General features: G+C 39.4%; 9 protein-coding genes and 1 long non-coding RNA gene across 28 annotated transcripts in view; 4 read left to right on the top strand and 6 right to left on the bottom strand.

Moving 5' to 3' along the window:
* The window catches only part of psma4 (proteasome 20S subunit alpha 4), a 4,426-nt gene extending 4,407 nt beyond the window's left edge, over window positions 1-19 (top strand). For all 3 annotated transcript variants that reach the window (XM_037108387.1, XM_037108389.1, XM_037108388.1), the window contains exon 9: window positions 1-19. This exon is cut by the window's left edge and continues 276 nt beyond it. The gene's annotated coding sequence lies outside the window, so the exon portion shown is untranslated.
* A 3,248-nt stretch (window positions 20-3,267) lies between these two features.
* On the bottom strand, window positions 3,268-18,030 carry oaz2a (ornithine decarboxylase antizyme 2a). Its single transcript, XM_037107555.1, is given in 6 exon segments — window positions 3,268-5,741; window positions 7,277-7,362; window positions 8,130-8,302; window positions 9,809-9,889; window positions 9,891-9,957; window positions 17,811-18,030. Coding segments are annotated over 6 exon segments (648 nt in total). The 5' UTR covers window positions 17,921-18,030; the 3' UTR covers window positions 3,268-5,610.
* A 4,230-nt stretch (window positions 18,031-22,260) lies between these two features.
* Window positions 22,261-26,031, top strand: LOC119024686. Its single transcript, XR_005076567.1, has 4 exons — window positions 22,261-24,520; window positions 24,817-24,960; window positions 25,285-25,401; window positions 25,979-26,031. It is a non-coding gene; the product is annotated as an uncharacterized LOC119024686 (long non-coding RNA).
* Window positions 26,032-39,783: 13,752 nt separating this feature from the next.
* On the bottom strand, window positions 39,784-44,810 carry ppib (peptidylprolyl isomerase B (cyclophilin B)). Its single transcript, XM_037108193.1, has 5 exons — window positions 44,546-44,810; window positions 43,075-43,188; window positions 42,647-42,740; window positions 41,893-42,077; window positions 39,784-40,139 (listed from the first exon to the last, which is right to left on the bottom strand). The coding sequence occupies exons 1-5, from the start codon at window positions 44,678-44,680 to the stop codon at window positions 40,017-40,019; spliced, it is 651 nt and encodes a 216-aa protein (XP_036964088.1). The 5' UTR covers window positions 44,681-44,810; the 3' UTR covers window positions 39,784-40,016.
* A 1,669-nt stretch (window positions 44,811-46,479) lies between these two features.
* adpgk (ADP-dependent glucokinase) lies at window positions 46,480-54,941 on the bottom strand. Of its 2 annotated transcripts, none has more exons than XM_037107782.1 (8): window positions 54,700-54,941; window positions 52,825-53,071; window positions 51,301-51,526; window positions 51,145-51,207; window positions 50,511-50,631; window positions 50,232-50,428; window positions 49,430-49,528; window positions 46,480-49,281 (listed from the first exon to the last, which is right to left on the bottom strand). In XM_037107782.1, exons 2-8 carry the CDS (start codon window positions 53,052-53,054, stop codon window positions 48,718-48,720), a joined length of 1,500 nt encoding a protein of 499 aa, XP_036963677.1. In that variant the 5' UTR covers window positions 53,055-53,071; window positions 54,700-54,941; the 3' UTR covers window positions 46,480-48,717. The 2 variants fall into 2 exon arrangements, with proteins under 2 accessions (XP_036963677.1, XP_036963678.1); XM_037107783.1 differs by having other exon boundaries at window positions 46,480-49,278.
* Window positions 54,942-56,572: 1,631 nt separating this feature from the next.
* Window positions 56,573-63,719, bottom strand: snx22 (sorting nexin 22). 2 transcript variants are annotated; one of them, XM_037106995.1, is made up of 8 exons: window positions 63,381-63,719; window positions 60,652-60,682; window positions 60,434-60,517; window positions 59,723-59,827; window positions 59,330-59,424; window positions 58,910-58,942; window positions 57,570-57,637; window positions 56,573-57,441 (listed from the first exon to the last, which is right to left on the bottom strand). In XM_037106995.1, exons 2-8 carry the CDS (start codon window positions 60,667-60,669, stop codon window positions 57,323-57,325), a joined length of 522 nt encoding a protein of 173 aa, XP_036962890.1. In that variant the 5' UTR covers window positions 60,670-60,682; window positions 63,381-63,719; the 3' UTR covers window positions 56,573-57,322. The 2 variants fall into 2 exon arrangements, with proteins under 2 accessions (XP_036962890.1, XP_036962889.1); XM_037106994.1 differs by lacking the exon at window positions 60,652-60,682 and having other exon boundaries at window positions 63,381-63,716.
* A 4,698-nt stretch (window positions 63,720-68,417) lies between these two features.
* On the bottom strand, window positions 68,418-76,255 carry LOC119024320 (dynein intermediate chain 4, axonemal-like). Its single transcript, XM_037106993.1, has 17 exons — window positions 76,040-76,255; window positions 75,755-75,878; window positions 74,173-74,336; window positions 73,570-73,685; window positions 73,281-73,440; window positions 73,041-73,180; window positions 72,407-72,562; window positions 72,004-72,186; window positions 71,751-71,902; window positions 71,399-71,485; window positions 71,034-71,188; window positions 70,773-70,933; window positions 69,952-70,079; window positions 69,686-69,784; window positions 69,242-69,465; window positions 69,008-69,161; window positions 68,418-68,648 (listed from the first exon to the last, which is right to left on the bottom strand). The coding sequence occupies exons 1-17, from the start codon at window positions 76,123-76,125 to the stop codon at window positions 68,613-68,615; spliced, it is 2,325 nt and encodes a 774-aa protein (XP_036962888.1). The 5' UTR covers window positions 76,126-76,255; the 3' UTR covers window positions 68,418-68,612.
* An 18-nt stretch (window positions 76,256-76,273) lies between these two features.
* On the top strand, window positions 76,274-118,688 carry LOC119024318 (AP-3 complex subunit beta-2). Of its 10 annotated transcripts, none has more exons than XM_037106990.1 (29): window positions 76,274-76,392; window positions 91,364-91,439; window positions 91,912-91,986; window positions 92,313-92,408; window positions 93,383-93,543; window positions 94,046-94,112; window positions 94,475-94,657; window positions 95,253-95,450; window positions 96,995-97,092; window positions 98,595-98,649; window positions 98,751-98,822; window positions 99,231-99,293; window positions 99,390-99,522; window positions 99,941-100,050; window positions 100,196-100,372; window positions 100,523-100,709; window positions 101,660-101,790; window positions 103,924-103,983; window positions 105,722-105,760; window positions 106,437-106,551; window positions 107,460-107,640; window positions 107,786-107,951; window positions 108,141-108,228; window positions 108,431-108,540; window positions 109,058-109,286; window positions 109,423-109,507; window positions 109,831-109,928; window positions 114,482-114,620; window positions 115,727-115,913. In XM_037106990.1, the coding sequence occupies exons 2-29, from the start codon at window positions 91,383-91,385 to the stop codon at window positions 115,911-115,913; spliced, it is 3,360 nt and encodes a 1,119-aa protein (XP_036962885.1). In that variant the 5' UTR covers window positions 76,274-76,392; window positions 91,364-91,382. The 10 variants fall into 10 exon arrangements, with proteins under 10 accessions (XP_036962885.1, XP_036962881.1, XP_036962883.1 ...); XM_037106986.1 differs by lacking the exon at window positions 76,274-76,392 and adding an exon at window positions 76,478-77,346; XM_037106982.1 differs by lacking the exon at window positions 76,274-76,392 and adding an exon at window positions 83,560-84,627 and having other exon boundaries at window positions 115,763-118,688.
* Window positions 118,689-119,861: 1,173 nt separating this feature from the next.
* On the bottom strand, window positions 119,862-128,740 carry sv2 (synaptic vesicle glycoprotein 2). 6 transcript variants are annotated; one of them, XM_037107175.1, is made up of 14 exons: window positions 128,435-128,740; window positions 127,482-127,593; window positions 126,160-126,258; window positions 125,597-125,758; window positions 125,295-125,457; window positions 124,619-124,740; window positions 124,224-124,387; window positions 124,052-124,132; window positions 123,605-123,703; window positions 123,231-123,319; window positions 122,802-122,932; window positions 122,204-122,299; window positions 121,897-122,056; window positions 121,250-121,433 (listed from the first exon to the last, which is right to left on the bottom strand). In XM_037107175.1, the coding sequence occupies exons 2-14, from the start codon at window positions 127,573-127,575 to the stop codon at window positions 121,250-121,252; spliced, it is 1,644 nt and encodes a 547-aa protein (XP_036963070.1). In that variant the 5' UTR covers window positions 127,576-127,593; window positions 128,435-128,740. The 6 variants fall into 6 exon arrangements, with proteins under 6 accessions (XP_036963068.1, XP_036963070.1, XP_036963071.1 ...); XM_037107176.1 differs by lacking the exon at window positions 128,435-128,740 and adding an exon at window positions 127,781-127,919; XM_037107174.1 differs by lacking the exon at window positions 128,435-128,740 and adding an exon at window positions 127,723-127,864.
* On the top strand, window positions 127,971-142,477 carry snx1a (sorting nexin 1a). The gene is made up of 15 exons (XM_037107172.1): window positions 127,971-128,124; window positions 130,241-131,231; window positions 133,183-133,319; window positions 133,484-133,559; window positions 133,853-133,896; window positions 134,675-134,816; window positions 134,896-134,974; window positions 135,107-135,182; window positions 135,535-135,648; window positions 137,070-137,163; window positions 137,471-137,676; window positions 138,332-138,475; window positions 139,072-139,152; window positions 139,250-139,321; window positions 140,641-142,477. Exons 1-15 carry the CDS (start codon window positions 127,996-127,998, stop codon window positions 140,689-140,691), a joined length of 2,436 nt encoding a protein of 811 aa, XP_036963067.1. The 5' UTR covers window positions 127,971-127,995; the 3' UTR covers window positions 140,692-142,477.
* Window positions 142,478-143,127: the final 650 nt, after the last annotated feature.

Here is a 143,127-nt window from a genome sequence, read left to right as displayed (position 1 = left end):
CCAGATGATGAATGATTGACTTGTGACTTTTTGTCTTCTTTAGTGATTTATATCTGTTTCACGTTAACCACTTTTTACATACTTAAAGTTGCCGTGTTTTACCAAAAAAAAAAAGCTCAACACATTTATGGTCAAAACAAGAATAATTTATTACCTGTCAGTTGAGAAGTGACTGAACTAAACTAGAGTGCTCTTTTTGTGTTACCCCACTTCCAATGTTTAATAGCTGCTGTGTATCCCTTCTGTTACTTTCATGAATTATGTGGATTTAGAGTTGAAATCAATATGGGATTAGAGCTAAATGTGTGTGCTCAGTCTGTTGTAGGGCAGAGCAGATGGTCGCAATGTATTCTGCATGAATTGTGTAATGCATACTTTAAAACTGTTATGAAATAGACCTAGATTGCACAATGACAAATACTATATGCATAACTCTGTTAAAGTGGGGATGCTCGGTGGTTTCCAGACCTTGTGAAAAAGGAAGTTTAGAGAGATGGTTGGGAGGAAAGATTTGCCGTCTGTCAGTGTGGTTTCTAAACATTGTATAACAGTGACATTCATTTAAAGCAGTTTTAATCATCTGTTTTACTATGTGTGAAGTTACTGTGAAATGGGCACAGATGAACCTACAGGGAAGTGGCTGGCTGAAGTGTTAGATATTTTCATCAGGAGTGGGTAGAAACCAAAAAGTCTGACTTGCATTCTTCACGTGGCCACTAACACGACTCCAGCTAAATGATGAGGTGCCGACTGTCAGCCCATAAGCCATTAAATGGTAATGACGAGTCAGTGATGCATACAGCTTGTATTCAGTGATTGTAGGTTTGAAGACAATATAGACTACGCTGAGGTCAGGAGTGCCCACAGTCTCTGAGAAAACAGTCTTACCTCAAGGGCCATTAAGTAGCTGTTAGGGAGTTTTCCACTGCACTACATGATCTTTTTTCTGCAGGTGGATTTTGCCAGTTGGATACGCTGAAAAAACTCTACTTTTTTACCAACATGAACGATAAGTCCTTGAAGCCAACATAAAAATGGAAATAAGTCTATCTACTGATGGAGATGATGTGGTATGAGCTGAAAGCTCCTGAGCTACTAAGTGTCGTTCTTATTGTATTCGTCCGCTGTCTTAGGGTCAAGAATGGACTTCAGCTGCTGAACCGCCACTCACTTTGGTGATGTCACTGACGTCAAGAATAAAGTCATCGTTTTGCCTTTCAAGCAACCAGAAAAACAGAAATTCAAACATCTCCATCTGCTGACAAATAACATATCAAATGACCAAAAGCTCTGGAGGAGCTGATAATTGCACTTTACAGTGAGATTATCCTGTCAGCAGCAGTAATGTCGGTACACTGTGAGATAATACAGTGCAGAAGTAGGTTTTCATTGAGGACATTACATGTGATCTGCTCTGCAGGCCTCAGTACACTCTGCAGCGGTGTAAGTCTCTTTAGAGAGGATTTGCTGTTGACTTCGCTTTTAACTCAGCTAAACGGATACTGGAAACTGAGATGCGAGGACGAACATAGGCAGATTCTGGGAAAACGCCCTGCCGTGAGTGCAGCTGATGTGGTAACCGCTTATCAGCCTCAGTCTGAGGTGAGTTTATACAAAATCAACACAAGATTAAGGTCAGGAGGGGACTATCCACCTCTTGTCTTATCGTCCAGGGGATTAGTGACACAGCTTGAACCACTGACTTCAGATTTTCAGTGCACCGCTGTGTCATGATGACATGATGTAAGCAGAAGCAGTTACATAAGGCCTGAAACAGCAGGGGGCCTTCAGACAGAAAGATGAATTCATCTTCAGGGGCCCAGAGACACATTTTACAGGTGGAAACTGTTTGTAGCGCCCCTGGTGGTCAAATATCAACACCAACACAGGGACTTTCCAGACTGTCTTGATGTGCGAAATCCAAATATTTCTGAGTTGATGTCTTGTTTTGTTGGAATGGCAACATCCCAAAGATAATTGACACTCAAGATTAGAGATGTGGTGACCCAGGAGAGCAAAGGATACACAAGAATTAAAGACAAGATTTTGGAAAAAACAATGCATGTTTGGGGCAATGTTTGTATGAAGTGAGTCCCTGCTTTGTTTTGTATTCTACACATGTAAGCTGGTGATACACGGTCCTGCCACTGTTTTCACATCATGCTGTGGAGCCACAGTTGCCATGGTAACCCACAAATTTAATCAGTCATCATTGGTGTTAACAGTTTAAGATGCTATTTAAAAGTTTGGCAATATTTTGGATGGGAATCTGTTCAACACTCATGTGACTCGAGTCAGTGTTTTAATGAGTTGTAATGAAGGAGATGACTTGAGACATGACGACTGGAATGATTCGTCTCTGTTCGTTTTATGTTTTTAGTTTTTAGGTTGTTTTTATTTGTCTTGCTGTCAGTATCTCAGTGTGAAAGTTGTGGGAAAGGAATATCTTTCCACTGAGCTTTTTATAAAGTAATTTGTTTTTGTGTTTATTTATAAGAATATCGATGATTATGACACAAATTTAATGATAATACCATTATTACACAGGTACTGATACATATAATATAATATAATATATATATATATATATATATATATATATATATATATATATATATATATATATATATATATATATATGTTTTTGGCACCTCCCAGCTTCTGTACTGCCACTTAAAGCTCTGGCCACAGACTGAATGGCTTCTCTCCTTCAGGAGGACACAACAAAGGTTTTGAAACGGGTTGAATTAAGGAGGCCGATATAGCACAGCTGAGTCTGTCCTGGCCCGGTCACTGAAAATAGATCTCATAGATCAACTGACTTGGGAGGTTGCAGTCTCTGGCGAGAAGCCAGCAGTGAGCTGTAATGTGCTGTGAGCTGAGCTGGTTGGAGATTATCGCCTGAGTCAGCAGTCGGCTGAAAGAGCTTCCTACAACTACTGTTCCTGAACGCAAAAAACACTTTCATTTCCTCAATTCAGAATCTTCATCACTGCTCTACTTTTGACTTTTTCCTCATGTTTTATCAACCATAGTTTGGCTTCCATGTTGCTCTGCTTGCACATCTGTAGTTATTTAGAACAGTCCCATGTTTCCTCAGTTTTATAGCTTGCCCTTCTTCCATTTGTTCTCTCTGCATGTTTTCTGTAGTTCAACACTGGAGGTCAGGCTTAATTGACCCCCGTGGCAAGAAAAACATGTGACAGCTACACAGATTCATACACACCCTGAAACCAAAACCATCAAGAAGGACAAACGCATAAAACACCCATTTAGATAACAAATTTTAATCGTTTTTCCCAAAGACAGAAATTTCCAGAGTATACAAGTGTGGATTGTCATCGAATGCTTGCTAACTAGTCACCGAGAACAAAAAATAAATCCCTAAACTATCACAGTAAACATTTGAGAAATATACATACATAAAAATATACCTCTGAGAAAATTAATATATTGACATTTCCTAACAGCTTATAGTCAGGGCTCAATCAGTAGCAACGAAGACTCATATGATCTGAACACATGCAGAAGAAAAAAGGCGCCCACCCCATCCCAACACCAACATGGAACAGACTACTATCACGTCTCTCTGAGGTGTAACAGGTAGTATGGCTGGCATGGGGAATGTAGGTTTATATTGCTTTACATACCAGGTTTAAATTTGGAAAAGCAAGGTGATTTGAATCAACAGCATGTTTACAGACAGAATGGATTCTTTGGCGTTTTTTTGTTCAAAGTACTAAGAACCACAAAACTGATTAAAAAAGAAAAAAAAAAACAAACCTGCACAGGATTCCTCCTGCGTTATTACTCTAATTGCATAATCACCCGAAGTGCTCCTGCTGTACCCCAACAATGAGATCATCTTACATAGCGTGGGTCTGAGTCTGAAATGGGCACATTCCTCAATAAGACTCGCGAGTAAAAAATATTAACATTGCACTCTCCTCTTTAGGCACAAAAAGCCTCGTTTCCATCGAGCATTCAACTGGTTTGGGAATAGCGATACTGATGACTCTACAGGGCTGGACAAAGCTTCACCGGTCAGTTTCTACCTCTCATGTATCAACATTATTCAATTCACAGGTTTAACAAAACTCAAAACTGGTTTAAAAACCATTTCCAGAACCATCTGGATGGAAAAATACTGTTTGCCGCTGAATGTTTCCAGTTTGCATTTCTTTTTCCTGATCTGGAAAACGATAGAAGCCAGAATTTACATTACGTGCAATTAAAAAAGTGATGTTATCAGTTATATTTGTCAGCCTTGTTCTCATTTGTCCATAAAATAACATGTTTTTCTTTCTTTTCAGGCAATTTGGATATAAATTTGAGCATTTTTTGAGCATAAATTGAGATTTTATAAACAACTTCAGAACGAAGATAAAAGTTAATAAACTTTTGTTTTTATTACAAATCGCCAGTTATTTATTTCTAACAAACACTTAGCTTGACTTGAATTTAACACCAGTACATGAGGAGCACAAACTGGGGCTAAAGCTTCACTAGATTTAATCATCATGTGTACATTTTAATGCAAAGTAACAGTGAAGGGGAGTTTCTTTAAAACCATCTCACAATTATTCAGCTTATGATCTCTAAAAAAAAAACAAAACAAAAACAACTTTAAGTGTTTCTTTCTGTGTGACGTGCAAAGTGAAACAACAGTGAGGCTGCAGTCCTCAAGCTCATCAGTGACTCACACCGTCAGCTTGACAGGCTGATTACTGCAGAGCGAAGGTGGAGGAGCGAAGGTGCGTGTCTCATTGAGCTGGCAGCCACGCTGTTGTGACTTTCGACATACAGGCTGCTTCTTAACCTTGACACGTCCGCACAGACCAAAAGGGTTTCCACATTTGTGAGGTGATCGTTTTGGGTGGATAGGAGCAAAAAAAACAAACGTGTGACGTGCTGGAATGATGCCTTAACATATATCAGGAAGAAGTGTAAAGAAATGTTTACATATGCTTTAATGTTAAAAAGCAACACATCGGGCTTTATCCCATCTAAAATCAAAAAGCAAATCAACATTTCATTGACCATACCAAACCCATAATTCCCTCTTTATTCTTTAGCCCTACAAACACCACTTGCATGCTATACAGCAAATGAAGACAGACCAAGGTCTCTTTCCTTGCAAAAGGTTGAAGCTGTCAGAGGAGAGATATGCTGAATTTTAATGTAAAACACCACCTTTTCCTGAATGTCAACAGTTGTTTGTCTTGTTGATGCCAGCACAAACAATGTGGCCAACAGAGGACCCACTAAGTACACAATTTCTTTTTTTTTATTTTTTATTTTTTTTTTTTTAATCCCACAATGCATGTGATGTATTATTTCAAGCTATGCCGCTCCCTGTAGTTATCCTCGGGGAAGGGAAAAGGGGGAGGCGGGGGAGTCTGCATCACATGGAAATCCTACTGTTCCCCTTAAATCACAAGTCCATAAAAAAGTGACACCTCCCAGTCAGCGAAGAAGGATTTCAGAGAGGAAAGAAGGGTCTGTGTCAGAGCTAGAGTTGATTTCTTGAGGAAGAAGATGGATAGAAGGCGTGGGGGAGGAAGGGAGGGGAAGGAGGGGAGTAAGGGTGGGTGAGGGAGTGTGTGACAATCACTCCTCGTCTGAGCTGCTGTTGTCCAGAGAGTAAACCATGAAGGCCAGATCGGGCCGGGCCGGTACCATGGGGTTACCTGGCTTCACCATCTCAAAGCCCATGTAGTGGAACGTCTTGATGATGGACACTAGGGAGGAAACAAGAGGACGGTCATGTGTCATGTCAAGTCTCAGGCTACACAACATTCCACAACATTTCTATTTTGAATCACATTCACAAGTAACATGGAATCCAGGTGTCAGGAGTCTACACCACTCCAGGACCTGATGCTGAGACTTTTGGAAACATTGCTGACAACTGTTTAGTTTGAAAACATGAGCACTGTGATGTGGACAGGCAGAAATGATGACTCAGATGACTATGTCGCTGTTTACGTGCCCTTCCCTAATTCATCACTCCCATAACATGTCCTTTTCCAAAAGAAAACAACAGCAGACGCCAGCCTCGATTACTAGTGCTTAAATCAACATGGATAATGAATTACAAGTGATGCTGAAATATTAGTCTATACTAACAGCTGCAGTGTAGTGTAGTGTAGTTCAATTCTGCATTTTATGATGCTTCTACTGCCTACATTCAACAGTTCCCGTGTCAAGCTGAATTACCAGCCCTACAGGGAGTGCCCATGTTCGGTTTGGGTTAGTAAGAAACAGGGCCTGGTGGGATCATTTATCAATAAATGTTCACTGAATATTAATTTGTACTTTCCATTTAAATACTCAAACTTCTCTTGGGGAATCATCACTACAAGTACACAATGTTAAGTTCCTGAAAAAGGAAGAGGTTGACCTCTTCCTTTTTTGAATACATGATTGTTCATTATCTTTCCAAGAGTGAGATCAACATAAAATCTCAACTTGACGACCCGGATGGTGGTCAGCGAGAGGAGGTGGGGGTTGGGGGTTGTTACACTCAAATATTCAGATTTCTGTACTTTTGTCATGGAAAATATAGATAGACTTCAAATTAAAAAAAAGGTATAACTGTCTGAACAGAACCCATTACAGAATCTGTGCTTAGGACTGCTTCCTTACTGTTAATGTATATATTACCACCCAACCGCACCAATCGTATACATAACATATGTATATACTACAGTTCTTATGTACATACTACAGTTCTGATGTACATACTCTCTTCCTCTTTTCTTATTATATTTATAAATATTTCTATTTTTATTGCATGCTCTTCTATATTTTTACTACTTTATTACCTTATGCACGGGGGTTGCAAAGAAAATTTCATTGATTGACATGTGAATGTCCAATGATAATAAAAACTCTTGAATCTTGAATCTTGAATCTTACTGACTGTATCTGGCAACCCTCTCTACAGTTGGATAAACTGTTAGACAAGAAACATTTCCAGCACAAATCACCCTGAAACCACCAACATTTTTCTGTATCAATGTGTGCACAAACAACAAAGTGCACGTTAAGTAGTGAGGCCTGAATGTGCTGTTGTGTTTCTGAACTTTTGAGAGCCTTTTTTTTTTTGCCCCAGGCATCCAGAACAAGTTAATCCAGTCATGTACACACACACACCACATCAAGTATAAAAAAAACTTTACTATTGACTCAGTTAAAGCCTCATATGTTCAAATCAATATAAAACAGGCTGCGAGACACAAAAAAGGTATTTAAAAATAACAGGAGCACTTACATCGATCCTCTCTGTTTTTATGGAACCACAGGAACACGTAGTTAACTTTGAGCTTCTCTTCCGCAAACTCAAGCAGAGCAGTTAGCCTGAGGATGACATGAACAGAGAGAGAGAGAAAGAGAGAGACAGTGAACGCGGGAAGAGGTGATGACGCACATAAAGATTTTTTTCCCTCTTTACATAAGCGTTGCAACTTTACATAATAATGCAGTGGCAGCTGCAAAGCTGGCTTCTCAAAACTGACTGGCTCTGTGCCCTCAGCAGGCAAGGTTACTCTGTCCAGGCATCGATTACAGCAAAACACAAAGAAGGGCAATGAAACAGAAAGGTATCATTACCCGTTTTAATTTAGGGCACACACTGAAACCCTAAAAACATGATTAATAGCCTCTCATGGACAAGTTGGACCCCTACAGCGTGCAGACTTCCACTAAATTGCTTCTTTAGAGATGACTTGAATTTCTATAACAAAGTTAATTTCGAACGCTGTTGTGAAACAGTTTCTTAACCTAAGCCATAATTTATTTCCACGACACATGCATTAAAGCCAAAGTGAAATGAGAGAATTTAATAACATCAAATACTCCACATAAAAATCCCATTAAAGAACTGTGGCTCAGAAAAAACATCAGTTGTAGTGAGACTTATGGCAGTCACTGTGGATTCCAACATTTACTTCACCTCCTCATCGCTACCTGGAGGGAGCATATTTAGCAATGTCGTAGCTAAACAAGAGCTACTTTTCAAACCTACAGAGGGTGAGAATTTAATCTCAAACCAGAGTATTCATTTAAAAAGGTGCCTGTAGAGAGCCTTCATGCGTTTCAAGTAAAGGATCTCAACACATTCTTACCCCTCCTTGCTCCCCTCCGCCAGCGGCCCTGCAGCGATCTCTAGGAAAAGGCTGTCTTCTGATAGAGCCGTATCCCAGAAGGCGGCACGGCGCTCATTCAGCTGGTAGTGGAAGCGGAGAAAAGAGGGGTTCCCACTCACTGGAGCAGCCTGTGTTACTGTTAACTTCTCATCCTGGATTAATACAGAAAAAAAACTGCTTTAGTTATTAGACGTTATGGTTTAAAATGTTATGTAAGAGGATATTTAAAGTTTAGATATCAGTACACTTAACAGGACACCTCACTGGGAATGTAATAATTATAAATTATCTAAGCATCTGTTATAGACCAATAACATCCTCCAATTAGCTGTATGGACAAAAGCGACTGCTAAGTACCCTAAAGTACAAATGTAAATAATTTGGCCATTTAAATTTGAAGTCATAGTAAAAAAAGATAAAATTATCAAAGTTTAGTATTTGTTCTTTTTCTAAACTGATCAGAACTCAACATACGGACATTTTCCTGTTCTACATCTTCAGAAAATAGATCAAAATGCAATTTCTGGTTAAAGTAAACTGTTAAAAGACAAAGACCACAAGTACTCTGTCAGAGCAGTGATGTCTACGTACAACACATATGCATTGCTTTTTTGTTTGGTAGATTATTTTATCTCCTGTGGCAATGCAAGCTTTTATAGTTGTTCAGTTATCTGGGTCATGGGATTATTGCCAAATGTCTGCAATTATTGGATCTATTGTGGCCATGTAAGCCAAGCAGCGCTGTATGAAAGTGTCATTGATGTAACTGTTGAGTAATGATATGTAAATACTGAATCAGACTTGTAAATCAAGTTAAATCGCGTTTCATAACTTCCATGTTTAACAGTAAATAAAAGTCTGTGTGAATGCAAGCAAGCGTTTGTGTTCAGAGTGGTGACCAAACGTCACAGGGCTTTCTGCTCACTGAGGACAGATGAGGATGTAATATGACATTTGTGACCGATCTGTCTGATCCTAAATCTCTAATCCTCGAGTCGGTCACATGTCTGGGGTACAACTTGACAAGCATGCACACCGACACATCAGAGAGGACAGAGCAGTTTGTGTGTAGGTGTTTATGAAAATGTTAATTTAAGTGACATGTGGATAAACTCATTGCTTTACATTATTAAATTTGCGCCATCTGAGATGAAATTAACTAAAACAATTTAATTGTGCATTAAATTCAGTGCAGGTGCAGCTGACAAGTTGGGGACAGATTAAAAGGTTTTTAAGCTTTAAAAAAGGCGACTTTCCAGACTGAAGGTACAACTCATTAGGAGGGTGTTCCTGTGTTTAGTGCTCTGAGTCAGAGTGGTCCCTGAGGGATGAAGAGCTTTACACACAGTTATATCCTAAAGTGATTACACAGAATAAGAACAAAACATGCCCACACTGTAACTATATAATCCATGAAAGGCCTTTAAAAACTAATCTGGGACAAAGACTTATCCAGCTCGCTTTAAACAATGTTTGAAATCAGAATTCAAATGAAAATGTCACATTTGAAGTCATTATGTACGCTCTTTATCACTGCAGTTCAGGTGACATTTAGAGGCCGATTTTAACCATTTGTAATATAGGTTCACATATTTAGATGCATCCAGAAGGCTTTGAACTGCAGCTCTGTGTTGTTGTGCGAAGTCAAGCACTGTCACCTTGTGTAGTAGCACGCCGAGAGAGTGATCCCTCACAGTCCCTCGCCCACCCGGGATCTTCAGTTGTGGGTGAGGGGCATCAGGAGCACCACAGAGGCCCCGGAGACTGAGGGAGGGAGCAGGGCAGCCGAGGTCCAGCTAACCAGGAACTGCAAGGAGAAAGACAAATCAGTTAGTGTTTCAGATCATCTTCTGTCCTGTACCTACTCTCAACACACACACACACACACACACACACACACACACACACACACACACACACACACACACACACACACACACACACACACACACACACACCTAATTGTCTTAAAACTTAAAAACATTTCAAAGGCAACATCCCAATCTTTGACTCTGTTGCTATCCAACTAGAAATTCACATTTTTTAATCAGTTTTAGATCCCTAACAGGAGGCAAATCAGCAATATTTAATAAAAGGATTAAAAGTAAAAATAAATTCCATTTTCTCACTGCTGTTCTAAAAAGGAAACGGGCCTCTTGAGGTCCTTGTTTACTGTGACAAGCATGAATGAAGAACTGCACTCACTGGCACACACAACTACCAGCTGTAAGCTTGCCAAAGTCAACTGTATGGTCACTGTTGTTGTTGGCTGCTTATAAAAGTTCTGTCTGTATGAGTAAAAGGTACTGAGACACATGATGACTAATCCTGCTCTGACAATGACGCAAAACCCTCAGCATGTTGCCTCACACACAGCATCCCATTTTAACTTCGTAAGGACAATCCTGCAATTAGCAAATCTAAAGCACATGCGGGAGCATGCCCCACCGCTGGACAGCCCGAGGGAATTAACATGAACATACCGCCTGCTCATTTGATGGATCCTTTCTGCAATTAGGTTGATCCCGCCATCTATTCAAACATAACTCCTCCTGCTTGACTTTACTCCTTTAAGTAATATGGTAGTGTGCCTCAAATTTTTTTCAGATATCCGAAAACCTGTCTCAAACTTAATTATCTACCAGACAAGTTTATAATCAAAAGAAAAAAAAGGCCTCAAACCTTAGAGATGGATTTATTCATTGATTAAGTATTGGGTTTTGAATTGACGTCACAGATGCAGAAATCTAACAAGTATGTGATGTAGACAAGCTCTGCAAATTATTACATTACTTCAACAAAAGTTTCAGTCTATTGCCGCCACTGAAAATCCATCACAGCCACTTTGTTTATGACAGCGCTACCACGCAGACAAAATTAAAGCTTTGATTTATAATGGCTTTCAAAGAGTTCGTGACGGGTTGTGCATGCGGTGGAAGGCATGTATCATAAACAAGCACATGATCTGTAAACACCTCTGCAAATAACTCGGGAGGCTTTCGGGAACACACATCTTCAGTCGTTTTCAGTTACATCTCATACCAGACATGATGGCAGCCAGCCGACACCGCCAGATGGGCGAGGACAGGACATGACATGAGGCCTGGGGATTCAGATTTTGTCAAATTCGCGCCTGAGCAGACACACCCTGCAAAGTCCACAACTGTCTTGAAAGCAGACTCATTACACATTATTATGCAGGGCTGTTCCTGCATATTAATTTTGCTGCCACTATTTAAAATGGTCAATGTCAGCAAAAACTGACACAATATAGTCATTCTACATCTTCATCACAGTTCTTTTACATGCAATGACTGTAGTTCCACGCTTGTCAACCTTTAGCGTAGCTTCTCAATCTAGCAGCGATATATTATATATATATATATATATATATATATATTATATATTATATATATATATATATATATCTATATCTATCTATATCTATATCTATATCTATCTATATCTATATCTATATCTATATCTATATCTATATCTATATATCTATATCTATATCTATATCTATATCTATATCTATATATCTATATATATATCTATATATATAGATATATAGATATAGATATAGATATAGATATATATATAGATATATATATATATAGATAGATATAGATAGATATAGATATAGATATAGATATAGATATAGATAGATATAGATAGATATAGATAGATATAGATATAGATATAGATATATAGATATATAGATATAGATATTAGATAGATAGATAGATATGCCACTTTCCCTGGTTGTACTTCACCACCCTTTGGCTATCATGATCCTCAAGTGGCAAGCATGTTGATTTGGAGTAGGATACGGAAGTGTTAAGACTGACGTATAACTAATTATACGCTATGGCAGTTAACATATGCTTGAGCTTACAAAATGCCCCCACTGACAGTCACCTGTCACTGGACGACCAGCACAAGAAAATACTACGGTACTTAAGTGAGTGGGCTTTACCATTAGAGGCTGTAAGCCTGTGTATTTAAAAAAGGCTATGCATGAATAAATCAACATAATGTAATGATCTTAATGAAAAATTCTGCAAGACAGTCTAAACATCCCTAAAATTACATTTATTTACCATTCATTCAAGTAAATATAACAACAAAAGTATAATAATGATTATTAAATTACTACATTAAATGCTGTAGGTGTATATTGTGTACCTTTGTAGTCAGCCCATATCTTGCTTAGCCTAAAGTATGTGAAATTAATTTTAAATGTTATGAAAATGACCAATCAAAACATTTTCACTGCAGCTTTATGCCACCACATATGACAATACCACCAACACCACCCCCTCTGGGAACAAAGCCTGTTATGTCTGTAACTGTGCTAGGTGGTCCAACCATTTTTTGAGTGAATACTAGTCCATGAGAGCATTGGCTACAGAAAAACAACAGCTACATCTATCTATGTGGGAGGAGGAGCTGTGCCAGTTTCCCTGCAGACCAGACAGGTAACCTGGGCGACCTGATCTACATAGAATGAGCAATGGAAAACAAAGCTCATCATGCCTGGCCTGTTCACTTCATAGCAACAGCTGCATCAACACTTCCTTGTTTCTTAACTATGCAGAGCCGACACATGAACTGAAGCATTAACATGTAGAGAAGTCTGTCCTGCTCTCCTTGACCAATTTTCTTTTTTGTTTTAATGCATATCTTTTGTTACTATGTAGCTTCTTGTCATATTTTTCCCTTTTATCCTTTTATCCAGTTAAAGTAGTAGAGCTGCAATAATTAGTTGACAAATACATTAGCCAAGTGAAAGAAAGATAATCAGCAGTATTTTGATCATTTATTAATTGTTCTTTAAAGTCTTCAGGTTGTCAAAAGTTAGAATTTGTTAGGTAGCTGGTTTCATAATATGAATAATAAAGAAAATAATCTGCAGATTAAAAAACGTCAATAACTGTTAGTTGCAGCCTTAAAAAGTGGCAACCACACTACAAAAATACTAAATTTCAGGTTAAATCCTGCTCTTAATATCATCAAAATGTACAAGTAGTGTAAACAAAAATGTACTTGCATTGTACACATTGCAGCAGAAAGGCTCCTGTCTGTGTCACAATAGCATGACACTTTGTCGTTACAGATGCATGAACATGTAAGCAGCATAGTTACTTACATGGGTGAGCTAATGTAACTGCCATGCAACTTTAATACACTTTTGGGCAGTTTATTTTTAACAATACATCAAATTTTATTCGGTCATCATAGATTTGTGTGTAAAATATTACTCTATAGTAATGGAATAAAAATCACAAAATTAAATGTGCTTAATAACTAAAACAGATGCATGAAAATCTGCAGTCTCTTAAAAATCTGAATCTACCAGGATTTCCTTTAAAAACAGTGTAGTTTGGAGTGAGATGCCAATTGGCAGCACAACACTAAAACAGTCTAGACAGCCAAGACACTCTCTTCATTTATTTCAGAGAAACAAAACTGAAACAGACTGTATCAGACTGCTTCTGGGACAGCAGGTACGACACTAATGTAGGAGGAGATCAGCAAGCTTGCCAAGATGTCAAGACCTGCCTCTCTTTTTCCATCTTCTCTTTCAGCGACAGACAGAAGAGACTGTCCTTGATGCAAATGCCAGCTTGTTTTGAAAGGTAACACTTTCGTCCTCTGACATTTCAGCCACACTCTGAGCCGCCCACCCCGCCCTCCTGTCCCCAAGATGCCTCTCCAGCTGGGGCAACCTTTAGCCCTGCAAAAGGTCATTAGGTCACCTTAAAAACAGAATATAGGCTACAGAAGGTCAACTTGACGGATGAAAGCAAAAACTCTGACATGAAGGCCAAGCACAGTCCTCCGCTGTATTAGTGTGCCGGTGAGGATTTAATCATCTGTGTGTTGCAGAGAGATTCAAAAGATGCCAAGTGCGTCATCGTCCAATTCTCCCAGCAGAGCTGAAGGCATGTGTGTGTCCTCACTGCCAGTATGGTCTTCCTGAGCTGCAAGTTGTTTTGAGAACTGATTCAGGTGAATTGTTTCAGGGGATGAACAGCCCAGGCTGGCCTGCTGCTGTAGTTTGACCCACAGCCAAGAAACACACGACTCAACCAAAACAGGAAGTGCTGTGGTAGGTCCTCCAAAAAGTCTGAAACACACATACCAGCTTCTCACACTTTAAATTACCAGCTAGTAATGGAAAAAGACTCAACTTAACCCCAGACTGTCAACATTAAACAAGCTTATTATTGGCCCCCAAAATAAACTTGTGGTGAGAATGATTTAGGCTGGAGACAAAACTGTATGCAGGAAAGTAAACAGGAGAGTCCTCAGACCGCCTCCGACCCCCAGAAGTTTGGCAGAGCAGCGCGTTGGAAAAGATGTCGAGACAGAAACAGGAAAGGGACACATGCTCTGAAACTTGAGTGTGGATGGACGTGTCCCTGTCAAAACCCATCAGTCTGACCCCCCGAGACAAAGTGGAGTAAATAGCTGCTCAGACACACAGAAGACAACACTACCAAATGAATCTGAATAAGCACAGTTCAGGATATTCAGAGGAGCCCAGCTTTAAAGCAAAAAAAAAAAAAAAAAAATAATAATAATAATATCGACTCACTCAGCAATGTTTATGGAAAATGTAGCTCAAGTGATACATGGACAAGGCAAAGATCATCTCAAGATTATAGTTTATCACAGATGCTTTCATGTTTACAGATAAGCGATAAATGCCACAGAACAAAATCACCATGACACAGTTTGCCAACCCGAGAGCACAAAAGAGTTGTAAAATATCCCGGTCATTCACTCACTATTAAAAAAGACACAAGACTTAAAGATGAGTTAAACTTAGCTTTGAACTAAGTGTAAGCATTGCCTGCTCACCATGAAAACGATCTCTTTGCTTGATAGCATGCTAACATTTGTCAATCAGTGCTCAAATCAAACGGCAAAGGCGGGGAGTGTCGCAAGTATTGCAGGTATAACTATCGCAAGTCATAAACCAAAGTATGAAACCAATCAAATTAGGGCTACAGCTAAATATCACTGTTATTGTTGATTAATTGATAAGTTGTTTGGTCTTGTAAGAAATGTTAGAAATGGTAAAAGTAAATCAGTGTTTCCAAGTCCAAGATGACATCCTAAAATGTCTTCCTTCATCCAAAGCCTAAAAGCCATTCAGAGTTTTGTCACAGAGGGGTAAAGAAAACACAAAAATCTATCTCAGCCATAGCTTTGTCAGGACAGGAACAGGTAAGTAAGTATACGATCAACCTCACTGAGGAACGCTCTCTGACAGCCAAGTGACATAACGAAACTCATAATTTACCATAATACTGACACAATACTTGAGCCCTTATGGCTGTTGCTTGTTATGAAAACATGAGATTTGGCAGGAACCAACTTCAACCTGTTCATGTCACAGCAAAGAGGGTGTGTGTCATGAAGTAAATTATCTGTGGTAAAATGGCCGTTCCATCATATAGAGTGCCAAACTGCATTTCAGTGGATGACACCAGAACTTGCTTAGAGAGAAAATGGAAACAATACCATCTGCTTGTTTTCACTTCCCAACACTTTGATTATAGCAGTGATAGCATTGTGATTTTAACTATTGCCTGACATTTCATGAGCCCAACAATAGATCCCAGGCTATTATCACTTAGCCGGTTATCAACTTTGCCACAAGTGTTTGATATTAACATATGAGGGATCATTGCAAAAAGCGTGTGTGTGCGTGTGTGCGTGTGTGTCGGCTGACACATAGTTATCAGACATTTTTACTTCCAAAATGCATGCAATGCAAACATCTTGGCTCTAAAATTCTCCAATGGTATGTTTTGATTTAAGCCTGTCAGCAATCAACTTGTATGTGCACGCAACTCCAGAGGTTTTTAATTGCAGCCTCGCCTGCAGTATATAACACCTAACTCCAGATATCAGCTTAAAACTCGTTGACACACTTAATGTCTTGGTTGCTTAATGGAACATTTTACAGCCGTCTGACCTAGACTCTCAAACACTGAAGAGATCAGTCTGCCGGGCACTCAGAGGGGCACTTACTTACACTCAGGTAGATCAGATTAGATAATCCAGCTGTTTCTGACTCAATGCATCCCCGTTCTCCTCACACACAAACACACCAAGCACACATACACACACATTCCATTGATGCTTGAGAAGTGAACCAGAGGATGGGGAGGGGTGTTACGCAACACCCTGATGTAGGCCAGTTGATGCCTTAAGCTGACAGGGCCATAACAGTCAGAGAGCTAATATAGTCACTGCTCTAGCTAACAGCATCAGTGGACATCTCATTCCCTCTCTCTCTCTCGTTCGGATCATAAAGAAGTGAACAACAAGGCTTACACCTTTGAACTGCAAAGATAACAAAACAATCCAGTAACAAATAATCTGTTTAACTGCACATATTTATGTTTGATTTCCCTCAGCTTCACTTTCAAGTTAAGAAGGAAGTAACAAATAATAAAACTAGCGATGCACATTATGGTTATTTATGGGTAACTTATAATTGGGTGTTTTTCATGGCTAATACCAATAATATAATTAGTTATTTGATATTTTTTGTATTTTGAAAATTCATTTAAAAAAATGATGATATAAATAATTATAAATAATGATTTCCTAGCCTGTTATGCACACTTGAAGGTAAGAAAAGAGATCTAGTGAACAAAGTTGGATTAATTAATCTCCTGTAGCTCCAATAGACTCATCGCCCTGGACAATGACTGACAGACAATTCAGCATCATATCATCAGCTTTATCTATTAGCTATAACTGCACCGATATCAAATAAGTAGATCATATAAATTGCACGATATCTGCTCGATATATACTGTTCATCACTATGACAAAATAAGATATAACACTACCACAGCGACTCAAAACAGCCCAATATGATAAAAGAAAAAAAAAAAAAACTTCAACAAAACCAGTCAACACTTGCTGGAAGCAAGAAATGTTTGATATTTTTACTTGATACTTGAGTACTTGAGTTTTAGACTGTAGCTTAATACAAGCATGTGAAGAAGCTACAGTGAGCTCTGTAGCCATGTGACAAACAATAAGTCAAAATAATCGATAGTGAACATAATGGACTTAACTGTAGGTTGCTTCCTTTCTTACTATGTCTGAAAAACAAGAAACAACTTGGAAAAGATCCTAAAGTCTACATTATGCGTTGTGTATTTAAATGTTTACAGTGTGACTTTCATTGGCCTTTCAACTCCTCACACTCACACCTCTAAATTCAGTAATAGCTCGTGACATGTTAAGGCTCTTTTATTTTTTTGGTGTTATGTTACAGAGAGAGAGAGAAACATCCATTTGTGTCACTGTTAGCTTAACTTAACTCCTGTCTGAACCCATCCACAGCATCTAACGTTGTGCTGTACGAACAAACAGTCTGCATTTCTTTTATTTCTTTCTTTCTTTCTTTCTTTCTTTCTTTCTTTCTTTTTTTTTTTTTTTTTTACCTTTCACAGTTGTTTTCCGGCAATTTTTGCAAGCTACCTGAAGAAAGCTGCAACTATTTCAACAAAGCAACCCTCTCAAAGTTAACTCACACTAAACCAAACAGACAGACTGACTTCCACAAAAACCGTCGACGTATGTCTTTTGATTTTTTTCTGACGTTTATTAGCATCCTCTTACCTTTCCTCGGTGTTCAGCATGATAGTTTCGAGGAAACACGGGTCTTTAGATCCTTTTTCACAACTAAAATGATTGCTATTGGATAAAAACTCCACAGACAAGTTCACCATCCGTAAATAAAGACGAAACCTCGATGCAGCAAAAGTCTCTAGCGCGACTGTTCGTGAGAGAGATGCGCTTGTCTTGCTCTCGTCGTCTTACAGCAGGAACTCTGCGGTCTGCCGCGGCACGGTGGGTATTTATAGGCACAGTAAGGCATCATGGGTAATCCATACCAGGAAGTGACAGGAGGCACCCTGCAAACGAACTTGCTAGAAGCAGTTGACACGCACATATGATGACAACAATAACAGCAGCAACAAAGCAAGAAAAACAAGCAATGCTATTAATAACAGAAATGAAACAAAATATTGCACTATCATGTATAATATAGGAATAAGAATAATAAGAACGGCACACAAGTGTTGTTATTAATATAAAATAAAACAAATCTATATCTACAATAAAAAGAATTTGAGGCTTTGGTGAAAACCACATGAAAGAAGTATACACATTTAAACCATACATATCTTAAGACACTACATAACAGCCGGACTGAACAAATACTGTTTTTAGTTTGTGTTTAACAGATTTAACATTTCCAGCTCCTCTCAGATCCTCTGGCAGGCAGTTCCAACGGCTCGGAGCATAATGGCTGAGAGCAGCATTACCAAATGTATTTCTTGTGCTCTTTGAAACAACAGAGGATCCGAAGGGTCTTCCTTGCGCATAAATTAAAATTATTTGTGTGATGTAGTCCAGTGTGAGGCATTGTAGTGCCTTAAGACTCAATAGAAAGGTTAGCAGACAGCCAGCGTGAAGACTTTGAAATAGGCGTAGTGTGACGTAACTTTAGTATGTCTTCTTTCACTTTTGAACAATCCAGCCTCTAATTAACATACCCTGTTTTGGGAAAATATTCACTGATCCATTGGTTTATTTTATTAACTTGCAAGCAAGAAACACCTTGTGATTATTATGTTTTTTTCTTTTTCTCTATTTCTTTCTGGAATTGCAATCCACAGTAACGTCGAGTGTAAAGGTCCTTTTTGTAAAAAAGGAAATTGTCATAAAGTCTCATTCCCAAATCCCATTCCCAATTACAGTATTTGACTAGTTTGGAACGAGATTCAAAAATCAGCTTGTCTTACCAATAGGACCTCTTATTCGTGGAACAAGAAGGGTAATTAGATCCATCACTTTGAAGGGGAACATATTAAAAGAGGCATATATATTTTTTCCATAACTGAATAAACACGCTGTTATCAGAGGAAATTGAGGGCCTTTAGAAAATTGTTTGAACCAAGAAAAGTGGCAGGGTCCACCAAAAATAAACAGACTGAGACGGTATGAAAATATGTTGTCCTTTAAGATCAGTTTCTTTATTTTGGCATAAATAAATCAGTCAGTGAAGCTCTTTATCCTCTGATTAAAATGTCTTCCCCCAAACTAGGCAACTTAAAGTTTTTTGGACCAAAAAAAAAAAGGTAAGTTTGACAATCACCTCTTGAATCAGTAGAGTTACCCCTAGCTTCTGAAAGACCACTAGATCTGGGTGGACACACCTTTATTTCAACTAAACATCTGCACTATTTAGCATTTCCAAGAACTCCTGTCCTGTAATGCTTAGGCAATTTGGGGGTGTGTTGGTGTTTTGGTGACTGTCCTCAGATAGGAAGCAGAATTAGCTCAATGTGTGCTCCTGAATGTCAATGTTTTTACAATTTAGAGGAAACTGGACTGTAAAAGGAAGCCTTGTCTGTTTCCAAGTAATTACCAGGTTATTAAAATATATATATATATGACCTGTAATAAGTAACTCCATTTTCTGTGCAATCAACACAAACCTGTACTATATATAGGTTCCACAACATTACTATGAAATGACAATTTATTGACGAAATACCCCAAGTAATCCAAGTAAATAATACAATTCAAACACAATTCAACAATGGAACAATATGTACCGACAAAAAGTTTGTTTTTACCATGTAAATGATGAATAATTGAAAATTAATCGAATTAAATTTAGTATAATTTAGACTTGCAATATCTAGTCTCGAATCAGCTTGAGTATACAAATGAAAAAAATTTCATTTTTTTTTTTTTTTCTATTTGATGTTAGGATTTGTGGTAGCACCCAGGGGAAAATCTATGTCACACAGGGGGTCAACAAACTCAACAAGGCAACGATCAAGGCTGGGAATCCAATCCTGACCATTGCCAAAGAATGAACTTCTGTGTGGCCATGATGTTTCGCACAGCTGGTATTTTGACTTGTCCAGTTCGATGTAGATGCCGCTTAACAACACACCTCAGCGATAACAGCGGCAAAAGGTGGAGATTTATTCTTCGCCCTGATCGGGGATGAAAAGCGTAAAGGGTTTGATTAGAACTTTTCCCACAATGAAAAAGATTCTGCCAGCTGTAGACCTTTTTGGACAGTGGAGGGCATCCAGGTGGACTACCAGAGACTCCAAAATTGCCTCATCAAAAAATGAAGAGTTTGATGCCATTGCAGCATCCAGTAACTGTTCATGAGAGCCGAACTCCTGTTCAAGGTCCCTGATCACCGCTTCACTGACTCGTTCCATGTTGCTTCTTGTCTCCCCAACAGCTGAGTCATCGATGTTGATGTTATCTCGTGCCATTTTGGAGAGACGCTTAATGATGCTGTCGATGTCTCCTGTCTGAAGGGCCTTTCTGGTTTTCTGAGGGACATTTTCGATGAGCCTCGTGAGTATAACCGTGACAAGATTGTTGGTTGTCATCTCTGATGTCAAAGAAGAGGTGTCAGTTGAGTCTCCTGAGAGTCTATCTCCTAAATTTTCAGAGCTTTTTCTGAGAGCAAAGAAAGATGGAGATGGCGCAGCATCGTTGAAAGGTTCAACCTGAGATGTACAACGCGGTGCAGAAGTGCGGAAGATCGGGGACACTATTTTTGTGACTCTGCGTATGATGTTGCTTGCTGCACGGGACACTTCACCGCCATGACTTCCCAGATTTGTTTGCTCCATCTCTGCCCATCCTGTCTTTGGAACTGGACATGTGCTGGTAGCCATGACATCACTGTATGATTCAGTCAACTCTTTTGAAAGGTGCTTGGTCATGTTTCCCAGGTTTTTCTTATGTGGTGCAGATTTCCCTGGCAGGTGTGAAATATCAAACCAGGACTCAACATCATTTTTGACCGAATCAAATTCTGGTGGTGCAGGCAGCTTCTCTTTCACACTGATTGATGGTGTTGGCCTGGTCCGAATGGAAGCCTCAGATTTGGGCCTTGGAGGATCTGGTAGAACTCCTGGTAAAAGAAAATCTTGATCGGAGGAGTCCTCTTCTCGGGGTATTGCCTGAGAGGACCCTGAATCCTGACTAAGAAACACAATAGAGTCATAGTCTTTTTCCTGAATTGATGTTTTCAGCGTGGATCTCTTGCTCTCATGCCGTTTACATGCCCCTGGTTTCAGGGCACTTACTGTAGAATCAGTCCTTCTTGGCTGCCAGCTGTAGTTCAGTTCATTCACATATCTTTTCAGACATGTGGTAGCGTGGCTCACCATTTGACAAATAGATGTCATGTCAGACATGGAGTGAGGGACAAAACCGGCAACATCTTTCATCAAAATAGATCTTCTGATGGCCAGAGTTACTTTATGTAGAACTTCATTCTCGATCAGTTCTGTCAGCATTTCTGCACTCTCACACTTGTGCTGTGGGAGGTAAAGAACTTCAGCAAAAGTAGCAGTGACAACGTCTCCCAGCTTTATGTTGAAGTTTTCCAAAGCTGTACTCATATCGGTCTTTGAATCCTTCTTCAAGCCCTTTCGAAGCCTGTGTAAGGCTATGTGAATGCCCGCTGTACAGAGCTTCTGTACGATTTCAGTGAGCATTTCGGTCAGTATTGTGTCGACACCTGGGTCATAAATATCGCCAAATAACAGCCTCCACTGTGCTGAAGAAATTCTGTTGAAGAACTTTTGCACAACGGACCGGAAAGCCTCCGGATGGACGAACAAGGTGATGTCCAGCAGGGATCCGTGCTGCTTCACGTTGAACATGTTTGTTCCTTTGCTGAAGTTAGTTTGAAACTTGCTGAACGTTGTCCAGTGATGTGGAAGTCCTCACTGTGGTTTTCAGCTTGTGGTCGGCTCTGATCAGATGCCAGGAGTACAAGCTGAACTAGCCACGATAAACCTGCAAACTATATCTACGTCTACGTTTCCATGGCGTTTTTGAACTGTTATTATGAAAGCCAGTGTTCTAGAACGCAAATCAGCAAATCAGAGGGCACAGCACACACACACACAAAACGTGCATGCGCACACGGACATGCACGACAGACAAATGCACACACATTTTGTGAAAAAAAAGTGCTTCTTCTGTGTCTGTTTATCCACAGCCGTGCGTAAAGGGCACGTTGAATCTACCCTGCATTAATCATGACGTGATGGCATTATGTCCATCCCCAGGCCCCTCTACCAATTTTTTTTTTTTTTCTAGGTAGTAAGTATACATTGTACAGTAAAGGCAGCTATGGTATGTCGGTATAGACCTTGAGCAGAACCAATTATTAGTGTGTATGTTAGAATTAGTCTATCTAAGATTAAAAAAAAAAGATAAAGAAGCATTTAATATAAACATATGTTTTATTTGTATTTCTACTTTTACTTGCATTGAATCCCTTTTTCAAACATTCCCTGATATTACTGTTGACTGAGGAGTTTAAACAGCATTTTCCATCAGTGATTGTGTTCGCAGGTATCTGTAAATACAACATGCTATGTATCTGGAATTTCTATAGTTCTCTGCCCTGAAGGATTGACCTACTTTTGCAAATGTTTTTCTCTGTAAACCTCTCCCGCATTAGTTTACTTATGGCCTGACTGCATACAAACACATTAATTTTGTCAACAAGGCGGTATATGCTACACCCTTACATTTTTAGAATGAATGTTGCATATAACACACTGTGGCCTGGCCTTCAGTCCCTAGAGCCCAAAATGTAGATTTTATGAAGCGATTTTATGACTGTTAATCCCCCTTCTCTTGTACTTTAATTCTCTGTCAAGGCTTCTTTACCTGGAAATGTTGTCTTCTACCTTCTATTAATGCTTCAGTGGATAATGCCTTAATATGTTAATTTTTTCCTTACGTAATGTTACATCTCATCACAAAATCTAATAAGAAGTAATTTCTCATTTTAGTTGCTGATTTGGATTGCAGGTGCAATGGTAGCAATGCCTGTGCTCATAGATAATCAAATTCTCATCCTTAAAAAAGGTCCTGTTGTTGTTGTCATGTTAGCGTCTGTAACTGCTTTAACCCTTTCTCAAGGGGTCGCAGGGGTTGTTGTTGGAGCCAGTCCCAGGTGTCTCTGAGCGAAGGCAGGGTACACCTCGAACAAGTTGCCAGCTCATCGCAGAGCCCCTCACTGATGGCACCTGCACATCAGGAGCAATTTGGGATTCAGTGTCTTGCTCAAGGACACTTTGACATGCAGCTCAGCTCAGCCCCCGGGAGCCAGGATTCGAAGCAGCGACCTTCCGATCACGAGCCGACCTGCTCTACCTGCTGAGCTACAGCCGGTCCAATCCTGTTGTTGTTATCTTTGTAACCATGACAGCGTCGGCTGGTGATGTTTTTTTACCTTGCGAGTCTCTGTGTGTTTGTCATTGTGATAAAATGTGACACAGGTTGTAGCGGGAATAACCACAGAGGCGGTCTACATGGTAGTACAGGTTTTTATATGTCTGTCTATCTGCAGATTTTTGTCAGGAGGCACGATGGCATCATAGATTCAGATTCAGAAAAGTTTGCAGGTGTGTAGTTCAGATCAAACTGTGGCAGTAGTCATCACTGACTAGTCATGAGTCACAAGGCGAACAAGTTGACACGTATTGGTCTCTAGTTTTGTGGTGTGAATGCTTAAAGTAAATGGATGCCAAATTAGACTGAAGAAGAGAAGCACAAGGTAATTCCAGTAAAGGAAACACTTGCAGACTTTATAGAATCTTAAATTACTGTTGAGACTGAAGAAATAGTCCTTCTCTTTCCCTGAAATGTGGGGTGATTAAAGCAAAAGTAAGTCTAATTACCACAGGTAACTGACACATTAGATCCCTGAAGCAGTTTTGGGGTCTGGAACATGTTTTGCAGTTCACTATAGCTGACCTTGACCTCTGACCCCTCTGGAGAAAGATCTGTGAGAGAGAATTAAATCAAAAACAAAACAAAAAAAACAGGCTTTATACAACTCCTGGAACCAATCTGAGTCCTTCCTCTTCTAAAGCTGCCCTTCTGTCCCTCACAGCAGTCAGCTTTTGGCCTGGACTCTCAGCTTGATCTGAACATAGACACAGTTATGTAAGGAGGAATGGAAAGGAGCCCCTGTGCCAAACAGATTATCCGATTAGTAACAAGATAGCAGCCCAGCTACTTGATCCTGGCACATCACAGCTTAAATGTTGCCTGTCCAGCCTGCCTGGGAGAGCAGGGGACACGGGGGTCACTGCCACCTGGCAGCCACCGGGCAACAGCACCCTCATGACATAACTGGGAGTCTGTGTTGCGTGAATGGCAGCAGCAGAGTCAAGAGGGACCGTCTGCAAGTTTAAAAGTAGATGTTTACATCTTCGTATCCACACGTCAAATAATTCAAGCCAGAATAAAAGGTTTAAAATGGCGTTTAACGTTTTCAAACCACTGATTATTTTTAGTACTTTTATTTATCATGAGCAGAAGTAAAAAAAATCAAAGTATTTGACGTCCTAGGAAGGAGACTCAACAACTATCTGTTGTGTTTACGAACAGCTCAGATGAATCCTATTGACTCTACCTTAAGTATAATAATGAATTCCACTATATCTCATGAGCCTCAGTTAGACACTTTTTACTTTTAAACTTGAGCCTGTACTTTGTTAGTTTTACCTGAGTAAATAAGTTGAATCAGTGCTTCTTCTTTTGCCAGAGTCTTTTTTTCCCCAGGTATCTGCATTTCTACCCTGGTAAATAATGTGTGTTCCTCTGCGGAGGTGAAGGGGATGGCAGCAGAATCACAGGTGGGAAGGCTGCCAAGCAAGTGACCACAGTTCAAGACTGTGTTTCAACATCTGTAAGTGTTGGAAAGTTTCCTTGGAAAGTTTCGATTTGTGTTTGTGGTAAACGAATATATGTATTTTCAACCAGGACATGATCTTTTCCGAAGCCATCGCTAAGTGTTTTCTGTGCCGAAACCTAATGAGCACAGCTATGTCACAATACAAAATCTAAAAATTAAACCTAATAAATATTGAGTTTTTCACGCAATGACCCAACTTTTTTGCAAAAAGGGTTGCAGGAGGTCCTTTCATATAATCATCTTCATCTCTTAACGCACATCTCTTTCTCTGTAAGTGATACAGATTTAAAGATAATCAAAGATGATGTTTATTTCCAGGACTCACCACGTCAGTGTACATCATGAGAGGAAGCAGGGTCCCAAACAATTACAAATTGGATTTGGTAGAGGAAATTAGGTGGCATCCGATCAGAAGATCAGAACGTGATTGGTTAGGTATGTTTTCTTAAGCCTATATTCTTTGTTATTGTCTTAATATGTATATACATATTTTAGTGTAGGACATGGTGAATGTGAATGCAACAGATATAAATGGTTTCGATGTTGAACAACATTAACATCAGTGTTTCAAATGCATTTGTTTTTTCATTCTTTCTGAGACTTTTGGTTCATAATCTGTTGCCACATTTACACTGGGAGCTGAACAGTCTTGTTTAAGTGGCTGCTGGGTGACTTCAGTCGAGCAGGTAGGGCTTAGATACCTTGCTCAAGGGCTGCTCAGTTGTCTACCTAGTCAGGTTTTTAACAGCTATACTGAGAATTCAAGAGTCACATTTAAGGGTATTTGTCAGCCTGTCATAATTCACACTTGTTCATATTCATAAACAGTTCACGCTCGACTCTCACCAGTAGATTTATGGCCTATTTCTTTTCCAAGAATGTTTTCAGTTCAGTCTCACTGAGACTGCAAACAAATTCTGAGGTCGAGGTCAAATTCTTGGCCTCATTACTTGTAATGCAAAGAATGTTTCCCTGCTGACCTCTGTGTGTTGTTTTTCTGTCTCAAACACAGATGGATTGCTGCTGTTTCCACATGACGGGCAATCTGAGATTACTGGGAATAAAAAGAAACACAGTTTTCAATCCTTTTTTTTTTATATTGATTGCATGACAAAAGGTTTGCAGTACGTACTGAGATTCATACTTCAAATAATACAGGTAAAACAGACTGATAACAAAGAAAAAACAGAGCAGTAACACATAAAGAAAGACTGGACTGATTACTGGATTAGCATTTGTCGGATTTTAGCATATCAGCACTAAATGGCCGAGTGCAGACAGAGCCTGAGCATATGTTCATATGCGCTTCTTCGTTTTTGCTGTTCAATACATTCGCAATTTTCAGTGTTTTGCAATGTTTAGAAATCTTAAATGTTTCAAATACAATTTTTTTTTGTTTAATTTTACCAAATTAATATTAAGAGTATCCAATAACAAGAGAAGGTGTCACCAGTCATGCTCGCGGCCATGTGAGGCTGAACTTAGCTATGCGGTCCGTATACCTAAATGCTAACATCTAAATGCTAACAGGCTCACAAGGTCAGTTTGAACACAGATCTAAAGTCACGCCCCTTCCTGTGGACCCAGTGGGACCTTAAATCGGAAAAAATACATATGGTAGTGAATGGAGAGAGACATACATTCATCAAGAAACAGGCAAGCAGTAAAATAAAATAAAATGAAATAATACAAAAAAGAAAATTCTATCCACAGCACGGCACCGGTCCTTTCCTTTTGCAGCGGCAGAAAAAAAGCAAGGTGAGCCCGGGCTGAAGCTCAGGTGAACGCTGAGCATCTTAGCTTTCCAGGACAAACTGTCCCTTGGCTGCCCTTCATGCACTCCAGCACACTGTCGCACATGAACTGCTGGCTGGAAAACAAAACATCTTATGTTACAACCTGTCGCCTTGATGTTGTTTGAGACCGACACCGCTGACCTGATATTTCATTTTGTCCATGTGGTCCTCACGGCGAAGACAAAAGGCAGATCGTGTGAACAGCTCAGGACACTCTATCTCTGCTTTTGAGGATGAAATATTCAGCAGGAGCTCAGTGGGGACGGAGTCTGAGAAGCTGTTGCTTAAAGAGCATCCTGCTGTTGTTTTCCAGATGATGACGGTAGATAACAGAGATGAGGCTGATCCCAGTTGTTAAAGAACGTGTAAGACAGAGGATGAGTCGGGTTATTTATCATTCAAATGATAAAGCATGCCACTTTCCCACTTTTTCCAATGAATATGAGAAGTGAAGAAAAGTTTACTTAACAAACACTACTTTCATGCTGCAGTTCAGAGCGCTCAAATCAGAGTGTTTTGCGCCATTGTCCAAATTTATTTAGAGTCAATTTGAATGTTTGAATATTTAGGCTCAAATTAACTTTCCTAATCTGCTGGTCCACACAGCCTGACAGGGAAAATACCAAAAACGCCTTTTTATTCAGTGTCTTCACTAAGACACTCATTGAACTTGATGAGGACTGTAGGTAGCACTGAGGTTAAGACACCAGAGTCCCAGTTTCCCAATGAATTTGGAGTTTGGTGACCTGATAAACCATTTAAAGCTGCTTTTTCGGAGAATTTGGGTTCTCGGATTTGACTATTTCAGGCCGAGAAAAATAAACCTGTGCACAAATTTGAAAAAATGCAATCGATCTGTGTTTTTTAAAGGTCCTTAAAACATATTTTCTCAATCAGCTTCTTGTGAGCAGTGCGTCCCTGCACAAACATATTGTTTTCTGTTGAAGTTAGAACTAGACTGTCCTCAAGAAATATGACCGAATTGGTCATTTCAACGGATGCCTCCAGTCTCGAGCGGGTGTTTGGGCTTGAAAGTACGTTAATATCTCTTTTTTTGACGCTGCACGTGACAACTGCCGTGGCCTCATTTCATCTCTTTTCATGAAAATGTGTCACATATTAGAAGCTGATATGGCCGCCGTTGTTGTGCTCTCACAGTACAGCCTGCAGGTGCACAGACTTAAGAAAACATGCTGAAAAATAAACATATCATATTTCCTCATATACATTATGTGTATACCTGTATATATAGGTTTCATGCTTGGAGCTGAACTACATCTGTTACAAAGCAGAAGAAACAGAAGACGAGGAATTGTGTAGTTTTATGTGTCTGCCACTGTATGTGACTGCGTGTGTGTCATGACAATCCCTAGACAAACTCTTGATCTAATTAAAGTTTCCATTGTTCCTCTCTGGCAGTGTCCCACATTCTTGCGCAGGTAATCACAACAAACACAAGGACACATTGAAGTTCATGTCAAGGTTTCCAGTATCTTCCCACTTGTTGTTTTCACGTGCACTGAACAAATATATCAGTAACTGTGGTCCCGACCGGATGAAAAGACGGCGACTGTGAGTTTAAGATCAGCCAGTCGCTCGATGCCAGATCTTCAGTGGAAGTTATGATGATGATGATAGTGATTGTTGTGGGTGAGGTCCACGTCCACAATGGAGCCAAGCGCGAAGGCGGCCACAGAAAGCACAGGTTGTCCGCTTTTTGTTCTTCAGATGAATTTGCATGCCGGATGCAGCACTAGGAAGCAGCTTATAGTGTGTTGTTTGGGGTGTGGATGGGTCCTTGTTGATACTACAGGCTTTCTACTCCGACTGCTGCTCCTCATTCTAAAATGATAATACAAATCATCAGTATAAACAGTCCGAAGACAATACTTAGAATGCCGAAAAAAGTAAATAAAGAACTACAAACAATTACACAATGAATTTTTGCATTTGATTATTTTTCTTAGTCGTTTCATATACATGCAAACTACACCACCATATGCAGGTGAAATAGAAACACAATTCTATTTTTAAAAAAACCTGCTGTGAGTGTGAACCCGACATTTTGCCAAACAGGCGTGTTTGCTTTTCATCCTCCACCTTTGTCTTGTGGGTCAGCTCTCTCCACGCCGGAATATAAATGTGACTCTGCCGCTGGCCCCGCTGTTGGACAGGTAGAGGCCTTCAAATGTAACATCCAGCGTTGGACTATTGATTTATTAAAAAAACAGAACGACAGTGGAGGCAGCGACCAAGTAATGTAATCGGTGTAAACCCGACCACAGCGTAATATGCACATTTTAGCATCACCAACAGACCTTTCGGGGAAAAAAAAAAAGGTTTCATCGTAAAAACAACAGGTAAAGTTTGTCACAAATAATCTCTAAGTTTTATTTTGTCTTTCTTTCAGTCAGTTCAGGACGTGTCATTTTATGAAAAATGTATGAAAAAAATATTTGCAATATTCCTTTAAAGGTTTCATCAGTAAAGAAATGCAGTTGAAAGAACATCTCCGAGGCAGAAGTCTTGCCTGTATGTGTCTGACTGCAGCTGACTGCCAGGTGCTCTGCACGGTTTCAGGGTGGGAGGAGGAGACGTCCACTTCTGTTGCTCCCACATGTTTCACGTGTGTGTCTCAGGGAGTCGCCCTCACGTGATAAAACTCACACGTGCTGAGCTCACCTGAGAGCCACGATGTTCATACTCAGCACCTTTATAAGCTGATTGTATTTCTGCATCGCAGCCCTGCAGGAGAGTCTCACTGACCTGAGAACGTGCTCTGCAGCCTGCAGACTGTGATGAGTGGACGGAGCATCAGGTCTAAAAAATTAAGCCCATGTTGGGGGGGGGGGCTTTAATTAAACCACCATTCTCTCTAATAGCCAGCAGCACTCCACTGGTTGCAAAAAGAAGTCTGATTGTGTTTACACATATGGGAAAATGAACATACTTCTGACTCGATTTATCATCTCAGTCTCCTTCGTCAATACAACATGATGTTCATTTAGTAAATTATGGTCCCATGTAGAGAACAGACACTAAATCAGGGTATGATGTATGGCGTGGTCTTGTGTCTGATAAACTGGTGCCAAGGCGGGTACCTCAGCTCCACCTTCATCCAACCATGATGTCAAAACTTCACACTTCAAAATGGCAGCCCACCAACTAATCACTCAATATGGCCGTTTGCATGCTTTTGCTCTGTTGATTGCAGTCAGATCACAGAGAAGTCTCTCTGTTTTGGGTTCATACCAACACATACCAATGCCCACGTGTCTTACCAGAGCCTAACCTAACCTAACCAGAGCATGAACAGTGTCATGAGAGAAGAAAAAAAATCACAAATGGAACCTAAAGAAATGTGAAGTTGCAATGTAAAGAAACAAAGTTCTAACTCATCTACGGTTTTGCAGAAACATCCTTTGCCAACATTTATTTTGGTGATTCGGTTGCGTGAATACTGGCTGTTAAGTCAGAGAAGCTATAAGCTGTAATTGACAGAGCTGCTCCTTCTAAAAGAAGCCAATCCCACCCCTCAGCACAGCATTTTATTACATAAGTCCTGCTGTCCCACTTCCATCCAGCACCCTGTCTGTACACCCCGGAGGAGACTTTTAGTGTAAATAGTTCCTTCCTTCAATATGCGGGCCCATAAATATTGGATTAAAGCACACATGCTTACCCACTTTGCCCTCCTCATTTTACTCTCTCTGTTTCTCTCAGGGCACATTCAAAATAACTTTCAAGTCAGCTCCACAGCCTGAAGAACTACAGTATGATGAATATTTCAAACTCTTACGCAACCCCCCCCCCCCCCCAATTAGCTAGTCAGCATAACCCAGTGCCACAGCTGTCACCCGGCTGCGTGAGACGAGCAGGAATGCAGCAGCACTTTATTGTCTCGAGCAGAGCACTTAACAGTGTCCCCATGCCGCAGGGTTTTATCACGTCCGCAAAAATATGCGTCCAGGAGGCAGGGCGGTGGGGGGGGCACAGAGCGTACAGAGCATTAAGGAAAGCCATTATCCCCCGCGATTTCACTTATTCACTACCTGTTCATCCTGAGGCTGAGGACGAGATGACGGACAGAAAATCAAGAGAATTCATTAAAAGTGAAACCTGGGGGAAGTGCAGCACCATCAAAGATTGACACAACAATACATGGTGCATTAACCTGTGAGTCAAAGCCATGCAAACACACAGCAAGAGCTATTTACGCACTTCAGTGTTTCTTTAATTTACGATGTCCAAACAAAGTGGACTGGTGACCTATTTGGCAAAAATAGGCACTGTTTTCTAACATTTCTGGCCTGAGAGCATTTAAAGTAGAAAAATGACTACTCATTGCCCTTCGTCACAGCTTATATATGTCAGCGCACTGAAACAAACAGAAGGTTTTCCCTCCTCAGGCTTCAGCTGAATGACGTTTAGAGGCCTGAAGAGGTAAAACTTTCAAATATTCAAAAAATATATTAAAAAAACAAGATCTTCTGTAAGTCTGAGCTTTGTGTAGATAATGACAATACTAAGCAAAATGTTATTTAGTTTAATAGCAGTGTCACAATATACGAGTATTGACAATAATATTGTGTGAATTATCTAGCACAGATGTCCTGTGGATCTTTCGTTTATCAGTTCACCTGGTTGCCTTTTCACTATTAATTTCTAGCATGTGTTCTTTTTGTACATTATTGTACAGTCTTTCTCCACCGTTCCACTTGTTCATTTTTTGTAATTTTGATGCCTTTTTTTTATCATAAACCAAAGCATTGAAGGAAATTGAAGATATTAACCTGGTGCTGGTGCAGGGGCCAAACATCAGCGGATCATCAAAGTTATTCATCTCTGGGGGGAGACGGACGTGGATGCCCATCGCAAATTTCACAGTTAGCCATCCAGCAGTTGGTCCCAAATATTAACCTACTTTTGATGCTGGAGGAGAAGTCAGGGGGTCGCCGAAGTCAGTCAGCTTCATCCTCTGGTATCGGGTGTCCCAGAATCCGTTTGGGGGCCGAGGCGATAATTGCCAGTGGGCCCCTCCGATCGTAGCTCATCACCAAGATGTTCACCAACAAAAAAATGATCAAACCTTTGTTTTATTTACAGAGTTCACATTGGTAGCTCTTTTCAAAAACAAATCACATTTAAAACCAGGACAATTAAAAGCTAAATGAAAAACTAACTGTAAATAATCAACATTATGGGGTGAAAGATCAACATCAACACGCTCAACTTTTTAAGGCAGAAGCATTATGCAGTATGTTGCATCGGGGTGCTGACACTTCCACTGGGAACCACAGTCTTACCAGATAAAATCAGAGAGAAAGCATAGTTCTGCTCACTGGAAAATTTCCTCACTGATTATGGAAATATTTCTTATCTTTCTTTCCTTATAAGTACATTCACGTCTCAAAAGTTTAAGGCATGCACGCACATAACTTCGATTTACTGGTGATGAGCTCCAGAGAACACGCAGGCACATGGTCCCTCTCATAAATCCCTTTAAAGACAATGGACAACCAGCGGAGCCGAACCTAAATTAGCCCGCACTCTCAGTGGCCTTGTTGCACCGTCTTCCTGTTCAGAGCGGTGAGCAAGCAGTAACTCTGAAGGAAGGGCAGGAGATCGTGGGAACCTGGCGTGTCACCGCAGCCTCGGCCACGTCCCGAAGAAAAGCTCCTACCAGAGAACAACACGGCAAACTCTGCGAGGAGGGGGAGAGAAACCAGAGAGGAAGCCGGAGAACAATGCAGAAATGGATGTGACACCACTGCTCGGCTATAGGTCTGGGTGGGAACCCAAAAGTCTGCCGTACCGGAGTCAGAGCCGGGCCTATGAAACAACTCATTGACAAAAAACAAGGCCCAGTTCCCAAGGCGACCTTTCCCACGCCGCTGGTGTATATTTATACTTCTCTTGTCGAAGCGCTTCCCCTCTGACTCGTACGCTGCGTGTTTGTGTTTCCTTATCTTTGTGGACGTGCTTCGGCTCTTGTTCTGAGCTTGATCCCGGCTTTATTCTGGCCTTTCGACCTGCAGACGCATCTATTAATTTGTTGGTTTCATAGTTGGCAATGGTCCTGCAGTTGTAGACTGAGTGGAGAAGGGAAAGTGGAAATAAAAGGTTTTGGTTTTCTTTTAAATGTGACATTGATTGCACAGTGTAATGGTTATTGAACAATAACTCCATCTGTGTTTAGATCAGCTCCCTCTGAATCTAGCTTTCCTCTAAGCTATTTTATCTGCAACCGGGAACGATATCTCGCCCTCTAACAAATAATAAAGCTGGCAGCCTGGCATCACCTCTGTCTGCTTTCACGTCTCCATTGTTGACGTGTGAATGAATAAACTCTTTTGTCCGGTGTTGTTGGTAGCTGCTACTCCAAGGAAAGTGGAATCAGCTTCATGATCTTTGCGACAGCCGCGACAGGGATTGTTACTGATACAAATGTTTAATGGTTCTATTTTCCAAACTTATCGCTGTTATGGAGTGTTTGGTCAGTAGCCCATCGTGCACGTACATGTGTACTAACTGCAGAACAGATGGGAAGTTAGCTAAAATCACGCTTACAGCAATGGCAAAAACACAACATCATTTTGTTGAGTTGTGTATTTACACCGTCCTAGCTGTTCACAACGTCATTCAAACCAAGAGAAGGCCATCATTTTTTTCTTCAAAGCAACCGTGCGCCTTTCATTTGGGCGCCCGCCGCTGTAACTTCCAGGAGAGTCAGAGTGAGGAGGGACAGCCGGCACACATGACTTAAAGTAACTTAAACACAACGACTTATGTGAATATTTCTGCCTCTCAAATCCTGGCTTCTTGAAATACTTTAGGTCATATCACCCACCTCCAGCCATCACTGATCATATCTCACTGTCGAAGTGACTGTCATGTCCTTCTAAGTAGGTTTGTTTAACCTGCCCTTTGTTATCTGTACTGGTTTGGCCAGGTTTGAAAAGACCTTTGCACATGTCAGTTTTGTATCTTGCACCTGGTTTTTTCACAAGTTTTGGAAGTGACAGGTTGTAGTTTTCTTCAACAGTCAACAAAACCCACAGATAGACCTTTTCATGGTCCTCATGACAGTATTAGCGTCTGGAAGAGTTCCCTCCCTCTGTGCCATTGGCCCAAGAACTATTAAAAATCCATGAAGCACATGAACACTAACTAATTAAACGTTTACAACTGCTTGAGAAACACTAAATGAATAAACATAGAGGCCAGCAGTTAGTTCAAAAAAATGGACTATGATTGTGACCCGTTTTTAAAGATGTATATCTTTGGTAGAAACCAGCAGGCTTGGAAAACATTAGAAAACCATATTGATGTACATAAGACATAAACGGTATAATATGGAATAACACCAACCTTATCCTTTAAATGCATTATTGAAGATGAACAACTGTATTCTTGATTGACTGGAGTCATAAATGCATAACAGATATTTACGGTTTTATGTTTCCGTTTGGTTGTTTTTTTTCTCCACTTCCTTCAGTTGTTCATCAGAATGCCGCGGCTCTGTTTTGCCGCGAAGCTCCAGAAACATTCTACGGACTAAGAAAACCTCACCTCGACATGAGGGTGTGCGCATAATGACGAAATCTTTTTGGGGATGAACTTAACTCCACGCAACTCTTGATAAACCTGACATGTGAGATGAAACTGTATTCACTGATTGATTGAAAAGGCCTGCAGGAGCACGGTGAGGCCCCATCAGGAACATGAACCACCAGCTTGAAATGCTGCCAAACACAGTAACTGAGCAAGAGGAGCCCCGGCCACTACAGTGAAGCCTTCAAAGCCTCAGAGGGCGGAGAAACTGCCTGAGGGACAACAATCTCTGCAACACGCCCACCGTCAGGTCTTTGCTATGAGGAAAGTGAGAGAGAGAGAGCGGCTTAAAGGAGCCAGAGCCCGTGTGACCTCATACTGAGGAGAAGATTCAAGTTTCAGCACAACAATGATGCAAAACAAGACAGACAGCACCGCAGTGGCTCGGGGAGTCTCTCAGTGTCGTGGAGAACCCTTGAACCCTGTGAGCTGGAGTCTTTAGAGGACTGAACGTTACAGTCAAATACAAAAGATGCTCCAGGTCAAGACTGACAGTGCTGTGGAGGAGAATCTGCACAAACAAGACCTGGACAAGGTCAAGAAAACCTTACTATCTATCACTGGGAGAAAAAGTATATAAGCATTTTTATCTTTTATAAATCTAAAAATAAATAAATCTAAAAAATCTATAAAAAAAAAAACAGACAAACAAAAAAAAAAACAAAGGTTTCAAAAGACATTTCAAATATATATGAATCAGATCTTCTTGCAATTTTGGAAGCAAACAAAAATATTTCCGATCCTGGTATTGTCATAGCCCAGATTTCAAGCTTTTTTCTCTCCAAAACGCTACTGAGCTGCTTCCATTGGGATTAACGGGGCTCCGCCTCCAACACTGCATCCAGATTTTAATGTAACGTCTACATTTACTCTCCACTTCCTGTCTTTGTCAGTTTTTCCTACCCCTTCTCTATTTTATGTTGTTCCAGGAACAACACAAATGTGACACAACTATCAGACCAAGTCTCATGTTTGTACGATAAATAGGAGGCCAAAGACGGCTGTTGGACAGCTTTCTGTAGCGTAAAGCCTTAAAAACATCTTGTCTGGGTCTGCCCAAAAGTCACAATACTTCATGAACACACTATTTACACCTGATATACCGTTTGTTGAATCTATAAAACCTATAAAAGAGCCTCATATTCAGCATACAGATGTTCTCATTGAACACTCATAAAATCAATACGTATCTCAGACTGTGCCTTTGAAAAACAGCTGGCAGGCAGTTTGAGTTTCAGTTCAGGTACTAACACATCAGTGTGCTCCAGACGCCGCCATCAGAAACAAAAAACAGGTTGACAGGCTGTCAAGCTGCAGGTACACCACACCCTGAAACTACTTCCCGCCACAGGGAGAGTCCATCTGTTTTTCTGTCGAACAGAGTGAGTCAACGCTACGATGACTGTCATAATGAAATCATATAACCCATGTTTGCTTCCACGAGCTGTGAATCAAGTCCGAAGAGGATTCAAGTTGTAAAAAATATTGATGTACGTTTCTCAGTCATATTCGGTGTTGTGAATGTGTTTCTTTTACATAAACGATCGGGTGGAAATATGCTTCAGTGTTGCCAAACGGCAGCTCAGCTAAAACAAACTGTTTTCAAACGTGGAGCTGTTCCCCGCTGTCCTTGTTTTGCCCAGATTCACTCAGGCATCCAGTGACTCACCAGAAGAAAAGTATGGAAGGAATTCCCTGGAGTCGGCACATCCGTGGTCTTGGTTAAACCCTCTGTTGTTCGGTTTGGCCGTGTTTGTGGCGATTGGGGATTGTCCAGTGAAACAGTGTTATTCTTCACTTACTGGGTTTACTGGAAAAGCAGTGACAGGCCGGACATATCTGGCATAACTTCCTGCAGGAGGCTTTGTCAGCGAGATTAAAAGAACACTGGAGAGAATCACAACACCGAGCGCGGAGGTTTTCTGTCACACCGGAGGATCGAACGGCCGCAATCTGCCCTCCTGACAGGGAGCAGTGGAGCATGTTTTTGTACTTGCCTCCTCACCCTGACAGTTTGTGTGCAGCTGATATAGAGCAGGTGCAGCTGTTGTGATTTAATATCTGGAATATAATCGATGAGAAGATGGACTCTAATGTCAAGAACAGAACGGTGTAGTTTGTAGTCCTAGAATCCCAGAATTCAGTCACCATTTCTGCGAATCAAGGTCCCTCGTCTCAAAGTGAACGAGGTTGAATGCCAGAAATGAGTTCTGTGGTTACCAAAGTACTAGGACATTTATATGTTTTTGTTCGAGGATGTAAAATACATCATCAAATGTCCCACAATTTGATGAACGAGATTAAGTGGCTGCTAAAAAGTGGCTAAACGACACTACAGAAGTTGTTTCAGTTGACTCGTCTGCTCACTAGTCTGTCTAAGTCATGCAACTGCACTTTAGTCTGTCTGTAGCCTGATATCAACCTTTTACTGCTCACCATTTAATTTATGTTTTCAAAATCACATAAGTAGAGTTCATCTGTGAAGGTTATCTTGCTGAATGACACGGGTAAGTATCACGAACTTGAGTTCGCTACAGATCCAAAGCAAAAGTCCGCAGGGCTTTTTGTCGAGGGAACCCTGGCGCTCACCTCCGAGTAAGCCCACAAACAAGGCCAAGACTCAGGAAGTAATCTGATCTGTTTTTCTCTTCACTTAATACTGCATGAATCACTATTTGGATCTAATGGACAGAATGATCAGCCAACTCTGCAGGACCCCCTAAGCCTTACAGAGTGATTTAGCATCTTTCATCTCATTGTTTTGGTTTCCGACACGCAAGCCGGAGCTGGATATCACAACCACCGACTATCCACAGCTTTACGGGCTCCACCCCCTGAGCCAGAGCCACCCAAAGTACTCAAAGAAATTAAGTATTGTGCTTCTCGTTAGACTGTCGAACTCACAATCACAGTCACTGTAGCGACTGTGACTTTGCTGAGATCTCCAGTGAAACATGTAAAGAAACGATCAGGCCGTCAAACAAGCAGAAGAAGTTTACCACCTTGGGAAGAACTTTCCGATCACTGTCTGTCTGCAGGCGTGTTGACAAAAGCAGATGAGGTCAGTTATGTTTAGGAATACCATTCCCTCACCCAGCACTGTTCCCATGGCCTCCACATGTTTCCAGTCACTGCTTCTAAAAATGGCTACATGGGAACAAATCACGTTATTTTAGGATTATATTAGTAATTATGAGGGGGATTATCGCAAAGCTGCAACATGTGTGTAGCTCTTATAAGGCCCCAAATGTATGGCTATGTCTCTGATCATAATAAAGAGATTTCAGATTTCATGTATTACAATGTGGCCTTTATGCACAAAGAGCACCCACTGAGGCATTTTACACACAATAATAAACTCTTTATTGATGCACTTCACTCAGTCAGTCAGTAATATGCCCACAGGCTGATTCAATATGAAAAAAAAAACCAGCCCGGTCTGATCTGGAAATCATTATTTTCCGCTGTTTTAAAAGACACTGTGATCCTCAATCTGCAGCTAATTATGACCTTAAGACAACAGCCAGTCCAGCAGAACACACTGTACAGACGTGATATCATGCCTGACCTGAGTCAAAGCGTTTGTTTGTTCGCTTGATGCTGCAGATGGGAGCGGTTGTGCCACATGAGCATCAGGAAGATCGGACAAGCACAGGAATGTGTGCCTAACCTCCATTTTCTTTTTCTGTATATGACAATGTTACCCTCAGTGTGCCGGCGCAGTAAAATCCACAGTTTGTCACAGAGGAGGACAAAAGCAAACTCTTCTGTAAGCAACTTTCTTTTCCCCGGGGAGGTGATGTGTGATACAAGTGGAACAAAGCAAAGTGGAAAAGCCACGAGGAGCCGTTTAGTGTCCTCAACAATCATGAATAGACAAGAGTACCACAGAAATGTACAATTCCTCATTTTATTGCTCTGAAATCACATGTGAAACCACAAACACGAACCGCTCTGATCTGCTGCCGCTGCTGATATCTCTGGTGAGAGGGAGCACTCTGCAGGCCAGACTCACATTTTCATGCCATCTGCAAGAGTGCCCGCTGTGCTCCGTGGCATATTTTGTTTCACTTCATTTATTACTCATCTGTTTTTGTGTCTTCATGTTACCATATGTTTGAGTATGTGCAAGGCAAGCTGGGATTAACAAAGTTGTCTGAATATAGAAATCCTACTTGGGTGAAAGTAAACATCTTAAAGTATCTCATATCAAATGTGCAAGTTCTGGGTGTGCAAGCACTATCATTATTAATTATTACTATTTGAATCATTTGAATCAGCGTTTATTTTATCAGATTGCCAATAAGTGAAGTGAATTTAAGAGTGAACTACTCCGGCTCTGATGCAACAAGACATCTGCAAAGTAAAGTGCAACATTTTCCTCCAAAATGTAGTGGAGCAGAAGTATGAAGCAACAGAAATACTCAAGCACAGCACGGCAGTGTAGAAGGAAGAAGTTGTGGAAGAAGTCCTCATGTAATTAAATCAGCAATACCACAGTGTAGATATACTCTTGTGTAGAAGTACAAAAGCATAAAAAAACTTGAAGTAGTCGTTGTGCAGACTTGCCCATTTCAGAATGTTGTATATCATGTTTGTATTGATTATTGATGTGTTTGTGTCATATTGATGTTGCAGATGATAAAAATGGGTCCAAGTTATATGCTTTAATATAAATGCAGTGCCATCAAAAGAAGAATATTTTCCCTCTGAACTGTGGTGGAGAAAAGTATGATGTAGCAGAGGCACTAAATTGTACTTAAGTTGTTTCCTACTATTGGTTTTAAGAGGAAAAGTCTCCCTTTATTATTGTAAGAGATATCAGCTTCCTCTGGACACAGCTGACAAGTTGCTGTACATCTTGAGATCAGTTTTGTCCCATAACTCTATTTTCACTTCTCCTTGGGCAGGTGTCCCAAGAGTTCGCACATCACACACACACAGTTTTGTTGGCCAATGGACCAACTTATTTTATACTTAAAGCTTTCTGTTGAAATCTAATCCACACAAGAAAAAAAAAGACTGTTTACTCTTAGAGACCTCTCAGCTCCTTCTAATCCTTTGGCGTCCACTTGTGTGGTCAGATATGATAGCACGTGTAAATAGTGACACCTAGTGGCCACAAGAAGTGTCACAAGCTGTGTGAATAGATATTACAGGATGTAAAAAGTGATTGTAATTTCTTTGTGGACATGGCCAGTTTGGAAACGTTAACAATCCACATGTTCTTTCTAAATAAATTAAGAATAAGTGAACTAGTGACACATAGAACTTGATTTTTTTATGGTGTTAGTGATGTCTTGTTGTCATGAAACTCACTCAGCAATTTAACAAAACTTGAAACCTTTATTTCAGATTTCATTTTTTACAAAAACAACAGGTAAGTGCACCTTGGAATGCTCGTTGGTAGATGGACCCCGAGTGTTGCCATGATTGCTTGATTTTGCTCTTCTGGTGCTTTAAGAAGGCAGCCACAGACACTGAATGACCCCAAAGCCCCGTCTCCAGGACCAATGGGCTGGTAGTGATAAAAACAAGGTGGCCTGCATGATCCCTGATCCCTCCCCCACCACCCCTTACCCACCCAACACAATCAAACCCCAGTCCTGTTATCCCCGCTCTCCACCCTCCAGCAGCGCTCTACTCCTTGGCCACTGCGAATGGCTTCTCCACCTCGATTGTTCCACAATCGTGGATGGTGACGTCTTTAAGAGGCTTATCACGGCCATCTGTTTTTGTGGACTCGATTGTCCTCACCACTTCCTAGATGATTAAAAAAAAGAAAGAAAGAAAGAAAGAAAGAAAGAAAGAAAGAAAGAAAGAAAGAAAGAAAGAAAGAAAGAATCTTAGAATGATTCAGCGCCGTCAAAATCTAGTTTGAAACGTTGTGAATTAAACAATACAAACACTAGACATAAGATTTTCTCATGATGATTTTTTAGTTGTTTGAGCTTCATATTTGCCTAGAGATTTGTGTAAGATTTGCATATGCTGGCATCGTTTTCATTAGCCTGGTACAGCTAGGTTATTTTCTTTGGAAGTAGTACTCAGTTCCATTACTCCAGCAGGGGTGCCACAAACCAAGAACACTGCTTTAGAAAGTTTGCATTTTAGATCTCGATCAGGTAAAATGACAAAATGTAAAACCTACATAAACATCACAAGGACTTTTAGTGTTTTATCATACATCATGTTTGACCATCATTACAAGCATCATTTTGTCTGTTGAGTACTTTAATGTTTAACAATTATATTCTATGAACTATCCATTTTTTGTTCATCTTAATCTGCAAAGTAACTGCTACAAATAAGCAGCCAGATAAATGCAGAACAACACTTCCCTCTGGGATTATGTGTGTAGTGTATACAGCGCTGTGAAGTGGAAATCCTTGAGTTGAGGCGTCTTAAATTGTAAATAAAATATTGCTTTTTATGTAAATCGCTGGTAAACTTCTTTAAATCTCTATCACCACAACTAAATTGTTACTTATTAGAAATAAGGTTTATAGATTTCCTTTAAACTCAATGCAGACCATATACATTTTCAGTTGTTTATTTTATCAGCTGTCCACATCAACCTGGATTTTAAAATTTGGTCTGATTACTTATGCTCAAATATATATGATGACTGGATTGTTAAATTTAAATTACAAAATGTAATATTAAGTGTGGTTTACATGAGTGATTGTGGCATTGAAACACCAGATTATGTTGAAAACTAAGCTTTTTTCAAGAGGATTTTTGAATATTCCTAACCTTGAACGGTTAAAATAAAGCATTCTGCAAAACTTCAAGACTCTCCACTCTTCTGCACTTGACTCAGTTTCAGCATTTGGATGATATTTATAGTCATTATTCGATTCTGAGTCATTTGGCAGCAATTGTTACTGACGCCAATTCAAAAGTACTGCGTCAGTAAGGTGCACGTGCATTCAAAAACATGGTGAAATGTTCATCAAAACGTGAGGATGGAGAAAACAGAAACGAGGTGTTTTCCTGACAACTGGAACAATAAAACAAGCCCGAGGACGTAAAAATTGCTTTTTGCAAACTCTTCTAGACATCAGAATCAAAGTAGGATGTAATTATATGCAGACGCATTTAGGAAATTGGCTAGATTTAAAGTTTAAAAAAGAAAACCAATCTGCTCTATGAAGCATTTAAGTCTGAATGTCTTTGTTTGAGATCTGTTCGCGGTGCACCTGAGGAGGCACAGAGCAGGAAACTAGCATGTATTTTAGTCTGAAATGACCCGGCCATTGTTTCTGCAGAAAGCTGGTGGACAACTAGACATGACGAGACTTATTATAGGTTTTATGTTTACTTTGCTTTCAGTTCAGTTAGATCCCAGGGCGGTTTTGCTTGTCTCAGTTAAGTTTTTATTGGTTAGAAAAGTTTAGTTTTAGTTCAGAGTTACTTCATGACCATTCATCTTCAGCACCTCCTCATGCTTGACATGTTGACAAATTTGACCAAATAGCCAGACTAAAAACCACAGGCATTTGCTCACACTCACCATCCCTTCCAGAATTTTTCCGAAGACGACGTGTTTGCCGTCCAGCCATGGAGTCGCAATAGTGGTGATGAAGAACTGAGAGCCGTTGGTGTCTTTGCCAGCATTGGCCATGCTGAGCCAGCCAGAGCCGTAGTGCTTCAGCTTGAAGTTCTCATCGGGGAAACGGTCTCCATAGATGCTCTTGCCTTAATTTAAAGAAGGAAGATAAAGATATATTTGTACCGTTTAGATCTGTACCAGACAATTAGTTGATATTTGGTTTATTTTCATTTCTACAAAACATCCTGAGATGACCTTTGCATCCAAATTGGATGACTAAACTGTGACAGCTGTTTATCTCAACTTTATTGGATGACATGTTGTTATTCATGAAGACGACACAGCACTGTGAGTCGCTCTGACAAACAGCAAAGTGACACAGCGAAGAGCGCCTGGCACAAAGCCTGAGGTATCTTTTGGTGCTTTGAGTGATAAATTTTAAAAAGCTATAGAATAAATCCTCAACTCATAAAAACATTCAACCACTCAAAACAAGGAAGTAAATGGAAGTATTTCAGCTTAAACAATTTCCCTGACAATCTGCACAGCTGAACTACTGGTAAATTCCTATAGAACCTAAGCCTGAAACGACTCTAAAAGAATGTAATATTCAGGACAGCACTGATTCAGATGGTCATGAGCAAGTTTGCTCTTGCAGAAACAAATCTGTGTCCCGCTGTGAATGCCATTCTGCAGGTGTCGGTGGCCATTTTACCTCCGGTGCCATCCCCTCTGGTGAAGTCTCCCCCCTGGATCATGAAGTCCTTGATGACTCTGTGGAATTTGCTGCCCTTGTAACCAAATCCTTTCTGTTGATTCAGAACAAACACAACAAAATAAACAACAATTGAGAAATCTGAAAAGCAGCATCAGCTGCCACTATTAAACATATAAACAACACCACATGAATGAGAGTCGAATGGCGTATTCAAAGTGTCTTCACAGTGTACAACAAGGATGTTTATCCCAAGTTAAAAAGGTCACAACATGGCTCATTTCAGCCTCAACAATCGGTGAAATCCTACGCCTCTTCCATGCCCCAATACGCTGTATAAGAAAGGGACGATCCTTCACGCGTGTCCATTTTGTGGTATAGTCTCCAGCTATATTACCAAACAAATGACAAAGCTCTGGCATTCTCACCTCTCCTGTTGCCAGAGCCAAAAAGTTATTGGCTGTCTTAGGAACTGTTTTGCCAAAGACCCCAATGACGATTCTTCCAACATCTTCATCTCCAATCTTCATGTCGAAGAACACCTGTAAAGAAGTCAAGTTATGGAGTTAATTTAGCTTACTTATATGTCTCCCATGGTGAGGCAAAGATATTTATTTCTAACATTCTTTTTTCTAATATTATGAATCAAAATGGACCTTAGTTTGTAATTTCAAGATCAAAAGTCTGATTTTTCTTTCCCCAAAACTACATAGTGCCCCCTTAAAAATCAAATGTTTTAATACCATTTAATACCATAGATTCCAAACTAAAAATCAATGAAATATTTGTTTCCTGACAAAAAAAATAAGGTTAAAGGGATCGCCGTCTTTTAATACTCACTTTACTTATAAGAATAAATTGATGGTTAATGGTCAGGATAAATCATTCATTTCAATTATGTTGGGAAGTGTAATGCCTTGGAGAGTTTGTACAGAGATACTCATCAACTGCAGTTTATGCAGGAGCCCGGTCACAGTGTGAAACAAGAGCAATCCAGTTGTAACGTTTTGTCAGTACACCACCTCAAAATGAGTTGGAGACATTGGGATATTTGAGTGCTTGTTTATTCTGTGACATTTCCAGTCACATTTCATTTGATTATCATTGCATTTCCATGCACGAGCATAAATGACCTCACATCCCAATATACCTTATTTTGAGTAAATTACAGGCAACAAAATAAAATCATTATTGTTTTTCTTTTTTTGTTTGTTTGTTTTTTTTTAAATTGTGGTGCAAGACGGTTTTTAATAATTTGCCTCTATAAAAGAGACGCATTTGCTGCAAAGGGCCATTGGAAACAAAGAGCCTCTGTGGTCTCCTGACCACTTCACAGCTTCCTTAAAGTGTAATTGTAGACGTGGACAAAGCTGCTGCACCCAGACACAACAAGGCCAGACATAATAAAATCTGCTGAGCTTCTCTGAGCTGCACCCCGGGGGCTTAACTAATGAAGGAGAAGTCAATAACTGCAGCCTTTCACAGATGTGGGCCAGTTTGTTAATGGTGCATTTGAAAATACCGACAGTTGACGTTCAGGCCGACGTGCTAGCTCGCGTAGATTAACTAGGACCGTGTCTTTTTTTGCGTTTGCCGTCCTGTAACGGTCATATTATAAAACCCGTTATATTCAGCAAAAACTATTATTTACATGTGCTTCATTTTCCGCACAAACGCACAACTAACAAAACTACCTTTAGCCACAAAACCTCACATCAGCCGTCTGCTAGCTGACGTTAGCTTCCCTGCTAACAAGCCAACCGATCCAGCATAAAGGATATCCCCGCTCGCTTGCGTGTGACGTGGCTTTCGCAATCCGCAGCTAGCGGCTAGCAATGAGGAAGAGCTCTGATTCATTGCCGGATCCTGTGGAAAGTTAGCTAGCGGGCTACCACCTACCTTCGAAGTCACTTTGGGGCCTTTCTTCTTCTCGTCAGCAGATGAGCCATTTGGGAAAGCGAGAAAAATCAGTGATCCCACAATGACTGTAACCGCTACAAGGAACTTCATCCTTCTCTCGCAGAGTCTGACCATCAACAAGAAAAAAGGGCAGCCCGGGGACGGCCTGTTAGACGTGCTTGCTTTTTATAAGCCGGGGCCAGTAGTGTGGTATCCGGGGTGGGGACTGCAGCGGCGGCCGCTCCACGCTCCAGGCTGCGCTGCCTCCACGACACAGGGACCGGACGTTAACGCGGCGCACAGACGCACGTCGCTCTGATTGGTTCACGCATCGGAGCGTTTCAGCCAATCAGACGCAGACGCGTAATTCTTTCTTTAATGATTAAATTTAAAGGACATGCAGTTTATAGTTCCCACAGAGCCACAGAGATTATCTGAGGTCATATCTAAAAGGGAGATTTTTGATTAAAAGAGTATATTAAAAAAAACACGTCAGAAGCCCCCTTTATTGAGGTGGCTCTATGTATTGATTCGTTGTCATCCACTGCACAGTCTAATATTACATACCTTCATGTTACTTTTAATCAGGCCACATATTTTGATAAACAAATCCCATCATTAACACACGTTTCTTCAATTTGAGAATTATGCAAATTTCATATTCTTCACAATATCTTCCTGTTAAGATTATGATTCATTTTAACGTTCTTGTTTTTATATACAGCGCTCTTCATTGTCAGACTGCTGTGTATATTTCTAAGCTGCTCCACCTTACATTCCCAATTGGTCACTTAGGTCCTCTGACAAGGGCTTATTGGTCCTGCCCTGCACTCATCTGTAAACAAAAGGTGATGGTGGTGAAGTGGATTTGAAGTGGTGGCTCCAGCACTGTGCAGCTTCTGCTAATTCATTTAACAACTTAAAACTTTTTTTTAACATGTATTCACGCTAACCTTTGACTCACCTAAAATGTATGTCATTGAGATGTGTTGTTAATTGTTTGCCGTTTACTCACTTACTGGTTTTTATGGTTCGATGTTTTGATTTTATTTGTTTATTGCTATGTGGCCTTGCTATGTGAAGGGAGCTATATTAAATAAACTTTAATTACTACTTACTTGTTGCTTCTTATTGTATAAGATGGCAAATGACTGTCAATCTGTCCATACTTTGTATATATTGAGGAGACTCACTTACTAAACTAACCTATATATGAACAGGATTTAACAACTTCACAACTATGAATTTTGCAGCATTGATCCCTCCCACAAGTGGCTTGGATAACCCACAAGAGCAATGGGGCAAAAAAAAGCAGCAGTGTTCAATATCTGACCTGTACTATAACTTTCATTGTCTTGTCTTTTCCAAACCTATTTTATTTTAGCTGTTTTAATTTTTTTGTTTCCTGGTGTCCTCCTAATTGTTTTTAATGTATTTTTAATGTAATTTATATCCTTGTAAAGCACTTGAGTTGCCTTGTGTCTGAATTGTGCTATACAAATAAACTTTCCTTGAAAGTAAAAATGCAATAAATCCCTCTGTTCAAAGTATATGCACTCCACAACACCTATATATGATGTCTCCTTGCTACCTGATGCCAGACGAGCTGTATGGAGCTATTTCCTTTTTTAGTTTTAAGACAAGTCCCCGTCTACTTCAGTTGTTTAGGAGAATGCTGCAAAGCTGTGTTTGCTGTGAAGCTCCAGAAATGTTTTGTGGACTACAAAACTTTCCATCAGCAAGGGGCGAGAATAAACTGACCTAATTATCATTTTTGTCAGAACTTCTCCTTTAAGACACCGAGACCAGAGAATTTTTTTTTCTTTTCTTTACAGGCTGTTCAAAATTGCAGTTTGATGAAAGTTGGTCATCAAATCAATCATCCAAAGTTCTTTCAACATGACAAATATTAATAATCTGCAGCACAATCAAGCCAAGTTCTTCTCTCCATACACACTTTAATGACAAACTACAAGTAAATGAAACTTGTTGAAAGTTACGAATGTTAAAAACATGAGACACAAACTATGAAATGAGTGAAGATGAATAGATTGTACTTGCTAAAAATAAAGGGGGGGGTTCGGATTAAGGTTTAGTTAAGGTTACATTCACCTTTGCAGGCACACCTGCCACTTCCTACTAGTGCAAAGAATTAATTCTGCTAAACAAAATGCCGTACATCTTTTTTTTGTTGCATGTTTGCATTAAGACTCCATTATTGCGTGCCTTCAGTGGCCATGTGAGGTATACAAATACATTGTTCTGACAGTTACATATTGTACATCTAACATGATACAGGCGTTCCCAGGTAAGCTCAGAAAATAAAAACAAACAACCCATGACACAAAAAGCACAATTCATGTATATGCCAGAAACAGAATCAGGAAACTTTTCTTGCAGTATGTTACACTGGTACATTATCACATTTTATAGGAGAGGGAAAGCAGTAAACAAAAAACAGTAAATACAAAAGTACAGTAACCCTGATAGCAAATGACCTACACCTCTTTTTTCTTTTAACTGATTTTATCTTTAATTTCAAACGGAGCCTTTAGTTTAACCTGATTGTAAACTGCTTTACTGCATAAAGAAAAATCCCCCTCAAACCATGTTTAACTTTGCAATTTTTTCGTGTAACACTTCATTATTTGATCACACTTTTATTCAAACGCTGCATCAGGAATTTATAATGCAGAGCAAGCAACAGAGTTGTTGCTGTTGTTTGCTCGATGTGGAGTTTCTAACCTTAAAAGTGGCAACTTATAAGATATGGCCACGTGTTGTGTGGCGCTACAAACAAATAGGGGGCAGTATATCACTAGAGAACTGTCTTGCAGTGGGCATTTTTGGGTGACTGGTGTCTATGAGTGACTGCAAAAGGGGGCTGTTGGGCGAAAAATGCGCGCAGAGACGGAACCTACCCAATGAATTGAGAATTTATTTGGACAAAACCAGAGTAGACTGGAGAAAGAAAACTAAAGACTCTTTTGGTGGTTCTAATTTGTTTCTGTCGAGTTGGAATGAAGTGCGTTTTAAGAGGAGTTACTGAGGCATTAAAGCTCATCTTGGTTCCAAAACGCGAATCCAGAAGGGGTGCAGTTTTATTTCTCAATTCAGTAAGGAAAAAGGTCAGAAATATTCCTTTGTTGAAATTTTGTGACTTAATTTTGTTTATTAGATTTAAAAAGCCAAGAGCGCTCGTGAGAAGTAGAAAATAAGAACTACACTATCAGGCTACTGCCAGCTAGCTGGTTAGCACGTTAACTTCCGTAGATATTTCTGCAACACGGTACACAGATGTCTTTGAAACAACGTGGACACTTCACATACCTATGATAATGTTGGTTCATTTCTTAAATTTTTTTTTTTAAATGTTTCGAATTAAAATTCTAGCCATATCTTACAAATTGCCCCTTTAAACATCTTTATAAAAGGGAGTGTTCAGGCCACAAACTGAGAAAACATAAACATTGTTAAACTGTCTACCATTTTTATCCTCACAGGACAGATAACAAAAATGTCAAGTATATCTAGATAACAGTTATATACCCACCGGTGTCCGAATGAGCTTTCAAGTGATCTATTGACTATTTGACATGAAGAAATGAAGAACATCAAGAATACCACTTAGATTCTACATTATATTAAGACGCTCACCAGATTCCAGTCAAACACATTTGTTTATACGAGAGTGTAAATACATGAATCTCAGAAAGGTAACTGACAGGGTGCTTATCTTTAAGTTGTTTGGCTCTAAAATACGAATAAAATATTCAAGAATAACGTTTCATTTTTCTCAAGGCACAGCATACTGAAGGTATGCAGGTCAAAGCAAATTAGGTGAACCAACAAAACTCTTGGGGAGTTTGTGTCGATGGCTTTGAGCTGCGCCCAGTGCATAGAATCAGGCCACCTCACAGCCCGGTCGGATCCACTTCTAGTATGTTCTTCCCTTAGTTTCTGTGTCTGCTGGAGAATTAGAGGAAGGAGAACAGAGGAGGCCGGAGCAGGCTGGAGAGGAGTCATCAGGCAGGAATTTCCTTCGGGAAGAAAGACACAGAGAACATGACTCCGAACCAACAACCACAGCTGCAGGTGAAGCTTCACTGGGTCTTTTCAGCGCTTCACATCAGAGTTTTCCAGACAAACGGAGTGTCAGATTCAAGGGAACCTCAGAAGGGCTGCTGGGTCTTTAACTCGGAGTAGATCAGTCCCTCTGCCGAGATGGCGTCCCCGAGCCCTACTGTCCGAAGTGGCTGTTTGCAGACCAGCACCGGCGTCATGTGGAAGGTGACGTTTCCTCGCCGCCACACGGTGACCGGCTCCGCTGGGTTCAGCGACAGCTTCTCTCGTGGCTCAGAGTGTGAGCTGTGAAAATCCAGTGGAGCTTTGAGCTCCACTTTGCTAACGTCAACAGTCTGGAGGCCGCAGGACTGACTGCTGGCCACTCGCGCTCCGGCCATCACCGCCGCCGCCTGGTTCCCCCAGTATCCATCCACCGTAGCCAGAATGTGGTAGGCCAGCGTGTGGAAGTGAATGCGAGTCAGGTCCGCCTCTGATGACGGGTCGCTGCGGCCGTGCTGCTCCAGGATCCAGAGGAGGATGTCGCTGACCCGGCCCATGTCTGGAATACCCTTCCAGGCAGCCAAGTCTGAGTGAGGCCCCTCGCCAGCCTGGGAGAGGAAGAGTAGCTCCTGCTCGTTCAGCCCAATGGAGCTGACAATGGGCATAACCTGCTAACAGGAAACGGAGAAGAAAAACTTTAATTAAATACACGGAACTCTTTGGGGATTCGTGGGTTTTGAGCACACATCTTTTCTCTGTGAGGAACTCTGAAGTTCACAATAGAAAAGCCTCTCTTTCAAGACGGTTTTCGACATATACCTCCTGCATGATGCTGTTCATGTAGTCTTTGTCGGTCATGCTTGCCAGCTCCAGGTGGATTGGAACATCTCTACGGATGTCAGATATGGCAGACACGGCCTGCAGCGCAGAAGGAAGTACAGGATAATAGATAAACTATCCCAAAGTGTTAACAGTTTGAGTTGTTGCCATGTGATCATGCAGAGATAATCCAGACTCCTGGGCAAACTACTGGGAATAACACATTTCTTTGTAAATAGCGTGGACATAAAAGCAGTCGTCTGAAGATCTCTAAATTGAAGAATCAGCTGAAATCAAAAGTCGTTTTTGTACATTACTGCAAATCATTTTCCAAAGGAAAATCATGTTTTTGATGAAAGAGAGGAGTAAGCCATCCCATTTACTTTTCACACATCAATGGGCTCAAAGTGGACAATGTTTGCTGCAATAAAGCTATTCAAGTGTAATGTACTGGAAGATAAGGGGTCTCACTTTTATGAAGTAGTAAGGGGAAATGCAAAGTGTTATCATTCAGTTTGCCACTTACAGCTAGTGTAATAAAAAAATGCATCTACAAAACAAGTCAAAGGTCATTTCTTGAGCTTTCCTGACCTCTTTATTAAAACAACAACAGACTGTTTTGCTGCTACCTGAATCCTGTGATCTGCAGTATTAAACCATATTTGCTGTTACAATCTGTATCTACACCTGTCAAAAAATCAACCAGGACTAAAGTCTGAAGGATTATAACTTTGCGTATATATGATTTGCAGGAAATAAGCAAAAAAAATATGCACATTTAGCGCAGCTTTTAACCACTGACCTCCTTCAGTCGCTCCTCCCACAGCTGCCTGCCCTGACCCTCCATCATGTGGAGCCCCGACAGGACGACCAGTTCGGGCTGGAAGTCGTCCAGGCTCGCCACGAACGTCTCCAGCGAGCTCATCGCCCCGTTAGACACATCGTGAGAGAAGATGAAGCGGTTGGCCTGAGGCGCCTGAATTGAACCCCACTGTTCACCTGGAGGCAGAGAACAAACACAACTGTTGTGTTAAACATCCTCATAGTCTGAGGGAATTTTGCTCAGTGTTCCTCTCTTTACCTGCTTTGTACTCCAAGATGAGGTGGTATTCATCCGTCTCCTGGAGAGACTCCGGGGGGACAACTATCTGCTCATCCAGCATCTCATGAAGTTTAGGACCAACTGGCCCACATAACAAGACCTGTGATAGAAAACATATTCACAGTCAACTGTATTACACTTCATCCTGAACATACCTTGTAGATATTCCCTCAGAAGGGGCTGTCATGTAGTGGAACAATGGCATTTTTAGGAATTTGTTTCTTAGAACTGTCACAATTCTCCACATCCATGAGTGGACAGAACTTTGGATTTTTTTTAGCACTGACGGCTTTGCTATTGTTAGACTCCTTCCTGATTTGTAAAGATCAACAAATAACATTTTTTTTACAGGGCTAGTTTACATCAAAAACTTGACTTCATCCTGGTTGGTTTTATGCAGGTAAAGATAACCATTCTGTAAATATAGTTATGAAATAGAAAGAAAGTAATCAACAGAAAAAAAAACACACAAAAAAATAATTGTCAGTTGCAGCCCTACTGACCAGCTTGAATCGAAAATGTGTATTTAAATGGCTCAGACAAGTCAGAGAGGGCTCATTCATTTAACTTGAGCATCAGCGTTTTAAACAGACGTATAGACATGCTGCTGTACCATCAGGTCAGGGTAGGTGGCGAGCTTCTGGCCAATCAGGGCGGCGTTCCCTCCCACATAAAGCTGAAAGAGGACAACAGTGAAGTTTAGCAGAAGGAAGATCATTTAAAAAAAATGAAAAACAACAACTAAGTTTGTGCAGTGAGGTAGCCTTGCCTTCGCACCGGGGTACTCTGCTGCAGCACGGGCAATCCTCTGAAAGACCTCCTTGTCGCTGAAGAAGCGCTCGGCAGCTGCTCCGCGCTCCATGTAGTGGATGAAGGCTTCCCTCAAGTCCTCTTTGGAGCGCAGCACCTCGTGATCCAGGCCGACGCCGGGGTCTACAGCCAGAGCCTGCAGCAGCCCCACTCCTGAGAGGACCACGTCGACGCAGGCGTTCACCCTGAACAAGGGAGGAGATCGAGACAGGTTTGGAATCTAGAGTTTAACTCCAAATAATCCTGACGAAATACGCACTTTTTAAAAAGGTCTGCTGGCGGCCTGATCAGTCTAAGTGAGATAAGCTCGGCTGTTTCAATGCCTTGAGTGACAAAACGAGTTAGTCTGGTGTCAGCATGACAATCAGCTGTTTCTTGAAAATGGCACGACATTTTCCATTTTCTGCAAAAAGTTCTGTGCTTGCCAAAATCTTAGCAGGTTTGGGTTAAAGTCAGAGCAAATATGAGATTAATCATCATTTCTTTAAATGGTATTTACTACTTTGGATCTTTGGATTAAATGTACATTCTTAAATCAATATAAATTTGTATTATATGTCTCATTAGTCAGGAAATCCTAAAACTGTCATTTAATTTCCTTATTTACTCCTAAAACTGTGTAATTTACTAAAGTACGAGTGAAGACGTGTAACATTCTCATTAGAACATTTTAGAAAGATTTTTTTTGTTCCTTGGCTTTGCGAGTGTGTGTTTTTTGCCTCGCCTTCTTGTTATAACTTCACCTCGGACTCGGCTTCCTTGTTTGGCTCGACTATTGACGACTGTGTATTTTGTAATACTGTCTTCCAGAGTTTCCTGCCTAAGCTCGTCTGTCCAAGCACATAGAACAATTATTTTCTCCTTATATTCAGTGTTGATTTCTTGTATTCTAGCTTCCCTTTTTGCAGTGCGTCAATTTACTTTATAGTTCTCTCCTGTGATCTTGTAAAGCATCCGTAAAATGAAGGGAGGGGAGGGCTAAAGACTGATAGTCCTCTCCAGCTCCCTCTTATCATGTGCCACACCCCTATATTCTGTTTAATTTACAGAAGATAAAGGAGCCCCTACTGCCATTTCACTGTGACCTCACAGATCAGTTACACGCCTTTTCCACTGGTCAAAAATCCCACTTAAACTTGCTAAGATCTGGCTTTGGTGCGCAATTAAACACTGTTTCTAATCAAGTATTTCCCCTTTCACACTTCTCTCCTGGTCCTTACGGTCCAGCCAATCATGGCCTTCCACCTCTGATCCAGCTTGTTGGCTCCTCTAATGCAGCATGAAGGCTAAAGGCTACGTATAGACAGTAACTTAATGCACTTTGGCACAGGCGACTGAGCCTGGACAGACTCATGATCACACATTCCTTTACGCTCACAGAGCTGACTGCAGCGTCTCGGCATACCACAGTGTGCAGCAGAGCGACTCCAGGTGACAGAAAGACATGTGTCCCTATCTGACACAGTTCAGCTCTCTGACTCACCCGACCGCCACTTTGCTCCACTGCCGGGTCGGCAGAGTGATCAGAGCGTCCCAGGCAGCGGAGATCAACTGCTCCACGCTCTTCTGGCTGTTCGGGCTGTTCTGAGATGGCGACTGGATGTTTGGCAGGCTGATGTACTGCAGAATCTGCTCTGGCAGCTCCGGGCTGCCGTAGTACAGATAGCCAACAGCTAACGCCAGCAGGGCCGCTACCGAAGCCTTCCTCCACATGATGCTCCCACACACTCCTGCAACAAAGACAACCAGTCAGTTCTCTCTCATACCAACCACCGGCATTCGAAAGTGATCAATTGATCGATAAGTAATCGACGAAGATAAACAAATAACAGAATCTTTGGAAGATTTTCATTGGGTCTTTAATTAAAGCTTACGTGGAATAATAAACCAAACACATCATGGTATTTTAACACTCATGGTATTACAAGAAAGTGATAAACAGAGTGGGTAAATCACCAAGACCGAACAATGTACTGTTAATCCAACAATCATTTACTCAATGAATATATGGTCCACATAACAGCAGAAAACTGTGAAAAATCATATGGCTTGTTTTTATTAAGGATCAATTCGACTTAATCTATACAAATGTCAAAAACTGGGAAAAATGCTCATCACAATTTCTCAGCGCTCAAACTGAAATCTAAATATTGATTCAACGTCCCAAAAAAACCCCAAATATATCTCATTCTCTGCCATAAAAGCAAATACTCACACTTAAAGGTGCACTATGTAGTTTTTGAAAAGAAACCCAAACTCTCTCTCTCTCTCTCTTCTCAAAGTCATGAGAATCTATCAGTGAACACCTTTCACTTCACTCTTTCTCGCCTCTTAAAAATGTTTTTCCCTGAACCACAGAGGACCTTTGAGAAGCCGGAGCATGCAAGTGTTCGACATGTTTGGATGAAAATGACTGAAACGATTTATTACCATTCTCATCATTTCCTTTGAACAACAACAATAATCCCTCTTAATCTGATTCCTTTTTTATTGTGTTGCCTTCTCATCGTGTATCCTATACAACCCATGAGTCTTTGTGCGTCAAATGAAATGCAAATAAATAAACTTGACTTTGAACATGGTCCTAATTTTCTTTTGATCAACTTATCGATACAGCCAGGAGAGGCAGCAAATTTAAAATGTTTTGGCACCTTTGCCAGAAAAATGACCTTACTTGACCAACTCATTGATTGATTGATTGATTGTCTAATTGCTGTCCCACATCATGTAGAAATGAGGAGGCTGCTATAAAGTTAATCACGATACTGTTCATAATCGACCAAAATCAATGGATGAGGAAGCACGAGTGGACTTTCATTTTCAGTTAAGTGCACATAAACACGCACATCATTCAGTTTATTATGTTAAGTGTCTATATCAACATGTATAATATGAAATTAACATTAACATCACCTTGCATATCAGCCCTCCTTGCAGATATTTCACTTAAACTGTCTTTCACTGAGCTCAGCATTTGTTCTTGGATGACAGTGCAGGTTCATAACTTAAGTCTCCGGGTCTCCTCACACTACCCAGGAGTGCTGGGATAACCCTAATATGCGGCACTGCCCTTTAAACTGCAGCTATGCACTTTATGGTCCAGTTTGCAGGGGTTAAGTTACTGCTAACGTGGACATACATTATTTGTTAGCTAACATGCTAACAGCAGCGGACAGGGTGTATATGTTAAGCGACAGCCTGTTAAAGCTAATCTGACAGCAGCAAGTAGCTTGTAGCTCGGATTAGCAGGCAGTCTTAATTTAGGGGGAGATCCAGTGAGCCGGAGACTTTCTGTAAACATCCGAACAAGAGCTTTGGTTCAAATCGAAGTAGCTTCATAGTTGTTAGCGGCACGTACCGTTAATGTGCAGGCTTCAAGTTTGTAGTTCAGGGAGAGGGTCCTGTTTCCTGGTGAATCACAGACAGAGCATTCAGCCCGCTGATCACTGCCGGTGGAGGGAGAAGTAATTGAGGAAATCGGACTCGGTCATTGAAGGAGCAATGATTGGGAGGGACAGCAGCCCGAGACGACACCGCCAGCACGCAAACACACACACGCACACGCACGTAGCAGCGGCGGCTTCCGGCTGCCGTTCTGCGCATGCGCTGCTCGAGGGTACATTCATGGTACAGAGTGTGAGGAACAGCGGGTCCAAGAAGACTTTAACTCCTGAATAACTCCAAAATATTCACAAAACACAAGCACAAAACAAATGCAAATATAGATATGTCACAGACTAAACACAATGAGACACTTAAATATCCCAATCCCACACTTATTTTGATTATTGTCTATATATGTGTATGTATGTGTGTGTGCAGATATGATTGTTTCATGTATCAGTGTCATGAAGGTTACATTCTTCTCTTCGCTCTGCAAAGATCTGATGAATTTGTCTGCTGCAATTATTTGTCTTAGTGCTAAGCTAAGCTAACAGGCTGCAGCCTTATTGTAACCAGACTAGCATGAGTGGCATCGATCCTCACATCTAGCCCTCAGCAAGCACTGCGCTGTTTTTGACCACTGATTTTTAATCCTATCTCTCATAAGCAGCCCAGCTTTATGGAAGTGCAGTACTAACCTGCTGGATTAGTTGGATTGACCATTTACACAAATCTGGAATTCAAATAATTTGTGCTCATCTGACAAGACAGAATACAATGAAACATTTCCCTCCAGGGATTATGAACCTTTAAGGCTGAATATAATGTGTGACACTTGTAATTAGATTCCAGGTCTATAATTACAGCATTATTCAAGTGAGTAGACTTTGATCACTACTAAACTGTTTCTGCAACCTGCAAAAGTACCTTTCTGTCTTCATTTTGTTCCTTTATCCTAAAACAACAGGTCCCACCATGTCTTGAAATTAGCCCAACAAGAGGCCATTTATAGCCAGCCGCTTTAAACCACAAATAACGTAATTGTGGACTCAGCTGCTTTCTTCATGCCTTTTCTCCCTCAGGCACATATGGGTGTCTGTCCGCATGTTGCTGCTTGTAAACTATTTCACCAGAGGCGGAGGTGTGGTGGGTGTAGAGAGGACTGACACCCTCTCCACCTGCAAACTAAATGGATCTGTCTCACAGTGTTCACATACTGTTGGTTCAGTGTTGGAAAGTGACTAAGTACATTTACTCACATACTGAGCATAAATACAAATTTCTGGTACTTTTGTCATTTGTCATAACTAGTTATCCTACCTCTTAAGTTAATTTGAATTAGCTATAACGTGCAGTGACAATGCCGGAGTCAGAGTATTTTCACTGTACTTTTATTAAAGTAAGTGATAGAATACTTAAACTACTATGCAGGTTTAAAGGATCGGATGTGTTTTCTCTGAGTGAGGAGATCCTACATGAACATCCTTTTCTCTCAAAGTTTTTGTTATTTTACATGAGCGATTTCTGTCTCTCACTGGCTTCAAGGGTTGGGGTCTGACTGTTGAACAAGTGTGATCAAACCACCTCATGATACAGAACAAGAGCTGAGTTTTGAGTTTTTTTCATCTTAAACATTGATTGTCACTTATTCGAGTCGAGGATTTAATGTCACAGAGGAACATTTTCAAGTCCAATTGTTGTCTTAAAGGTTATCTATTAACACATGGCATATTTTCCAAAGGACGAAGCTGTCATAACATAGCTGTGTCCAAAGCCTTTGGTCTCAAATAGAAGAATGTTGATCAGCTCGTCTATCGGCTCTGCTTTAAATAGAGAATTCACGCATGATGAGTCATGACTGATTCTTTATTGTAATTTTAATATAAACAAAATGGTACAAAACTTCAAAAACAGAAGTTTACAGTGAAAACACTTGCTTCAACATATCACAGCCTTAGCACCAGTATTCGGTCGATGGCTTCACTGAGTTTGAACTCAACTCGAATTCTGTAAATATCTGTAAGAAACTGTCAGTTCTATGTAGTCCCGCCTATATCAGGAGACAAGAATATATAATAGAAACAAGAATATATTTAAAAAACTAAACCCCACCTGCCTCTTGGATTTCAACTCACCCTCTACACTCCCACATGGCTCTGTTACCCTAAAATTAAAAATTAAGCTACAGTGTTGCGAAAATGGATAAAAGACAAGTTTGTGTGTGCCCGAAATCTTCATTAAAATCAGTTTGTATGTTACTTAAACTATCATCCACCGTCAGGATTAAAATCCCAGAAAAAACTGAGAGACTACCTCTGAAAACAGGTTCCGTGATGACTTTTATCCTCAGTATCAGATGCTCAAAGGGCTGAACATCACAATAAGAGGAGTATCGAAACAAAGAAGGCCTTGGTTTCACATTGAAATCCCACTGGGGCTGCCGATTTGTGACAAAAGCGTCACCCAAGTGACCCAGTTATGGCTGTTTTCTTCTGCGACCTTCTGTATGCTTCCATTCTTCCTTTCTTGGTGTCATTGTGTATTTGACTGTACTGCATATTCTACTTTAAAACATTAAATCTTTACAAACTATCATTTCAGGCCTCTATAGAGGATGCAGGGTCAGGCTCGGTGAGAATGGGGGCGGTGAAGCTGACCCGAATGTCACGGGGGTAAAAACCCTGAAGAACCCCGTCCACGACAATATCCGGGAGACCTGCAGGACAGAGTTCAGACTTATTACTGTGTGAACATGCCTTTAAATTCAAAATCTGGTGATTCACAAAATGTTCCAGAATATATTTGAGTCTATCGAAAAAGCCAGTACGTGCTGTTCTCTCCCACCTGAGGTGCAGTCAGAGACATACGGATCCTGGAAAAATCCAAAGACTCGCTGATGTGGTGACTGATAACTGAAGAAACAAAAGGTGAAATGTGACAAATCATTCTTATGCAACGGTGAAAAAGAAAAGAAAAAAAAAAATCTCTTACATGCATATTCTGGTTTGAATGTGCCAGATGCAAGCCCGGACAGAACTGATCCAGGGCCCCGGGCCTCGGGGTGGCCCCTGAGAGCATGTTCTCAGCATCGTGTCAATTCATGTGTGTAAACTGACTCCCATAACTCTAACAGGACACGATGTGCAGCCAGAAGAAGTCGTGACGCACGGTGGCCTGGATGTGGCATGTGAGGAGTGTCAGTTTGCATAAAAAATAATACATGCAAGTGTTTTGACGCATGTTTGCTCGTTATAGAGTGACTTTGAGTTGAGACACTAAAAACAGAATGAAATGTTAAAGTGTTCCAGTGCCCATGTAGTAATATCCTTTATATCGTCATGCAGTGAACCTCTCTTCATCCTTGCTTGTGACTGACTGAGTCTTTTCGAGGCTGCTCCTTTCATACCCAATCATGACACCATCACCTGTAAAGTAGCAAAAACCCTCTGTGTTGCATTCAAAGTGTTGTCACATAAAAATAACAAGCCCAAGCATTTAATAAAACTGACTCTGATGAAGAGGTAGTGGCAAAAAACGTTTTTCAGACTGGGAAAATTCACATGAATGTCCATGCAAGTCAGAGCAGTGACTTGAAAAATGTGGGTACAGAAGTTAAGGACGAAAGTAAACATCGGGTTGATGATAAGAGTTTTTCACCAAAGTCATGTTTTGTATAGCCACTGTATTGTTTCCTTCACTCTTCCTTGTCACTCAAACACTTGAAACAGCTCTCAACGTGTTGTTTAAATGCTCTGAGTGCTAAAATGCAGAACAACTTCTTCGTGGCGTTCATGTTGCTCTCACATTTTGACACGACACAAAACATGCCATAGTTGGAATAGCTGAGAAGCCCCGGACTTGCCAGAAGATGCATGGAGAAACCTGTTTATCAGTTATCACACATGTTATTTATTACGCTATATTTTCACTAGAAGAACTTGAAAGCACCATGTCAGTTCAGCTCAGTGTTTTCACACCCTGCCCTTCTTGTTTTTTCATGTGTCCATGAGGCTAAAAGATGTGTAGAAGCAGGGAACTTGAAAGCATCACCATCTAATTTTTGACAACACCCAGCCTGGCGGGTACCCGTGCTCTACACAGGGTAAACCTCCTCCAGCAGACACAGCATATATTCTGTACTGCATGTACACAGAAAAAATGTGAATCACTCATTAAGATCGTACCTGTAATCCTGACTGTCCAATTCATCGAGTGATCTGAAATTAGAGCACATAACTATTACACGTTTCCTGCAAGGACACTGTCAAAATAAAGGTTACGGTACAGTATGTGTTTGCAACTCCAAACATTTATGGTTACCCAGATACTGAAAATAAGCTATATTTCAAAGAAGGAAATAATCAAAAGCACAATGAAGACAAAAAACTAATACAGTCTGGACTGATCTGTTTCATATCTGTACATTTGCCCGTCCTTGGTCATTGGCTGTGTTGTGGCTTTCATTCAGTGCTGCTGTGAGAAATGCGTTCTTATTTTTTATTATGTTGCTGCATTGCCCCCAATCCAAAAATAGAGGCGCTAAATATAGCAACATGACCGACATCTCTGGGTGCAGTCAGAGGAGTCCGGACTGAAGGACTTACTCTGTGCTGCTGATCTTGTTCCCCGTGTGAAAGTGTTTCAGGTGGAGGAAGTCGAGCAGCGCCTGAGGCACGTCTTCATTCTGATAGATGATGTCCTGGCCAGTGAGAGAACAATACAACTTGTAAAATTTGACTTTTGGTCAAAGTAATTTCAAGACTGCATGTTTATGAATGAGTCTTTTGTGGCATTTTATTTTGCCTTGAGGGCATGACGAGATGCAAAGGTCACCGGCTGAAACCAAACCAGCGACACTGCGCCGGCCGGCGGCCGTGCAGCATGCCATCATAGTCAAACGATCTGTCTCACACAAAAGGAACAGAGGCTTGCTGCCGAAGGATGTTTGTTGCCTGAAGAAGTTCCCAGCTCACTGTGTGAACCCCTGGATGTGTTACCTGGATGTAGTCTTCCAGCTCCTGCCTCCTCTGCTCCATTGGTTTGGTCCTCAGATGAGGGTTCCTTTTGCTCGGGAAGTCTGGAGTCTGGATGATCTTCCGGAGCTGCAGGTAACACAAGATACAACGTGAACCTTCAAGTCCACTGCGATAGCCGGCCACGACGGCACATGACCCACAAAGTGACTTAACTTAGGCACCCTGCAGACTTCTGGATGGCCAGTAGTGCCATGTTGTGTTAAAGTGCTTTACAGGGGCATCCGAATATGTTAAAAAGAAAACCTTCACATACTCCAAAACTGAAAGACCATGAAAGTGCTTTAAAATCTGTCTTGTGGCACACCGTGAGCCGATGCAGTGGTCCTTGCACACTACTGCTCTCTAGCTCTTGCACTTTAAATTGCATATAAAAAAAATCTGCATAGCTTTTATATGTGTGTGTGTGTGTGTGTGTGTGTGTGTGTGTGTGTGTGTGTATAATATCCTTGCATGTATCTATGTAACTGTGCAGTTTATCTTCCTTGTAAACAGAATTTAGTTTTCTTTTACATTTTCATCCTTACACTTTACACTTAGCTCTATTTCATTGTTTTATCCTAATATAATTCTAAGTATCGTATATTTATCTGTTAACACATTACTGTGCGTGTAACAATCATTCAGTCACACTGTTTTTACTGTGTCTGTGGCAAAAATGTTCAATATACATACTTTTCTGTGGAGAGTCTGGAACTCGCTGCTTTTCCTGAGCACAAAATGTTTCCTCTCATTAAACAAGACTTCAACTCTGAAGAGCTGCAAACAAAAAGACAGAAAGGACAAAAAGACAGAAGAAGGACAAACACTGGCATTTAGTAAACTTTATGGTCTTTACTGAAAGTGGAGAAGTGTGTCGGAGTGGCTCTGCAACTGTCGTATTCATTTTCCACCTTCATCATCCGGCACATTTAAAACATCATCCTATCAAGCAAAGACAGAAATTCAAAAAAAACTGTCAAACATATCAGGTTTAGATGACTAGAAATATATCACATGATACAAAAAGCTAGTTTTTGTGTTAAATTACCAGCTTTGACTAATAACATTTAACTCTATATGTTTTTGTGGGTTATTCCTCAGACGCTCTCATCTCTCCACCAGGAGGAGGCACAGAGCTTCAGATTTCATTCTCAAGAAAGGTGTGTAACTACAGCGGCTGGTCTGTTGACTCCACCTACAGCACACAGATCAACGACAGATTTCTGCTCCTGCGAAAACCACCATTAAAATATATTTAATCCATCAACATTTTTGCATGCTAGTGTTATGCAACATGGATTTAGGTAACAAAAAAATAATAATAATAATAATAATAATATAATGATTGAGATGTTATTTATAATGTTGCTGTTGCTCTTGAGTAACAATGAATGAATGACATATTGTTTACATTTTCTACTGCCATTTTATTTGCGAGTGCCTTCATCAATTCAAGTGTTAATTGTAAAATCAGACGTATATTTCACGAGTATAGTTGTAAGTGTAGAACTTGATATATAGACTTGATGTATAGAAGGAGCACTGTGTTGCTGAGGAGAAACTTGAACGTTTGAGTGTTTGTACAGTTACAGCTTCCAGCGCTTTATCAGCAATGCAAACAAAAGGTAACCTGAGTCTAACATCTTGTGGTTTCAGAGACTTGGCTGCTGAGTCTGGAACAAATTCCCCAGGCCAGTGTTGATTTCTTCCATTTTCAAATGTAAGTGTGAGTGTGATACGTTATAAATTCACAGCTAGGTGATTGTTGTCAGGAAGTGTGATAAGTTTCACTTCAGCTACCGACATAAATTGAGTTCATAATCACAGAGGACTTTAGTAAAAGACACCACATGTGTTTATATCCCCCGTTTTCTTGCCTTAATAAGCTTTTACACAGGATACACCCGAGTCTGTGGTTCTCACTTTATGCTACTGTGTTTCAGTGTGTGTGTGTGTGTGTGTGTTCAGGGAGAAGGGGGATGTGTACTGCAGTATAATGTCATTAATGTTTTACAGCCTTCTGGTTTGAAATAGGAACAAAATAACTACATACATCCTACTGCAGAAACCCTCCAGTCAAAGGTCAGGAGGGAACCAAACTTTATGAATTTATCCACATTTTGGACTCTAAATACCTGAGTATATCTACTTAAATAGTTTTGAGATGCTTTCCCTTATTATTTCCATCTTGTGAGACTGTATACCTTTATTTGACTACGGATTAGAGGACAAATATGGGACAAATGTCCTTCTTTGGTTTATGTTTATTTACTTCTCAGATTAAGATTTTAGTAACAGAACATTTGATCAGTTTATAAAACATGCTGCGTTGTTCCACATTAAAACCAACTCACACATGATACAGTTTGAATTACTTGACTACAGCAGTCAAATGATGCTTTCACTAAACAATCACATCACACCAAAATTCTCTTAATCTTTGAATACTTTTGTAATTTAAATTTAAATTTAAATAAAGACTTTGCATGCATGACTTTTACATGTAACTGAGTGACAGATGAATTGCTCTGTTACTTAAGTATAAGAGCACCTTAACCACCACAGGTTAAGACTTTGAGAAAGCAGTTTCTCCCTTCTGCTCAAACACACACCTGGAGGTGTGTGAGTATGACTGAGGTCACGCATGTTATAAGCAAACACATTTGAAGCACATATTTGTACAGGCACATAGCACTGTTAGGTTCTTGTACTGTACTTACACTTTTGGAGAGCAGCTTGACAGCTTTAGTTTTTATATTCTAAGATTTAACATAAAAAATGAGTCGTTATTTCTTATTTCGTAATTATCGCTTTTTATGTAATTATTTGGACTTAAACCACATAAGTCCAGGTTGTTATCTCATTGTTAAATAAAACATCTTAGATGGTGAATGGTCTTGCATTTCTACAGCACCAGTCTACTGACCATCATTCACACACACATCAGTACACTGATTACTGAACCACTTGAGCCTACCCTCAGTTTGACTTTTAACATCAGAAATATGATGTTTTAACACGACTGTGACTTTTATTTCACAGTTATGACCTTTTAAGTCACCATTTCGACTTTTATGCTCTTCAGACCTTCTAGCTCACAACTTCTGATCTCATAGTTTTGACTTTCTATTTCATAATTATGACTTTTATCTCATAGTTTCACTTTAAATATCACGCCTTTTTGCTCCACGATTCTGTTTCAGAGTTCTGACTTTTCATCTCATCATTTAGACTTTAATCATAATTCTGACTTTCTAGTTCATATTTATGGTTTATGTCTTTTTTTTCAAGCTGATTTTTAATGTTGTGTTTTCCTTTATCTTGCAGAAATCTCTCTCATGCATTATCCCAATCAAATAAACAATAGGCAATTGAACATATATTTACAGAGCAGCACGTTTTAGACCAAACTCCATTGTTTTAGCTGGCAGGTAGAGATCCTCTGAGCCAGACGCACTTTCACTCCTGTCCTGCAGGTCACCTGGCTCACCTGGCGCCGCAGTTCGCCTTCACTATCAAACTATGAACATGCGGTAGCCCAATAACACAGCCAAAAGCGGTAGAGTAATAGAGTAATAATAAGTTAAAGTGTGTTTCCATTTAAGCGACGAGAGGTGACACTGACAAACACCGTCCTCACCTTCTTGGACTTTCCCGACTCATCCACTTCCCTCTCCATCGAGGGTATCGACACTTCAATCATCCGGAAATCTTCCGTCAGCACCATCAGACTCCACAAACTGTTCGAGAGTGACTTTGTGCAGCCGATCACCAGCTCGGGAAGAAACTTTACACGCCTTTCTCCGCTTCCAGGAACTGTAACAGACCGAGTCCGCGTATCCGTGTGTGTGTGTGTGTGTGTGCTCTCCCCGCTCGGTCGCCTCCTGCGCTCCACCTACACACTAATTGGACGAATCCAGCAGTCAGGCGCATCTAGAGACATTAAAGGTGCAGTCCAACATTTAGGAATGCAATTACAGCAAGAGCAGCAGCAGCAACAACAACAACAACAACAACAACAACAACACCGGGCGTGGAGTTAGGACGTTTATGTTGGCACTAAATGTCTGACAGATGTGAAAGCCCATGACTGTGTAGCTGGCTAGTAATAATATTTTAAACTGGATTTTATTTGTGTATATATTTTTCTATTTTTTTTTTTTTTTTTTGTTTAAATCAAATACTGAGTCCCAGCAAAGTGCTCCCTCAACCACGGAACATTTTAAACAGCGGGGAGTAAATACATGAAATCACAAGAAAAAAAACTCCTGGGCACTCCCTTCACTGTCACGGCACCAATCTGGGAGTCCGACAAAGATGCCAGAACACGTCCAGTCTCGCCACAACAATAAAGGCTGTTAAACGTTTGAAAGAGAGAGCTGAGGAGTTTTTCCTCTGATGTTCATGTCTTCATGTATGCCTATCACAAGGGCACCTATGAGTCAAACTCAGAAGAAACACAAAAGATTAGTTTTTATTTTGATTTTCAATATTTTACATTTTCTGTGAATGCTGGGTTGTTTCTCAATATGACGGTCTCCTTTTAGCTCTGTTTTGGTCTCCACCAACTATGAGGAAAACACCTGGATGTTTAGCAGCTGAATGCTCCACTTTATGTCCATCAGCCAGTCGCTAACTTTGTCTGCTGAGCAGGGAGTGAAAGCAATGCTGTTCAAAGTGAGAGAGTATCAAAACGACAAAGTTGTGGCCCACACACAAAAAAAAACCTCACTGAAAGACACTTCAAAGCTGTACAGCCGAAAGGAACTGCAGATCTTTTCTCTCACACACAGTATTTAATATTTATTCTTAATGCTTCTGTGCTGCATTAAATAAGGCTCTGTGCAACATCTCAGTTGTGCTGGAAGTCAGTTGTTAGTCTGTGTTAGCTGTCTCCATTTCTAACTAATATTAGCTACTGTTGCTCTGTTAGCTGAGCACAGATGGTCACATCCTTTGACTAGAGTCCTTCCCAAAAAAAAGGGAAAAAAACAACAAAAAACTGTCCAGCAGCATTAAACAACCTAAACAAATCGTCCACAGGCTTGTATAGTCAACTGAGAGAGACAAGTGACTACCCATTTTTCAAGTCATGTTAACAATCCACTCACATATGGCCAATAAAATAAGTGATTCATTCATTTAAATCATTAGAAATTGTTACACAGAGCCCCTTCAAGCAGCTCTGTTAGGTTTCATTTTTCACTTTTTCACAAAGTGCTGGGTGGGAGAAGTATTCAGGATCATTCACTGAGATCATTTTACTTTTGCATAAAAAAAGCTTGACTAATCACTTTTTAAACCTTTTACCTTGGAGCAGCGCCAGGGAAAATGAGATGTATTGACAGAGGAAACGCCTGATCTCGAGTCAGGTCAGGAAACACTCAGTAAAGGGCATCTTCACTCTCAACTGCACAAGTTCAAATGACACACAAAACGTCATTGCGACCTTAATATTTCTCTTCCCACACAAAGACTGCCAACTGTCTATCTTATGAATCAGAACAGAACAGCAGCTTTTCTGACTGAAAAGAGAAATTCAAAAAAATCTACTTAGTCCGATTTATCAGTTGCCATGTGATGACAACTAAGGGAACTTCATGGAGTTATCAGTGGAGCTTAAAGCAGCTACGAGGAACTGTAATGTTTGTTGGTTGTGCCGGCCCCTGTGGCATGTATGTAAACGCAAATTTATATATTTAATATAATGATGGTGAAACAAAACATAAACCGTGTAGCTTCTTTCCATCCTCAACTCATCCTCAGCACATCTTCTCACTGATGGTCTTGTTTGCTCATGTAGGTCATGTTTGTTGTTGTTTTTTTCATACTAAAGAAAGAAACTATAACCTAAATCATCACTCACGTTTATATATATAACAGCCTATTAGAGGTTCAACACTATATTGTCTGATTAAAAAGGTGTACCAACTTAAGGACACTGGGTTTAAAACCAGCTTACTTTGGTAATGTCACTTTCAAATCCAGGTTCACTTCTCACTATGCCTGAAACACAAAGTAAAAATCTTTGGATTAAAAGGGGATGTTAACCCAGACCACATAACACAATACTGCTCACATCCTCTCAGGCACGCTGCTTAAAAAGTTTAGAAAGGAGGTATCATGTTGCACTCTTAAAGATCTTTCAGCTTAACATGTGTAGCTGTTTTCCTCTTTCACCATTTAAACGCTTTGTGCAGCTCATTTTCCATGTGTTGGATCACATGCTCTGCCTGTGACCTGTCATCATGGGATTTATATCTTCACGTCCCCGTTGTTGCTCACTGTGTTTTAATTTGAGCAGGCAGAAGAGCTTACTTAAGCATCTCTGTGTGAGGATACGTGACCCTAGAGAGTCATAGATCACAGCGGGGTAAAAATATAACTCGTCTGCGTGTTGCGTCATTTACTACGGCTCATGTGAATCTTTGCCCTGCTGGCAACCAGTCATTGTGTCTGCAGTCACACTGTCAGCAGATACAGGCCACAAGCAGTAACAAAAAGGAAGTCGGTCTTGGCTTGTAGCAGGAATATAATTCTTCATCAGTTCCCATCTTAATCATAACTCAAGAGCAATATTTTAAAATGACGTTGTTTATGTTGTTCATCTTGAATTACATTTAAAAAAATTGGTCTCATTTTTGTTTTTGATCACCTTGTTTTTACTTTGGTCAATCAATGCATTTCAGTGGAATCAAAGTCTAAATGGGTTTATGGGACAACAAGAATTTCACACGAAAGGCACTGCAATTCTCATAATCTATGTTATAAGGTCCTCATTGTGACAAAGTTCTTGTTATTAAACCCCCTAAACAGACTCACTGTCTCTCTGAACCTCAGCGAGAAGCCTAAAATGTAATCTGAAGCTTTTAAACATCCTTGAAAGCATCTGGAACCTATTCATGAGTGCCTGAAATCTCCTTAAGAACTCCTTCAAAAACCCTCAAGAGCCTGCTACCTTGAGCCTTATGAAGAACCCGTTGCAACCTAAAATGTATTCCAAGGACCTTTGGAACTTCCATATGGATCATATACAGTTTTCAGCAGAACTCCCCCCCCCAAAGACCCAAGGAACATCATCTGGCACCGCCACAATGTTGACAGTTCAAGTAGCTCTTAAACCTCCTTCTGAAAACTCTCCAGAACCGACAGGACATCCCAAACAACCTCTGATTTTGACAAAGGCAATGACCCAAGTTCCCATTCCTCATATTAAGAGTAATGTTCTAGTTTCTACACTGTAGCACTAGCTGCAATCCTCTTTTTTATTTTTATGTTTGACTGCTCAAGAATGAATTAAAGTAACTTCATCTTGTGATCCTGATGCAGCAGAGGGGAAATCTGATAATTTCAAATAAGAACTGAGGAGGTAGTTGTGGATGAGAGCAGTTTCACTATTATGTCCATATTTTGCCTTTTAAACTCCTCCTTTTTTGAAGCCCGTTCTAGGGGAATGTGAAGGCAAGTAGTCACAGCTTCACTCACTGCAGTCTGTCATTTATAGACATACCAGCCGGTCTGGGGAGCGTGATGCAATTTGTGTGTGCTAGTGTGTGAATGAAAGAGAGCACTGTCATCCAGAATAACTGAGTTAGCTGATGCATTCTCGAGTTCTGCACAGTGTTTGGCTGTGGTGTTTACTGCCATTCAGCTGTGCATCCACGGATACACGTCCTCATACAGACCAGCATAATAACTGTTATCAGATATGATGGTAAATGCATGACCGTCTGCCTACACTTTGGCATACAATAAATGCTTTCTATGGACTAATTTGTTTTAAACTTTAATAGTCTCTCTTGTTAAAATCTTTTATTGTATGGATCTAACCTTTTTACTTATTTCCTATTCCTGATGTTTATCTTCATAGAGCTGGTTTAAGTTAATTTTTTTTTAAGCTTGAAACATCGCCTTTCTTTTAAATGTAAGGACATGTGTTTTGATCAGAGTCTTTGTTTAAATTATGTGTGTGTGATATTGTTTGAAAATGACAATAATGATTAATGAAAGAGTAAAAATCAGCCATCTGGGAGTTAAGATCACATCTCTGTGTCTCATAAGGAAGAGTGTCAGAGAGTTAGTAATATTGACAAAGTTCAAACAATTATTGAATTACTGTATGACAGATTGCATTGTTCCACTGGGTTTTTCTTTCTGTTGTGGTTTAACTGATGATTTTCACCTGTCAGATAATTGATTTCATACATTTTATAAAACCAGTTCACCCAGTCCAGCAGTATCTTTGAGTAGAAGATTAGATGATACACAAAACTCTCCCTGGTTGAGAGCAAAGCAGTGCTTTTTGGTGAAGTCTCTCCTAGCATTCATTAATGTGATCTGCCAGTAGGGGTCTCCCTATATCTTGAAAATAAGGTCTAACACTCTGTCAAGATTTAGATCTTAGATCTCAGATTCAGATTTTAGATCTCCAATTAACTTTAACCCTCTGAACCCCACAACATGCTGAAGGATTGGAAGACATGTTTCTGTTTCCCATTATTACACCATATATAACAGCCAGAAACAGTAAATGTAGAAATTATTGTCTGATTTTCACATATCAGAATCGTGTTGAATGAATCATGTGTGGTGAGCGCTTACATTCAGAAAAATCACTTTATTCTACGTGTCTCAGTCAAGACCAAAACTGATCTGTCTGCATGAACCACATCCTAAATTCATTAAATTACATAACAACATTTTATTAATTTTATCCAGTCTGGGTAACACTTCTGGGCATGTTGTAAATGAAGTATGAATTAATTTTTGACTAACTTTGAAGAGATTATCAAAGAAATTCAACCTTCTTCTTTTCTTTTTGTTATGATTTGTGGTAATACAACTGAGTTATGCTGATGCTTCTCTTTACTCTTTAAATGTGCTGAATGATGTAGTCCAAAGTGTTGACCTGAAAGAAAAAGCAAGAGATACAGCTGATTGATTTCTTTTCTTGTATTCCTCTTGATGCAGTGTGTAAAAGTTGGTAGAAAATTATTATCTTAAATATTTGCTTCTCTGGACCTCTAATGACTAGCTGATACATTAGAAACCAAGTATGAGGGCTTGTTTTATCCTTCGTGAAGAAAAAAAAAAACTCTGTTACATCAAGCCTGTTCTTTATCATGCATATAAATATGTGTTTGCTTTGCTGTAAAGGAACATACATAGGAAAGAGATATGTAAGAAAAAAAACATGAAAAATACTTTTGTTAATATGGGCATGTGCTTATATCTAAGTGTTTCGCAATACGCTATATGCAGTTTTACCTTCTTGCATTTGCCCACACTTAGATTCTTTAGCTGGTAGACAGTAACTTGCCCATCGCTGTCCCCTACCAAGATACAGTCTGTCCCTGTGGTAAACAACAGGGATGTGAGCTTCACTCCAGATGCAGCACGGTGTACAATCGTTGGCGCCAGACTAAAAGGAGAGGTTTGTGTTTAGTGAACACAGGATTATTTCTGGCTCATGTTCCAGAGACAGACATTAATCTGACTCACATGTTTGAATCCAGGTCCCAGATCTCCACTTGTCCTCCAATAATGGCGGCAAATATTTCAGGCCAATTTGGGGACCAGCTGACGGTTTTCACGACCTCCTGGGTGGATGTGAAGCTAAACACAGGGGTGAAGTGGTTCTGCTTCCACAAGTGGATCTGATCTGAGGAGCAGCTCAGGAACACATCAGAACTAAATGGAGACCATTTGATGTGGTTCACAGGACACTGAGAGAGAGCAAGATGTGATATGTGGTGAATACACTGCAATAACTAACAATTCAACGCCATATTTAAAACATTTTATTACACAGATGAAACTGTGGTATCACTGAAGTTAACACAAGGAAATGTTTGTTTTGGGTCGTTGTATTGGAGTTGTGCTGACTTTTGCCAAATGTGCATTTACACATTTTCATAATTCAATGTTTTATCCATAAAAACTTACAAGGTCTTTCTGGTAAGTGTCCAGGACATTCTGACTATTGGAGAGGGAGCACTTGTGGATGAGGCCCTCAGATGTGCCTACCAGATAGATACAGGAATCCTGCAGGATAATGAGCAATCAGACATATGACAGACAGACATATGTTTTATAATTCAAAGAAACATACAACCTGAGAAGCTCATTGTAAAACATTTAACATTTTAGTCTGAGGACTAGGATCAGTTAAAACGAGCTTAGGATTAATTTGATTTCTGTGGTCAACTTACTGTTGGATGTATGTCCAGACAAAGACCTCGGGTCAATACTAACAAAAAACACTCTGTCTTTGTCTTGGCTCCGGCAGCCTTCTTCTTCTTCTTCTTAGTGTGCTGATTGGATTTTAGTTCCATCAGGTCTACAGGTATACATACATTATTATTACTGTGTTAAAGCACTGCTATACAGGGTTCATATGTCAATAATTTAAAGAAATATTGACAACATAAACCAAATTAAATGGTATTTTGTGTTGCCAAGTGCCTTTAAAGTAAAAAAGTGGCAAAAACAAAACAAAAACAACATACTTTGTTCACTGGACATTGAAATTCTTTGGATAGTTAATGATATAAAATGAAGTCTAGCTGATGATTAGTTTTATTCCTGTTGTTTAAACTCAAAGCTCACAATTTGCTACTGAATAACAGAAAATAAAAATGGTGTTGTGACGAAAATGTTTTCATAATGATTGTGTCAATAAATAACAATGTTGCTGTTTACTCTTAAATCTACGATGTGCATTGTTTAAGAGATTTATTAATCATATGTGTCAAGGCTGAGCAATTAAAAAAAATTTCAATTATGATTTTGACAAGTAAATCAAGATAAAAGAACTGTGTCACATTCCATTTCAAGATCATACTCTCATTTTGTTGCCCCCCTAAAAGCCCAAACTCACTTAGCCATTCCTGTTTAATTCAACTCACTGCAGTCAACTGAGACACCATTTGCAAAAACATAGTAAAGCCAGCAACAACTTGATTTTTTTTTTGTAACCTAATTTGCATTCCAATATCCAAACTGTCCAATAAATTACATTACAATACACTACCTCTGCAGTCAAGATCATTGTTATGGAGGGACCACCTGGTAATCCTGCCATCTGCTGACACAGAGATGAGAGCCTCTGCACCGCCCTCTCTCAGAAATAACGTATCTTCTTTGATCCAGTTGACGTGCCACACTGGATGCAGGTGCCTTTCAGAGCACTTACTACCAAACAAAAATATTAGACAAGCTATCAGAAAAATGGGTTTTGTCCATTTGTTTATTTCTCTGCTCCACCATCAACACACACGCAGACAGTCCTCACCTGCTGTCGGTGATACATGCGTTGTTGTTTGGTCTCTGGACATTGTAGATGGCTATAGTGCCGTTGTACATCCCCACAGCCAGCTGGCTAGGGTTGATGGCCGAGAAGTCCAGCGATGTGACCCAACTATCACAATGGAAGACACGCTCTGGCCACTGCACAGGGAGACACATTTAGAATCACCATCACTCCCAAAAGAATTTGTAAATAGCACAATCTGCCTCTCATTCACTCATACTCACCAATAGAGGCAGTAAGCTACCAAAGAAAACACTTGCCAGATTATTACAGTATTTGAGTTGAAATAAGGCACTGTAAGATGATGTATTAAAGGAAATAAAGGGCAAAAAAGTGTATAATTATACCATAGGGTTTTTGAGGGACCAGCAGCAGATCAGACTTGGTTTGTAGTTGCTTGGATCACAGTCACTATAGGCTACTGCCAGGATATCCTAACAGAGAGTACAGAGCACAAACGAAGAGGATGAATTGGGACACATTTGACCTGTACAGTACAAGAAACATTCTAGTATGGACTATTAAGACTAGAACTAAATAAAAGCAACTGTTAAATTTTAAATTCCCATTGTTATTCTGAGTGGTATCAAGGGCAACTTGTATAAATTTATTTGACTATTTTTTAGCTGCTTTTAAACAACTGCAGCTTGTTTACTGTACATGTAGTCACTCTGGTCCTTGTTTTTTGGCATGCGTTACCGAATTAATCTTGTTCCATGCCATGCTGGTAATTTTGCGTCCTTTGGTGAGCTCGCAACTGAAAGCCCAGAGATATTCCAGAGTTGGAGATGAGCTCTTCTCACCCTCCTCGCTCTGCTCCTCAGTCCCAGGCTTCACTATGTTGTCAGGGTCTTCAGCAACCAACATTACCACACTGTTAACAGCATTTCTTCAAATACACGTCAGAACTGAAGCAAAAAGTTGGAGTGGAAGAAGGAAGGTCAAAGCTTACCTTCTAGCATGGGCAGCTGTCTATAAGCAGCTAGCTTGGGTTGAAATATCTTTCCCGCAATGATCCTCTCCATTACAAATAAGCTGTGTTGGAACGACTCTGATAATATGAGCTGTGGGTCAGGCTCAGTATTTAAACTGCTCCCACACATTTCCAGTTCATATTGTGAGCCTCTGGTACTGTCTGAGGAAATTAAATATGATGAAATGATACATGTCTGATATTAAAAAACAGCAAAAATGGCTTAATTTCTCACTATATACTAAGTATCTAATATACTGTAATGCTATGAGTGGCTTTAGAACAGACACAATTGTTTATTCCTAGAACTCTTCAGTCCGAGGCACTCGCTGAAACAAAGGACTGAACATATGTACCATAATGTTTACCCAGGTACTGTTACCTGTGTAGCTGCTGCTGCTGCTCCCGCTCTTCTCTCCACTCTCTTGGCCCTTGCAGGTGCCCACAGTGCTCTCTGTATAGTCATCCTTGTCAGTGTCAGGGCTTTTATTTTGATCGCAGAAGGAATCATAGATGTCCCAGCTAGTAGCAATCATGCCTGTGGACATGAGAACATTTCAACTGTAACTGTCCAAAATCCTGCACCAAAATATTGATTCTATCTGGATACAAAACCTTGATGAAGTGTGATACAACTATCTGAACTTTGAAAGCTAGCTAATATCTGAACTGATAATTGATTATGGCATGATTTTTTAGGTGTTGATTTCACTTTAACATTATCCTGCGACATCAGCTAGAAAACAATGTCAGAAAACTAAGGTGCTGTCTTCAGAGACTTAAGTTTGGACTTTGACATAACACACATTTGACACATTTGCTTTCAACCAGTGCTTTACTGCTCAGGCTTAGATGTGTTTGAAAATTGATGTGGCTTTCTTGCCTGACAAAACTTGAGCTCCATTGAGTAAAGCTAAACAAAAAAATTATAATTATTGTTATTTATGAATGTGAACATCCCTGTTACTACATAAAAAAATAAAGATAATGCAAGGAGCGTAATTAAGTCTTTAAACCTTTATCCTTCTTGGCGATTTTGTCACTCTGGGTGTGTTTGTCTTTTGGTGCTCCACTGAATGTCTGTGCTGATTCTTCAAAATAGTTATCATTGCCTATTCTGTTCTTGCAAAGCTCAGCATATTGATTGTTTTTCTCTCTGTAAAACATGAAAATGTCAACAGCTCGTTACCAGTGAAGATGCAATTCTTATCTTGCCTAATATTAAAGAAAACCAACAAGCAGGGGGATTCACTCACTTAATAGCTCCTGCATCATCAGCATCCTCTGTCACGAAGATGCTTGATGGTATGTCTAGCAGTGAAATGGTATCTGTCTCGGTGAGGCAGATTTCTGCCACCTCATCCAACATCACTTCCGTCAAAGTTTGTTCAATGATGTCTCTTTCCTTCAGTACCTCTGGCAGTGGACAAATCACAGAAAGAATATATACATGCTACTATATATAGATTTGACAATCACCAAGAGGAACCAGTATAAGTTATAAACAATTTGACAATATGTATTTTTTAAAAAGAGAATATTAACCACATGGAGCCGGGGGGTTGATTGGTATGTCCAGTTTCTTAGAACTATCCTCAGACTCATTGGTCAGTGATGCTATGGCAGACAGGTTGGATGGTAGACTGCTCCCTACAAATGAACTGCAAAACAATGTCACTACTGAGAAAGAGTACATTTTTGTGCTAAGAAAGCTATGTTTGTATATGTCCATGTTTTATGCTACAGAAGGCAAGTTCTGAAGAACTGAGGCTGAGAGCACATTGCTGGTGGTAAAAAGTGGAATAATGCCAATAACGTATGAATGAAATCTTACAGTTGAAAAGCTAATGCTATACTGAATTGGTTGCTTTAAGATATTTTAAGTGGCATCTGAAGAGTATGAAGACTTATAGTCTTAAAGTCTCTTACAGACTAATAGTGACAATAACAGATTCAAAATATACAAAAGCTGTGAGCCAAACTACAATGCTGACTTGAATTTGTCCAAATTTAGATTTTATCAAAATCAGCACAAAATTTATTGGATTATAATGTTTTAAAAATAAAATGTGGCCTATTTTAGTAAAGTAAATTGTTGCTTTACTTCCTCCAAATCAGCTGGGGAATATGGTACTTAATCCCTGGTACCTGGAAGAGTGCACAGTAAAGCTCGAGGTGGATTTCATGTGGTCTGATCCTGAGCTGAAAAAGGTTTCACCCAGAAAGAATCTGCCTGCTGAGGATGGCATAATTCCCAGCTCTGCTTGAAACATGGCCAGAGGAGTGATTTCTTTGCCATCACTGCCCAACATCTGCAAAGATGAGATCCACAGCCAGAATGAGTTCAACATTTACTTTATGATTTACTTCACATTACAACTAAGTCTAAATTCTAACATTCTGTTTGGATTGTGTTGTTGATCTCAAACTCTTAATGCTTTTAATTCACATATACAGAGATATTATTTCTTACATTAGCATTCTTAATATTCTGTCTTTCCTTATCAATTTCCTTTGGGTAGAATTTAATATACATAGATTTACTGAAACAAATAGCAAACAAGAAAAAGACAGCAAAAGCATCCCCATATTATAAAACACTGTTTGGTAAGTCTGCTGAACAATCTTAATCTGTTGAGAACAGGCCTCTGTTTTCTGTCTCTGATTGATAATCATCAGAGAGTATCTCTGCAACTACATGGTCTATTTGAATAATCAAGGTACCATAATAAAAGGAACACTTGCAATATATTTGTTCAGATGTGTAAGTGTAAGTATAAGTGTCACGGGGTCCGAGCAAATGAATTTGGCACACAGCATAAATGACAGATTTTTAAAAAAAAATAAAAATCCCTGAGGAATAATGCAGCTGCAGCTCCAAATCTCTAGCAAACCACAGCATAACATCTGAACATTACCTTTACCAACTTTTATGCTAATAAAATGTATCAGCACAAAATTAGAAGGGTTTTAGTGCTGATTAATCAGGCAGAATCTCAAAAATATGCCACTTTGGCACATTACAGTATCATCTGTGCCATCTAAAATTCATCAGATACCAAACAATATATTCATTTGTATGTTAACATCGGGCTTATCAGTTTGCCACTAACTAGTTAATTTAATTTTGCTTACTTTGACATTTTTTGTTTCTAACATAATTCTTTGTATAATTCATTCTTACTTATTTGTTGACTTGAGGGTTGAAAAATGACTCTATGTTTGAAAAAGTGGGTACCAACATTAACTACAATACTACTACTGTGACAGACAAAGATACATTTAAGAATACATTTAGACAGTGGTAGAAAGAAACTAAATACATTTACTTGAGTACTGTTTAGAGGTTTAAGGTTAGAGTAAAATTATGAGGTGCTCATAATTTACTATAAACATTTCCATACACCATTGCAGTTAGGGACAGCTATTACTTTGCAGATTCACATTATTTAGACAAAATATGAACAAGCAAATAATTACGTTCATAGACTGAGCTTGTCAGTGGTATACAAAGCCGCTAAATCTGCCCCAAAGGCAATTTATAATGCTCACACTCTCACACATGATGCATTGATAGTTATAGTCCAAAAATAAAGGATGCACTACATTACTCTGAAATAGGTCATGGGTCTGCATGAGTACTCTTTCACTCAAGTAAAACTGAATGCAGGACTAAGAGAATTTCTACTTAGTGGTATTGCTTTCAATACAAATAGTCTACAATATATACCCGAGCTGTCTTTCTGGGAGTCCGATTGTGGCCTCTCTCCAGACGCTTGACTATGCTGTTTCTGCCACCAACCAAGATGGAGCTTGGAACTCCTGATACTGAATTATTTATTGATCGAGGAGATCTGGGAGCCAGGAAAATAAAACATCAACATAAAAGATTACAACATACATTACAGTGACAAACGGTAACGTTATGTTTCTCATCAGCCAACGTTAAAGCTGTTAGCGCTACGTTAGCAAGCCGACAAACGTTGACGTTAGCTGTGATAAAAACTAAACTTACGAGCTATTAAGGACCCCGGTAGTTTTCTTCTTTTGTTTCACGGGGGCACACATCTTTGTGCTCTGCATGTCCGCCTTACAGTACATGAAGCAGGTCTGTGTATTTCATTAACTTACTCGGAGTATATTTTGCTAATACAGCTAACTTAAAGTTCCTTATTTTTAAGGATGAAGAATCTCTGAACGGCTCTAAACGACCTTTGCCCCCTGGTTGCCATGGCAACGCGATGACCCTCGCGCCCCTGTCCGTTAGGAGACATTGTAGGTTCAAGGTGGTTTCATGTGTTTATTTGTTTTTCTTGTTTTAATGCAACTTTTCCAGAAATGTGTAACTAACTGGCTGTTGTAGCTCAGGTATGTAAAGTTTTAACATATATTTAGACTCATAGTACCATTTTCTGTTTTAACAAATGTTTTAGCACAGGTATCAAAATGGTGCCTCTGTTAGAATATATCATTATTACTGGATATACAAATGCCTTCTGCTGCATGTTATGTCAGTTTGAGAGGGCCTGCATGATAGACAATTTCTGCATGTAACCTATTTCTACACTAGGTGGCAGTAAATCAGTGCGATGCCTCAGCTGTTATTATGGACTGCTACAGCTACCTACAGTACTACTGCTAATATGCTAGATTTGAAAACACTAATACAAGCACTAACATTGCCGCCGACTCATTAGTTTTATTTAGACAAACCGCGACTTTCTCTAAATGAGAAATGATCTTTGAAATTGACAAGCACTATATGTGTGAGTTCTGACAAATCACAAGCAGGATCAAAAATAGACAGCCCAGGTTTTATTCAAGGGTTGTCTTTCCAGTAGTGGTGAAACACTTCTTTAACCCATCACTCCACAATAAAGAATATAGTTTTTCTTGTATAGCATAGACAGTCTAAAATCTGCTCTTTTCGTTGTACAAGCTGTACAATGACGATAGATGAACCCTGAACCTTGGTGAGGGACACAGTGTCAAACTCTTCCGGGTTTTACTGACACTTAACTCACGTGACCTGAGCGTCATCCGTCCCCCTCCGCTCTTCCACCCATCACACCCCTCCCCTCCTCACCGAGCATCTCAGAGATAACGGCCGTGTGTCAGTGCGCCTTTAAGAGCCGTACATCCTGCTGCCCTCTGCACTAAATCTCCATCGCTGCCGTGTGAGGGGGAGAAAACACAGAAAGCCACGGCAATGTCCGCCAGCTCTGCTTTCAACGATGAGAAGGGGGGCTCGTCCAGTGTCGGGGAGCCTGAATATGGTCACGACCCGGCGAGCGGAGGGATTTTCTCCTCCGACTACAAAAGGTACGGAGCCACCTGCCTGGGTGCCGTTTGACGCCGTTAGTATTTGTCATATTGTGGGTTGGGTAAACTGGGCAGCTAATGGCGGGGGAGGCGCGGTGTGGATGTGGTGTCCTGTCTGCTAAGAAGTGCTATTTAATGTCGGTGGACGGAAAGCAGCATAGAAACCCCCACACTGAACTTTGTTTGCTCTCAGGCCCGTGATTTAAAGCGGTGTCTGCTTTTTTTCTGGTCGTGAATCTCTCACCGTGATTTGGTCGCGGAAATGGACAAACGATGTTTCAACTCTGGTCCTGACCTTTAATCTATGTTCACCCATTGGTGTTTGTTAACAGTAGCGGTGTTCGGGTGTTGATTCGGCATGTTTGTGAGGGGAGATGTAGCGGGCCTGTCAGTGGGGTTGCCAGGCCTCAGCGCCGAGCTTTTCAGCACCACCCCTGCTGGACAGCGCGCAGAGCGGCAGCAGCTGCACACATATAAACACACACACGGTGTGTCAGTGTGTCTTCTGCATGCATGTTTTTTACGGTGTGGTGATAGTACTTAAAAGTAAAATGTAAATTATTTAAAAGTAGTACCACTTAAAAGCACTACCACAAGACTTTTAATTGGACAAAACAAAGAAAATAATCATTAGTCCTAATGCTGGGTTAGGCAGTATAGCTTGTTATAACACGTTTGTGATATGATCACACAGTCCATAGTTACTTTCAAAACACAGTATATTACATATAACTAGTTACCTTCATTTTAAAGTAATGTAACATATTACAATATTACTGTCTGTGTAGACTAGAGTAATACATTAATTAGTTGTTACACTACTTTTTAGTTACTTTCAACAAATGCCCCCAATAATATTTATAGAACAATTAAATAGCTTAGATCTTTTTAACTAAACAAAGGAGACAAAGGATCAAAGTCTGATATATTATGAGATATGATAATAGGAATTAATACTTTATATTAATATTTTATAGTTTAATGATTAGGCTTAGTCATATGAAACACAATAAATCCTATACCCTTTATAATAAAGCCTATATTTTAGTCCATAGAACAAGGAGTGCATGATCATATGTGATTCAAGAATGTAAATTAAAGTGCGCTCAAAGGATTAGGATTAATTCAAAAAACAACAATGAGTGTTTCACTTTGGTCAGTAATGCATATTGTAATCTGTTACTTGACATAATTGTAGTATTATATCACTGAAACATTATTAGTGATTGTAGTATCTGTGTGTTTCCTACACATCCTGGGCTCTAAGACAATAGTGAATAGGAGGAAGACAGGATGAGATGGGACCAGATGCTCTCCTTAGACAACTGCGGGAATGTGACAGTGTGAGGGTCCCCATAACCAGGGGCCCTGATCAGCCCTGAGGTGGGCATCAGAGATAAGCTACAGGAAGGAGCCCACACCAGAGGTTAAGAGCTGACTCAAGGTATACATTGTCATTTAAGTGTAGAGAGACCATCCTGTCCACTTTAGCTGACATCAGCAAAGTTAAGTAACGCACACAAGAGTTATTTCATAGAGGATGTGAGGCAGACCCATCCTTCTCTTCTTTCCCATTGGATAGATGTACCTTGAACCCACCAAAGTGACCAATTGGGACAAGTAGGCGGTTATGGAGAACAGACTTTAAAAAAAGGCCCCCACACCAGAGAAAGAGGGGTGGCATTTGGTAGAATTCCTAAGATCGAAGGCGTAGGAGTTCTGATAGGGCAAGAGGGCAAAAACGTTTGGCATTACTTTGCCCTGTTTGGAGAACATCAGATGTGGGGCCACACTCTGCTCGGACGCTCGGCTAACCGAAGTTTGTCTCAATAAAGACTGCTCTATCATTCCACCCAGCCTTGCCTCCGCAGAATTCTTTTATCAACATACTACATGCTGACACTTTTGAGGAAGACAGCCCAGAAACTACATGATGTAATAGATTACTCTCTTATCACTAAAAGAAACGTATTACTGTAAGTAACCAGTTGCTTTTTGAACATATTACCCACAAAACTGGATATGATAATGTTATGTTCTCTTACATGTTATAAAGTGATATATTTACAGTCTGACAGAGTGCATTATTTGGGGGATATTATTTGTTGATATTGGCCTATCACAGATATATTAGGATCTGCTTTTGTATTGTCCAATATGCCCCAATATGAAAACAATACAGTATGAAACATGAAATATGAACCACAATCCTTTCCAGTAACATTGTCACTGCAGGACTTTTAGTAAACATATTTTTTTAGACTGCTGGGGTAAACTAACTTTAGCTGCTATTAGCACATTTGCTTAGTTAGCAATCCAGCTAGACTGAAACGGGCCTGGGCTAGCTAGTTAGCATGCTAACTTGAGTTGATATCTCTGCAACACAACACATCCAAAAGCTGTTTTTACGCCTCATTATACTGATACCTGTAGTTCATTTTTGAATGTTTTCAATTAAAATGCTCACACATGACGTTTGCAAAGTAATTGAAGATTAAGTGAAGTAAAAAACAAGATGTCCCTCTGAAATGAATGCTTGCTCTTTAAATGTTGGCTAAAAGTAAAAACTTACCTGTGTCACACCGCCAAAGATTACTTCCTTAATAAACACACAATATGAACAAACAATCTTAAAATGGATCACTAAATTTTTTAAACATTTTAAAATCATGTTTATAAATTACTTATAGTACGCCAGTTCTGTGCTGGAATTTCTTGTTTTGATACAATATATCTGCAGTAAATTGATATTGGCCTTCATGTGATAATGTATGAATCTGAACAATGCTACTACTTCACAACTCTGAACGTCATCTATGCTCTCTAAATGCATTAATATGACTCATCAGTGCCCACGTTCTGTGAGTTACACTGTATGCCTAAAGATTTGCCACCCTCCTTTGGTTATACAGTACAAACATCTCAACTTAATTCGAAAATGATATGTATTCAAGTGTATCACTCTCGTATGACAATCACATCTGTGATTTCTTATAAATAAAGTTTTTTCAGGGGTTGTGTGAATGTCAAATGTCAAAGCAGAACTGCTACTATTAAATTTATTGCAAACTATTCTGATAATCGATTGATCTGAAAGAAAGAGAAATCAAAATTCTCTTGAATTCTGTCTTTCAGCTCCTTAAATGTGAATGAAATTGAATTGAATTGAACTGACTTCGTCTTGGGCTTTGGGAAATACTGATCAAACGTTTTTACAATTTTCTGACATTTTAAAGACTAAACAACTGATCGATAACTTGAGAAAGGAATAGACTAGAATTGTTTAATCAACAGTGAACATTGGAGTTTGTCACATCCCTACATTATATCCTACAAGTTTTGTGTCTCTACATTGGCTTTAATTTTGGTTATTTTGTTTGACACCTGTGCATTGTGCATGTATCTCAATTTGGGAACATGTTTAATGTCAACGCATCATTGTCTCTTGCCCTCACTGTTTCGTCACTGAGACTTGACATGAAACTGTGCCGTATAAGCAGCAGCATCACCAGCTTCAGTAATAAACACTTTTGCATGTCCATAACTTACCAGCAGAGAGAGCTCTTTCTCTGTAGATGATAGGAGGCATCTGTGGATATGAACTGTGACCTTCGGATGTGGAGGAGGGAATTTAGAATTGAGGCTGTTTGGCAGACATTAGTCATTTATTTTAAAGTACCTGTGAATAAATTCTGCTATTATATGTTGATTCTGGTGTAGGCTGGGCATTGTGGTCATGTAGGTCTCTGTTTGCAGAAGTCACTGTTTGATCAGTTAAGGTAGATAAACCGGTTTGTCTGTAAACATGACGGTGAAAGCGATGACTCAACTTGCACTGTCATCTCCTTGGAAACATGGCTATATGTGAAATGGTGCTTCAGTCCTGAAACCATTTCAAGCTCTATGTGTTATTACTCTGAGAAAAAAAACATTTCCTCCTCTTTAAAATATATTTTCTGTTTTACTTTAAAAGTTTTACTCTATACATCTTTTAACATGGAATGACTGAATCTTGACTTGGTACAGAGATTTCAGTGGGGGTTATTTATTGTAGGGATCTGTAACACATTCAATTCTCAAGTCGTGAAATTAAATGTCAAAGTGAATGTCAAAGTAGTATCTTTTTGTATTTTACGTGATGGTTGCCCTTTTTGGCTGATGATTTAGTTGGATCTGTTAGCTGGATCGTAGTTGATTTATGAAAATGTCAGATTATGTAAATTGTTTCGTATCTTTTGCCATGTTGAAGACAACATGTTGTTTTGAAGTAGGGTCGGGTGATGTGGCCATTTCAGATCAATCTTGAAAGCATCCATAATCTACTTTCCAGGTGAATTTTAGAGATCTTTGACATGCAGACCCACTCTACGCAAACAAACAAAAGTGATTCAACCAATTAGATGGCTATGTTGATTGGATACATTACTTCATGTGGCTTTTCTTGAGTGAGATATTTAAAATAAAAGAAATGATTAAACATGAGTTTATGCTAGAAATCCTTCGTCGGAGTAGGAGAAGCTTGTGCCAAAAAATAACAATTTTGAATGCAATATTGTGTTTTATGATGCAAATAGTGTGGTGTGTGGCTACAGTTTACGAGATTTCAAAATGAGGATAATACATTGCAACACTGACTGTGGATTGTAATTGCTTCTTTGAGGTGTCTTGGCCCCTCAAAAGGTTTGACGTATGGATAAGTTCACCAAAAAATTCAAATCAATGAATTATCTTCTCAAACTCATGCTAGATTCAAAGTCGGCTGTGTCAAAGCCCACAAACAACAGTGCTGCAGCATTCTCCTTAGTAACTGAAGTAGATTGGTACTTTTTGTTCCATACAGCTTGTCCCAGTAGTATGAGAAGGCCTAAGATCCCAAATAGATTTGAAAAATCTACCCTCAAGCCCGTCCACAAAGCTAATTTTTGCAAAAATCAAAGTGCAAATTTACCAGTGACTGACCAGGCAATCTACTGGTCTTCATGCTTAACTATAGGAACTCACTGCACCTGGCCAAGAAGTAGTTTGAAACATACCTTTCTAAAAACCTCAACTTCATGTTTTATACTGTTCTTCTGACTTTGTATGGATCAAACAAACAGCTGTTGGCAGATTTTGTTTCCTTCATACTGAGTCAGGCTAGCTGTTTCCCTCTGTTCCCAGTCCTTATGCTAAGCTATATAAGCATAATAATGATGATGGGATGTAGCCTTTCATTTATTATACAGATGTAAAATCTGCTCATTTTACTTTCCGCATGAAAACAAATAGCATATTTTTCCCAAAAGGTCACAGTATTCCTTTGAAAAAAGCCCACACATGGATAAATGAGGATATTTTTTTAAATGACAGAGACAAGCTGAAAGTCTTATGCAGAGTGTGGTCCCTGTGGGGCATGAATATGAATTATCCAGCTTCAGGACTTACATACATGCCAGAGTTAATTAATTCATGAATGCATTCTTACATTCTCTTTGAGGTACTCTGTTGCTATAATCTCCCTCTTATTAGAGAGTATGATACTGCTGTACAGCGCACCAAACTGAGACATAAAAGTTTTGACAAGAGGAGGAGAAAATCTAAAAGATGCTTTTAAATATCAATTGGCAGCAGCAGTCTTTTGTAGTCAGAATGATAAGAGATTTACAGAACTGGATCTTCTTTGTAGGTTTAATTAATAACTGTGATGTTTTTAATTTTCAGATGGTGATTATTTAGACTATATTTCTTAAAAACATGTTCCTTCTAAATTAATAACTAAGAGATCAGAGCCTCCGTCTGTTGAACAAGCAAAAAATACTTTATGGAGTAACTGCAGGAGAAAAATTTACATTGCATTTGCATTTACACCATTTACAGCAAGAACACAATTCATAATAGGTTTGTCACTCTAGTTTCTGCAGCCCCATGGTGTATTGCTTGGTGATATCACAGGTCAAACATCTTATTCATCCTGAGCAATTTTCTACAAATCCTCACTGAGCTGTGACAGATCACAGGAAGAGCATATGTGAACTGCGCTTCAAGGCAGTTATTTTTGTTTGAGCCAAAAAGAAATGAGTGGGAGAGGGAGAGAGAGAGAGGGGGAGAGAGAGTTGTCCTCATCACGACACTGCCAAGAAAGCTGAGTCATATAAGAGGAGAAAAAAAAGCACATCATAGAATATTAAAACTGAATAAGACAGAGACATTTTTCAAAATAATGAGCAAGAGGAGTGAGTAATATTTCAAAGCATCTGTCGGGAATCAGAGAAGGGTTGTTGGATTGCCGGAGTTCAGGCGATGGCGGATAAAGAAAGCTGCGTAGAGTGAGTGAATGAGGGAAGCGAGATTTCCAGCCGTTAATGTGAAGAGGCGGAGCGACGATGACAAGCATGAGGGAGAGGGAGTGATAACGTGGCAAAAGATGGGAGAGGCTGTGTCATTGTTGGAGATCCAGGATATGTGGACATATTGTATCCACACGGGGAGGCAGAGAGAGGCTGGTGCAGCAGCAGGAACCACATGAGAAGCGGGAGGAGTCGCAAGGGGAGAGACAAATAAAACTCCACGCCCCTCTCTGCCGAGCATCCATTTACTGAGCAGCTGATGTCTGCTGCTTCACTGGACGCGTACAGACTCAGCAGTAACAGAAGGGAAAAAAACCCCACAGTGCAGTGGGGCTCTGGATTTGGATAACAGTACCCAGGCAGCAAAATGTATCAACCTCGCCACCGTGGAGAAGTCTTTCAGCAGGCACTGGAGCATTTCTGAAGAGGTTTGTTGCATCATTCATGCAGGACACGTTGGATATACTTTACCTCAAGGGGAGGATTTAAAACCCAGACTCTATCTGAAGCTGCTCATCGCCTATCAGAGGAGGATCTGGAGTCTCATCCAGCTGATTAACAGAGAGGAGTGGGTTTAAGTAAACTGCCATCATCCCAATTTATCTAACTGGAATTCTACAGGTTGCTCTCAAGCTTTTGGTTCAAGCCAAGTTTCAAACATGACCACCATGCAGAAGCTGCTGCAGCTGCCGGTGAATGCGGTGAACATCGTGAAGACGGTGCAGAGTCAGGTCCAGGGCCAGGAGGAGGATAAGAGCCCAGTGCTGACCCCTGACAGTGGGCAGCACTCCTGGTATAGCGCCCTGCAGCCTGATGAGCTTCGCCACCTCCGATCTGGAGGTTCAGGAGGAGGTGGTGGCGGTGGCGGCGGTGGTGGGGACCATGAAGAACGAGCACAACAAGAGGAAGGTGGTGGTGGAGGTGGTGGCGGCAGTTTCCAAACTCAACCTTTGCGGTAGGATCATCAAGAGGAGCCAGACCTGTTTGACCAATTCATACTAATGTTTAGTTATATTTCTATGTAGCTGCTTCCTTTCCAGGGTAGATAACAATGAATTGCAAAGTCTAGCTACTGCTAGCAGCATGGCTACTTTCCAAGGCAAAATACGGCCGTAAGAATATGACCTAGGAAGTATGAATAAGTAAGTTGGTTTTCTTAACTACTGATCTAGTAAAAAGAATGCCGGTTTTTAACCATCTTGAATCATAGTGGTAAGCGGGAACACATAGCAGCGGGGGAGCAGACTTTGACACAACATCAGGGCGCCCCCGATCAGTTGAATGCCTGCCTGTTGACTTTTGTTTTACTTCGATGTCTATCACTCTCTCTCTCTTCACTTTCTTTTTCCTCTCAGTGGGGTTCTTTTTCTTTAGCATTGGAGAGTTTCCACAGTTATTCAAGTTTTTAAGCCATTACCTGGGGATAGCATCCTTGGAAAACATGCTCTTCATTATAGGCACAAGCTTCCTTTGTACCATAACCCAACTTTCATTTTAGCGGTAAAAATCAAACCAGGTGGCAGACTGAATGGTAAGATGAAAGCAAGGTTTACAGGGAACAAAATTTATACATGCATGTTTTTATTTTTATAGCCATTACACTGTAGTCTGTTTTTACTTTACAGAGTGATGAGTGAAAGCAAAAAAGGTGTCAATTGCGAGTTCAAAGGAACACAAGGTTTTATGACTAAAACTGATATTTCATGGATAAAAACTTTTGACAGTTATTGGAATATATTAAAATATATAATATATTTCACCAATCAAAACCCAAAGACATACACTTAAACAATTATAAAAATGCATTTGAGAAGATGTCACCTGAAAATGTTCTGCAAATGACTACATGACTAAATTATTGCAGAAATGTGTTATCTTTCTGATAATTTCTAATCATTTAATTAATTAATCGTTTCAAGCAAGTATATGTATGACACCATGGAAAATAATTATTCAGACTAACTGCTCTGAGCTCTTACTCATGTACAACATGTGAAACAGACTTTAGAGACACTGCCTCATTTTTATGGATCGAAGTAAAAAAAACATTTGAACCTTTGGTATTAGACCTCTGATGAAGCCTTGAAGAGGCTGAAGTCAGAAAGGAAATCGAATAGACTTGTTAAACAGATTACATCAGGAAGATGAGTACCAGTAAAGCTTTCTTAAAAAATGTAGAAATCCATGGTAGGAGCTGTTATATTCTTTAATTGATTCGACTTCAAACCATTTTGAAGAACATCAAAAGTTGTGCTAGCATTTGCTTTAAGAGCAATGTTATTCCTCTTCTGGATTTATCGAGTCATACCTCAGGATGAGAGCCTTACTGAAGTACAGTTCTGGCTGGCACATCTGTCACCAAGAAAAAACAAGAAACTTTCAAAGTCTGCTGAAAGAGTCAGCTTATGTAAAACAGCTGCTTATAAATGCAAGCTGCAACTTTTTAATCTCCCACTTTCCTCTGATTCATGCAAATACATTTTCATAGTCCTGTTTTAATGTTCTTGCAGTCTTACACAGCTCTGTTCTTGAACAAAACGACATTGCATATGAAGTTGTACCATTGAACACCGTCTGCTTCCATGAAGACTTTCTTGCTGATCTCTTGGCTTTGATGCCAGGTAACCTGACCGTCGGTGTACTCTGTTGTACCGTAGCAGGTTAAATAATTCAGAGCTGTTTGTAAATTCAGCTGTCGTTTGGCAGGACAGGACAAAATCCAGAGAAATTAGAGAACCACTGTTGGTGTAGAATTACTGTGGGCCCTTTGGCCATGAGCAGGTAAGTATAAACCCAGCCAGAGGGTCGTTTTTCCTCTCAGTGCTCAAGATGAAGCTTTATTTCTAAGATAATTCACAAAGGTGGCATTTATAGTGCGTTAGAATATATCACAGTTGAGCTGAGAGAATGTGAAATATCCAAGGCTGTCACCTTTTTTTCCTGAAACAGCTTTGAAGTATGTTGTACTGTGGGAAAGAAGAATCTTAGCATATAAAACACTATCTTTTCCTTTAATTTGTTTTGCTCAGCTTCTAAGCAACCATATATGACGCTATTATTCACACTACAGCTATCACTAATAATGCAGGTGTAACTTGTCATTGGTTGCAAATTGTAGATGATCATACATTGACGGGTTTAACGTTTTGGCCACTGCTACAGCAAATGTAATCATGTTTGTAGGTCTAGTTTTAATTGGACATAAACAAGCTACATGAACACCTGTCACTTTATAAATTAGTGAGGCTGATCAAGGTGGTTAATAGACGCAAGCCAAACAACATATGAAGGCTGTTGTTTGTCTGCATTTTGGCAGATAAAACACTGAAAGTGCCTGTTTTAAAATAAAGAAATGTAGCTGTCAATTTGTGAACTGCACATATTTATTTGGTTATTGAATGACTGTCTTTGTTAGAATGCCTGATGTTAATATCCAGATAAATGACGTGAGCTCTTTGCATTCAGCTGTAGGTGTTACATGTAGAGAAGGAGAGTGAGTGCCTCCTCAGAAAAAAACAAGGTCAGAGCAACATCATGCTGCAGCAGTGTGGTTCAGTGAGGGTATGGAAAGAAAGGAAAGTCTCCTTCTTTCACATCAGATTCATACCTGTATGATTTTTGAATATTAGCGCAAAATGATGTGAGTCCTGAAATAAGCTCAGACACTAAAATGTGATGCCTACAACTGATGGTGATTTACTGTTGATTTTTACTGCAGTGTCTGTCTAATTGTCTGTCAGTCAGTCAAATCACAACTGTGCTTCACAAATGGCTGGAGACTAGAGCTGCAATTAGGTTACAAGGTACATTCATAGTTGTTGTTGTTTGTTTAAACAAAACTATGTCAACTGGTTCACAACTAATAATCCCTAGCTATTTGTTAAAAAAAGAATAAATCAAAAGAAAAAAACATTTCTCAGATTCCAATTTCTTAGATGTGAATGTTTTGGGGTGAAAACTAAGATATTTGAGGATGTTATCCTCGGCTTTAGGAAACACATTTTTCAGCATTTTCTGACATTGTGTAGACCCAGAAACTAATCAGATAATCTAGGTGATAATAAAAAATGATTGTTAGTTGAAACCAGAATATGGATACTATGCATTGCTGTAAATGCAAGTCAAGATTGTAGTCTGTTTGTAGTCTTGACCTATCACATTTGATTGGACTTTGGTTGCATGCAGGTTAAAGAATTGACTAAAATGTAATTTCAGAGTCCATCAGCTATCATCTGATGACACTGCTTTTAAAAATGTTTCTGTAGTCATATGCAGGTACCACATCTGTCTGTAGAGATTAGCTAAATTGTTGTCAGTCCATGGAAGATAATTCCATTGTCTCTATTACATTATCTTCATGTGGCTGGTTTTTCATCGGTAAGAAAAAAAACACAGATCCCCCAGAATCCCCATAGAAATATAAGCTTTGTCAACTCTAAATGTTTGTTCAGGTGTTTTGCATTACACTTTTATTTTAATAGTTTGTCTTTATGTTTTTGTCACTAAGATATTACTTTTTGAAGTTAACATGTAAGACAATAGATGTAGGAGGTTTCATTGCAATAAAATAGTTGATGGAAATATTCACCTCTCTTGAGTCTCGGCCAGAGGCCGCAACGCATCATCATGATTTCATGGGGAGAAATGAGCCAGTGGAACCATCATTTTCTGCTGGATATCAGCATTAGTCTTACTCATCCTCCTGTCTGGGCTTTCAGGGCTTTGGGCAGTTTTTCTTTGCATTTTCTCAGAGTTTATTTTTTAATTTGTTTTGGGAAGCAGTCACATATAACCTAGTCACATAACCAGGAAACCAGCGTCAGTTCACGCTTCACATCCAAAAATAATCTGTCACAAACACCATTTTATAGATACTGTCAGGTTTTAATTTGACACTCTTTGATGAATTAAGGTTTTGAAGTGTGTGACAGTGTGTGAACTATATTATTCATGCAATGAAATTATTAACACTTTGATGCTTGAAAGAGACGAAAGCAGAAATCTTGCTTAGCACACAGAAACACACACACATTAAACTCGAGGCAGAGCTGTGTTAAATCAGATGTGTTCTGCAGCGGCCACCTCCTCACAGACTTTAAGGCCTCCTTTCAGTGCTGTCACACAACTAAAACAGATGAAATATATAGTACACCCAAACAGCCTCCCACTCATACAGAGGAATGATGTAAAACTTCTTGGATCAAATAGTTTGGAAAGTCGTTTGTAGTGTTGGTTTGAGTCTGTTTGAAGTGTGTGTGTGTGTGTGTGGTATTCGCTGAATGTAGCACAGCAGAGTCAAAAAGTTAAAATAGGTTCCAATGAGGACTTCACTTCATGTTTCAACAGATACAACGATTACGATATGGTTCACGATTAGTAGGAATGATCATTATTGCATCACCGTTTTTGATTTTATGGGGAAAAAAAATATTGATAACATGATGCTCTGACGTTTGTTTGGGTCTGTACCAAACAGACATCTGGAGAACAAGATTTGTAGACCTGTGCCTCCCTGCAGCACTACAGCACCTAATTATAGCGTTGTTTTCAAAATAAATCTTCTCTTCCACTACTGAAATTTGTTTAGTTGTTTGTGCGGCTAATAAACAGAAAAACATACAAACAGGACTAAATCAAAACCTCTCCAGTAATAGGAGTATTTACATATATGCATGAGATGACACAGTGCCTGAAAGGCATTGTATCCACTGAGTAACACCTGTTATGTTAGCAATGTGAGAGGCATAAATCAGTCCCTGGAGTAGATCCTCTGTGTTTCCACAGCTCAGCACCGCAGACCTTCAGTCCCCTGTGGAACACTGTCAGATGGCTCTGCAGGAAGGCAGGAAATCACTTAGATTCATTTTATTGCATCCTTTGTTGCCTTGGAAACTAGTTGGAGGAAATGTGCAGCTCTGTGGCTAATTCGTCACCCCACCCACCACAATACAAACCCCGCCTTTAACTCCTACACGTCCAAATGATAAGTTTAATCTTTGACTCCTTCAGTCAGAGAATTCTTCCCTTTTAATAGTTTTGAGTAAAGTTTTTTTATGAATGCAAGCTAGAAAACACAGGTGCTTCACATTGCCGATTTGAGAGGTTTTTTTTTTTTTATCTTATCATTCTTTACATGAACCAGTTTTCATGGATATGGTGATCTAATTGTTTGTTTGGAAATGTCATCGATCAGTATTTTTCAACATTCAGTTAGGCTGTCGCCTTATCTTGGCAGCTGTCGCAGTGATCCTGTCTGCACTCTGACTAACCGCTGCTATTTGCAGGTTTGTTCAAACTGGCCATGTTGTGTATGGGTGAGTTTGTATTGCAGCTGGGTGGAGATGTCAGCTTAGATCCACTCAAGCAAGGATCCTTCCTCACATGTGTGAGCTCGCTGTGAGCTCTGTTCCCATCATCTCTAACAGGGGGGACAGATGAACATGGCTGCAGCATAACATGTTGGGTAACAGAGGTCTGTCTTGCAGGCCTGGGCAATATCGATAAAGTATTGGTACTATGATATGAGACTACATATATCGGCTTCAATTTTGGATATGGTTATATCAGGATATGGTTTAAGTCTTTCCTGGTTTCAAAGACTGCATTACAATGCAGTAAGTGTAGACTGTTCTACTTGTTCTCATACTTACCTGTATCCAAGTTGTCCTTACATCCACATTACTGATGTTTATAAAGTAGGTTAATGTACCAGTCATCCCTGCAGTACTGTCATGATTTGGAAATGGAAGTAATTGGTCAAAAATTATGCATTAATTTTGTCTTTGAGTCTTTGTATTTATGACGTGATTTTCAGGAGATTTCAAAATATCAAGAGACATATCGATCATGATTATCCTAAAGCTCAAGGTGATTTTCAGTCAAAATGATATTCAATTGTAACATCTCATAAGACAAGGGAAGCAACAGATCAGCCTAATCCAGTATCATATGAAAAAACCCCAAACATATTTAAATCTGCTAGATTACTGAGAAATTAGTGAAAATTATCAATCTCACAATGTTATAGAAAGTGAGTAAGTTAATCCTGGATCAGTCCCTTTAACCCATCCTCTGTCCAAGTTTTGTGGAACTCTGTTCAAGAGTTTTTATGTTAGTCCTGCTGACAAACCAACAGTCAGACAGACACATAACCTCCTTGGTGGAGGTAATAATATAAAATCAAAAGAGAAAACTATTGATTTCAACTATTAATTTATAAACAAATTAGTTGGTAGTTTATTCTCTGTCAATAAACTGATCATCTCAGCACTGGAATCTTTGTGTCCATTATGTTTGATTATCAAGGTACGTAATCCATTGTATGTATGATAGCAATATACCTACCTGCTGCATCTGGGTCAAACCATATCTGCTAAAATATCTCATTTCTCTGAGATGTCAACATGTTTTTTAGGGATTGTGCCACTCTCCAATTACCATCCGTTATATGAGCTGCAGTTTCAAAGGTTTCCATATTTTGCAAACTGGTTTCTGACTTCAAAGAGAATAATTTCTGGGTCATACTTGCAGACTTTGATAAAATTTGACTGTTGAATGGAAATTGTAAACAGGCCTGCATTTCATGTTTGTGGCCTCAGTAATCACAGTCTTTTGCTTGTTCCTGTCTGCTGAGAAAGAAGCAAAACAAACTACCAAGCTGTGAACTAATGTTCGGTATTTTCCTCCCTCAGACATGATGACTTGAAGGAGATGCTGGACAGCAACAAAGACTCTCTGAAGTTGGAGGCAATGAAGCGGATCGTGGCTGTGAGTATAAATAATGTTTACTTTTGGGATGCAACTGATCAGCAGGTATGCTAAGTGAAGGACAAAGGCCCAGAATGACACAACTTGCATCATTTTAGATGAATTCAGACAACTTCAAAGACCCAAATCTTCTCTGTATCAAACCTGATTTCAAAATGTTGATAGCTAATGTCTCCATTTAAAAATGCTGCCATGAAAGATGCAGGTCACATACAAACTGGAACTGTAATAGACTAAATCTGTAGAGCAGTTGGCTGTTAAATATTGACAATCTGTGTGAGAATCTTCTTTCTGAAGTTCCACATACATCGCTTCATTCATCGTATCTGCAGGACATAGGAAATGAAAGGGAAGGTGAAGCATTGGCTGGAATGAACTTAAAAAAGTTCTACCTACTCTTAAAATGTGTGAAACTCATTGCTAGTGTCACCTTATCAAATCGTGATTGCTGATATTTGTGTTTTCTCTGCAGATGATAGCCCGAGGTAAAAATGCATCAGATCTCTTCCCTGCTGTGGTGAAAAACGTGGCCTGTAAAAACATAGAGGTTTGTACTGAACCCAGCGTTCATGTTGCTTTTCTTCAGTTTGTGTGGTTTTATGTGGTTTACTGCGTTAACGCTTCTTTTTTTTAATTTTGCTTGCTTGTAATTTATGCACGATCTTATCACATTTTAAAAGTCCAGAGGGGTTTGGCTTTATCTCACTTGAGCAAAATTACAATTTTCCCTCTTTTCTTTTGAGGGTTTTTATCACTTACTTTATCACTTCGTTTTAGATTTATCTCAGTGAAAATAATTGAAGTAATCTACATTATTTGGATTCAGTCTGTTTTTTCATCGGTATGTTTTGCTCTCATTATTCCTCCCTTCAGGTCAAGAAGCTGGTCTATGTCTACTTGGTGCGTTACGCTGAGGAGCAGCAGGATCTTGCTCTGCTCTCCATTTCCACGTTTCAGCGAGGGCTGAAGGTACAGCATCTTCTATGAGTGTCAATTCCTTAGATTCTGACCTTTCTGACAACAAAAAGAAAAATAGTAATCAAAATCGGGGTTCAAACATTATAATAAAAATCTGAAAATAAAGATTTACTGTATTCTTTAACCTATGCTTATAGCTGTTTTAGTTCTATGGTTCTTTGATCCGGACCATAGACTTTATAAAACATGGCTGTTGTCTCTGTGATGTCACATATACGTTTCTGAAGAGACTGCACTCCAAATGGCCATGCCCTTAAATGTGCATAAGTTTGAGCCTTAATTTAATTTTCCTTGCTATCATTGCTTTTATTTTCTTGGCTGCTTAAGTAAAGTATCTCAACAACTATTGGAGAAAGTGTGCAGACAGTCATGGCACTGAGAAGATGGATTCTACAAACATCAAGATTCTCCTAAGATTTTCTCTAGACCTTTATGACCTATTATTGAGTGTAATATCTTGACAACTAGGAGGATTGACGTTAAACTTGTTCCATAAATTCTAACTTGAACCTCTTGACTTTTTGTGTTGTGTCATCATCTGATCAATATTTTAATTTGTCCAATAATTTATGACCAAATACCTGTAGAACCAGCTACATCCTCATCATGCTGTGTTTAGTGCTATTTAGCATGCTAATAGGATAAAGTAAGATGATGAACTTGGTAAACATTAAATACGAGTTTAAAGTTTTGATACAATAGAATTAAATTGAAAGTAAAGCGTGGTTTAAAAAAGGTTTAAATGTAATTTCAGGTCAGTTTTGAGGCTTGTTGTAAAGCTAAACCAGGATTTAAACAGGTTCAAATATGACATTATCTCTGTTGGTGCTAGCCAGCTGTAGAGTTTTATAGTCTAATCTCATTATTCACATTTTGGATTGAGCCACATCAGTCAGTCACATGAACATTGTCAACCAAGAAGCAGAAATATTTACTCATGAAATTCTTTCTCTGTTCTATTGCAGGATCCAAACCAGCTGATCAGAGCCAGCGCCCTGCGAGTTCTCTCTAGCATCCGAGTCACGATCATCGTCCCCATAATGATGTTGGCCATCAAAGAGGCTGCTTCGGATATGTCTCCTTATGTCAGGAAGACAGCTGCTCATGCAATCCCCAAACTTTACAGGTGATTTACTGAGAACTGTTTAGTACTTTTTCACTTCCTATTTATAAGTCCTTATGTAAAGATGCCCACTAGTTCCAGATATAACTGCTCAAACTGAGGCTTATATAACAATGATTAAAAGAAGCATGAATTATGCATTTGTAAGTTAGAATTTTTTTTTTTTTTTGAGAATTTAATATTCACTTTGCAGAGTCCTTATCCCCAGTGTGAGAACCACTTGAATAAGATCAAATGCTGTTATTACTTACTCTTATTTAAATTAAAGACCTTTTTCTCATGAAAATGTAGACTGTGTCCTCATGTCTTACATCTTGAAATATCTATAATAAAACATAGTGTGTGACTTTTCTTTTTTGAAGCCCATTGTCGTAGTAAAAGGCACATTCTCCAGAAATTCATTACTGCTCTGACAATAAAATCCATTTGTTTTAAATGTGAGATAGATTTCGAAGTCTTTTCTCCAACATTTCTCTTTTCATGTTTTATTCTTCTTTGCTCTCAGTTTGGATCCAGAACAGAAAGACCAACTGATTGAAGTCATAGAGAAACTCCTCGCTGACAAAACCACGGTGGGTTTTTGCACTACTGATCCATTATTTGAAAAAAACACTGAGTGCAAAGAAATTGGAATTAACTTCAGTACATAGAACCAGACTGCACTCATCGCCTCAGTTGTTTCATTTGTATCATTTGTTTAACTAGTCTCCCTCCTCACAATGCAGTTTTTCCAACCAAAATATACCAGAAAAGGCTTTAGAATCAAGTCACCATTTTGAGGTTTATTGTTTAACTTGTAATGTAATTTTTGATTTAATTTAAGTATGACTCATAATGACTTGACAGTAATTCTCATAGATAATGTTTACGCTGAGATATTAAAGATCTTTATCATAACATCACCACCTGTTGTGTGATTGAAATTGTGTTGCAGTTGGTGGCAGGAAGCGTTGTCATGGCTTTTGAGGAGGTGTGTCCGGAGCGCATCGACCTGATCCACAAGAACTACAGGAAGTTGTGTAACCTCCTGATTGACGTGGAGGAGTGGGGACAGGTTGTCATAATCAACATGCTGACCCGCTATGCCAGGACCCAGTTCCTCAACCCAAACATGAACGTAAGTATAAATCACAGACAGAATCTTTACAGTCCAAAAAGTAATCTGTGTAACCTCTGTACACTGTAGACTAGTTGATAATTAAATCTGTTCTTCCAGCTAAAGCTTGTGTCAGGCTTCTTAGCTTGCCAGTGTTAACTAGCAATAGGTTTTTGGAGATTACTGTGCAACAAAACTGTTTAGGTACAGTTTTTACATTGATGCAACTATTATTTTGTTGAATTATTTTTTTCTTCCATTCTTGCTATTGTGACTCTGCAGAGGTACAAATTGAAACCATCCTGTCATTATTTTCCTCTTTGAGTGTTGCCAACTTGGTGATTTTTTTTTCAGACCCACCTGTTATTTTCTCATATGGAACCAGCAACAAAAAGCCATTTTTCCTGCTGGTTTGAACATTGTTATTGTGGTCATTTTCAGTGCATGTGGTTAAAAATTGCTATAGCCATTTTGCATTTAACACAAGGAGGTCTGATGATAATATTTCTCATACACAGCATTTCTGCTTTTTAACAAAGATATTTAGAAGCAAATTACCATCTGGTGAATTCTAGAGACTTTTAAGACGTTTATTTAATCAACATCATCTCTGCAGGAGTCCCTGTTGGAGGAGGGGAGCGGAGGGGATAGGACTTTCTATGGCTCAGATGAAGATGAGGACGAGGATGAGGAGGAGAAAGAAAAGAAGGCTGAGGCTCCTGCCATGGCCAAGAGGAAGCCGTATGTGATGGATCCAGACCACCGGCTGCTGCTGAGGAACACTAAGCCGCTCCTCCAGAGCCGCAACGCAGCTGTGAGACCAATTCTCCTTTAAATGATACTCACACACATTACATTAGTATAAGACAGCTCAGCACATTAACTCTCCTTTTAAGTCTGTTTCCACTGCAGAGATTTAAAGTCGACTTTTTTCCTCAGTGTTGAGTAGCAGGTTGGTGTTGTGGGTAATTAAGTTCTTATTAACAAGCATCCGTCCAACTGAAGTGTCTCCGAGCAAGATGCTTAATCAGAGCTGACCTGAAGTGATAATTTCCCGGAGGAAATTAATAAATCATCACACCACATTAGTGCTGCTATGGTCACCTTGGAAGGCCCGTTTTGTATTATGTTGGATGAAATTCAACCATCACACATTCTTCTGCCTTTGTGCTGCTGTAGTCGAGCTGGCTGCTTCAGGGTGGTTTAAGATTAACCCTGCTGTTCATCAAGCAACACAATTATATCCCTGTCTTGAATGTGGTTTCTGCTGCTTGATGTTTGCACCTATTAAAGCAACATTATGAAACAATGTTAGTTTAAATTAACAACTTGATCATTTTGATAGTACACTGTCTCGTAATAATGAGTAGTGTCTTTGTCAGTCCTACTTGCACCCCAGTTGTTTATATTTTAACTATGTTACTTGGGTGGCAGGTAGGACCTCCTGGTGAAAGGTGTGTTACACTTCACGACACTAAACTACACCCCAGAAATTGTACAGGTGACATGGAATCATATTCTCTTGAGAAAACGTTGTCTGGTTTGCGCCCTGGTGTCTTCCAGCTGTGCTGCCTTTAAAGAGACAGATAGCTTTACTTGTTGGTAAAGTAACTGCTAATTGCTGCCTATTGTAGCTGCTGTTAGGTCGTTAAATCATCTGACAGTTCTTCTGAATATATTGTTACAGAAACCTGGGATTTGTATTTACAGTGGTGTCACACAAAACGCCAATTCCTACTTAATGTTGCCTTGTGTAATTATCTTCGCCAAGGAGTTTATGTGTTGTCCTCGAGAAAATGTTCACATGGTTCAATGTTCTAAAAGACCCATTATTGTTCTCTGTAGCACCTCTATTCACCTTCTGCGTGAATGCTACTGTCTCTTTAAGGCCCCCTTCCTGAAAAGAATACTACTCCCTGATCGCACACCATAGCAGGCGTCACACACCATGTTTCCGCCTCAGTTCTGCAAGTGTTTTTGCATCCATTCCCATACTGTGGCATGACTGTATAAGTCTGACATCACAACCTTACAGTCGTCCTGATGGCTCCTCTAAAGGCAAAGTTTCTGAAACAGGATGTGAGATTTCACCAAAAAATAAAACAATTTGATACTTTGGAGGTATTTGCTTTAATATTTCATGCATATTCAACACAATAAATCTGGCATTTTCAACATAAAGCAGTTTAAAGCAGTGATGCATTGGTAATAGACCTTTGCTTTGAATTTTCATGGAGAACAAAGTTTTGAACACGAAGCCCAGAGGAAAAATATAGCACATATTTGTTTTCACTGTATTATATGTGGTGTGATTGTATCACTGGTGATGATTTCCTTTTCTGTGTTTTCTCATTCCAGGTGGTGATGGCTGTGGCTCAGCTGTATTTCCATCTTGCCCCTAAAGCGGAGGTCGGGGTGATTGCCAAGGCCTTGGTCCGTCTCCTCAGGAGCCACAGGTGAGCATTACCATTTATAATTTGAAATCAATTGTCCATTCAAATTACTATACCATAGTTTTGGCAGCAGCATAGTCCAAAATTAATCATAGAGAAGTCAAGCCAGTAGTATGAGCCATCTCACAGCATTATTGTGGCTGAGAGGGTTGAAAGAAAGAGTTCTGCGTTTATGAGTCTCACTTGAAAATAGACAAAAAACAAGTCCAAATGCCGCAAAATAAAGAATGAGAACACACAGCAGAATGTGAGGAGAGAAAGCTATAATGACCATGAAACTCACTAAAGTGGAAAGCAGTAAAACAAAAAGACAAGTGAGGGTAGTAAAATAAATCTCTGCTGCCCTGAAGCAGGAAGTGAAATTAAAGAGGGAGCTCAGTGAGACTGAAGTAAACATGAAAGCATAAACCATAAGGAGTGATGATGGCACATAAGTGGCCTCTTGGCTGTAAGTCGTGCAGACTGTCAGCTTCTTATTGAACAAGTGCTCCTGTGGCTCTGGGTGTGTTGTAATGGGATCATCATTCAGCAGCGACCAAACAGCAGCATCTCTCTGTGGGGGATTCGTCTTAAGTCCATTGTGCTGGGCAATGTTTCACTAGACTTAATTATGTGTATGGAGTTAGTGGTGTTTCAGCTGTAATTATTACCACTACGGTTTAATACTACGATGAATAATGCTTTGATGTTGTGAAAGAAAGGTACTCAAGTGTTCTAAGAAACATTATTGGCCTTATTTGTGTGAGAGACTGTTTACAAACAAAAGCAGATGCAAAGCTACACAAAGTTGCGGCTATATTTTGTCAACCCTCCTCACGCTGGCAATAACAGTTTGCCTTTTTTGACTCAGGAAATTCTGTAGGCATGATTTGTATAATGCATTTTGCAGAATGGAAAGCAATGGGAAAACCTTACATTATTATTGTATTCTCTATAGAATTTATTAAACAATACAACAAGGAGGGATAGCAATATCCCCTGGGTGCATATATGAGTAGTAAAGGATTTGTAAACATTAAAAAGAACTAAATAAATAAGATAATTTGATTTAAATACATGATTTCTGAAAAAAAAATAGACAACAACATAGTACATAACAAACAGTGCAACAGAACTAATACATGATAAAAATGATAGATAATCAAATGATAAAGATTAAAAAATAAAAAATAATAATAATATGAATTGGTCTTAGGTTAGTACTTCTGCAGTATTTTAATGAAAGAATGTTACATACTTGTAACTATTTTCGGACACCCAAAAACATGTTGTATTACTAACTAGATTATAATTGTTTAGTGCTCAGATGTGTGAGTCCATTGAGTGTGGTGTTCGTTCTTCTAAATATTCATGTAAATGTTGCCACTGTTGTGAGGAGACCATCAGTATGGCCACAGGATGTCTCAGACTAGAGATGAAATAGGATTGACACTTTATTAAATACATCTTTTTCTATCCTACTCTTCTTCATCATCAGTCTCTTTTGTTTCTGTTTCTTCATCCAGTGAAGTTCAGTATGTTGTTCTTCAGAACGTGGCAACAATGACGATCAAGAGAAGGGTGAGCTGCACCTGATGGTATTTTTTATTTTTATTTTTTTGCTGATGTAGCTGCAGATTCACTGAGATTTTTACTACTCTTCCTGTCCTTATGCTTCACAGGGGATGTTTGAACCCTACCTGAAGAGTTTCTACATCCGGTCTACAGACCCAACCCAGATCAAAGTCCTTAAGGTTATTTTATATTCTGTTCTATTGTGCTGCTTTGCTTTTCTCTATAAAAAGACTGTTACTTCTCTCAACTCCGAGGCCTGGTAATGTAACATATGGTGTATCAGCTGCATTTGCTCTCAATCATTTGTACCAGCTTATATACATCAAACCATAAACTAGTGAGTTTTTTGTTGAACAGAGATGTTATCTTACTGTTCCAAATTACCATGAATCAGAGAAGCAGTTTATGAAATATAGACATATAGATAAAAATATGATTTTAAATGTGAAAGCACAGACTTTGGCAGAAGCCTTTCAGTATGTGAAAAATGCTACAGGAAAAAGCTACACAGTAGTTACAGTTATTAGAGTCTTGTAATTTAAGTTTGCAGTCTTCAAAATGGTCATTTTCTTTTTTGTGTTTTGCAGCTGGAGGTCCTCACCAATCTGGCCAATGAGACAAACATCTCCACCATTCTCAGAGAGTTTCAGGTACGGTTGAACCTCCACAAGGAGGGATTCACCGAGCCTAGAAAGCAGCCTTTTTCTTATAGTGCTTGTCTTAACGAGTATTTTTTTTTCCGGCAGACATACATTAAAAGCATGGATAAAGACTTTGTGGCTGCCACAATCCAAGCCATCGGCCGTTGTGCCACCAACATTGGAGAGGTGAGGGACACATGTCTAAATGGCCTTGTGCAGCTGCTGTCCAACCGAGATGGTAAGTCTTTCTACGTGGTACTCTAGATGCTGTTTATGTGACACACATTGCAGTAAATGCCATTGAAGAATAAATTGCTGCAGCTGGAGGTTTTGACTGCCAGGTCAAATTATAATTTACAGCCTGGCACCATTTCTATATGCTTTCACGTCTCCATTATAGTCCAACTGAGTAAACAAATTCATGTTTTGACAGTGTTTTTGTAAGTTGCTACCCTAAGGAATACATAAACAACCTGGTTGTCTTCTCAACAGCAGCAGCAAAAATAATTTGGAAACACTTAGTGACTAACTTAACTTAATGGGACTCAATTTAGATGGAATTCATATTAGTAACTCAATCTATGATGAAGATGCAGGAAAACTAATTTAATGTTAATTTATGATTTCAATGAGCGATTCTTCCTCCTGTTGTACAGAGTTGGTTGTAGCCGAGTCTGTGGTGGTTATTAAGAAGCTGTTGCAGATGCAACCAGAGAAGCACAGCGACATCATAAAGCACATGGCTAAACTAACAGACAACATCCAGGTGAGTCTCATTCACAGCTGCTGTCAATGTCTTTGAAGAGTTGTTCTTTCTTTTCAACTCTCCTCTTGGACATGGAGCTTCCATCCCTGTCCAGGACCAGTAGAAGGACATACACAACCATTTAATGTAGTTTATTTGTTTTCAGGTGCCAATGGCACGGGCCAGCATCTTGTGGCTGATTGGAGAATATTGTGAGCACGTTCCTAAGATCGCCCCGGATGTCCTGAGGAAGATGGCCAAGTCATTCACTAATGAGGAGGATATTGTGAAGCTACAAATTATCAATTTAGCCGCCAAGCTCTATCTCACCAACTCTAAACAGGTGTGCCTTTCATGTTTGACTGTCACTAGCATGGACACAACTTTGACTTGTCATTAGTGTCTGCAGTGCTTTAAAGCTTCAGTGTAGTGTAAAGCTTCATTTTGTAACTCAAGCAGAATCAGATCTTCACAATTTTCACTTCTTTCACAGACCAAACTATTGACACAGTATGTTCTCAACTTGGCCAAGTATGACCAGAACTATGACATCCGTGATCGGGCACGCTTCATTCGCCAGCTCATCGTGCCCACCGAGAAGAGTGGAGCACTCAGCAAGTATGCAAAGAAACTGTTCCTCGCCCTCAAACCTGCACCAGTCCTCGAGTCTCCATTTAAAGGTACATAAGTCGTCACTGGATCGCACCTTAGAAAAAGCTCACGCAGTCCCAGTAATATTCTTGAACACTAAAAAAAGATTATGTGTCCTTATCAGCTAGCAGGTTTGTATCTAGTTTGTCACATTCCATTGTTCTGTTTTCTAAACCCTTAAATGTTTATATTGCGAGAAAGCCAACTTTTGCAATAAACAAACTAAACTGGTCGACATGTTTTGAGCAATTTATTAGGGCTTAATTACATTTGGTGCTAAAGCCCATGCTGAGGTTATCATATTGTACAGAGTCACAGGGATGGACCCAAAGGGAGAGATGTGAGGCAGAAATACTGCATGATGTGAAAGGGACAGGTATACTGAAAATACAGATAATGGTCTACTTTGTCCCATTTTTTTGACCCACTTGCTGTATCAGTGATCAACAGTTGCAGCTGCAGCAGTAGCTCTGACGCAAAACTCCTGGAGGCAGTTCAAAAACTTGACTCCAATTGTCACAATTTCGTGTGACACATTGTACTAATTTTAGCTGTTATTCATATCACAGACACAGATGTGATACAGGCGCTTAGAAATCACATAAATATAATATATAATATGATTATTATTATTATTGTTATTATTATCATTATTATTATTCCAAACGTGTTTTGTGTTTTCTTCATTATCAAGGTAATTCTGTAATAATGTTCTGCACATTCATGGATACATTGCAAACAAAAACTGCTAATAGCTAATTCTACAAACTTGTAAAGATCTGGTAAGTAGAATTTAGTAGCATCTAGTGGTGTGGTTGCAAATTGCTCATTATCATTGGTCGTAAAAATTATGGGAACTATGGTTCAAAATTTTGGGGATCGTTATCCCCCTAAGAAGTAGTGACAAAGTGCCCTTTGTGTTGCATTGACCTCTGTTTGTCTGTGCAAAATCTGGATTCCTTTTTTCTTGTTTTTGCAGATCGAGACCACTTTCAGTTGGGTTCATTGTCCCACCTGCTGAATGCAAAGGCCGGCGGCTACCAGGAATTGCCTGACTGGCCTGAAGCTGCCCCAGACCCCTCCGTGCGCAACGTGGAGGTGAAGGATTCTGTGCGTGCAGTGGGAACAGTAACTTACAGAGACACGGGGGCCCTCTGGGATCTCCAGGGGCCCCAAAAGTTGGAGGGGAGCGAGAGTCGCTCCTGCCCCAGAGCGGTGCCTCAGAGGGGCTAGACAGAGTCACCAAAGCCTCACACCCAATATAACATCAACTCCAATATAACATTGATTCCTCTTTCACCAGCCATCTTTCATTCATAAGCATTAACAGCTCATCTGTGACATGCATCCTTTTTTGCCTCCATCTGTTTCCAAATGGATGCTGCTGAACCTCTCCCCCTCCAGGGAGGAGAATGAGTCACAAAGGAGAAAAGAGGATTACAGTCTCTATTTAAAAAATTCTGATTCACAATGAAAACAGTGAGCAGCAGTGAACTCCTCGCCCTCTCTGCTGCACTTGCCTCTGTTCGGCAGCAGCTTACTCGCCCTGTCCAGGTGATTTTTCACCAGTATCTGAGCCAATAGCACATGTGATACAGAAGGGAGCTACAGCTAAGTCTTCACTACAAATCAGCGTCAACAGCAGCAAACCTCATATCCTGCTGTTCTGTTAAAGGTTGATCTAAAGAGGAGTTTTAAGAGGTCATCAAAAATAATACCGCGTACAGATGCAACCAATAGTTAATATTATGCATCTGTATTCAATTTATTCAATTTCAATCAAATCATTCCCGAATTTATTCCCAATTAGTAAACCAAATTTTACTCTACTGGATTGTAGCTGAACAAACTCTTGCTTTAAGAGCAATTAAGAGGTTCAATGTTCATCTTCCCAACTCACCTAATGCCCTCCTCTTCTTCTCCATCACATTCACTCCATGTGCCATCGGTTCACACCCAACAATGTGAAAAAAATGACGACATGAAATCAATACTTGAGTGCATCACACATCAAAATCAAGACTCATAAAACTGCTTGATTTTAAATTTCAGGAGTGACCTCAAGCCTTGATTTTGTTGTCATATTGTTATTATAGTGTTTATTTTATTACTCACAGTCCATTGTTCCATACCTAGTGTTAATGTGTCATTAAATTGTGATGCAGATTTCAAGATGAGGCCACTGGTGCATTGAGTGTTAGTTCGATTTGACTTTTGGTTAGCAAGAGACAGGCCTGTGGAAGACCAGACCAGTTTAAATAAGCACATAAGTCACATTACTGTCTGCTGCTTTCCAAAGCATTTAATTCACCTTTAATTCAATTCCCAACCCTCCAGGCAGATGTTTGTTTCCATTACAAGGAGTTGAAAGATAGCTCATCCATTACAGCGAATGATTTCTTGCTTTTATTTTGTTATCACAATGAGTTTACATCAGACACAGTAGCTGCATTCAAACAAACTCTGACATCTGATTGATTTTCCAACAACATACCTCATAACCAGAACTAGGTTTGCAATGTCATGTCATGATTTTGATATTCTCATTGTGGTGTAGTCTGCATCTGATTACATTAGCTTATGACATCATTTTAAGTCCAGAGGGCTGATAATTGACAGATCACGACAAACCATTTCTATACCTGATTAGACACCCTAACTCATAGTCGTTGGGCGCCTATTCCCCACATCCTTATGCCGCACTGTTTCCAAAACCAATGGATTTGTTGAGCTAACCAGAATCAAATTTGGTAATTCAAGAGTGAAGCATGCAATCAGAGAACCTTGAAATAACTAAAACAAAATAGTAGATGTATTGAAAACATCAATTTTCTGTCACTTTAAGCGCTAATAGCACAAATTCAGCCTTGACTAAACCTACTGATAGGAAGAAAAAAGCAGTGACCAAGCCTGAACCTGTGTTGTTTGAAAAAAGAATTGTACTATTTCATAACTAATAGCATACATAACATTGATTTGAAAATATCAAAAACCTATAGTATGCTTTGTAAAATGGTCTGCACTGATGTATAATGTGTATGATTTGACATAAAAAAAAAAGCAAAAGTAACTCAAAAACACATAGCGGTTCAGTTGCTCAGAAAGGTTTTATGGCCATGATCAAACTAAGTATCCAATCACATCCACTCTTGTTGTGGCTGTGGAAGCTGCGAGGATCAGTGGACCCTCTGAAGTCCCGACCTCTCTGACAGGCTCTCCCTCTGCAAATTATCATCTCCACAGATAGAAGAAGTCATAGACACCAGCGAGGGCCGGATCGGCCTGCTAGGAGACTGGCGAGAGGTGCCCCTCCTCCTCCTCCTCCTCAGTTTGGGAGTGCAGTGGTGTTTGTTTTGATGACTGCTCTCTTTCCTTCTATAGTCTGATGTCTGGTGTCTGCTGATGATGGTCAAGTCGATGAGATAAGATTGATGAGATTTAAGTCCTCAGTGCTGAATCCCAGAATCTATGTAGATTTACAGAGGATAAATGTGACAGCCATCTGTGTCCCAAGTAGAAATAGACCATAGTTTATCCTCCTTGAAATATGTAGACATGAAGATGTAGGATAAAAGTTGATGCTAAATCTTCAGACAAAGCTGACTCAGGTCCAAAGGATTAGAGAGCTGAGCTTGACAGCTCATTCTTCATCCAGGAAAAAGCATTTGTTCTACTCAGAGTCCACTTGCTTGCCTTGCCAACCGTACTTCTTCATCAGCAGGTTAAGAAACTTTAGATGTTTAAACTTCCATTAGCTTATATGATTACTCCATTATTCTGAGCACTTATCAGGATTTCTCCTCCATGTTGGTTTAAAAGTTGAGATTGACAGTTCATTCTTGACCTTGAAAACCACACAACCACCTTATTTACACTTTCTTTTAAGCCAACAAGGACAAGAAGTCAGTGTATCATGACAATTTAACAGCCTTCATCTGTTAGTGATGACCACCTGAGGGGCTTTAATCCATCTGTTTAAGTTTTCTTGGACAAAACACAAAAGCCTCGTATCCACCAAGCGATCCAGTTCTGTTCAGTTTGTTACACATTAGAATGGTTGTTTTTGCATTCTCATTATCAGAAGTTGTGGATGGTACCAAAAGAACTGCACCGTGCCGTCTTGTTTTTATTTTACTGTTCTGTTTAGGCACACTTATCTGAAAGGTTATTTGATTAAAAAAGTCATATGAAATGATTAGACAAAAAGTCAATATCTTGAGGTGGTGAGAAGTCATAATGAGTTAAAAAGTCAACATTATCAGTTAACTTATAGCTAATAATTTAGAATTTTTTTATCTAATAGCTTTTGAACTCATTATTTCCATGACTAACCATGAGAATCTTTTTTCATCAAGCTTAGTTTTTATTGTATTTTTCTTTTTCCTTAACTGAAAAAAAGTACTTTGGATAAAATGTCTGAAGGCTCCAGAAGGATCAGATAATTAGGAGTAAGTGGACCTTGAGTGGACATGGTCAGTTTGATCATTAGTGGGCCACTGTTTCTTCTTCTGCACCTGGCTGGTCTCATGTGAAATTTGGGACACAACTTGTGAATGTGTCACAAATGTTGTGTGATACTGAGTGATGTGATTTCCCTCTGCTGTTCCACTCTTCATCTAGTTCATGTTCATCCATGCTCGTACAACATCCTGCTTTACCACTGTTTACAAGTTTTTTGGTAGATTTTTTAATTGGCATGTATTTGCTTGATGTATTAGTAAATGGTGAATGTTACTGTTGACTTTTTTATTTATTTATTTTAGCATATATTTAAGTATTTACAGTATGATTAAGTTATATTGGAGTGTTTTGATTTTATCAGAGAAAAACAACATTTACCAGCTACCTAAATGCCAGATATTGTGGTAAAAAAAAGTATTTGATGTCTCTGTGATATCACAAACTGTTCTCACACGTCTTCTTTTTTTAGACCCAGAAACCTTCCTGTGCCTGTTTCTCTTATTTTCCTGACTTTTTTCTTAAACTTTTCCTTCCTGTTCTCACCTCCATCCCAATCTTTTTTCTTTTCTACATCTGCCAGGTTTTTACGCTGCTTGAAAGAGTCACAACATTAACGAGTGTGAGTCAGTTAGCGGCAAATAGCCCACCTCCTTGAGCCTCAAACCCATATAGCGGCAAAACCCGAGTGCTTTTTGACACCCTGCCTAATGTAGTCGCTCTCCTGTGCTAAGCTCAGCCAAAGCTACCTGAAACACAGCACCCTCTTTCTCGGTCTCTACCATTAAAGAAGTGATTCTTTTAGCAGGCTGTGCAGTCCTCCCACATGTCCAGATGCATTAGCAGCCTCTTGGGTTTTGAATGGGGTTTAGAGGATGTCCACACTCATTAGCTGATGGCATTAGTTAATGAGTTTGGTCACAGAAAGGTCAAGACACAAAGTGTGGGAGGATAGTCACCATCCTCAAAGACATCACTTCTCTTAATGGAGCTGCTCCCTATATTGAAAGAAAACCATTTCTGCAACTGGTCATGAAGGCATCACCTGGTGCTGACATCTATCTGTGCAACAAAAAAAAAAGACAGACAAAGCATTAGTGTGTGTACTGAATTTGTTCTCTGACTGTCAGATCTAAAAGCAGATCCGACGGCTGGCTTCATTTGGCTGCATCACGCCCAGGCAGAGGCATTCATGGCCATGCTACTGTAATCTGCCTTCGTCTCTGCTTCTGTCTGAGGGGGCTTGTCACTGAAACAAGGCTGACGGCTCACTGTCTGAATTCCACTTTGTCTGCCAGGTGCCAGAATGGACCAAATGCAGCAGCCGAGAGAAGAGGAAGGAGAAGAAAGTGGAAAAGCCATTCTACTCTGACTCGGAGGGCGAGTCTGGCCCGACGGAGTCGGCTGACAGTGGTAACTTTAGCTGGATGCTGGCTGTGTTCTTTTACAGTCAACGAGCCTGTCCATCTCAGAGCTCTGTGTTGTATTTAAAAGTGGAAGTTTCAATCATAAAACCCAAGTCACTCTGAATCACACCAGTTATGTTCCACCACTGTCAAGTAGACACTAATTTTAAGGTCTTTACTGTATACAATGCTTTTAGAATTATCTACTGAAGTACTATTACTGATTGTAGTAATAATTTAATACTTCAGTATTATGTTTGTCTGAGTGAAAGTCTTCTCATAATCTTCCACTCAGTATTCAGTGAAAATTAAGTTTTCATTACTAAAATGAGAGATTATAAAGGACAAAGCAAAATCCTGGATGTCAGTGTACCTTTGACAAGTTGTCTGGTTTTTGTAAAGACTAAAAAGACTGTTAATTAAATCCAGATATTGTGGAATGATGCAGCATCATTGAACAGCAGTAGTACAACATCATCTCTCTAATCTCTGTCTTTAGTCCTTTTTGTTTGTGCCTCAGGTATGCAATCTGCAACTGTCAGTGGTGCTGCTAAATCTTTTTTATTTTGAATTTGTTTGCCACTTGAAAAAAAAACAGTATTTCTGGGGCATTAATAATACAAGGGAGAATAAAAATGTGATCATCTTCATTTGTGAATGTCAAGGAGAAGAAGTTGCTACAGATTTAACACTTGTACTACAGTGAATTTGAGTCTCATGAATCTTTAAAAACATAGTTGTCTTATGGTTTATGTGAAGCTCTTGTGTTGTCTGTTTAAGTGCTTCTGAACAGTGTGTATATCAGGTGTCACCTGATATATGGTGTATACTGTAACTTGCAATGCATAATTTCATCTCAGTTTTCTGTGTAAATTAAGTGAGCTTCTCACCCTCTCTGATCCTTTTCCCCTTCAGAGTCGGACTCTGCCAGCGGCTCAGAAAGTGGCAGCGGCAGCGAGGAGAGTGCGTCGGGATCAGAGAGTGAAGAGAGTGAGGATGGCTCTGAGTCAGAGGAAGAGGAGGAGGAAGAGGAGGAAGAAAAGGAAAAGAAGAAGAAAAAGAAGGAATTAAAGAAGCCGGTGCAAGAAAGTGAAAGGTAGTACATGTTTCTGTTATGGACACTGCACACATTGTTCTGAAAGCCCAATTGATGGTTCAGTATAGTTTGATAGGTAGTTTTATTATACAGCAATCTCAACACTCAACCTAATGAGACTGCTTAATTTTTCTTTCCTTACCAGTGAGCAGAGCAGTGAAGAAGAAGAGAGGAAGCATGAGAGGAAGACTAAACAACGTAAGAGTGACTCAGAGTCTGAATCGGATGAGGACGAGGAGAGCGAGTCTGAGAGCAGCCAATCAGAGTCTGAAGAGTCTGAGTCGGAGGCAGAGGTCAAAAAGAAAAAAAAGGTAATGATAATGTATCCCTGTTAAAAAATAAAATAAAATCAGGAAATATCTATGTTAGAACAAAGTCTATTTGTTAACATTCTTATCACTGACATGTGGACCAAACCCTGTATTTAGCCTGCCCCACCTGGAAACAGAAACCAAAAAATTTCCACCTATTCATCTAAGTTTTCTTTCATCTCCCTCCAGTCAGCTGAATCTAAACCTCCTTCTAAGCCTGTCAAGAAGGAGAGCAAGAAAGAGAAGAAAGAAATGTCTCTGCTCGACCTTGATGATTGTGAGTATTTTCATCTCTAAGAGCTCTATGCTCTGAAAGAGAATATAGAACTAAAGCAAAGACAGTGTGCAAGGACGTTTGCAAACCACATGATTATTTCTGAAAGTAAAAACTCAGACTTGTTCCCATGAGAGATAGCATAACAGAGAGACGAATACAGTCACGGCTGAATCACACTCACATTTCACATTTTCCCTCTCAGTCGAACCTGCTCCTTCTCCTCAAGTCACCCCTGTCAACACCTTCCTGTCAAATAGCCTTGTGACCGACCTGGAGGGATTGTCTCTGTCTGATACTGTTCTCTCTCCGGCAGTAAGTATTCACACTTTTCGCATCTTCCTGTTCCTCTTCCTGGTCGTCTATTAGAGGACCCGATAGGAACAATTCATGGCTAATTCTAATTAGCCATTCTAACTAAGGAAGACACAATATACACTATCCAACAATCTTGACTTCTGCATCCTCAGTGCTACCCTAAAAATACTAAAGATCAAGGTACACATGGAGCCTGGTCCATGTTGGTGGAAAAGAGGTAACACTGCCAAACTGAAATGCAGTTTTTTGACATGAGTATCCTCTCTGAACTGACAGCTAGAAAACATGAAGTGATGCCAATTATAAAAGCCAAACTCAACCGAATGAGATCCTTATTCCACCTGGAACGATCAGATAGTTCTCCTACATGAAACTGACTTGAACACACCATTAGATGCTGACAGCAGATTAGAAAATGTAGCTGTCATGCTAACTGATATCAACCCTCTATGTATAATTGGGCATTAGTATCAATGACACTTGACACATGACACATCTTGTCCTCTGCTTACAGACCATTGCTCCCTCCAGTGCACTAAAGAACTACGAGATGCTGCACCGGATCACGGGGGAGGGTCTGTCGGTGGAGTACTGCTTCAGCCGACAGCCATTCAGCCCTGATGCCAACATGGTGGCGGTGCAGATGCAGTTCACCAACAACGCCACCTCTGACACGAAGAACCTGCACATAGAGGATGTGAAACTGCAGTCTGGGATGAGGGTCAAAGAGTTTTCTGAGATTGGTGAGTGAGGGGTTGCTGGGCCTGAATTTTTCATTCAAACTACCTCATTTTGAAATTTTTCCAGTGTGACCCATGTTTAATCCCAGATGAGAGATTTTCTGCCTGACTGCGTGTTTCACTTGTCATGTGTCAACAGAGCTGCTGCCTGCAGGCGAGACGGCCACAGCTGTGATGGGCATCGATTTCTGTGACTCAACACAAGCAGCAAACTTCCAGCTGTGGTGAGATGGATTCTCTGTTTAACAGTTTCAACACCATGCAGTCTTGTAAAAGAAGCACTGAGTGGAAATAGAACTGAGGCTGTAACTAAACTAAACTATTTTTCATTTATGTGCTGAGTTTTGAAATTACACTCATTGTTGGGCTTGTTAGCGCCGCCTGTGTCTGCAGGCCGGTTGTGATAGTTGATTGTACTCGTTTTATGTCCTGCGTACAGCACAGAGGAAATAGATAAAACGTTATTAAAATAAATTCAGAAATTCCTCTGTCCCTCCTAGAAAAACAATTATGATCCCTGAATCTGTATTGTCTTTCTCATTTTCAGCACTCACACCAGGAAATTCTTCGTGTCTATTCAGCCACCAGTTGGAGAGCTGATGAGGCCTGTCTTCCTGACAGAGAACGAGTTTAAAAAGGAGCAAGGTGAGCAATGAATCATTATTTCGAGGAACAATATGTAAACACCATAACTTTACTGCCATTGCATCAAAACAAGTCTATCAGGATAGGAAAGTGTGCATAAACAATTTATTTCACATATTTCTGACTTCTATCATTTTTTTTTTCCTATTTTATTTGGCTACTTTGTTGTCATTAACAGTATATAGAAAAAACAGTGTTACATATCTATATTGGGAACATATCAACCAACAAATGGAACCCAAATGCACAGGACAGACAGGCAGACGAGAACTAAACAAAAAGCGAACTTGAATAATAAAAAGCTGAAAACTCAAAATCTGTAAAATCCCAAATCCCAAAATAGAAGAAATAAAAGGATTACAGCAAAACTCAAGAAATCCAAGAACATAGGCAAAAACAAGAACAAAGGTCCAAGTGAAACAAGACTCATGAGGATAGAGTCATTAGAGGCAGTCATTTCTTTGTGTTAGTTTTCTTGCTAGCAACAAAAGTATTTTTAAGAGATACTGATCCAGAGTTTATCTGGAATATTGTCCTAATTTAGTTAGATGTTCATCTGCTGTCATGTGCTAGGGTTCTGAACTTAGAACATTTTGCAATCCTGAACAGGTATTGGAGTGTCAGGGTTTGTTTAGGTCATTCAGACTTTAATCAGGTTCAAAAGTCTCCTGAGGGTTTTTTTTTTTTTTTTGATGAAAGACAGTCTGATGTACACATTCAGTAACTGACTGTATACTAGGCCCACTGATAAAAGGACTGTAATAAGGTCAGTTGAGGAGGAAACATCTTGACATCACCTCACATTGTAAAAGTAGACAACAGAACAGCATCACTTTTGTCTTTTCTCATCATCAGCATTTATTTTAAGATTCCTTTCTGAAGTACTTTTTATGTCTGTTATATGTAATAAGACAGGTTACATCAATGATACAGTTAGTTTTTTGTGTGTTTGTAATAAGAGTAGCATTAAGTGTTTGGTTTGTTCTCTTTTATCATTTTTGGTCACTACAGGTTCAGTATGTAGTCAAATGAGTAATCACAGTTTTGCATGAGATTTATTTATTTCAATGGAAGCCTTGATTGCCTTTTAAATGTTTGCTGCACAATAGTTTCATCCGTACAGTTAACAACTGGTTTGTTTCAATACCCACACTTAGCGATGGCTTCTGTAAAGTGATTAAAAGTGGCTCCAAATTTATCAGCTGTAACATGAAAGTGATGAACTTTCATTCATCAGTAACTGAAAGCGAATATTTTCTGCACTTGACTTATAATTCAGTGTTTATGTTTTGAAATTTTCATCACTGGTGACACTTTATCAGACTTGTGAAGCTTCCTCAGTAGCCACAAAAGGCTTTACTGTACTTTTTTCTCATGTATGCAGTAGTGCTCCCTAAGACCTTTAAACACACTTTAATGTGTAAAATACCCTTTAAGTGAATGACCAAAGTACTTAATTGGTGAGTTGTGGGAGTCACACCCCTCCCAATTTCCCTCATGGGAACTTATTTCAGAAAAACATGGTAGTGAATTGACGGAAACATAGTTTTTCAATCCCATTTGAATTGTGTCATGAACTTTAATTCAAGAAAGTCACAGTTTGTCATAAAACTAATGAAATATAAGACTGTGAAAATATTAAATTATAAAGACTACACAGCTTGTTGAACAGTCATCAGAACCTCTAACTTAAACATTGTAGAGCTGCTCCTGTATATTAGCAACTCGCAGAAATAATGAACTGTCCTTTCACATAACTGTAATTGTCAAAATGACCAGATTTATTGTGATACCACCTTTTATTAGTACCTTTACTGTACGGAGTTGGCGGCCATGTAAATGTTGATGACCTGTGTTGAGTGAGATGATGTAGTTCACGGAGCAGTTTTACACAAAACTAAGTGATATTTCGCTTTAATTACCACAAGTTCCAGTTTTCTTGACAATGATCATATGTAAGATTCATGACACAATTCAAGCAGGATTAAAAAAATATCTTTATCCATTCACTACCATGCAAGGTTTTTCTGAAACAAGGTTCCATGAGGTCCACTAGGAAGGGGTGTGAATTCTTCTTCAAAGGAAATGTGCCCATCAAGTGTTGGTTAAGTGTACCGTGTGTAGGTACATGTTGGACGTGGGACCTGCCTGTTTACTTCCGAGCGGTGCATGAATGTGGATTTGTGGGTATTGTGACAGATCCTTCAGTGTTTACTAACTGTACTAGTCACTTCAAATACACCAACATCCAGCCAGTGTTTGGTAGAGCAGCTACAGACAACAGTTAGCAGCATGTTTCTGTTGTGTGGTATTCATTTCCCATCCTGACTAACACTGAGCATAGTGACTCTTTAAACATGTGTCATATCCACGGTTCCTCCTTCTTCGTACTGTCCCCCAATAGAGAAGCTATTACACAATCTAGGTAAGTTGGCTTTGATAGATTTGTTTCTCCCAGCCATCTGTGTGCCCACCTGCCTTATAGCCAACCTCAACCTCACACAGACCCCCCCACCTCCCACTCCCCTTCTCCTCTGCCCTCCTCTAACGCCTCCTGCTGAATCACCCCTCCTCCCCTCCTGCCTTGGTAATCAACACTTAACTGCACCTCCAGGTCTGTAGCTGCAGACAGACTCACCTGTACTAACCTGCATCTTATAAAGGCCGCTCACATTCTGCTGCAACAGGAATGACTGGAAATGCTCATCCACTGATCCTGATTCACTCTTCAAGCACCATGTGCACAAAATGAATAACATGAGGCATCAGAGCAACACTTGATCATGTGCACTAAACTGCTGATAACCACTGATGGGAATATGCGGTGTTGTCACAGCACATTTGTTTGTCTGATGGTTTGTTGTACATTCAAACCTGATTAGCTTTTTTGTGATTTGCAGGTCAAAAAACAGAAGTTTTTTTAGATGCATTGGTTTCTATAAAGTATTTTTTTCCGTATCAGAATCAGCGATAGTGTTCTATCCTACACAAACTGTAGAAACCCCTTGAAACAAATGTATGATTCATAAAAGTGGGTTCTGTAAATAAGTTTTACCTGACTAGAAAATTGTTTTATATCCTATTAGCCTGAATGTGTACATTTATACCACCATTCACAAACAAGAATTAAGTCAGAAGAAAAAACTTATTTGTGCTGTGATAGTGTTTTTCTACTGTCACGTCATGTTTTCTGCTGTCATGTCAATAATTTCAAAACTCAGATTTATCTGGTGGACACTCCCCATAAGCTGAGAACCACTGGTTAATTCTATTAAAATGAGAAAATGCTGACAGTTGCCGCTCAAATTTCCTAAAACCCCAAGTGATGTTGTGCTTAGAGATATTCACATCACTTCTCACATTTAAAAAGTTACAAGAATTACCTTATCAAGTCACTGTCAACTCAGCTGGTTTCAATGAGAAGTCTTATTGCACATAAGCTTATGAGAAAATAACCCTACTTCCCACATGACTTATTACCTCAGTACCGCAACAGTTTCCTAATGAGTTTATGGTGTCAGTTGCTAGTTCCAAATCTCCTTCATTAGAGCATGATATTGGTAAGTAAAGTATGGTCACATTTAGAGTAAAATAGAAAATATAGCCTGGTACACTTTCGATTGACAAGTTGCAACCACTTGGACCTTCCAATAAGGACTGATGCATCGCTACTAACTGACTTTAACACTTAACTATTGAGTGTATACTGAATTAGAGAAGCTAGGTGGGTAGGGTAGATTTGTGGGGATGCTAAGTGGTCTCGGATCCAGCCCAGACTCCTCCTCAGCTCCACCCTTTTGTCCAAATAAGGTTTGTTCTGGCTCCAAAAAGCAGAAGATGATGATGGAGTAAAATCCCAAACTTTAGGCTTCAAAACTGAAATCCACAAACCACTCTGTGTCTACTTTGTTTTATACTGTCTGTGGAAAAAACAGAGCAGACGAAACAAAGTGTAACATGGAGCTGGCTGGAGTTTAAGTGACTCAAGACTGTGTTATTAAGACATGTGACGAACCTTCAGTCAGCTTCTTCATGTCTTTTGACCTGCAACATCTCCCAAATCAATGCTCAGCAGGAAGCACCCACTTTCAAATAAGAGTGTTAATTCTTGAAGAATTTACATGTCTTACTTTCAAACCACACTGAAAACTCATGAGGCATTAAACTGGACTTGGCGCACAAATTTTCCTCTTTATCACTTCAAATTGACCAAGACAACTGCGTCTGTCCTCTACTGTGCTCAGTGGGAAGCATCAGTGAATTCCTCTTTAGGTTTCAGTAGCATTTTGGAATAATTGGTGCACTGTATGTCCTACAGGACTGTAGGAGATGCGTCAGCCATATATACGGTATCTGTATATAATACTGTATATGTTTGTAACTGTTAGATAATGATAAAACAGCATACTGATACTGTACAAGCAGCACCCTGTTCTGTATCGTTGTATCATCAATAACTGCTTTGCATTTTTTGCTACTCAGATAGAGAAAATAAGCAGCAATTGTTTTCAGAGTTCTCCAGTTTGACCAGTGCTCTGCTGACTCCTCCACAGGTCAGCTGATGGGTATGAATGAGATCACAGAGAAGCTAACTCTGGACATGAAGTGCCGGAACGAACACACCATTGTCCAGAGGGTGACCACCGCCGCAAACCTTAGCAGAGTGCCGTGCGGTTCAGACAAAGAGTGCAGGTGAGAGGGATTAAAACAAATATCAGAACTAAGAGTTATGATCTAGAAAGCATCAGAATGCTGATACAATCAAGTTTTATCAAAATCTTAGCAAGATATCCCATTTCTATTTACAGATCTTATATGTAGTATTTCCTCTAGTGGTAAAGACTAAATTCCATCCATAACATGTCAAGAAAAATCCTTTATTGCATTAAGATGTTTTGAGATTTGTTTTGTGCTGCGGGCCTAAAATACCACCAGAGGTAGATGAGACCATTTGTGTTATTGTAATTGATGAATTGACCTGTGTAGGCTAATGGGTGAACGATGTAAGGATAGCTGGATCGGGGAGCAGCTTTGTCTCACTTTATCAAACCTTTTTTGATGTGCATATATAGTGCCGCCATCTGGCTGATCACTACAGTGGCTTCAGACATTGCAGAAGAGAAAGGCTGCATTTTTCATCATCTTTCTATGTTTTTTTGGCCAGTGGTATCATTTTGAAATGCAACTGTAGTGACCAGTTGACATCAAATGTTAGTAACTCGAGGGCACAATTTTTAGTTTTTAGTTTTATTGACAAAATCTAAAGACGGTAGTCAAAATAGAAGGTAAAAGATGTTTAACCGCTTTCTTAAAGGTTTAAAAGTTATTCCAGAGTTCAAAAGAAACCATACCATCATGGGTCTTACATAATTATTTGATTTGAACATTTTACCAAATGATAAAAAATATTTTAGTTTTAACATAATCAAAATGTTACTATTAATTAAGTTATTAATTGCAAAGTTATTTTAGCCATTTGCCCGTTTCAATTTATTTTCAGTGCCATTATTAGGCAAGCCATGGTAAGATGTTTAAATCAATCCATGTTTTATCTTAAGTAGAGAAGATTTCAACACATCACACATAAATGAGCAGCCATTTAGAAAAAAGGTTTCGTGCACATTTCTTTATAGCATCATAGGTGGGTTGGTCATTATTTTATGTCACTGAAAACCTGTCAGATTGTTCTCCATACTGTTTTTTATTTGGAACAAAAAACCTGCTGATTGACACACATGCATCCTCTTTTATTTCTGCTGCTTCGTCTTTATTTCCGACCTTTGCTGCTTTGACTTCAGTCCTCCTGTTCCTCCTCCTGATCATCCTGTCTACAGGTTCGCAGGCAGGACGGTGAGCAGCAGCAGCTTGGTGTTGGTCACCGTGGCGACCAAAGAAGAAGGAGCAGCCCAGCTGACAGTCAACTGTGAGAAAATGGTGATCGGCACAATGCTGGTGAAGGACATCCTCCTGGCTCTGACACAGTGACGTGTGCTCGACTTTTGTCGCCCCTGCCCCCTCACACACCGACACCCCTGTCACATATCGTCCGAGATTCATCACACGCGTAGCATCTCCTCCGTTCTCCTGTAAGCAGCGAGGAAGTTCCCAGAATGTTTAATTCCAGTTTGTTGTTTGGTTCAAAAGCCTTCTATGGTTAGAAAATACTCCTGTATCCACTGAATGCCACAGCTGTACATGATACTTTTGACAATCAGTCATGACTAATGCTGAACCTGATATAGAACCATTCTCTCACTTCTAAAGTTTATTACATAATTGTCTAAATATACTTAATTTGCAATGAATTTTCCTTCCTTGAGGAGACAATTTGATGAACTGGATTCCAATTTCCGATTCGTAATCAACTCATAAAGGATAGATTTGTGTATCATTTCTTTGCACAGGGTCCACTTAATAAATGTTTTCAAGCTTCTGGCCTTCCTCAACACATGGAGTTACCATACTCCAATGTGACTAAGCATAACGAGAATCAAACATTTCCTCGTCTATGAACATTTCTGCCTGTCACATCAGATAGATTCCCATCGGCAGTCAGGGTTGCTTAACAATGAAGACAGCAGCTCCCATGATCCCACGCTACTTCACAACATCTTTAAAGTACATCCTTTCATTGTTGAATTGAGAGATTCTAGTGGCAGAAATTTCTGTGTTAAAACAAGGTTCAAAAGAAAGATATAAATAGAAGTGAAGTAAAATAGCAGTCACAAATAAGTTAGATAAAACGGGAGCATTAAAATTATAATATTAGGGGCTGAGAAGTCTGGGTCATTTATTATGTAGCAGCAGTTGGAAATAGAACGCTAGTCGACTGAGAGGAGGTCAAAGTTACTAAGATCCAATGTTATGATCCATTCAATGATATCCACTCTCAAACCACTCAAAACATGACCTCACTCATACACTCCATCTGCAGAGGAAGGCCATCAGATTTGGTTTAACATTTTTAAAGACACGAAGTTAGTGAACCTTGAGTTTTTACATAAGGGCGTCTTTCTCTGATGCTTTTCAGAGAAGAGAAATTAAAAAGTGATCAAGTTTCACCCATAAACTTTAGAGCTAAGTTGCCCGAGTAAGTTCTTCTTTAAGTGGTTGCACAAAGCTGTCATACCATTTTTTTATTTTTAGCTTGTTAGTTATTGTCTCTCCAACCATTTTAAGATGTAGATTATAGAGGTAGTAGTTTATGAACTCTAGGTATGAATTTCCTTGCTAAAAAACACATACAAAGGTAATCCTCCTTTCTCATTACTTGAATGTAGCATGAAGGCTCAACTGAGACAACAACTACCTATAACGAAATCATTTTGGCACAATAAATGTTGTTAATCAATAACAACATTCCCGGGAATAAAGACAGATATCCATCTCAGATTCTGCGATTTTAGCATTTGGCTAGCTCTCATAGTGCACATGTTCATTACAGTATGTGGGGCATTTATTAAAACAAACCTGAAGATGTATAAATGTTATTGTATGTATTGCAACCTGTAATACAGTCCTGCTATACGTAAGTAAGGTGTGGTGTGTCTGAGTGTGTGTATGTGTGTGAGTGTGTGTGAGATGACACTGAATATTGATTGACCTGGCGAACATCAACTGTTTTCAAAAATGACTCAAAATGACGCTTGACTTGAAATCATCATGAGGCACATTCTAACCATTAGTTCACCTGAAAATAAGAAATCATGTCTTTGACGACTGTTATTTTAATGTATTTTTTATTTGAAAAAGCGACAGTGAACCTTAATTAATATTCAAACAAATGTGAATTCACCCGAGTTTCCAATGCAAATGTTTTTGGCAAATCTAATGAACATTTGTCATAAAATTCAATTAACGGTTACATTCAGTTTTGAATGATCCACAAAGTACTTAATAAACTACTCAGTACACATGGTAATATGTTAGAAGATATGTTTCTTCTCCAAAACCCAAGATTTCCAACTTCTTAATGCCATAGAATATGAATATAACCAGCAAATATTTACATTTCAGGTGCTGGAACCAGAGATTTGGATTATCAAAACAGCTACTGACTGGTTTTAGCTGCTCCCAATAATTGAAACCTTTCCCCTAACTTTTAATGGATGTTTAAATTAGTTTGAGTAGGACATTGTAGTGTATTTTCTTTCTTAAAGAATACTTATGGATTACAGTTGAAAAAGTGCTTCTGATAATATTGTGAAAGCATTTTCAAATCGAGTGTTGTCTTGATTTCATTTGTCAGGCAGCACTGTTTTCATGCCTTTTACTATATTTTGATTTTACGTCAGAGGTCTTGTTGCTTCTCTTTTGTTATTCTCATTGTGTCCTGTGGCTTCTTACCTTTGATGCATTATTTATTGTTTCTATATTGTTGGAAAATGTAACAGCTGTGTTTTACCAAAGGCGCACAGTCAAACTTCAGCCATCATCGTAGGAGACCGAGCGGCAGCAGCAGAGAACGGTTTTATTTTGGCCTTTTTGCATTGTTTACCTTTGAAGCACTCACACCTGAAATGTCCATTCATCGCAGCAGAGTCATGATGAAGAATGTAAAGAGTGAGAAATTCTACTTTTAATGTAAACATCTACCGAGAATGACACAGCTGGATAAAATAACCCCATAAGTCATGTCTGGCAAATTGTTTTGCTTTCAGATATCCAAAGTATGGTTTATCATACTCTGTGTGTGTTTGTGAAATGTGATCCTGAAGTATTACAAGTTTATTTATTATACAAATAAAAATTACAGATACATTTCCACGCTTCCTCTGTCTCATGACTTCAAAAACAATAACCAACCACTGGTGCTGAAGAAAAACCAAACACCAGGCAAGCTGTTTGACTGTCTTTGCATTAAGGCCATAGGTAAAAGGTAAACAGCTAGCTTGTTCTGTCTTCCAGTACCTCTTAATATTACTAATTAACATATTATATTTTATTTTTTTAACCTCTACAAAAATTGGATCATATATATATATATATATATATATATATATATATATATATATATATATTTTTAACCTCTACAAAAATTGAGCATATATATATATATATATATATATATATATATATATATATATATATATATATATATATATATATATATATATATATATATATATATATATATATATATATATATGGGGTGGATGTTTTAAGCTAAGATTACCCCGTACTTACATTAGCTTCTCAGCTAACATCCAGCGAGCACCTAAGTATTACAAGTTTATTTATTATACAAGTAAAAATTACAGACACATTTTTATCTCTTATCTGTCTTGTGGCCTGAAAAACAGTGACAAACCACTGGTACTGGAGGAAAAGTGAACAGAAAAGGGCTTGAACGACTGGCAGTTTGAGTAACGATGGAAAAGAGGAAGATGTTGTAATATTTAGAAGACAATTACTGGAATGCCTTCTTGAAAAATGAAAACATTTCAGGGGACATCCTCTTTTTTCTGCTGGTTTTGAGGAACCACTTTACTCAAATATTTTAATTTTTCCCTTCAACCTCAGACATTTCAGAAGGAATTACTATACGTCTCACTACATTTTATTTGACAGCTGTAGTCTTCAGATTCAGAACTTACATGAAAACATAAAAGCTGGCTCATGATTACATACATTTGTTATTTTTTACATGAATTGAGGATTGAGGATCAAACTTTCTATACTTAAATATTCACGATCGCATAATGTCATTTCTTATCAGCCACAGGGGATAATTTACGCTTATATAGACGTGTACTTTTCCTCTCAATACTTTCTAGTAAGATTTACTAATAGTACTCACACCATTTAATTTAAGACAGCATGCAGGACTTTTTCATCTTCCTCTTTATTTTAAGTGTTGTGCTTTTATTAAAGATTTCTCCCTCTGGTCTGCAGTAAAACCTGATAAGATACAGACACAAAAACACACACAGCTGTCATTAAAAAGTAGAGTTTATTAAAAAAAAAAAAAGGTGCTCACAAGATGTTTTGAAACGTGTGTTAAACAAACTTTTATAGACTCAGATGTGAAGTTCATCTGTTCTTTTTCTGGATTGTAGTGATTGTCATCTGAAGTTTGAAGTCTTTGGTCTTCTAAAGTAATGAACTGTAACTGTACTCGTTTGTACAGGAAAAATCAAGATGGGTAGAAGAAGATGATAGAAGTTGCAAACTATTTTGATAATTTTTCCAATTAAAATAATGTCATAATTTGCAGGTTCAATCTTCTTAAATATAAGGATTTCATCACAAAAATCACAGAAACAACTCAGAGACACTCTCATTAAATAATTTAAATACCTTTATTATCACAGTGTGGTCATGATTGATCTTAAAAACAAACTCTGAAATGCATTAGTTTGTTTTTAAGGTTTAACATGACCACATTGCAACAAAGGGAGGCTTTCCTAAATACATTTTGTGAGGATTTTCTCCTTTCCTTTGACATTCATGATACAACAAGAGCCTTTTTTTCGGAATGTTAGATGGACATGGAAAGCAATAAGAAGAGGTCACTTTTAATTTGATTCGTCAGCTAATCATGAAAACAATCTTAAGATTAATTGACAATAACAACAAATAATCCACCCTGATACATTATGACACTTTCACAGTGAAAATGATCCTGCGTTGCACAGATGTACACATACAGAAAAGGGCGCTTTCCTTTTTTTATACTACTTTATATTTGCTAATATTTTATGAAGGCTTTTACTTGGTTAACTACAAAGTAAACAGATCCTGTAGCAAAATGTGGAATGTGGTATATCTTAAGTCAAAGAAATCCTAAATAAAAAGCCTCAAACATCCTTCGTGATCCGTCTGTGTTCATAATGACAGAAACAAGGACGCTTCAGTTAATGTGGCGCCACATCAGCCTCTCCTCAAATCACTGATTATCATCCAGAAACTCAACAGCATGTTCTACTGTTTTGACTCAGCAGAAAAGATTTTTGCTGGCTTTAGAAATACACTTTTTAAAAGGCGTCCTTGACAGTTCTGAAGGATATTTTCCTCACAAGCTTACAATGTACACAATGGCACAACTACATTTACTTTCCACCATGCTCACTTTCCTGAATAACAATCCTTGGAAGGTGCCAAGAGCCATCTCTCTTCTGACATATTTTCTATATTGTTGGCATTTAAAACGAGGCACCGTAAAAAGGCACAGAGAGACGAAAGAAGGCACAGGATTCAAACATCCTCTGGGAGCAGAAACAGGAGATACAAAGCCAGCGATCCTCCAGCCTGCTTCCATAAAGACATTAAGGTATGTTTTCTAATAATTTATGAATCTAACATGAAGTGATGTTGAGTCACTAGGTGAGCTCCGTCTGTTTGGTTTGTGGAAGCAGCAGAGCCACCAGTCCCCCAGTCAGCAGCAGAGCCGACACCATCAGGACCGGCACGGCGCAGTTTGTGTCCACCAACTTTCCGAAGACGACGTTACCCGTGATTGCTGCCACTCGGCCCACGCCTGTGAAGAATCCGAGGGCAGAGGACCTGACAGAAGAGGAGAGGCAGCAGGATGTGTGAGCAGCAGAAACGGGACATAACCTCACACTTTCTCCAGAACTGTGTCATATGAACCTTCATATGAACCTTCTACCTGTCCCTGCCCACTGATGTTAATTGGAGGCTGAGGAAAGAAAAAAAGTCAAGAAAAGGAGGCGACTACATCGCTAGCACAAACATAAAAGATGAGGGTAGGATTAGACTGGATGCCTTGTCTACAGGTGTCAGATACTTATATTTAGTAAGTAGTACATTTAGTATTAGACCTTTTCATGATCATTTTTAACCAAATTTGAGACCGCTTTTTAGACATCCTCTTTTTCTTATTCAGAGATCTGCTGTAGATGTAGGAATTTTGTAAGTAACAAAAAACAAAACAACAATATTAGGTTTAGTGACAAAGACTTGTACCAATAAAAAAAAGATGAATTATGGAGTTTTAAAAATATACCGTAGCTGTGTTGGGTAGAGCTCTGTTCCCACCACGTCGAGGGCATTCCAGGTGATCACCGACACACTGCTGAAGACACACGACAGGACCAGACTCTGGACTTTGGTCTGGATCACGTAGATGAGGAAGACGGTCAGACTGGACAACAGCAGGCTGCCGGCTGGAGACGCAACAAAGAGGTGAGACATCATTTAAAGATTTAAGGTGTGAAAGTGGCTTGTTTAATAGACCCACACTGCTTGGCAGCGGGGCTTACTGGACGTGGGAAAACAGACATTAACAGCAGTAAGTAATTCATCTGACTCACACAGTAGAGCTTTTCCTCCTGTGTGGTCCATCATCAGAATGGTGAAGATGTTTCCCGGTAAGTTTGACGCAGCAATGACAAAGCCCTCCATATACACTGTCAATGAGGGACACAACAGGAGAGCAGAGTGAGGACTGGGTCTTCGTGGGCTGGGGCCTATCCCATCATGCAGTTCAGTCAGACACAATCAGTGATGCTGCGTTTTACGGGTCTTAGAATGATGTAATTATAGGGGAAAAAGAAAGAGGAGCTCAATTCTAATTATTTTCAATCAATTATTGAAAACTTGTTCTTCCTAAAATCTGAACTGCAATCTATTTGTATAGATTTGCAAACACACTGCAATGCATTAAGCATAATTTCATATTCACATAATTTCATATACATATATTTCATATATTCACAAGGGAATATAACTGCACTGTGCATGGTAATGATTCTTTAATTTAACTTGATTTTCAAACATATCTTCTGTCAATGAGTTGGACATCTGTCTCTCTAGTTTAGTTCTGTGTTTACTGACTGGAGGCAAAAGTAAAAAAAAAAAAAAGAAGAAGAAAGTTGGAAGAATTCACTAATTTTCGTCACAGAGACACACCTGCTGTCTTGACCGGGTAGCAGCTTTGGTTGTAGTGCGAAGATGGCAGGGAAACGTTGGCACAGGGCGAGCCGCCGCCGCTCTCCATTCTCTCAAACAGCTCTGGGAACCACATCCACAGCCCGTAGAATCTACACACACACGCGCACGCACATTAAAATATTTACATAAAAAGTAAAAATGGATGTAACTGAACCCACGTGCCTCCTACACTGAGACTGCATTAGTTTGATAAAAAGAGACAAGCTGTTAGTGATAAAAAAATATTTCCAGCAGTTGTTTTCAGTTAAGGAACAGGCTTTCTGGTTGTTGAAGATAAAGTGGTTATCTGTCACTGCCTCCTGCACACATCAGCGGTGTCAGAGCACTGAACGCACACACAATTACAGAATAAAATCTGTATGCGGGCCTTCACATTGGATTGCTCACCCGAAAGAGATGCAGTAGAAGATGACGAGCAGAACGAGGCTTCTGGATCTGAGTGGACCTTTAAACATCTGTTTGACTGGCACCAAGCCCTGCAAGCAGAACCAAAGAAGTAATACACAATAACATAAAAAAGAACATTTTAATTAGCAACAGTAAAGGGATAATTCATAATTAAATACGTATCAATTCATGTGAGAATATGCTAAACTATAACACAATAACTGCCACTTTAAAGACTTTCAGGTGCTTTATGCCAAGCGGACACAATGTTTTTTTACACAAATTAAATAATATATACTGGTAAATGTTTACTATATCTTGTTTCATCCCTATTCATGTCCCATCAGAGCTTCGTCAGGCTTTGAGACATTTACCTGTATCAAAATGTGGGCGAGTCTCCCTCTTTGGGAACCCCGAGTTCTGGTCTCATCAGTTTTCCCTCTTGGCTTGGAGCTTGTACACAGACCAAATTTCTTGAAATAAAAAGTTAAACATGAGAGTCGTTACACTTGTTATAGATCATTATACTTAAGATTGAAAGAAAGAAGGAATTGTTTAGAGAATCTGAACAAACCACATACAAATTATTTGTGTTTCATGACATCCATATTGATTTCACATTTTGCACTTTCTCTGTTTCTTCATGTTCATCTCCTTGTCTTTGCATTGTGCTGACTGTTTATCTTGGGTTCAATTTCTTAATTTTATTTGCTGTTTTATTATTTGTCATTAATATCGCTATCATTGTCACCCCTTCACTGTGTTTTATGTCTAATTAAGCATCTAAATTGTGAACACCAAATGATGACAAAGAATCATACCGGAAAATCTTTTCCTTTTCCCCGCATGTTCAACTCAAACATCACTTTAAAGACATGGATCGCCTCTTTCTCTCGGCCAGCCTGACAAAGACAAAGACAAAAATCTCAAAGGCAGTTCAAAAGAAATAATAACCAGCCTTCAAACACGAGCGCGAGTCTGGCCTTTACATACCTCCATGAGGAACTTGGGGCTCTCAGGCATGAGCAGCCTGAAGATAAGGGCTGAGGTGAGGCTGGGGACAGAGCAGAGCATCACAAACACTCTCCAGCTCTGAAGGTTTAGAGAGCCCAGAGAGAAATGTATCCAAGTTCTTGGAATAACCATCCAGGCCAGACCTGCAAACAGAAACGAATAGACAGTCGCTCATCAATGAACACATGGAGTGATTTTTTTAAATATAAGTTATGTGCTTTTTGTTTTATTTTGATAGTGTCTGATAAGGAAACTGCTGATTTTCATAAAGCCTGTGGTTGCCGCACTTCTGACATTTAGGATATTGTGTTTTTTTTAAAACCTGCAAAGCTGATAAATATTTTCTTATTAATGGGAGTCATGCGTCTTCCCACCTGCGGCCAGGATGTTTCCTGCCATCCAGAAGGTGGCCAGAGCGCTGATCATCGCACCTCTCCTCAGACGGGGCATGAACTCTGAGAAGTAGGAGAAGATCACAGGGATCGACCCACCGACACTGCAGAGGAAGAGAAAACAGCTTTCAGTCTTGAGCTGTCCATGACTTAGGAGAAGAAATCCCTAGTGGACAATGTGAGTAAAAGGTACAATATGTAATATGACCAAGAAAAAGGTGCAGTGTATTACCAGAACAACTGCTAACTGCAGCAAACGGTATATTTTTATGCAGCCATGTCTGTAGCTTGTATTAGCTTGTCAGCTCAGTTAGCCATGCAACTAATCAGGCTACCAGGTGAGTGTTGGTGCTTACACTGATAGCACAGGAGTTCTGGACCTCTGGGAGAAAGAGGTTTTCAGGGCCGGGGCTAACTAGTTATGTGCAAACTTCTGGATACCTCCGCAACACAATAAATAGATACATCTGACATAATAACAACACACACCTGAAGTGATTTAAACCATTTTTGTGACACTCTTTCTCCCAAAATGAAGCAACATCTGCGTGTTGTAGGGGTAAAATCTATGGCCGGTTGTTTTTTGTGTACTTAAGTCAGTGTGTGTCTGTCAGCGAAATGACTTCATGTAAACAGAAAGTGTAAAAAATGTGCTCACCCGATGCCGCTGATGAACCTCATCAGCAGGAAGAGCCAGAACCACGGAGCCAAGCTGGCCAGACCTCCAAACACCCCGTTGATGGTCAGGGATACCACCAAGACCCTGCAACGCCCCCTCTGGTCCGCCAAGTATCCCCACAGATAGCCGCCCACCATCATTCCTAGAAAAACAGAAAATGACTGTAATAAGACGATAATACACCTGTTTGTTTACACAGTGGGTTCAGTCGTTTGTCATTGAGCTTCTGCTCTGAAATGTCAACAGCTGTTTTTTTGTTTTTTTCAATGATCGTAATTCACCGAGGAAAATGCTGGCAGTCAACAGGCCCATGTCCGAGGAGCTCAACGATAGATCGCAGCGTGCTGTTGGCAGGAGAAAAGACACACACAGGATCTCCACAGCGTCGCTGGCATTGGCCCAACCACACACAACCAACAGCAGCCAGTGGAACACACCAAACCCTGGGAGCAAAAGCAGAACAAACAAAGGACAGACAAAGAGAGGCGTTATCTGTTAGAGAATCACCTGGTGTCTTTGTTGACCTATTTCAGACAATGAATATAGCTGAATTCTTTCACAATAAAGAAGTTCTATTTTTTTCTGTTATAATGTCTGTTTATCTATTTTATTACAATGTGTTTCTTTAAAGCTTAATTTTAATAGAATATGAAAAAAAAAACCCACATTATTTTTGGAGCGTGTAGATGAGGCATTATTCAGCTGAAGTAATCATTTTGAGTTTTATTAGCCAATAGGTTGAATGGGATGTGCAGGAGCAAGATATCGGATTCCTTCAAACTGGCTTTGTGTTTTTTTGTTTTTTTTCCTTGAAACAAAAATTACAGGAACAGCAAAAACTTACCTGCTTCCTCCACTGCCTCCTCATAAGTTAGTCTTCTCTGTGTACCCGCGGCAGCATCATGTGTAATGTTTGAGGTTATCCTCTCGAAAATAATTTCACCTTAAAAGAAGCACAAAAAACACAATTAACTGAGAAAACCACTTGATTAAGTCTATGTCGGCAACGCAAATTTTTTTTCTAATTGTTAATCAATTAATCTGCTGATTATAATTTTTCGGTCTGCAAAACCTTAGAAAATGGTGTGTAATACCATCGCAAACAAAAACTCAATTTATTCCACTATAAAAGTAAAATATTTGCATCCAAAATGTATGCGAGTGGAAGTAGAAAGTAGCTGAAAATTGAAAATACTCACATTCACATACCTCAAAATCATACTTAAGTACAGCACTTGTGTAAATGTATCCCAGTTACATCCTAACAGTGTAGGAGAAACTCAAAAAACTCAAAACTGTACTCAAATACAGTAAGTGATTAAATGTACTTTGTAACATTCCATCACTGTAGCTACACAAGGTGAGGACATCTTAAGTGTATTCTGTAGCTTGATGTGCGTCTGTTTTGTAAACTAATAAGATGCATAACATGGAAATACTCAAGCAAAGGAGAAGTACCTCAAAACTGTATTCAAGTACAGTACCCGAGTAAATGTACTCTAGCTAAATAAATAGTAAATACATACATACACACATTATCACTACTCAAGAGATGTACAAGTAACCCTAAAGTTTACTAAACACACACATTGATCTAAAATATACCCTTCAATACTCCGCACCTTATTTCACCTAAGCAACATTTTGAGGTACTTGTACATTATGTGAGTATTTCCATTTTTTTTTGGCAACTTTGCAGTTTAATAAACAGTCACATAGCGCGCTGCAGAAGATCCATTTGGCCATCCTCACCTTTAGCTACAGGGTTGGAATTCTCCAAATAACATTTACTTAAGTACACAGTACTTAGTATAATCTAAAATTTACGTGGACTTTAGTTGAGTATTTCCATTTCAGGCCACTTTTGTTTGCGAGAACCGGCATATGGCAATCTGCAGAACACTGTCCGGTCGTCCTCGCCTCGTTTATCTGCAGTGATGGAATGATAACAGATGTGATGGGAAACACTTAAGTAAAGTACAAGTACCTCGAAAACTGCACAGTGCTTGAGTAAATGCACTCGGTTACGTTCCACCACTCTATCCACAAAACGTGCAGACTACTGAAGTGTATTCTTTAGCTCACTATGTCTGTTTGGTATAGCGAGACAAATGGAAATACTGCAGTAAATTAAAGGTATGTAACCTGAGGTGCACAGCTCTCTACCTTCGTCTGAGTTCGGCTCGTGAGTCTCCAGGTAGTCCCCGGTGAGAAGCGGCTCTCGCGCCTCCGTGTCCCCGGTATGCACATAACGAGACATCCCCACAGTCGGACGTGTCTAATAAGGACACAGAGCCACAGTAACTACTCTGCTGCACCCCCCGTCCAGGTCCATGTCACTGCCTCCGCCGCTGCATCTGTCTCATGACCGCAGCGCCCGCTTGCTAGCTAACACACTGAAGCTAACCTGCCAAGAAGGAGGACCAGGAAGTAAAAAAAGACAGCGGCGGCTCGTACGTCCTCACCCTCTCCTGCGGGCAGTCACTCACTCAGTTGACTCTGGTTGTAGGAACTACCATTACCACCACAGTGCGTAGCCGAGCTTCAAGCCTCCCATGAGCCGCGGAGGTAACGTTAGCAGCAGCTAAAGGATACACGTCTGGTCCGTTTGTGCGGTGCGAGCGGCGGGGAGCAGTTGACGTTGCCTCCCCTTGTGTTTTTTTTAAAAAAGAGATTGAAGATGGCGACCAGCTCGGAGCGCAGTCCTCCTCCGTTCCCCGACTCCGAGGACCAAGATGTGCTGGACTCCGAAGTAGTCGGAGGCCGAGACAGTGATGAAGACGACGGGGAGGACCTCTTCATGAGCGCAGTATGTCTGACTGAGGTTAACGTTGATCTCGGGCGAGCTAAGCCGCCTCTGCTGCGGCTAACTGACACTAACTGTCAAAGAACGGACTAGTTAGCTAACATCAGCGAGGAAAGCTAATTTAGCAAAAGTTTTGCAGAGGTGTTGAGCAACATTTAGCTTCTATTAGCGTGGAGGAAACTCTCTGAAAATACCGTCGACACAACCGACTGTCATGTCAGATAATGTCCGACTCGGAGCATTAATTGCAACTTGAATTATCAAAGCATTGCGATGAGTTTAGATGGCGAAAATCTGTCATGACGTTACCCACCTATCATCAACGCTGGTGGCCTCAATTAGCTTGTGTTGACACTGTTGCAAATATCCATGATGCCATTGAGTTCTTCCGGAAAAGTTGCAACAGGGGGGACTGTCTCGCTGAGATTTAATTAGGAAACCAGTCGACACACAATGCATCTGATATACTTCCTATGTGGTTAATGAAATGTGGACGTTTTCTTAAACTCTTCCTGGTTAACTTGCACTAATCTGGAGGAATCTCAAGCAATAATTTGGGTGTGCAGACTTTTTAGGCCCTGCACAGGTGAAGCAAGTCTAACCTGCAGAGAGTGAGGTTGACTGTGAAAATGGACATATACCTTATATCTGTTATTCCTTTTGAATCAGTGTTTTAAAAGCCACCACCTTTGCTTAATGGGGGTTAAAAAGCTGGCACCAGCAGCCTCCTGTCATGTGAGTGAGCTGTGGTCACATGGGCAGAACCCGGATGTTTTCCCCCCAGTCAAAGTTCAGAGGAGAGATTGGAAAGTTGCTGTCTTTGATTTTTGAGCGCTGCCCTCTCTGCTGCATGGAAAACCTTACTCAGCAGTGTGGACGTTACGTTTAACAGAGCCTGACTGTAGCTGAAGTAATGCTAGGAGATGGACCAGGAAGTGGTCACTTGTGGAATTAGAGTTACCTCATGCAGTACAAAGAAGTTTAGAAACTGTTTACTCAATATTACTCAACATGATAATTAGCTAGTACACACAATATACACACTCCGCTGCCAGTTTATTATGTCCCTAGCTGAGAGGTGTTCCTAAATGTTTTCTTATGCGAGGGTGGAGTAAATATTACATTTCATAGTATAGCACAATTATAGTCTGACCAATATATGTCAGTATCCATTCACTTGTTTAATATGTACAAAGGGTTGACCTATATGTTTATTCAGGGCTGATTATTATCGATAATTAGTAATCCAGGTGGTGGACAGTGGTGAAACAGAAAAAAACAGAGAAAAGATGTTGTATCAGAGCCAAAGTAGTACTTTTTAAAATGTATTCATTTAACGGCAATCAGCCACAAAAAACACAGATACCGATAATCAGAAAAAGGCTGAATATTGGCCTAGATAATCAGCCAGTTCGATAATCGCTCTAGTCCTAATATGCACAAATGTGATCCTTTTTTATAGTGCGGAAAATGATGCACCCAAAAACGAATATGAATTAATTGTCTACCCATCTTCATGTTGTTTCAAAAGTCAGGCATAGTTTCCTATTCCACAAAACATTTCCGAAGCTAAAAGGTTTTAGCTAACTTCCTGTCCATTTTAGAGTTGGCAACCTCCTCCCTGCTCTTTACGTCACCACACATGCACAACTATGGATACAGTGAAGATTTCAGCTTTAATAACGATGTAGATAATGTTGTTTCAAATCAGTTTGGGATCTCATGGCTTGTGTAGATTTGAATGACACTGGACAAGCTGTATGAGGCAAACCACAAGCATTAACTGATTAACCCAGTTGTGAGTTTACAAAAAATGAATCCATTCATCCTTTACAAAGTAAAATATCAAGAAAGTAATTCAGTTGCTTTATCACATGTGAAGATTCGCACCATTTCTCAATTAAATTTTTATTACAAATCAACATATCTTTTTGACTGTAAGACACAACAAAGAGCTGGGAGACATCATTTCAAGCTCAAGGAAACTGGGATGGGCTATTTTAGACATTTTATTGTCCTGATGATTAATACAAAAAGAGATTGATAGATAATTGTTAATTACAATGTCATTCAAATACCTAAAACATTTCTCTTTTTTGCCTTTTTCCCTCATCTTCAGAGTGACCCTCCACTGACTGAAATGGATGCCACACTGCCACCTGCCAATGAACCCACTGATGTTTTAATGAATCTTCCCACTGACATCATGGATGCTCCCCTAATTGAACCTGTCAGCAGCCCGTCAGAAAGCAAACCAGCAAGTGAAGTTGTCAGTGAACCCTCTGATGATTTTGTCGATCTAACAAACAACATAACCGACTCTCCCGATGACTCAGTTGCAGCTGAAATTGCCGTTGCAGACGCAGCAAAAGACTCAACTGAAATCTCTCTCGATGTACCAACAGAAATCCCTTTAGATGAACCCTCAGATGATTTTATTGACATAATCAGAAGTGAAACTCGAGCACCAGAAGAGGAAGTTGTGTTTGCAGATGTTACTGTTGAAGCACCAACAGACAAAAGTGAAGTGACCAGTGGGACTACAGATCCACCTGCTGAAGGGGAAACAGGAGAAAATGCTGAACAGGCAGCAAAAGAAACTTCCACTGCTCCAGTGGACGACCTCTTTGCTGATATGCCAGTTAGTAACACACAAAAGCTGCCTGTCATTGACAAAATTGTCGACCCTTTGGTTGACCTCCTCAGTGACGCCCCACCAGCTGCTGATGCCAAAAAACCCAGCCAGGCAACCGTTGATCTGTTTGAAGATGAGGGAAGTGACTTGTTCACAGAACCACGGCAGACTAAATCTGCCAAGCAGCCACAGAAAAGTCTCTTCGGTGAGCCTGATGAGGATCTGTTCGGTGAGCCACTGGGTGCCACTGCAAAGAAAACCATCAGCAAGGAGCAGAAGGAGAAATCTGTCATGACCAAAGCTGCTGGGGTTAGTAGCAACATAGGTGGACCTCTGCAAGACAGTAATCCTGCAGAACCTGCTGATATCTTCACTGAAGAAGCCATCACATCAGTGCCCAGCATCAAAAGCACCAGCACTGTCAACTCCAAGACTAATGGAGTGCACTCTGAAGAGGAGACAGATATATTTGCTGGTAGGTACATTGTTTTTTATAACTTTGAGGATTTTAGGATTTGGATTTTGAAGGGGATCACTGGTGTACATTTAAAGGCAAAGTGTACCTCCAATACTGCTCTCTGGGATTCAAATGTTGCTTTCCGTGTAGCTTCAATAAGACATTTATTGAATGTACAAATATTACTTGAACCAACTACAATTTTTAAAAGACCAGGTGGTCATATCAGGGCATTTCCATGTGCTCTCTTTCCCAGTGTTTATTTTTTGAAGGTATGTTTGCAGTTATTAGAAGTGGATATTAGATTGTTGCCAAGAAATGAGTGGAGACAGACTGAGGATGACAAAGGTTAACAACTAGACTCAAGCTACAGATTCATTTCATGGTCAGTGTCTGAAACCAATAATGCCCTCTCTCTGTTCTTAAAAAAATACTCCACTGATTTTAGCATTGTCGTTCTATGACATTGTAATTTAAATAAGGATCCAAGTGTCTGCAGCAGAACCAGGAATATCATGTTTCTTAGTCCACACGTTCTTCTGTCCTGGCCCCTTAATTACCTACATTGCTACTCCAAAGCTAATATAGCCTCAAGCTTAGACTCAATCAGAGATGAGAAGCGAGCCTCAAAGGCCTGGTAAGCTCATTTCTTTCCAACTTCTCCAGGTTTTCTTTTTTTTTTTTTCCCCATCTTCAATCTTGTAGTCTTTAGCCCCAACTGACCCTGACTTTCACTTTCACACAGCTCCCTCTGGGGCCACTTGAAGCTTTATTCAACTCTTTATTTGAATATGCAGAAGTACTCCTGTCAATAGACTTTGATGTATACAAACATAGGAGTTCCCCTTTTAACTGAATTTATGGATGGGAATTGAATTTGTTTCTACTTCCCCTTTAAGCAAGAATTTGTCATTATTCCCAGAAGACGGGTTACTCAAACTCTCTCCTGTAAATGAAGCACTTGTGACTTCAGTTTATAAGCACTGGTCCTCTTGTAGGTGAGCTGTATTGGGGGCTTAAAGCAAAAAAAGTCAGGCTCTAGTTATTCAGTTTGAATGTCTGTGCAGGAACTTAGGTATTTATATTTGTCAGATCTATAGAAACAAGTTGCCAAATACAATTCAGTTCTTAGGTTACACCTATGTAGTTGTCCTGCACTTGTCTACAGAAAAGACTGCAACTCGGAAGGTTGAACAGGTTGGCCATTAATCACAGAGTAGTCTTCTGTCACATGGCAATGTCCTTGAGCAAGACACTACATCCAAAATTAGCCCTGGGAATAAAAAAAGCATAACATGTTCTCATGTAACGGTTACAGTAATAAATGACAATTCGATAAATACAACTAGAATAAAACAAATTTTAAAAAATAACATACCTGTTTATTGATAGAAATAAAAAGCTCTATTTGTTAGTTTTTTTGTTTGTTTGCATTCTGAACCTGTAAATTTGCCAGTTTTGACAAATAATATTCTGCACTACAACTAATGATTATCTTTATTCTTGATTAAATTGCATTAGATTTGTAGTTTGGTCTATGAAATGTGAAAAAAAATGTCAACTAGTGTTTCCCAAAGCCCAAGATGATGTCCTAATATCATCCTCAGTGTTCTCTTTTTTGGTCTAACATATTCCATTGACTCCATTTTATCCCTGCTAGTGTTTTAGCCCACATTTAAGTCTGGTATCAGGGAACTATTTTCTTCATCAAAAATGACTAGAACAGATTAATTGATCATTGACGTTGCTGATTAATGCAGTCATATACAACTAATGGATTAATAATTGCCGCTGTTATTAAATGATGACTTTCTGCTGCATTGTAAGCTAATAAAAATACATTAAACTTAGACAGCCCTTATGATGGGGCCAGGACAGTCCAGGATATAAAGTGAATAATGATGTCTCTCTGCATTTCCATTTCCATTCTGCATTTAATGGCATCAATCTGTTTTTTCCTCTTGAACAGAAGCCACTGTGGAGCTTTCCCTTGACAGTCCGCAGGACCAGAGAAAGAGGGAGGCTGCAGCCAAACCGTCTGTGTCCGCCCCCTCTTCGTCAGGAGCTGCAAGCCTGACCAAGCCACAGCCTGCTGCCCTGGAGGAGGTACACACATATTTAATTGCAGAGTGAAATCTCAATGTTACTGCAGTGTTTTTTACTTGCCTGAACTTACCCGAACAAACATTTCCAAATTAATTGAACTATTCAAATTTCCCCTTGAAAAAGATATATATTTTTTCCCCCTTTCTGCTCAATTTTTGTTTTAGTTGGAAGAAGAAGAGGAAGAAGAGTTGGAAGACACATTTGAGATCTTGGTTTCTGTCAAAGACCCTGAAAAAATAGGTAAGTCTTAGTATTTTTTTTAATTATTCTGTTTTGTATAAATAATGTACCTGGGTTTATTTTGTTCAGTGCAATTAGGTTTCTAATTGGTGTGTGTACTGTAAAGGTTATTCTGAAGAGCTTCCTATTTTTATAACTTTTGAAAAAGACAAAGGGACCGAAAGGGAGTGATAAATTAACTTAAAGGTAACTCAAATAACATTGAGATAGAATGAAGTATTTATAGCAATTTCGTTTGACACTGACAAAAAAAAAAAACAATGAAATATGTCTTTCTTAATTTTTTTTTTCAGGGGACGGCATGAACGCCTACATGGCCTACAAAGTATCTACACAGGTAAAAACATGTTGACCTACAGGGTTAGACTTGATCTGAAGTTGATCATCTTTGATGCAGTGGAAGCTAATGTCGTTACTCTTGAAAGGCACACATTCATTCTATCAGAAGTTAATAGCAGTTATTCATCGAAGTTAAAGAGCCACTTCACCCCAAAATCAAAAGCTGCTGAGTTTTGGAGGTATCAGCTGTAGAAACGTCTACCTTCTCATGAATAAAAAGAAACTAGTGGCACTAGGCTTGTGATGCTCAAAGCACCAAAAAAAACATTTGAAAAACTCATAAGCAACAGCAGCTTTGTGAGCAATTATGCTTAACTTAAAGCCTTAATATAATTTAAACAATTGAGTTTTATACAAGCTAATCCCCATACAGTTGTCATGAAAGATAAATTTGGTACGGATTTTTACCAGGTTGTAAACATGTTTATCTTTGTCATGAAGTTGAGCATTTTAACATGACTTCTTATGGGAATTGACTTTTGCAGCCAACCTCAAGTGGCCTTTAAAGGAACTGAAAACATTTGATACTTCAGCATGGGCCTCAATTCTAAGAGCTGGAGGTTGATGCTTGGCTGTAACATTAGCTAGCTTAGTGAGCTAGGTGAGCTAGCATTAGCCAATATGTTTAAAGCTCAGCAACTCACAGCAAAACAATCTAGATGGATAAACAGGTAAGAGAAAACTATGTATTTTAGATTGTGGATGAACTGTCCCTTTTTGAAATAAAAAGACAGCCTTGTAAACAAGTGAGGATATCTGTATAAACTCTCTTTCAGACCACATTGCCCATGTTCCGCAGCAAGACTTTCACAGTGAGACGACGCTTCAGTGACTTCCTCGGCCTCTATGAGAAGCTTTCTGAGAAACATGGACCAAATGGATTCATTGTGCCTCCGCCACCGGAGAAGAGCATCCTGGGTAGGCTGACTGGTTTTCCACTGGTAAACTATGAAACTTAATCTCCAACGGCTATAAAAAAGGATATTGTGTTGCACAGGTATGACAAAGGTGAAGGTGGGAAAGGAAGATTCCTCATCAGCAGACTTTGTTGAGAGAAGAAGAGGCGCTTTGGAGAGGTAAGAGAGAAGGAGTCAAAGCATGTCTTAAAATGTAATCATGACCATTCAGTCACAGAAAGAGAAAACTAATCTTGTCCTTGTTTTAATGATTCCCTGCAAGAAAGTGAGGCTTTTTGTCTGATTTGACAGGTACCTTCAGCGAGTGGTAAATCACCCATCACTTATCCAAGATCCTGACGTCAGAGAATTCCTGGAGAGAGAAGAAGTATGCTGAAACCCTATAAAAGTGCCTTTCTGTCTGTCATACAATTATTTATTTTTGTGCTTTAAGCACTCTGATATACTGAACTCTGTAAGACCATAATTACATCTCACACACAACTTAAATATTAACAAAACTTGCTAATTAATTAATCTTCATCACATCTATTCATCTGCCATGTACTCCTTTTTTTCTCTGAATTTTTCACTACATTTTTAAATGCAGTCTGTTGAAAGCAGTATTGTATTGTATTGTGTGTGTGTGTGTGTGTGTGTGTGTGTGTGTGTGTGTGTGTGTGTGTGTGTGTGTGTGTGTGTGTGTGTGTGTGTGTGTGTGTGTGTGTGTGTGTGTTCAGTTGCCCAGAGCAGTGAGCACCCAGGCTCTGAGCGGCGCCGGCTTTCTGAAAATGATCAACAAAGCAACAGATGCTGTCAGTAAAATGACCATCAAGATGAATGAGTCAGACGTGGTGAGTCGAGCTGCAAACAGACACTCCTGCTGTTCACAACGGTTTTCATTCCCAAGAAGCTCTGATGTAGCAGATCATTCCTTGTGATGAGGAAATCTGCCTTTTCCAGTAACAAACTCTTAGTGAAAGGCTGAATAATTCACATCAGTCAGAAAAACTGGTCTGTCAACTCATTTGTTTTTCATAATTAATCTGAATTTGTGCTGTGGAGAATTTGTATTGAGGGTAAAAACATTGTTGAGTATGTATGTGTAGGTGTTTATTGTGACCTAAATGAATGCACAGACTTACAGACTCTTAATTATCAGCTGATCTGTTGGCATTAATTGAATGTTTTTTGTGTACAGTGCTGTTTGCTATAGTGCTGGGCAATATATATGATATATATATATTATGTTGTTTTTCCTGATTTTTAAGGCTGCATTAAAGTGATGTCATTTTATAAACTTACCAGACTGTTCTGCTTGCCACAGTCCAAAGTGACATCTTCAAATTGCTTCTTTTGGCCAGTCAACTTTTCAAAAATCAAAGATTCTTTATTTACTATCACAAATTTCAAAGAAAAGCAGACCATTCTCAAAACTAAGAAGCTAGAACCAGAAAATGTTTCACGTTTTTCTTCAAAATGACTGAAGGAAAGTATAATTGATATCCTTTTGATTGACTAAATGATTTATTGACTAATCATTGCAGTTCCACTTCTCAGGAAGCTGAAGGCACCAATTCTGATATAATTATATGAAAATAAATGTAAGGGTAGGAGCGCTTCCTTGACACAGATTATGTTTGTAGAGCTGCTCTGTGGATAGGGATACATTTGCAGCAACACTGAATGAATGTTTATAAAAATAATATGTTATACTTTAAGGTTATAAGACAATTTCAAGGCCATCTCTTTTAAACTAGTTAAATGCCTTCATTGTCATGGCCTGTTCATGTTAGATTGGCTTTGGCGATATTAAAATTTTTCAAAAACACACCCAAACATCCAAAATGATGATACTGTCCTGGCCAAATATCCTGATAGATGATTTTATGGTCCTACAGCAACGACGACATGTAGCCTCGGTGCCTTTGGAGTTTTCTGGAGTTTTTAAGTGTAAATTGATAGTAATTAGCACACATGTTGCATCAGGATTCGTGGTTTAATCTAAAAAAGCCTGGAAAAATATTTAAATCTGATTTCTGTGAATATTTGTATACTTGGCAAATTATTTTATTTTAGTTACTAAGGGTGGAAAAAAATGAACTTCAACAATAATACAAATATAACTCATTCAGCATTTAATATAGCTTTGACCCAGTCTGACTTAACATGGCTCATGATGTCATGAGCATCAGAGTGGGAGATGTAAACTCAGTTATAGAACAAACAGGGGGCCTCTGTGTTAGAGTTGCGCTAACCGCACGTTTTGTTGCAGTGGTTTGAGGAGAAGCTGCAGGAAGTGGAGGCTGCAGACCAGCACTTCAGGAAGCTCCACGCGCTGGTCGAATCTCTGGTGGTCCACAGGAAAGGTCAGTTATCTCCCATCAACCACAAGAGGCTTATGGTTTCAAGAAAGGGTTGAGGATGATTAGATACCTTTTTATCAGAGATAAAACCAAGTTCAGTTTGATGATTTTCCTCCTTCTATCTTCAAAACCAACTATTACTACGGCCTTAATAAAGACAACATTTTGAAGATAAATCTTTACCAGTGTACTCCATTGTAAGTGTTATTTTTACAAAGAGCTTTGCTTAGAAAGTAGTTTGAAGACGATAGTTCATATGTTTTCGGTGTTTGAGTAAAAAAGCCACGTTTGTCTCGCTCTTCCCCTCCAGAGCTTTCTTTAAACACTGCCAGCTTTGCCAAGAGCACGGCCATGCTGGGCAGCGCAGAAGACAACACGGCTCTGTCCCGAGCTCTCTCTCAGCTGGCAGAGGTGGAGGACAAGATGGAGCAGCTGCACCAGGACCAGGCTGCAAACGACACCTTCAGCTTCGCCGAAGTCATCGCAGATTACATCCGCCTGCTTGGCGCCGTGAGGGTAATGAGCAACTTTCATTTCTGGATGTCAAAGTTAAATCTGCATAGTGTAATATTAATTTCCCAGATAATTATCCACAACACACATTATTATTATTATTATTATTATTATTATTATTATTATTATTATTATATAATAAAAAAATAAAAAAAACATCAAGGTAAATGATTGTGGTAGTTAAAGTTAAGGAGGGAATTTGACTAGCTACATGTAAATGAAATCTAAACCCCAGACTAGTTTTTAAGTTGTTACATTTCATTGCTAGTCCAAAAAACTTGCTGCCCTTCCATCGGTCATTCTGGCTGATGTCTGCTATTTCAGTTTAGTCCAAATAGCTGTGCTGAATCCTTTTAAGGAACATCTTTGCCAGATGTATCCTTTGATAAACTTCTTCCAGGGAAAAAAGGAAAGGCCATAAGAAATATGATATATTCATTTCCAAAGCCTAAAGGTTGATTTCAGAATCCGTGTTCATTCTTATGGTGGTTTATTGGAAAGAAATAACAACAAGCAAAATTTCCATGAAAAATGACTAAAGAGTTGACATGTAGTTGGACAGTTGTTCTGAATAAGAGCCTCAGCTACCGGCTACATGGCTAAAGTAAATAGCTAAATATAAACATGAAATGATCCTCTGTGTGTTCGTGGGCTGCAGGGGTCGTTTGATCACCGGATGAAGGCGTGGCAGCGTTGGCAGGATGCTCAGACTGTGCTGCAGAAGAAGAGGGAGACTGAGGCCAAACTGCTGTGGGCCAACAAGCCAGACAAACTGCAGCTGGCCAAGGAGGAGATCGCTGAGGTACAACGGCAGCCAAAATCAACACCGAGAAAATAACTCAGACAAGACGTGCTGCAGTTTGATGTTTTTGTTTTGTTTTAGTTTTTTCAATGTCTTGGACTTTATTGAATTTAAACTTTTCAGATATATTAGAGTTGGCATTTTATTGTCACTGTAAAGTCGAGAGCAACAAATGCTCATTTACTTTAACCTGGTAGGAAAGTGCGTGAATATTAGATGTTTAAGTTTTTCTGCCATACGAAAAAATTATTTTAACTCAAAATTCTGAATATTTTGTATTTTATACTTTCAAAGCTCAAAGTCTGACTGATCTCAGAATTCTTTAAAGATTACCTTTTTTGTTTATTTTATTTTAGTTCAAATGTGTCTTTTTATTCATTGTTGAAGATGTCAGTAGAGAAATCAGGACAATCATTGTTGTATGAGCAACAGCAGCCAAACACAAAATCTCTGAATAACAGAAAGAAGAAAAAATAAAATCCTTCCTCCCACCCAATTTTTTATTTCTGCCTTAGAAATTCAAATTTACCTTGTCATGACATGATTGCATTTCTGTGCTGCAGGACTTTAAACTCTTCTTCTTTTCTTGTTAACAGTGGGAGGCCAAAGTGACACAATTCGAGAGAGACTTTGAAAGAGTTTCTGCTACTGTGCGCAAAGAAGTCGTCCGCTTTGAGGTACTGATATTTATCCATGTTGCTTTCATGTCCGTTACTGGACAGCTGAAAAAGTTTGTAACTTCTGACTGATGAAATGTTTTACTTAATCTTACAGAAAGAAAAAGCCAAGAATTTCAAAAGACAGATAGTTAAGTACTTGGAGTCTCTGCTTCAGTCTCAGCAACAGGTGAGTCTCTTCCTGTCAGACATGAAAATGTAATATTTACATCATCAGATATTCTTCTTTTCAAACGTGTCTGCATGAATTTATAAATAGTTCTGACATTGAGAAAGGCTTTTTCAACTCCGGCAGTCCTTCTTTTGACTTTGTTGTGTCACAGAGTAATATTTAATTTATTTTTAAAGGATTTAGAAATGCTTGTCAATGCAGCACGTCAGAAGTGGTTGTATGTGTTTTACATTTTAAGCATTTAGCTGTTGATCTTATCCAGAAAAGACTTCATGAGTGCAGCACTACAATAAGATTGAATTTTAAAATGACCAAAATGTTATGATGAATGGAGCAGATTACAGAAAAAATATTTTTCTCTCTAAAAAGGATTAAAAGTTGATAAATTAATGTACTGGCAATTAAGGCCCTTAAACAATATCAATAGTTTTAAACACATTTCCCGAGGTATTATATTTTGTATCTGTTTTTCTGTGGTTGAGAACTTTAGATCTGAATTAAAATGCCTCCAAAATAGGCAAACAAGCATTTTTCAAATACATCACTGAGACATAAAAGTACACACATTCTTTACTCAAGTAGAAGTACTGATTCAACGTACCTACTAAAATTAAGAAAGTACAGGCTCTGAAATGCACTCAAAGTAGCCCGCTGAAGGACATGTCATTCAATTCAAGTCTCCCTTTCTGTTACCGTCATGCTACGTTTGCCCTGTATGATATGCACTGATATGTTGAAATCAATCTTGTGATGTTGGAAAGGTGGCATGCAGTGACACCAAATAGAAATAATCTATAATTCTCCTCAAATGCATTAAAACTAAAGTAACAAGTGTGTTTTGAAAATGTAAGGAGGAGAAAGTATAGATATCTGTGTTAAAATGAAGGCAGCAAAAGTAAAAAGATGCCAGAAAAATAAAGAAATCTCCGCAAGTACAGTTATGAATTATTTGTACTTCCCACCTTTGGTTTTTACACGATGATAGGAAAAGGAAAGATTAGGGCTATAAGTAATGATTAATTTAAAACAATGTTTATAAGTATTTTAATGTAATATTTAATTGAAGTTACCAAGTTTAAAGAGGCCTAAGTAATGTATTCAAATGACTTGTTTCCTCCAACAAGAAGGCTCAAAACCATAAAAGTACATTTTTCAGAGATGTTTGAGTCAGTGGATCTCACAGATATTAATATATTTGCTTTAACAGATCCATGGGTAGAAAAATGTCATGACGTCTGTTACAAATCCAAATTATTAACCACTTTACTTCTAACAGCTATAAGTGAATTGACTCTGTTGTCTTTTTTTCTCTCTAGCTGATAAAATACTGGGAGGCTTTCTTACCAGAAGCAAAAGCAATCGCCTAATCGTCGAGCACCAGCCTTTTGGACGACAGAACAGAACAGACAGGCTGCCTTCTTCTTATACACTTTACCTCTTGCCTTTAAACCAAGGAAAATGTGTGCATTGTAAAGGGAGATACAATCAACCTGTTTTTTTAATCACCTTTAACATATAGCTCTGTATTCTATTGTATTAATAATTGTATATTTTCATTTAACCTTCCACAAATATTTTCTTATTAGATGAAAAAGAGTTTGCATATACAAAGATATGGACACACGACAAGAGAAAAAGTGTAGATGAATGATTCCATTAATTTCCACAAGAGAAGGGAATTGAGTCCGTTTCTCTCAGGATTTTCACCCTCGTGTGATCAGGAGCTCCTTCACATCAGCAGTGGTTAATTGTTTACAGCGCGGCTGCTCTCTCATCAGATACTTCTGGGGACCCAGATGAAGAAAGTGGCCAAAAGTCTCACTCTGTTGCTTCTTTTTAATGACTCAAAGGGATTAAAAAAAACAAAAAAAACAAACAGTTAATTGAATATGATTTATGAGCACTTCCACCAGGTGGATAAAATACTTAAGTACCAGCCATGTTTTTTTTTTGTTTTTTTTTGTTTTTGTCTTTCAGATTAAAATACTATCGATTACTGAAGGGAGGGGTGCAGGGTGTTGAGAGGCATTAGATTTCTACAGCTGTGGTCAAGGGTTGCATCGTAGGTCAAGCTTGTGAGTTTATTGTTTTAGATTTCAATCATAGTGCAAACTTTACTATTGTAACTACACATGTCTGTGCCTTTTGAAGCCAGTGTGGGAGAAAGTTGAACACAGTGCAGAGGCTTGTTAACAGTTACTTCAACAACAGCCATAATGATATGATGAGTGTCAAAGCTGAGGTTAAAGAGCATTATTGGTGGTAGTGTCACGTTGAGGCTCATTTACTACAAATCAAGTGTTTTTTCCTCTACGTTCTTGCTGATAACTGCCGTTCTGGTTTCAGTCTTCGGATTTACTGTGTGGAAATCAGCCTGCAGAGACTTAACAAAATTGGTTTTGTCAAAGGTTGTGTCATTTGACACTTTTGAAGCTGCTACAAAGCATCAGTGACTAACTTTGAGAGAACGCTGACATGTCTGCTGGATGGATTTGCCTTCTCAAACAGGTTTCATGTCTTTGCAAGTTGGTTTTCATGCTACTTGTGTGCATTAATATAATACTGAGCCCATTTCACACAGGACTAGTCTGTGTATTGTGTTGTGCATTCATACAGAATATGCAAAGTCTGTATTTCACTTCTGTTTACTTACAAGGCTCACATCGACTCTCAGTGTCTGTTCTTCAGCAGCCACATTATTAATTCAAGGACAGACGTCCTCGGCAATTATTACAAATTACTAGAGGCCCCGAGGTCATACTATTCCCGTGTGAATAGGGCTCAAGAAACCAAAAGCTGTCTGCATGTAAGTATTCTCCTGTCCTTCTGTGTGGTATGGTTGGCAGTAACATTAGGGCTGCAACTAACAGTAATTCCGTTACTCTGTCAGGTGAAGGGGATGTCTTGAAATAGTTTCATCTGACAGAAGTTTGATGTCAGTTTGATGAGTAAAGGTACCCTGTGGAGTTTCAATTTTAGCATTGTGTATCAATGTTTTAAAGTTTGGATCCAGTCTACATAAGTTTCGTTTACTGTCACAGAGGAGGAAAGGAACCAGAAAATATCACACAATCAGAGAAACTGATAGCCGTTGACTTATTTGATAGGTGACAACTAACAGATTCATTTTTGGATTCTTCCAAAAAGAGATGCTATATATAATATATATATATATATATATATATATATATATATATATATATATATATATATATATATATATATATATATATATATATATATATATATATATATATATATATATATATATATATAATGCACGTTTGTGAGAAATGGTGAATGTTCACGCAACTTTGCAAGAAAACGCAACGCAAGAAATCCACTGGTTACCTTTAATTTACTGAACATAACTAAGCAGCTAATGTGGCATTAGAATTGATTATTGGCTAGAACTGTCTGCTGATTGTCTAATCATGTCAGGTCTAATCAATTTCTTGTAAATGGGCGACAACATGCAAAAAACCCACCAGAGTGATCCTTTAAAACGGCACTGGGACATGGCTGTCGATGCTGAGTCACAGATGTGAGACAATGTGGAATACTAAACTTACTGATGTCAAAGTGAACCTGGTGCTCCCCTGAAGCCTCAGTCTGCAGTCTGACAAGTTCAGTTTTAACATCAAACAGTAACACACCGGCATCACAGCTCGACGTGGCCGGGCTGCCATCTTTTGATTACAGCTTTAATTTCATGTTTGCACACAGACAGTGATGTTCATGTTTCATTTGCTGTCATCGCTGAACCTGCAGACATTTCTTTGCACCAGGGTTTTTTTTGTTTT

This window comes from Acanthopagrus latus, chromosome 8 (genome assembly GCF_904848185.1).
Source record: "Acanthopagrus latus isolate v.2019 chromosome 8, fAcaLat1.1, whole genome shotgun sequence".
In the NCBI taxonomy this organism is placed as follows: Eukaryota; Metazoa; Chordata; class Actinopteri; order Spariformes; family Sparidae; genus Acanthopagrus; species Acanthopagrus latus.
The sequence above is the reverse complement of the archived record's forward strand: the minus strand, read 5'-3'. Positions and strand labels throughout refer to the sequence as shown.

Bases quoted from the DNA above. Each gene is read 5' to 3' on its own strand.
- LOC119024320 (XM_037106993.1), bottom strand. From the start codon at position 76,125: ATGTACTGTAAGGCGGACATGCAGAGCACAAAGATGTGTGCCCCCGTG. The intron at 74,337-75,754 runs GTATATATTGTA...TCATCTTTGCAG, and splicing joins CTCCCAGAAAGACAGCTCGG to ATGTTGGGCAGTGATGGCAA. The intron at 73,181-73,280 runs GTGAGTGAATCC...CATGTTTTACAG, and splicing joins GATGATGCAGGAGCTATTAA to AGAGAAAAACAATCAATATG.
- adpgk (XM_037107782.1), bottom strand. From the start codon at position 53,054: ATGTGGAGGAAGGCTTCGGTAGCGGCCCTGCTGGCGTTAGCTGTTGGC. The intron at 51,527-52,824 runs GTGAGTCAGAGA...TCCCTTGTTCAG, and splicing joins TGGAGCAAAGTGGCGGTCGG to GGTGAACGCCTGCGTCGACG. The intron at 49,529-50,231 runs GTCAGTGGTTAA...TCTGCGCTGCAG, and splicing joins GGGAGGAGCGACTGAAGGAG to GCCGTGTCTGCCATATCTGA.
- sv2 (XM_037107175.1), bottom strand. From the start codon at position 127,575: ATGTCTCGTTATGTGCATACCGGGGACACGGAGGCGCGAGAGCCGCTT. The intron at 122,933-123,230 runs GTGAGCAATCCA...GTGTGTGTGTAG, and splicing joins TTCTACTGCATCTCTTTCGG to ATTCTACGGGCTGTGGATGT. The intron at 122,300-122,801 runs GTGTGTCTCTGT...CCTCATTGACAG, and splicing joins CTACCCGGTCAAGACAGCAG to TGTATATGGAGGGCTTTGTC.
- snx22 (XM_037106994.1), bottom strand. From the start codon at position 63,467: ATGGTGCTGACGGAAGATTTCCGGATGATTGAAGTGTCGATACCCTCG. The intron at 59,425-59,722 runs GTAACACATCCA...CTCACTGGCCAG, and splicing joins AGCTGGAAGACTACATCCAG to GACATCATCTATCAGAATGA. The intron at 58,943-59,329 runs GTAAGTCCTTCA...CTCTAATTTCAG, and splicing joins AACAAGATCAGCAGCACAGA to ATCACTCGATGAATTGGACA.
- snx1a (XM_037107172.1), top strand. From the start codon at position 127,996: ATGGCGACCAGCTCGGAGCGCAGTCCTCCTCCGTTCCCCGACTCCGAG. The intron at 128,125-130,240 runs GTATGTCTGACT...CCTCATCTTCAG, and splicing joins AGGACCTCTTCATGAGCGCA to AGTGACCCTCCACTGACTGA. The intron at 138,476-139,071 runs GTACAACGGCAG...TCTTGTTAACAG, and splicing joins CCAAGGAGGAGATCGCTGAG to TGGGAGGCCAAAGTGACACA.
- ppib (XM_037108193.1), bottom strand. From the start codon at position 44,680: ATGGTCAGACTCTGCGAGAGAAGGATGAAGTTCCTTGTAGCGGTTACA. The intron at 42,741-43,074 runs GTGAGAATGCCA...CTGAATCAACAG, and splicing joins TGGCTCTGGCAACAGGAGAG to AAAGGATTTGGTTACAAGGG. The intron at 42,078-42,646 runs GTAAAATGGCCA...CTTTAAATTAAG, and splicing joins CAGAGGGGATGGCACCGGAG to GCAAGAGCATCTATGGAGAC.
- LOC119024318 (XM_037106982.1), top strand. From the start codon at position 84,332: ATGACCACCATGCAGAAGCTGCTGCAGCTGCCGGTGAATGCGGTGAAC. The intron at 103,984-105,721 runs GTGCCCCTCCTC...TACATCTGCCAG, and splicing joins TGCTAGGAGACTGGCGAGAG to GTTTTTACGCTGCTTGAAAG. The intron at 114,621-115,762 runs GTGAGAGGGATT...TCCTGTCTACAG, and splicing joins GGTTCAGACAAAGAGTGCAG to GTTCGCAGGCAGGACGGTGA.